This window comes from Adiantum capillus-veneris, chromosome 17, assembly GCF_014529385.1.
Source record: "Adiantum capillus-veneris isolate H3 chromosome 17, ASM1452938v2, whole genome shotgun sequence".
NCBI classification, from domain to species: Eukaryota; Viridiplantae; Streptophyta; class Polypodiopsida; order Polypodiales; family Pteridaceae; genus Adiantum; species Adiantum capillus-veneris.
The window spans coordinates 89,011,455-89,155,633 of NC_140947.1; the positions used below are offsets into that span (position 1 = coordinate 89,011,455).

Sequence of the window (144,179 nt, forward strand, 5' to 3'; positions counted from 1 at the left end):
TGGCTAGTCGTGGGATAAAACACCAATGTATTGTGCCTTATACACCTCAGCAAAATGGTGTTGCTGAGAGGAAAAACGGGTCACTTACAGAAATGGCATGATGGATGGTCAAAAGTCAAGCTTTGCCGCATTCTTTTTGGCTTGAGGCCATCATGTGTGCCACTTATGTGCTAAACAGGCGTCTTATGAAAGCTTTGCAGTCTATTACTCCATATGAAGCATGGCATGATAGAAAGCCTTCTATTGAGCACATGCGTGTTTTTGGCTATTTGGCATATGCATTGGTGCAACAAACACAGCGCAGAAAATTGGATGATAAGGCTGTCAAATGTATTTTTGTTGGTTATAGTGCTGAAAGCAAAGGTTACAGGTTGTATCATCCACAAACAAAACGTATTCTGGTTTCACGAGATGTAGTGTTTGTGGAAGATTCTGTTCAACCCTTGCTATCATGTACTAGAGACAGTAATGTAAGCTCACAGGACATTTATGACACTTTGTTGCCTCTTTTCAGTGGTGGAAATACGAATGTAAGTTCCAATGAGGCAAATGTACAGCCTATGGGGGTTTCTGAAAATGTTACAGGTCAACCTATTACTGATGTAGATGTACATGATGTACTTGATGAGGAAAGGGCTGAAAATGAGCAAGCTAGAGGTATGCCAAAATGGTTGGTGCACACTTTGCGTGACAGTAAATTGGATGCACCTTTGTCTAGTCTTACTCGTTCAGGCTCTCACCATGCATCTTACGCATCAGATTGTTATGCTTTGGCTATGTCTAGCTTACATGATGTTGAGGAGCCTCTGTCTTTTAATGAAGCACAGAATTCAAAAAATTGGATGGCTGCCATGCAATCAGAATATGATGCACTTATAGAAAATGACACATGGACTTTATGTGATTTGCCCCCTGGCAAAAAGGCCATTGGTACGAAGTGGGTTTACAAGTTGAAACGCAGCCGGATGGTGAGATCGATCGCCATAAGTCTCGACTTGTTGGAAAGGGTTATGCACAACAAAAAGGCATAGATTATGAAGAGACTTTTGCTCCCACTTGTCGTATGACTACTATGCGTTTTCTATGTGCATTGGCAGCTCATTTTGGTTGGGATGTACATCAATCATACATTGTTACTCCTTTCTTGAATGGTGACATATTTGAGGAAGTTTATGTAACGGAGCCTCGCGGTTTTGTCATAAAAGTACAAGAGGACAAAGTGTGCAGATGTAAGAAGGCTTTGTATGGGTTGAAGCAATCTCCTTGTGCTTGGTATGAGAAAGCTAACACTCATTTGGTCAAGCAAGGCTTTAGTAACAGTCCAACAGAAAGCACATTGTATGTAAAGCATGAGGGTGATGTACTTCTCATTGTGGTTCTTTATGTCAATGATTTGGTGATCACTGGACCAAATGAGAGACATATTGCTGACTTTAAGGCTGATTTGAATGCTATTTTTAGGTTGAAAGATTTGGGGCTGCTGCATCATTACTTGGGTATACAGGTTAAGCAGTGTGATGGTGGTATTACCTTGTGTCAGAAAAGTTACATAGAGACATTGCTATGTAAATTTGGACTTGAGGATTGCAAACCTATTGCCACTCCCATGGAAACAGGTTTGAAGTTGAGTCTACATGATGCTGGCGATCCTGCTGATGTCACTCTTTACCAAACTATTGTTGGCTAACTCATTTATGTATGCAGCACGAGGCCGATATTCAGTTTGCAGTCTCACAGGTCAGCAGATTTATGCATAGCCTAGGGTCTAAGCATTGGCAGTCTGTCAAGAGGATTTTCCACTACCTTAGTGGCACTTTACATCTTGGCTTGTTTTATCCCAAGGGGGATCATTGCCGCCAGACTTACATGCTTTTTCGGACTCAGATTGGGCTGGTTGTTTTGACATGCAAGTGTCCACAAGTGGTTTTTGTTTCATGTTTGGCAGTTCATGTATATCATGGTTGAGCAAGAAGCAACCTACAGTGGCCACTTTGAGTTGTGAGGCTGAGTACAAGGCAGTCTTCACAGCTACCATTGAGTGTGTATGGCTCAGATGCCTTATGGCTGATTTGGGTGTTGGATAGGACATGGCCAACACTATCTACACTGACAGTCAGAGCGCATTTGGTAGTTGCAAGGAACCCAGTTTTTCATGCTCGCACAAAGCACATTGAGGTGCATTACCACTATGTCAAGGAGAGGCTCTCAGTAGGAGAGATCAGCTTGGCTTATGTGCCAACACAGGACAACCTTGCAGATCTTTTCACAAAGGCATTGTCTCGTGAGAAGCTTGAAGCTTTCCGCAAAGCTTTGGGCTTACTCCCCTTTGTGGACTGATCGTCTCCTCAGGGCATGGCACTTCCCTTTACTCATGTGCCAACTCTCGTTCATTGCATCACTGCAGGGGGGATTTGTTACCATATACATGTGGCAGCGATGTGTGTGAACACACTAGGACCGTCGGGGCATTTTTCCCCTCTCTAGGAGGGTTTTTCCCCCGTGAAATGTATATAAACCCATCACTCTAGGGCTATCTATCTTTCCATTGCACACTAAGAAACACACACTCTATTGTGTGCCCTGAGCTTCCTTCATCTTTTCCAAGCTGTGTGTGTTTCTCTGCAACCCTAATTCCAACAAAGAGGTTGTAGGACTACATCCCTCTTGTTTATCTTACTCTCTTGCTATCTCTGGCTTTAATAAAAAAGTCTAAACTTAACCTCACCCAAGTGAGGAGCTTAAACATAGGTATGGACATAAATAAAAGCGTATCCTGCACCGATTTGAACATGCTTTGTAAGGAGTTGAACCGTTGGTGGATTCTCTGTACACGAGGTAGCAATAAAGACACCGCATGCAGGTGTAGTGGGTTGCAGGTATTAAAACGTCATCATATTATTGGGTATACACACTATGCATAATCTCCACTTGATAGTGATTGCTTACATTTTCGTTTATTCTCATCACACACACACACACACACACGCTCTTAAGGAGGCGCTGCCAGGATATACATACACAAGCTACGCACGCGCACACACACACACACACACACACAATCATACACCTGCTGCTGCAACAAACCCATCAAACGGTCGATCGGTGATCATCCGGACTCACAAGCCACAGAATTCAATTGCGTTTTTCCATTAATATTTGGTAGCCATAACTGAAAACTTGGTAATCGATTGTATGTAATTACTTGGGTATGCATAAACATGATGATACAAAGGTGGTACCTGGTGACTGATCATAATAGACAAGAAAAAACAATATTTTTTCTACATCAATGTAAGGATTCTGTAAGCGACTATATGTAATGAGATTGATCTGCATAAACATATTGTACTTGGTGGATGATTATGGTAATATCATTCAATCATTGTGAAATCTAGTACTTGGTGGATGATTATGGTAACATCATTGTGAAAGACACTACTTTTTAGTATATGTATACAAATTAATGGATAATCTAGACCAATGTATGATAGGATGTAAATGATTCTTAGAGCACACATCTAGTATATCGGTGTTTTTAAGATGTATGATTGGAGATACACATTATAATTCTTACTTGACTAATTTTCAAAGAGAACATTGTTCAAAAGGGCAGACAATGGTGAACATCTTCTCATGAAATAGCATCTTTTGTGTTTTTTGGCAGCCATACATCGGTTAACAAACAAGAAGCAGTTTTCAACATAAAACATACAAATGACAAACTCGGGCTTTCACGTAGACTTCCTGTCTACTCAGAGAATGTCCAGCCAATGTTTGGAATAGTCTCTTATTGGTTTTTATACACTAACTTTGAAAAACAAACTACTAAGAAAATTTGGTCTTTAAAATAGAAAAAGGGTTTGTTTTACATTTCAATGATTGATAGAATTGCTTGGAAATGAAGTTGTCTTTATGATTTTTTATTTACTTTTTTGAGAAAAGGTTTCCAAAATGGCTTTTTGAAAAGAAAATCCTCATGTGAGGCTCCTACAAAAGGAGGGGCGGTCTACTTTTTGAAAAATGGGTCTACTTACAAACAAAACTCTGCCAAAATTTTGGCAAAATACAAGTAATATATATCTTATCCTTTATATAAACCCAAAATGAAGCTCCGTTTCTAACTTTTTTCTATCTATCTCTCTTTCTTTCTCTGTCTTTCTCTTTTTTATCCTCTTAGGCTCTCATTCTATCCACTTGGAGGGTAGATTTTCCAATTTCACAAGTAATCACTATGCAAATGTGGTTTTCCGCCTGAGTTTTCTCCAGCTACTATTAGAAGCTAGCATCTAGCATAGACCACTAATAGACAAGATCTGGTTTATGAAATTGTAATACAGGGTATGTTGCTTTCTATCAAAAGCCAAACTATGGGGGATATACCGTCCTTTGAGAAAGCGATCCCGAAAACGCGCAAGAGATGCTACTTATCCAATGGAAAGCCACATCCCTCCACCATAGTGATTTTCCTAAAGGATGCAACTCACTCTTCATCATCAAACCAGAAACAACCAGTGTACCAGTTGAAAATATGTTAGGGGAAAGTCTACCAAACAAACCTATTGTAGAAAATACTGTTAAAAACGGATCATGCCTGATAGAGAAGCAAAGAAAAAACTCCCTCAAAATGCATATAAGGAGAGTGAAGGGGTTTAAGGCTATGGGACAGCAATAACAAGCAGAATAGAATGTTTGGATTCCAGTCTTCCCATCAAGGTTGCCCGTGTTCTAACTGCTTTCTTGTGTTGGATGGTGGTAGGTATAGGTCTATTCTTTCATGGGTTCTGAAGCTCAATTGTTCTCCTACCAGAACCAGATGTACCAACAAAAAATAATGAAATTTGTCTTCTGTCTATTTTGTCTTTAGCTATTGTCTATTGTCTTTTATTCCTAATATAATTTGGTCAAGTGGCAATATATGGTTCTCTAAGAGGGGATAACAAATTTAATATCTCTCTCTCTCTCTCTCTCTCTCTCTCTCTCTCTCTCTCTCTCTCTCTCTCTCTCTCTCTCTCTCTCTCTCTCTCTCTCTCTCTCTCTCTCTCTCTCTCGTTGCGTTCATAGTGGGCTGGGGGATTCTTCTTGTCACAGATGTCCTACTCGGCATAAAGCAACACCACAAGCAAGCCGATTGCTTTTCCCATCCATTCTGGTCCTCCATCATTGTAGGTGCCAACGGCTGCTTAGCTTTTCACTTGGGTGCCCAACGGTCCCTAAGTTGATTTGCTACAAAGGGAGGGTGTCCATGGGCCATCCCCCCCCCCCCAACCTCTCTCCTATCCTTATCTATAAAGCCAAAAAGAGAACAGATTCAAGAGCAACCTACAACAAGTTTTTGCATTTTTATTTTGGAAATCCATGCAATGTATCGATAAGGCCGACACCAACAAATTATGGTAACTACAAAAAGTTACTACGAGTTTTTGATATCAAATCATTCTCAATGTCCATGTAAGTTGCACAAGGGTTATCTCCTTTTGAGGGGATCCATAGCAAGCTCAGAGAAGCTGTTGCAAGGAGGATTGTAGCATGATTCAAAATATATCAAAGCAGAAGAGCAGAGGATCGGCTATGCTACAAATCCACAATGAGTGGTCACTCATATGTCAAGGGATCGTGATGGGCTACGTTTGAGTGCATATATCATCTGAACTTGTATGCTCAAGTTAGCAAAGTGCAACTTCTTGGATGAATTATACAACCCAAGAATTTGCAGAAGCTGGGTTTCCTTGCAATGGTAAGTATCCCAATAGGGTTTAAAATTTTTCATTTGATTTCTAGTTGCAATAGGCACGAATGTTTAGCAACACTAGTACCCAAAGTTGGTCTACAAGGTCAAAATGTATTCTAAATTGTGACATGCAAAGGCATGTGATCTTATTTCAAAATGGTCACAGGGTTGGTAACAATTGGTAATGTTATCCAACTATAGTAAGGCAAGTACAAGCAATGCATGTGACTTGTAAGGTAAAGGTATTCGGCAGGGCCGATCAGTTATGAAAATTCATGAAGCTAGAAGGCATCTTTCTCTTTGGTTCAGAGTTTTGGATTTTCTAGGGTATGACTCCTAGACAAATTTGCAAAACTCGATGCAGTCATCAACATCCCAATGTCAAAATCCGGATCAAATCGGTTTTCAAGAGTACTTAACAACAGGTACATGCAAGAAATATTGGAGAGGTACGCTTTTTTATGCAATTACTATCAATATTTTTATGCCTCTAGTGTGGTATCATACTCGACAAAATCAACAACTGCTAAGGTTAATTTTCTTTTAACTCTATTTAATATGACAATGTCATAAGATGCACTACAATACATCAATTTTCAGTAGGGAGCACGGCTCTGTACAAAGATGCTAAGAACCGATTTGTGTATTACATGGACCAGTATCTCTTTAATGTATCCTCTTTGTGTTGTCAAGCAGAAGGGGGAAAGCAAGGCTTTTAGGAACACAACTTCCTACTTATTTTTATGCATTGGGGACATGGTTACTCCAAAGCAATTACAACTTGCCAGAGTGCAAGCAAAATAAGTACATGAAAGTACATTGAAAGCATAATCATGTCACAAGATGCTCTGATTTTTTGTGATAGGGGTGGTCATTACAAAACATCAATAAGTACCTTAAATATAAGTTTCAATTTTGAAATTATTTAATTGTGTAGGATATTCTACAATGCCAAGGTGACGAGCAAATGTTGCTCGATCAAGCAAATTTTGACACTAAACTTCATGCGCTATCTCTTGTACTATTGGGCTATCTCATGATTCTCAATAAGCTCCAAGATTTGGCAAGGCCATTTCTCTATGAAAGATACACTTTTTAGTGAAAAGCAATCAAATGTTGTTTTATCTCAGCTCCTTGATGATGCGAAGCAAGGGTTCAATTTAGGACATATTGCCTAGAAGCTTCCAAAGTTTGGAATATGCTAGTAGCATATGACTTTGGCAACATGTCTACCTACTTCTTGGGCTGGTATGAACCAAGCCATGAGGGCATACAAGGTACAACTGACAGCTCAAATTTTTCTAGTATACATAGCTATGAGCTAGATTCATCAATATAGATGGCTGTGAGCCTACTTCAAGTATGAGGATGACAAATGTAGACTGAAATTCACTCTCAAATGAGCAACTTTCTTTGAATTTCAGGATCACGGGCCATGGAGGGGCGGCAAGGTTAGCCAATTTCAAGTTGTCCTTGTTTTTTGTGTTTTGCCTTTAAATTGGACATGATTTAATTTTAAATGTGAAAAGCAAGTGCTTTAACAATTTTAATGAGAAGCAAGGCTTCCATTCCATACCACATTGCTATCCATTGACTTAGTATCAAGGATAATGACACACATGTTTGGCAATAAGAGGATATAAGCTCACAATTATGGTTTGCAATGACCAATTGTGATGTATCAATGCTAGTACACATCGTGCAAGGCACATATGTCATTTGCACACATTGTGGAGATCTTCATTGAAGCCAAGGGCTTATCACACTATTTTTTTGCTATGCATGCATGGCATGCCAGTATTATAGACTTTTCATAAAATTTTATATCTAACTAACCCAGATTATTTTCTCATATTAAATTGATCATTTTAATGTGGGAGAATATAGGAGAACAAGAGTTAGAATATAGACATGTTCTTATGGATCTATCTCAACACAGGGCCAAATTCAAGGGTCCAAATAAGCATTGATCTGTCAAAAAGAAATGCTAGCTAATGGAGCTTGAAAGACCTTAGGGTTAGCTTCATTAAAGACCTCCAAAGGTTAGTGTTAAAATTCCTTAAACCTAGGGCCTTAGGTTAAGCTAAGCCCATGCATTCGGTGTTTAATAATTAAGATGCTAGGCATGCTTGATGACTAAGGTCCTTGGCCAAGTTGGCCCTATGCTTAAGGTGTTTCAAAGTCAACCTGTCTATGCCTGAACTTAGTAGGTTGTGTAACACAGCTGATTTGGAAGATGTTTGAGGACAGATCAAACGGGCACCCAATTGGTCGGACACGTAGCCGGACATCACATTTGTACTCGATTAGTTTTCCGAGCTACTGTAGTAATACTCTGTGTAAATCCTAATTCCAGAATAGCAATCAATCCCCTGAGTTGTAATGTTGTGATGATATTTGTAAAGGTTCGTGTGAGCCGGCCACTGGCCATTTAGAATGCCCTAGGTATAAAGGTCAATAACCTTAATGTGAAAGGAGGCTTAGTTTTAGAAGAAGAAGGGAGCTCAAAAAACGTACGCTCAAGCTACGAGCTGCTCCAATTTGTAATTGACGCAACTAATGAATGGGTAATCAGATTTCAAATCTGAAAGTCGCATTGTGTTCCTCTCTCTTTGCTCTTTAATTTAAGTGTAAGCATTGTCAATTTTGTTGTGGTTCGCGACTACGCGTCTGTGAGCTATAATTGCAAATTTTTGAGTGCTTAAATCGCTGTTTTTAGTCGTTTTGACGATAGGAGAGTGTTCTTAGACCATAGGACGATAGTTCTGGATAGTTCTGTTTCAGTTTTTAGGACCTTTTTCATGATGGATCATGATTTTGGTACCTTGTTGGATTGCAACCAAACTTGCTAGGATAGTGCCCCTAGGTGTCCTAGACCTCCTCCTAAAGTTTCATTGCATTTCCATTCAATTCGAGTGCCGAAATGGCATGATGACCTAGAGCTGTGAGAAAGGACATAGGCAGATTTCCTTGATCATTGAGTGGTTGTTTGCTTGTTGAGCTAGTGTGTTTGCTTGTAAGGTTCACTTTGTGAGATTGACATTATGTTAGTGCTAGAAAGCTATGCTGCAGATGTCCGTCGCGGCGACCCGTTAACATTGGCGCCGTTGCCGGGGATATGATCCTTGGATGGTGAGTGACCTAGTGCGTTTTTAGAGCGTTCTTTTTCTAAGATTTGTCTCTCCATTTCATTTACACCTTAGCAGTGAAGCAGCTAGACAAGGGGTTTAGTGCTTGATAGAGTTTAGAAGTGGAGGACTTGCTAGATCTATTCTTGAGAAGTAAAGAGGGTTGTGAGTGAGATGCCAAAAGCATTTCATTCTTCAATTTTCTCTATGCTTTCAGAGTGCTCTACCGTTTTTCGTTACGACTTTATTTTGTACCGTTTTGTTTGTTTTTGTTTCATGTTTCATTTCAGTACTTAGGAGTAGGGTAAGTAGAAACTACAACCATCAAATTTGGGCTAAAAGATTGAGGGAAAAAAGGGTGAAAACCATATTTTGGCAAAATTGACCATAACTCTAAATTCTAAAAATTTTATGGTAGAGACCTCAAAAGTGATACAAATTCAAAAATTTGTGGATCAAGGGCATCAACATACTCTCTAGAAGCAATCTGGAAAGTTTGACAAGATTCTGTGGAGGAACATGGATCACGATCCATGTACCCCAGAAACCATTTTTGGTGAAAAGTGACTAGTTACATTGTACATCATTGGGAAACTTCTCTGATCAAGTTTGCTTGAAAGAAAAACTCAAAAATCACTTCAGAATTGGTTGTTAGGGCAAAAACAGCAAAACAGGCATTTCAGACACAACATTGGGCATATCTTGAGATTTTGGGATCCAAATTCAAAAAGGGGTGAGATTTGGCTTCTACAGGGCACAGAGAACCAACATAACAAAATTCATGAGAAAATGCTGCCAAACGTGGATCGCGATCCATGTACCTTTTTGACATTTGGGGCTAATATTTGACAAGTACATTCTTGATAACTAGTGGAACAACTTTGCCAAAAGGGACCATGTCAAAAAACTGAAAAAAGTTGGTCAAAATAGCCAAATACAGAAACTATTCAAAAGCCATAGGGCAGACAAAAAAACTCACTTTTGACTAGAAAAAAGTTGTCCAAATTCCAAAAGATTTGGGGAAGAGTGTCACCATCACATGGACTACAAGCTCACCAAGTTTCATGTCAAAATGTGGTCAAACATGGATCACGATCCATGTACCTCATGAAAAAATTTTGAATTTTTTTTGGCTGAGATTTGAGAAGTAGATAGCTGACACACTTTTCCCAAAGGAACCATATGCAAAAAAGTTGTAAAAAGAGGTCTAAAGAGCCAGAAACAACTCATTGTCAAAACTGTCGTAGCAGGCTGTAGCAGTCACTTTTGGTTGAGCAAAACCGATTCAAATTCAAAAAAATTTGTGAGCAGTCTACAAACATCATAAGCTATCAGCACACCAAAAATTCAAGTCCAAAAGTGGTGGAACATGGATCGCAATCCATGTTCCCCTGAGAAATTTTTAGACAAAAACTTTTCCAGCTGTAGCAGAGACCATTGTGAACAAAAGTCTCCAAAGAAATTTTGTCAAAAAAGTTCAAAAAGTGGGTGAAAAGAGCCAAAAACTGTTCAAGTGAAAACCCTAAAACAGACCTGTAAATTGACTTTTGCCTGGCCAAGAAAAGTCCAAATCACATAAAAACCATATAGCAGGGATCAGGAGACCAAGGCGAAGCTGTGTGCCAAGTTTTAGTGCAATCTCACACATAGGTACATGAATCGCGATCCATGTTCCTTTTTCACAGTCTGATACCAAACTTGCACCATAGCTAGAGGACATCACAAGGAATCTAGTGGTCTTTTCAAAAGTGAAATTGATATCAAAAACCTGTCCAAAAGCCCAGAACTGCGAAGTACTCTGTGCAAGTGCCAGAACTGACCTAACTTTCAATCCAGAGGTCCATTTTCAAAAATTTTGATACCATAGGACCTACTAGTCATGCTGATTCTAATGGTACCAAGAGAAGTCAATTTGAGCTCCAAACATGGATCACGATCCATGTACCCATAGTGACAGCTTGTGAGTCAGGTATAGCTAGGAAGAAAGCTTGCGAGCAATAGCATACACCTAGACCTGAATTTTAGTAGGTTTCCTAAATCCAAACTTTTAGGGTACCCAAAACTAGTTTTCAAAGACCAAAAGAGTCACAAACTCCTGATTTTTGAGAGACCTTACCATGGGCAAAAAGAGATAAGTTTCACTAAGCCAAGTTGGGCTTGTCAAGTACTATCTTATGAAATTTGAGTGAGTCTTGACCATGACAAATCATCCACCACCACGGTTCTCTACTCCACTTGGAGACATGAAAAATGCAACAAACGTTGCAATGCCTTCAATAGAGGGATTGAGAGAATACATAGAGGAGGGGCATCCTCTGGTCAACAAACCGAACGTGAGATTCATCAAAGCCAATAAATCCATGAGAGTGCTTACAGATTACACTTATGAGGGCTTGTATAGATTCACAAACGGGGATCCATATATCTTCTACAAGTGTGAAGAGCCCTATGCTAGAGGTTTGACCACGCATAAGAATCTCTATGCATTCACGTATACAGATGCCAACAGAGTGCAATTTTTGATGGTAGATAAGTATGGAAGAGAGTACAACCTTGTTGATCCAATTGACTTAGAACGATATACGTACAAGGGTACTCCGATCCCTACTTACTTTCAACCAAAAATGATGCCAGAGTACACTTCAGAGAGGATTCCACCGAGGTTCTCTCCAAGACGAGAGGAGAGAGCAAGAGACGTCTTTCCAAGAGACCACAAATTGCTAATCTAAACCCCAACAATTAAGACCATATCAAGTGGCTCAATGTGTCAAGACAAAATACGATGGATCGAAGGACCCATATGCTCATGTCTCACTCTTCAAACAAGTTTTGAGAGCTGAACAAATTGCGGATTTCCATACTCAGTATGAGGGATTTGACTTAACATTGGAAGGAACAGCCTTGACTTGGTTCCAACCACTAAATAAAGATGATTTTCCAAACATAGCACAACTCTTACAAGAGTTTTTAGAGGAGTTCTTAAAAAGGGGGATCAAACACAACACAGTGTCCCAAATCTATGCTTTCAAAAAAAAACCGAACGAAAGAGTGAAGGAAGCTTTGCTTCGCTTCAAACAATGCATAGAGAGATGACCTACACGAGAGCTACCGCAAGATGAGAGGCTATCAGTTCTCTTCATAGAGGGCTTGAGGAATGCAACTCTCAAAAAGAACCTACATTTGAAGGGATGCATGACATTTGAGCAAGTCGTTAGAGAAGCTCTATATCTAGTTGACAATTGCAAGGCCTACGGAGAGGTGACTGAAGATATAGATAACACAAATAGTAGTGCCTCATCTCCGAAGAGCGAGTCAACAATAAAAAGAGATGTTCAAACTCCTTGGGAACCAATCATTGATCAAGTGGTTGAGGGAGTGATTAGAAGAATAAACCAAGGCTACATAGAGAACCCGATTGTACAACAACCTCAATTGAGGATATGTAATACTTGTGGAGGGGATCATCCCACTCCATGGTGTAGGACTCAAACAAAGCCACAATGTGTGCTAGGGCAACAAGCACCACTTCTGAATGATGGGAGAGTGATAGTCAACTACGCTCAACCTATGCATATGCCACAACCCATGAGAAACCAGTACTCCATGGATGCGAATACGCTCATGTTCATAGCCAATCATTCATAGGAGTATGGTTCAAAGAACATCCTCACAAGGCAAGAACAACCATTAGTTGGATCACCAGTTGTAAAACAAGAAGGTCCATGCTATGAGTGTTGAGGTAATCATTGGGCACAAAGTTGTCCAAACAAGGGTCCACAAATTGAATTATTTGTATGCTATGAACGTTGTGGTATAGACCATCTACGCCAACACTGTGCTAAAAATCCAGACTACAAAGGGAAAGCAACAACGAATGTTGTAGGCGTTATACCTTCTTCAAGCGGATCCAAGGTAGAACCCACCATTCCTTTAAACGTGATGACTCGAGCTCAAGCTCAAGAAGCTGCCAAAAACAAACTAGCTGAAAAAGCCACATTGCCTATTCAAACAGAATTCGGAAGAAGATCATGGAAAGGCAGACGAGACAAAATGAAATTGAAGAGGTTGAAGGAGAAAGTGGATTTGGAAACTGAACTGAATCAAACAAGAGAGCAGCTTAGACAAGAGTAAGAAAGGAACAAAAACACAAAGGAACCTAAAGAGTCAAAGACTAACTCGGGAGGTTTAGTCTTGGTCGACAAAGTGTTTGAACCTTTGGATGCAATCTTGAAAGGCTAAAACCCAACCAAACCCAAGAGGATAGATGGCTAACATACCCTCATCCAGGGTATGAAAAAGAGAGGTTGCAAATGTGCAAGGAGCTCATCCAAAAGGCCCAAGCTCTTTGGAACCAGTTCTAGATGCTCCAAACATGGAGGTGCTAATCCGTGAAAAAATGCAGGAAATGGAAAGTCAAGGTATTGTAAACAAAGAGGAAGAGCCGGGAGTTGAGGCACCTTTAGATACAAGGGAAGTAGCCAATACCACAGATGGGGTGGGCTCACAAGCAATGATGCCTATTCTGGAGGTAGAAGAACCGTGGCCACAATCCTTGTGGAAATCAATTAGAAACCGAAAAGATGGTAGTGCTAAGCACCTATCCCTGAGATAAACATGAATCATGAATTTTTCCCAAGAGATATACGATCTTTATATGGGGATGTCGGGTCTGTCGCATCTGAAGAGAATAAACCACCCTCTCTAAAGACGTTGCCATCTTTCATAGGAGAACTTGAAACAAAATTGGAGGTGAAAATGGTACCATCTCAGTGGAAAGACACACCAAAAATGATGGATACCAAGAGCTTGCATGAATTGATGTCTTCTCCTATACAATGCACACTTTATCTCTCAGAGCTACTAAAAATTAGACCGCATCTATGGGGCCAAATGGGCAAACACCTGGAAAACATGGGGCTGAAAATCCCTTCACATGACCAACTTGCATATGAAAACATAGATGACACCTTGCCTAAGAAACCACAGACAAAGCCAGTACCAGTAAATAAGGTGGGTGACTACTGTGAAGGAGAAGAAGGAAACACCACCTTACCACTTGAGTACAAAGGACTAAAGACGGTTGATATATTAGATAGTGGGGCAGGAATTTCCATTGCAACCAAAGAGATATGGAAAAAATGGGGAAAGCTTGCTCTTAGGAAAACTTGAATGGAACTGCAATTAGCGGATGGATACACTGAGAAACCAATTGGAATATTAGAACAAATCATTGTATCCTTGTGTGGCATCGAGTATGAGCACACCTTTGCCATAATGAATTTTGACAAGAGCAGCGACTTTGATATCATATTCGGCAGACCATTCATGCGTCAGCTCAAAATGGTACAAGACTGGGGCTATGACTATATCTACTTGAGACACAAAGAGGTCACAACAAAAATCAGTGTCAAAGATCATAGTTATAGAGATGTAGTGCGAACCCCGGGGGAAGACTTAAACTCCACAACTGATTTGGAAAGCAAAGCGTATATTTGGATGTCGGAGCTCCTAAGAGTGGAAGTCTTAGAAAGCAATATTGCATCCTAGAGCGAGTAGTAGAAGATGACGCATATGTACCCGAACCTTTTCTAGAGGAGTTATTTGAACCCTTTGGATGGGATCAAATACTGGCAACTCTTGATGTGTGTGTGAATGAGGCGACCCTGACTAAATTTTGCGATGAAGATGGGTATGATATAACTCCCTTATTTACAATAAAGGTGTTGACGGAAGCTAATGAAGTTTGTGAGTGTGAAAGCAAAAAAGTTGAGACACATTGCTACATCATGGAGCATGGTTCCAAGGTGCAAACGAAGGAAGCAAAGCAACCACAAGAATATGTCATCATTGACATACCTGAAGAATTGACAAAAGTTGTTTCAAAGAAGCCGACTCCAGAAAAAGTGTAGATGAAAGCAGATGAAGGAAAAAAGTTTTCAAATTCAACGTCAAGCAACTGTTCAAAAAATGGAAGATCAAAAGAAGAACACGGACAAGGAAGAAGATAGATTGTCTCCTATGATGATCAAATTCAACATATGCGGAGAAACAGGACTCAAAATCACATGTATAGTTGTGATAGATCCAAAAGCGACAAAGAATCTAATGTCTTATGATACATGGATATTGATGGGAAAGCCGCCAATCACCGAGCTAGAGGAGATAGTGTACACAAGTTCTAAAACATGGATTCCTAGCTTTGGCATGGCAGAAGTCATACTCAAATTGAGTACTGGGGAGTATTAAAAATACTTTCCACATAATCGACTCCCATCACATCAAAGAGAGTCTGGTCTTGATAGAAAAATGGAGGAGCATCTTCTTTCAACAACAATCAAAAGCTTCAACAACGACAACGGTAAGACTCCATGAATCTTCTCAAATCCAGGCGGAGAAGAAATTGCCAACCATCACGGAAAAAGGTAAAGAAAAGGTAAACACTGAAGTATATCAACCTTGCAAGACGACTTTACCTTCAACGCACCTACATCAAACTTCCAATGAAGCTTCTACATCAAGAGCCAAACCATCGACAATGCAATGGAAACCGAGACAAAAAGTCTATCAACCAAAGTTTCCATCACATCAAAGCATTAGGAAGAAGCCAAATAATGTCAACCAAGTGTTGGTATCCAAAGAGAACATCAAAGTCAAAGACCCAGTTTGGATACATGAAGCACAAGTTCAACATCAACAAAAGGTGATAGGGTGGGTAGCATCAAATGAGTCAATCACTGCTCAGGGCTACTTCCAAGGAAACACTAATGTTTGGGCCAAAAAGCCTAAAGTAATCGCCTGCACCTACCCACCTCAACCAACGTGTTCTACAAAGAACAAGATGCACTATAAACGCAAGACAAACAACTCAAACAGAAGAAAGAAAAACCACAAAAGGCAGAAGAAAAGACCTTCCAAGCAAGAAATGCGACAAGTCTGGGTACGAAAGTCAGACGCTAGTCAAAGTACCCAAGAAAGACAGGTGAGGCAACGGATGATTCCAGTTAAGCTACTCAAAGCACAAGGATTTTATGAAGGTAACACACAAATATGGTTACCACAAATTGTAGCTCAATCTGGAACAGGTAGCACAAGCTTCTACCCCAAAGCAAGCAATGACAACCAAAAGCCAACAGAAGCCAATTACAACCAAGGCTGCTGCAATCTACAGATAGATACCTTGTCATCAATTACAAAAGGAAGGCTTTTACACTTGAAATCATCAGGTTTGGATACCGAAGCCTAGTGTCCATCAAATTATAGAAGAAGATAAAATGCCAAAGATGGTCACACAAGGACCAAAAACAAGATGGGTTCCAATTGCTAGTGGAAACTCAATCACAGAGAACCGACACATCTCGACAATCGCTTCTCATGGAAATTAACGCAAAGGCTACATCAAGCCCTATCAGAGCTGAAGGACTTGTTTTACAAATAAGTATCAACATACAATAAGCAAGTCAAGAGGAGCCAAAATATGCCAACCTACTCGACAAAATGGTGGCATCCAAAGACCAACACAATGGAAGAGGCCTAAATTTCAAGAACTTATGGAATTGGGTTTCTGGCCTTGAACAGGTAAGTCCAAGTCGCCATTAAAAATACATGGCATAAAAGTTAGATTCGGGCAGCTAAGCCACTAAATGAGCGAGGTGTTAGTCCCAAACCTTCATCTAATATTCTCTATGGTCTAAGCGTTTTAGTTATCCTAGGTACTGCTCAAGCTAGAAGAGTTGAGCATAATTATGCTGTGTCGCTCATGCTGGTATAGGTGAGCATAAGAGTCAAAGTCATTGTAGTATAGTGGTAAGTGAAGGAGGAAGTTCAAAAGACATTCATGCACTCAACACAGTGAGGAATGAGTGGAGAAGCTTCTACATAAAAAACCCTTCTTGAAAATGAGTGGAGAAACTATAAACGCTACATTTGTTTCTTGAAGCACCCATCAACTCCATCTCTTACGTTGCATGCTTTTGTTCGACAAATCTCTCATGTGCATATAGAGTGTCCCATAATTGGCACTTGCATTATACACTCTTCCTTTGTTTCTCCCAAGCACTCACCTTGCATGACAGGTACTTCAAGTCCAAATGCTCAACTCCAATACGAGCGTATACCAAAGGCACTTTTTTCCCATTGGGTTTTTTCCCTTTGGTCATCCAGGTTTTAAGACCCTAATCTAGAAACCCTCATTATCGACTTCTTGTATGTATTTCTTCTACATCAACAATAAGGAAATGTCTACACAAATCAATCGACAACAACTTGGAGCAAAACTACAGGTCTCCATATGATTATCAAGAGAATCTTTTATCTCCTCCAAGGTCAACAGCAAGGCTCCATCAAACAATGGCAAGTCAAAGAATGGCCTACAACAACAAGCAATGAAAAATTAAGCAAGCGAGCTATCCACCACAATCAAAAGTAGCTCACACAGTGCTTCAACATTGGTGACCTATTGCAGACAACTCAAATTGCAGTGGACATGGAAAACAAACCCAACATAAAGTCCACGCCATAAAGAGGATCTATTCTACAAACTCAAAAATAGGAAAATCCCTCTTCAAGGCGGCGAAGAATAGCAACAAAGAGGAGAATGTGCAACAAGAACAAACGTTGCATGAACAATCAAGCTCAAATCACGTATCAACAACACGACATATATGAATGACTCAAGGAAGGGGGGAGTGTCATCAACAACAAAGCGCTTCCCAAGCTGAAGTCCAACCTCGAAGACAAAGCTGAAGACAACCCTATGACAAGACTGTACAAGGTCATGTCAAGTGACGACACAAATTAGGAAGGGGGGAATGTTTGAGGACAGATCAAACGGGTGCCCAATTGGTCGGACACGTAGCCGGACACCACATTTGTACTCTATTATTTTTTTGAGCTAGTGTAGGAATACTCTGTGTAAATCCCAATTCCAGAACAGCAATCAATCCCCTGAGTTGTAATGTTGTAATGATATTTGTGAAGGTTCGTGTGAGCCGGCCACTAGCCATGTAGAATGCCCTAGGTATAAAGGTCAATAACCTTAATGTGAAAGTAGGCATATTTTTAGAAGAAGAAGGGAGCTCAAAAAACGTACGCTCAAGCTACGAGCTGCTCCAATTTGTAATCGACGCAACTAATGAATGGGTAATCAAATTTCAAATCCAAAAGTTGCATTGTGTTCCTCTCTCTTTGCTCTTTAATTTAAGTGTAAGCATTGTCAGTTTTTTTGTGGTTCGCGACTACGCGTCTGTGAGCTATAATTGCAAATTTGAGTGCTTAAATCGTTGTTTTTAGTCGTTTTGACCATAGGAGAGTGTTCTTACACCACAAGACGACAGTTCTGGATAGTTCTATTGCAATTTTCAGGACCTTTTTCACGATGGATCGTGATTTTGGTACCTTGTTGGATTGCGACGAGACTTGCTAGGATAGTGCCCCTAGGTGTCCTAGACCTCCTCCTAAAGTTTCATTGCATTTCGATTTAGTTCGAGTGCCGAAATGGTGTGATGACCTAGAGCTATGAGAAAGGACATAGGCAGATTTCCCTGATCATTGAGTGCTGGTTTGCTTGTTGAGCTAGTGTGTTTGCTTGTTAAGGTTCACTTCGTGAGATTAACAATCTCATAGAGTCTCCGTGTCCCATCCGAGTCACTTTCCCTGAGTATTGACATTATGTTAGTGCTAGAAAGCTATGCTGCAAACATCCGTCACGGCGACCCGCTAACAAAAGCGCAAGCTAATGACGAGCAGAGAAATGCCCCTGCACAAAGTGCTTGAATGGGGGATCTATGAAAATCCATGAATAACATGTTACTCCAAATGCGAGCCATCATGGTTAACATTCAACAACAAAGATATACATGCATGCTTTTGTGACATCTAATAGAGTTACAACAACCATGCATGTCTGCATGTGTGTGTGTGTGTAGGGTATCTTGTGTACCTCGGCATGCAGCTAAAGATCTTCCCCGAGGATTGTGAGTAGCACTATACAAAGATGTTTGCAAAGACTGGAAACACCAACGTGTATGCAGCTCACGAGAGAGAGAGAGAGAGAGAGAGAGAGAGAGAGAGAGAGAGAGAGAGAGAGAGAGATTCACGGCAATGATTTATGATGTGTGTGTGTGTGTATGTGCGCGCGCATTGGAGATGATACTTGTGTTCATCGGCGTATGCAACAAGAGTACGATTTTCAAGGGATGTCAAGCAGGGGACCTCCCCAAGGATACTGCATGTTCATGCCATGAACTCCGTAGCACATGTAAAGGAAGTTCCCATGAAGGGATTACTGACTAGCTGAAGGATGCCTTAAGGGGGATGCTCAGACAAAAAGCTATGAACAGTAGAGATCCCAAAGGGGTCCTATTACAACTTCAAGTGGTGGGCTAACAAGGAATCCCTACAGGTACTCAGCACGCAGGTATGCTAGAAGGGGAAAGACAGAGATTGAGATAGTGATATATGACCATAATATAATCGTCAAGGTTAGGTGAGACTATATAAATCTACAAAAAATTAAAGGAAAAGAAATTTTTGAATCATCTGCCACCTTACGTGTGGTTGTATACATGCTGAAATCCAAAAAAGAGTTGTTGAATAATTTAAAGCTATCCATGTACTCACATCACAGCTCATGTATTGCCAAAAAGACAGTCTCCCATGCAATAATCCTTCAACTATGTTCCTCCATCTGGGTAGATGAGCATACCCCGGATAGGTAATGTCACATTTGGCTGACATAGAAACCAACAAGATAGTGCTAAATTATTAAAGAAAATCATATCCTTTCGAGTAAATATGAGTGTTGCAACCAAGATAGTGCTAGATGAGATCATGATCCTGAAGGTGTGTATGGATCGATAATATTAAGCATGTGAGTGTGTTTGTGTTTGAAGGATTTGCATGTTTAAATGTGTGTGTGTGTGTGTCTGTGAAAGTGTGTTTGTGTATGCATGATTGTATGTGTGTCATATGTTTTTGTGTGTGTATATGCATGTGTGTTTGTGTTTGTGTGTGTATATGCATGTTTGTGTATGCAAGCTAATTGGGGAGCTCCATTTGGAGCTCCATAATAACTCCATTGGAGCTCCTCCATGCCTTGAAAGGCATGATGAGAAACAAGGATGCACTGCCTTCTCATTCTCCCTTTCAAGGCATGGCGGAGCTCCATTTGGAGCATTAATGGGGCTCCATTGGAGCTCCTTCATGCCTTGAAAGGTATGATGAGAAAGCCGCATGCACTCTGACTTCTCATCATGCCTTTCAAGGCATGGGGGGGCTCCATTGGAGCTGCTAAGGTGGACACACACATGCACACACACACACACACACACGCATGCACAATAGCACATTCCAAGCTCGACCTTTGGTGTAGGGACTACACCCCTTACAATGTTTTGAGATTTGCTTCAAAAATTCTAATTTTCCTTTAAGCACTAGAAAAAACCTATGTTTAGTGCAATCCAACCTATGAATTTTGAGATTCATCTTTGAATTCTACGTCAAACCGAAGGTGAGAGCACACACAAAGCTCTAAGAAACCTAGCATAAAACCCTTCAAAAATAGATGAGAGTTGTTGGAGTTGCCTCCCATTGTTCGCATTTGTTGAGGTCCTTCCCTGCCTTGGGCTCGCACCCCTTCTACCTTGAATTCGTTGCGGATCAAACTTTCCCAATTATATCAATTCTCGATTTCATAGTTATCGATGTGGATCGGTCAAATCTTGATTCTCGATTGTGGATTCCATCAATTGTCGCTTTGTCAATTGTTGATTGTAAGACCAATGCTTATTCTCCCTCCCCTCTCTCTCTCTAGTGCCGGTGTGAGAGCCCTTCCACCCTCTCTCTTTTTGTCTAGCACAAAGTTATAAAAAAATATTATATTAGTTTTGAAAAAAAACCCTTGAAAAGTCAAATTTTTGAAAATTGGATTTGCATTGAATCAAACAAGGTGAAAATTCACTATGGCCTACATAAAGCTATTGAGGAACATTTCATAATAAGTCATTTCTTTGTGAGAGAGAAAAATAGAAAGTGACATTAGTATTTGAAACATGTGGTATCACAATAAAATATTATGTTTTTGGGAAAAAAAAGGACAACAATGAACTATTTACATTAAAATATACTTCAAAAGCATAAAAAATAATGTTTGACACTATACTCAATGTCCGGATCCCTCTTTAAAGAGTCCCTCTTTAAAGAGAGAGGTACCAAATGTCAACACCCATGCCTAAAAGAAATAATAAAAGAAAAGATTATTATCATTAGCTTGCCATGTGGCAATAATCTGCAAGCTTTATCCAATGGTCCAGAGATGCACCCAAAATCCATCCTAAGTTGAACATAAATCTTTGGACTTTTCATGACACTATGTTGAGTGCATAGTCTTTTGGCTTTCCATTTCCATAAAGCTTTTCACTTCCTATAGCTTTTTTTGGCCTGAAGAAGGCCACAAGGGGGTGGTGGAGAAATGGTGCAATTTCTAAGCCATTGATGTGGAGGTTGCCGATGGTGAACACATGTCCTCTTAGCTTGAAAAAGAAAGTTTTATAAACATTATATCTTCTTTGTAAATTGTAAATGGGTCCTTACATCATTGTAATTTGGCATCTTCATTTAAATCTCCCTTGACTTTTCTTTTATCTTTGTTTATTTGGACTTCATAAAAAGGCCTTTAGTAGTACATTTATAGAATTTTGATTTTATGATGTGAAATAATGCAATATTTTGATTTGTAAAAGAGTTTTTTCATTTAGACCTCCTAAAACGACAGTTCACAAAAATGTTATTTCAATTTTTTATTCTTATTAAATCTACCTTTTCTGTAAGAAATTATTTTATCATTATCTTTGCTTATTAAATCTACTTTTTAGTTTGTAATGGAGTCTCTTTGTTTTGTCGTTTTTGTTTTAACTTTTTTACTTTATTGTTTTTATTTTACTTTTTTACTTTATTTTATTTTAAAATGCCAATGTGATCTTTTCCCCTTGTTTAAGTGGGCCCATCTAACAGACAAGGCATCTCTACTACTTCTTTAAGGAGTTTGGAAAAAATAAGTGTCATCTTAAAGGTGATTCCACTTTTTTCATTTTGAAGGTCATTAAAAAACTCCAAACTTTAACCTCACTATTTGTTGACCATTTCACCTCTATTTAGGTGTGTGTGCATTTGTGTGGAGGAGACTAGGGACAAAGGGAAAGTGCATTTCTCATATCCATAATCCGTCATCAAAGGAAGTGGTGGGGGCCATACTGATCGGTAGTTTGGTTTGAAACCGCTAGTTTCTAATGCCCATGTTATGGGCATGCAGACAACGTTTATTCTCTTCCCAACCAATCAATGGCTGTGTCGACGGAAGTCACCTGTCACACTGGGACGCTGTCCATGTTTCCCCAGCTTAGTAGGCCGTCCAGCTCAGTAGAATGCTTTTCCAAAAATGTATCGGCCTCCCATGTCCGCCCAACTTCAACCCCAACAAGAATCCTGCAGTTTGATTGGACGCGTAGCAACTTTTCCAATTTCTTGCACGCGCTTAGTGTGACATCAGTTGTGCTAGCTGCTGTAATCGGAACTCTCCTCACACAAGGGCATGCTAGTCATGGTCATCCAACCAACTCATGATGGACACGTAGCCCAGTGTGCCTAATTATATGTGTCTATGGACATTACAATTCTATATTGAAACAATACAATTGCACAACTGATTAAGACCTACTTTCAACGATAAATCTTCCCCATCCCCCCTTACCTTCAACAGACCATCGTGACTCCTCACCTTTTTTTTTTTGCAAAACTCACAATTGTGAGTGATTGTATTAGAATGCCACCAAGAAATATACAAACCTCAAGCTCATGCCAAGCCTTGAGGGGTAGATGGTTACATCAACAGAGCCTCGTTAGAAGTACCTAGTAACGTAATATTACCAAAACCTTGATCAGATGGCGAGAGCTGCCCTAAGCCAATCCTCTGAGTTTTGCTTTTTATCCATCACATATATCATCTCCTTACTTTCTTGTACAATCTCTAAGAAGCTAGTCGCCAGAGAGGTCCCTATCAAATACACAATAGTCCCTGACCAATGCTAAATAGAACACCACTACAACCAATAGTAATACGATTTATAGGGAGCTACCCTTGACAATACAAATTAACATAATAAGACCATGCTTGTCTACCATAGGCCACATGACATGCATACTCCCATATTAGAATCAACAAAACAAGAAGGCCTACTCCAACATACCTAAAGCAATTTTCCAATCCAAGGGAGTCCAAGCACTCCATCACCAGCTACCTAGGAGCCATCCAACAAAAAGCTTGAATTTGCAGAGACAAGAACTCTCTACCCAACATCACCACCTTTTTGACACCAGAACCATGAGCTAATCGAGGAACCTCACCCCTTCATGAGCAACCCTCCGATACTACCATACTAAATCAAGCTTGTCACACTTTGTCTCGTATGTCAAGTTTCCATAGCAACAAGTCTTCAAAATCCTCTTGGGGAAGAGGTGGGAGGAGTCATCTCCAATGGAAAAATTCAACAAAGGTTGGGAGGGAAGGCAAAATAGGGGGAGGCACCACCAAGAACCCTCCATCGTAGCATACCTCCATAGATCAAATCACAGTCAACTCCTCTACTCGCCACCACTGCACGATGTCAAAAACTTGTATAGAGACTTGTCCCTTGCCACAGAAGTTGCCTTCGTGATTTTCATCCCTTCCAAGATGACAAAAATCCTAACAGAGTTATAGGTCTGCCACACTCACCCTAGCAATGGATTTTCCTCTCATCCTTCTCTAAAAGCACGAAGTTTATTTGTATATCTTAAGTACTCTAATATATATATATATATATTTATCTATTTTTATTTTTATTTAATTTATATATAAAGTGCTCTCAAAATTTAGCAAATCATATAGCTGGCTCGAAGAAGTTCTTTACGTGGTCAAATCACACTTTGCTTCCTACTTCCTGCATTTGGTGTTGCCCATGGGTACTATGGCTTGGCATTTTTACTCAAGAGAACTGATGTAGTTGTGTGTGTGTTTATGAGAGAGAGAGAGAGAGAGAGAGAGAGAGAGAGAGAGAGAGAGAGAGAGAGAGAGAGAGAGAGAGAGAGAGATTATCTTGTATTTGCACACTCAGTAATAAACTATTTGTTGTGTGCCTTGAGCTTCTTCTCTATCTCCAAGCTACATGTGCATTCCTGCAACATTAACCGCAAACATCGGTATTAGAGTAGGCTGCATCCCCCTAGGCATAGTCACCAGCATTGCCAACACCCCTTATTCATTTTCTTTGATTTGGGTGAGCTTTGCTAAGCATTAGTAGCTAGTCAATAAATACTTTGGGCAATCTCTAGGGTTTGGTGTGCTCAAAATCTTGATTCGGGCTCATTTTTGCCACTATCACTAAAAGTATTGCATATGCAATTTCATCATTTGTACAAAATTATGTCCATCGTAAACTTTTTCCCTATAGTTCCCTAACACTTTTTAATTCAATTTTTACTTAGTTCGGGCATTGTCTAGATCAGGTTTAGTTTTTCACTATGACTGAGAGCAATGACATTTTCAAGATGTTGTCTGCTGATGATAAACTGGATGGAGACAACTATCCATTGTGGGTTTACATCATGTAGCTTGTACTTAGTTCCAATAACGTATGAAACATTGTTAAAAGGTTTTTATGTATACCCAACTTTTGTGGATTCAGATCCTATAGAGGATGTTGCTCGTTTTAATGGATTTGCTTCTACTGCTCATGTTGTTTTACCTAAGCTAAACATGCTCATTGGGATAGTAAAGACATGTAGGCACATATGTTCATTGTGATTTTTATCAAGTGCACCATTATTGCTCACATTTGTTCAACAAAATAGGCTTGGAAAAATTTAGTTGGATTGTAATGCAGGCCATATTGAGGCAAAAATAGCATATATGTGCAAACAACTAGAATCAAAGATCATGCACGAGGAAGATGAAATGGACATTGTTCTTGCTATGTGAAAAATATTAATGAGCAACTTATTGCTACATGTGAAGTCATTCCTAACCATTCACTTGTGTAGACTGTCATGAATGCATTACCAGATTCTTATTAAACTTTTTCTTCAACTTTGAGGCTTGTTGTATACCCGGGGGATTCACTATGGATTTCCGTATGGTATCACGTGAGTGTACAAGAGGGGGGTTTTTAGAGTCCAGACATAAGCGTATGCAATAGGGGTAGCCCCCCATTATTTCATGCTCGTATCGTATGCATAAGAGAGGGGGGGACCTACCCCGCGGGGGGGGGGGGGGGGGGGATATTAAGTGCTTATGCCATAAGACACATGCCCTAACAAGCCAATTAAAGTATCTTTCACATGAGGGTGTTGTTATTGGTATTTCAAAGAGTTAATTTACTCCACTAGCAAACTAAGATAGCTATACCAATGAGAAGATATGGTAGCTTCTAGATTTTTTGGGGTCGATGCTACCATAAACTTGACTAATATTCTTCTATGTAGCCACTAGGCATCAATATCTTGGACATCCAGACCCTCATTAGCCTCTTCAACATCATCATCATCAATACCACCATCTGCATAGCCTTTGTCTCCACATCTGAACCCTCATTTTATTTCTTGTTGTATTCTTGCACATCATCCAAGTCACTATTCTCTTCTTCTTCTTCGTATGCAAACTCAATAGCAACACCAATGACATGATCAAGAAATTCTCCTGCACCACGATACCAACTTTATAACCATCATTGTAATCTATAATAAGTTTCCCAATCTTTGCCTGTGCGTGCATTGTTTAGTAGCTTTTCAAACTCTTTCTTATCATCTAGATCCTTGATATTGTCAGTCTGAAGGACAACTAGAACTTTATCAGCTACCCTATGTAAATTATCTTGGGGTTGATCGCCATATTGTTGTTGTATGAGGTTCAGAAGGGCTTCCATTCCTTGAGTGGGGGGGCCTTAGTCATGGGATATGCTTATGTATCACCAAGTTGACTTATGTATTAAATACTTTAAAGATTCCCTCTTACGTATCCCCTAACTAAGGTCCTCACACTCATCCCTTGTGTGCTTTATGCTGAGACTAGGAATGGCAGCAACATTGCATACACATTGCCAAACGGAGCTACAGGCCTTGTTGGCAACCAGCTTGATGCCATTTCGAGTATGCTTTTGGATGGGGGGTTTGCTTGCTTAAATATGGTGGAGGCATGCCCATCCCATTTCAACCAATGAGAGCTTTGTGTTTGACTTGTTACTTGGTGAGTCAAAGGTCCTTTTTCCAATATCTGAACGTAGCAACCACCACGTGACATTAGATTTAAATTAAAAAAAAAAACATCACTGCCAAACTTCGCCTCGCCGTGAAAAGCTACCAGGTGAATAAAATAAAAAGCGCACTCTACGTTGCATTGCAGTCGCAGATCATCAAGTTGAAGGGTACGTCGCATGCTTGCCAACGTGATGAGGACTCCCAACGACAAGTCTACAGATTAGTAGCTCTTAGGGGGAGAAAGCATGGCCAACATGATGGAGAAGATCGGCGACAAACTGCATATGGGCGGCCACAAGAAGGAGGAGCCCCACACTGTAGGAGCCGCCCATGCGCCTCATTATGCAGCCCCCCCTGGCTATGGCGCTGCATGGCAGAGGTCTCGTTCTAGTGCTACTGAAACAGTAGATATCAGATTTCAATCAATGATCAGTTGACCTAATCTAGAGTCGAATCACCAACACTCATTGCCTTCCCAAGTCGTTCAGCACATGCATATGTCCTAGTGTATTCTATAGATGTTATATAGCAAGGCCCACCAAGCAAGACTAGTTATGAAATGGTGATGCATGTTTTGGATAGGTGCCCACTTAAAAAGGGATGTGTGTAAACACCCTAAATTTAGAGTCCCCTGTCTAGTTCTAAAATCTGAGATTTCCAAATTCCACTCAGTTCACGATCTGGTTTTGAACTCAGAGCGGGAAGAGAGTAGGCCTACTGTGGGGGCGAGCGTGGTTGTCACTCTCGCGAGCTTCAGTGTGCAATCTACCATGGAAGAAGTTCGGAGAGCTACAGGTAGGGCCATACTGCAGGGGTCGCCATCTGCAGGGCAAGAGAAACCGCTATAGCAGCACGTATAGGCCAAGGTGCCATTCAAGAGGGGGCGCCACCCGCAGAACGAGCGAGGGCCGAGGGGAGACGCTCTCTGGACAAAGCTGAGAGGTAGCTGTGTCCCAAAGCTTGAGGGCTAGCCAGAAGCAGAGCAAGAAGGCCGAAGCTGAGAAGAGAACAGAGTGAGCGTCAAATGCTCAGACCAGAAGAGGGGAGAGTACTGCAACGTGGCAAGCTTCAAGGGGTTTGTGAAGACTCGTAATCAGTGAACTCCATAAGCAGAAGGGGGTGCGCTACAAGTGCAATCTACCATAGTCGACAACTTGCAAGTAGCGATGCACTCTGTAGACCACATGGCTCAAGTAATCTCTCTCTCTCTCTCCCTCTCTCTCACTCAGCGGCATGGACATGGGTTTCTTGATTCTCTTGATTGTAGGGTTTATTGCATGATTGCTGAGAGCTTTTTCTATCTTACATAGGGTATTGTTGCTCAAACTACTTGCAATGTTTGCGGTTTTTGTGGTCACAAGCTTGCAACTGGTATTTCACAAGTCAAACTCTGTCACAAGTAAGCTTACCTTTCATTGTAGGGGTTTTTGATGTTCCATGCTTGTTTCATATTATGTACATCTTGTGGCATAAGTTTTTTGCTCTATCTAGATTTTCAGGAAACCCTTTGTGAGAGCAACAGTGCAGATTGTGTCCCTTCACCAAGGTCCCCGCCAGGACCCAACGGTAGTCCCCCTTCCCCCCATAAAATAAAAGCAGCATTGGAGCAATTGTATGAGGGGCTGTAGCTGGAATTTTGGTGGTGGCCATTGCTATTTGTATTGCTATCTACTACTGTTGTTTCAAGAAGAAACCCCCTGTAGAGAAGGATCCCGAAGTCGATGTTCCTCGAGAAGGAGTGGAAATAAATCAAATATATGAAAACTCAGGTACATAATTTAGTTCTCATTGAGACTCTCTCCACTGCATGTTTCTTTGTGTTGTTTCTTAAAAGGGCAGATGCAATGCACAACTCATTAAAGGCACTCTCTGAATAACAAAGGGATGCTGCCAGTAAATCTTAAAGCATGTTTCTCTGTTTTGTTTCTCAAAAAGGCAGATGCAATGCACAGCTCACTAAAGGTACTCTCTGAATAACAAAGGGATGCTGCCAATCCTTAAGAGTCATTTGGGTCATGTTTGTCTTTCATGGCTTAGCAAGAAACAACCAAGAATAGAAGGAAAGCCTTACCAAAACAGATATTCACAGCGTCTGTCTTCCCGAGCTTTCACCGCCGTCTATCGTAGTTTTCTATTATGACATCTCAAAGGTTATCATGTCTTTGAAAGTCCCTGCTTTGTATCAAGCAATCAAAACTACATTTTCAGCATTAAGGTTAAGGTCGCTAGAGTTTCTACATGTAGATTCGACAACCCTTCCTAGTGTACCTCACGAGGGCGTAAGGACAATTGCCACTTCAAAAAAGAAACACTGGTCTCGTTGATTTTAGTAGAGATGATTGCAATCAGACGGAAATGCCAACCAAACTCTCTTTACTTATTACTGAGTTTATATTAGTTAAGGATATGTGTGATGAACAATGTGATGGTGCAAAGCAGAGTTAAAAGTACTCGTGGGTGAAATATCGTTTTTGTTCTGCCATTGGCTTTCTATTGAGCTTCTTGTTTTTCTTTTCAAACCACGAGCTTGCTGAGGGTGACCACTCACTTGACTTTTTTCTTCTTCTTTTTCTTTTCATGGATGCCAATTCTCAAAAAGGCTATGCCGAAGCTTGTTGTTCAAGAGTTCTCCTTTGAAGAAATCAAAATTGCCACAAATAATTTCCGAACCAAGCTTGGTCAAGGGGGATTCGGTTTAGTGTACAAAGGTTTCCTTCAAGAGTGTTTTTTTCATGATTGCTGAGAGCTTTTCTTGAGTGTTCGATAGGATGGGACAACCAGATGCAATGACTATGATAGCATTAATTTTTGGTTATAGCCAGCATGGGTGCACGACGGAATTTTTTGAGATCTTCCAAGGAATGCTAGCCAAAGGTCTGGAGTCAGATGACTTTGTTTTGTCTAGCTTGTTGAAAGACTGTTCAGTGTATGCTTGTCCATTGTCTTGTAGTGGAGATGGGCTTTGATGAGGATGCCATCGTTGGAAGCGCTCTTGTTGACATGTATGTGAAATGCGGCGATATTTTAGATGCTTGCAACGTGTTTAGCACTATGCCAGGAACAAAGCTGCCGTTATGGAACTCCTTGACTGCAGGGTTTTCATTGTAGGGGGGGCAAGGTTTAGTGTCGAGTTATGTCGAGGATTTGCAGAGACAAGGTTTGAAGCCGGAAAAGCTGGGGTTTGCTTGCTTGCTTTCTGCTTGCAGTAGATTGGGTTAGGTGGGCAATGGCTGCATCCTTTTTCAACGGATGCACAAGAGGCATGGTGTTACCCCAACAATAGAGCACTTCACTTGCATAGCAGACCTACTGAGCCGAGCAGGGCTAGTAACACGAGCAGAAAGGTTTGCTTCAAAGCATGCCGGCTCCCTCAGACACTGTTGGGTGGTCTACTGTGTTGAGCCATTTTAGGACATTTGGCGATGCAAGGGACGCTTTGCACTCTTCTTCTGGCTTACATTCCAATTTAATGCACCACACATGTTTCAGTGATTCAACAAAGTCTTTAACCTTCAAGTTTCCATAAGCGATGGCGAATGTGATACACGCACCACTTTCGAGAGGGCAGGCTCCGGTGAGCACCAGCCCACGTTTCATTCGAGTTGCTTTGCTTGGCGAGTGATTATGCACATGTTCCTTCTCATTAGCCGGTGCTAGCTAAGATGGAATCATTGGACACTGGGTAGCGGGGCAGCAGATGAACAATATTCGTATAGCAACCAACAAGGCAGTGGGGTGAAGAGTCGCTCTACAATGCAAGGATTGCAATCGAATGACTTCAGTTGGCTGATTGCTTGGACTGAGTTTATGAGGTGGATACGTCCTCGTCACAGAAGTTGTGAATGCACAAACAGGTGCAAAAGGCAGCCAAATCGGTGCCAAGTTCTGGGAGGTGGTATGCACAGAGCACGACATTGATCCCACAGGGTCATACAATGGCGACGCTGACGTGCAACTGGGGAGAGTGAATGTGTACTACAACGAGGCAAGCTGTGGGCGCTATGTGCCTCACACCGTGCTCATGGATCTGGACCTCGGTTGAACCGCCATAGCAACCAACCCCCAGCATTTTCAAGATCGCCATCAAGGCTGCAGGAAAACAGCGTTTTCAGCCCTCTATCGCATCAGACAATCAGCATTTTCAGTCCTCAAGTGCAGCAGCAAAAACACAGCCACATCCCTGCAGATACTCAGCATTTTCAGCCTTGAATCGCAGCAGCACCATCAGCGTTTTTCAGCCCTAAAAATGCAGCCAGACCTGCGTTTTAACTTTTCAGTCGCCCCAAAACAGCCCCAAGTTTGGCAGATTTTCAGCAAATAGAAGACCACAGATTTCAGCCCTAAGGTCGGTATCATCATCCCCGTCGTGTCACCGACATAGTCCTAGACTAGCACTTTCTGGCAGAAGAGGCAGCAGGAGCTTTCCGCTCAACAGGCACCTTCTCAGCAAGAACCCGCAGAATCCCCAGCACCCTTGGCGTTTTTGGTCCCATCCTCGCCACACATCAGCCCCAGCGTTTTTCAATTTGCATCATCGCCATCATCACCAGATTGCATAGCGTTTTTGCATACCATCAACAGTACCAGATCCCCTAGCGTTTCCATTGCTGCCATCACCGGAAGTTCTTAGACAGCCTAGCGTTTTTGCTAGCGATAGCAAATCTGCCAGCGTTTTTGTTTTCAGTCCATTCTGCAGTAGAGGAACAGCGTTTTCAGCCTTCTTGGACAGTAGCAGATCCAGCCCTAGTTGGTTGCAGAAGATCCCCATTTTCAGCCCATAAAAACATAGCCAAAACAATCATTTTCAGCCACCGAAACAGTCCCGAAATTCAGCAGATAGAAGACCACAGATTTCAGCCCTAAAGTCGTCATCGTCATCACCGTCGTCGTCATCGGCATAGTCTCAAGTTGCATCAGTCCATTGCATACACATTGTACCACTTTGTGCAATCAAAAGTAGACCACTCTCGCGGACGAGAGTGGGGCCTTCGGAGGAGGGTTTTATGTCTCTGGTGTCGTATCTCTCTATCTCTCAGTCTCATTCACTTGCACGCACAATGTCCATTCACTTTGTTTGTGATCATAGCACTTTCCATTAAGAACGGAAGGTTCTCCCTTCCATAAGAACTAAAAGGAACCTTGAGCACAGTTCGGAGCACTCATCTTGACTAAAACGTAAACAATCATTCCGCTGCACCTAACACACAGTGTCCATTCACTTTGTTGTGATCATAGCACTTTCCATTAAGAACGGAAGGCTCTCCCTTCCATAAGAACCAAAAGGAACCTTGAGCACAGTTCGGAGCACTCATCTTGAGCAAAGCGCAAACATTCATTCCGCTGCACCTAACAACTGGGCCAAGGGTCACTACACCAAAGGCGCGGAGCTCATTGATTCTATCTTTGACGTTGTCCGCAAAGAGGCTGAAAATTGCAACTGCCTTCAAGGTGAGTGCCTTTAAGATCTCATTCTATCGTTCTTTATTCTATTTTATTCCGTGAAATGCTGTTTTGTCATGCGCTCTTTGCCATTTCTCTGGCCATTTCTCCGATGTTATAGTTCCATTTACGTATGGTATAATGATTCTGTTGTTTGTTTTGTTTATATTTGACAATGTAGCTAGCTTGTGCAATCGTCTTGTTTGAAAACAATGTTCAGATCTGTTCTCGGTGAAGGTTTGAAAACAATGTTCAGATATGTCCTCAGTGAAGGTTGTCAGATTTCTTTAAGTGAAATTTTCATCGCTACTCTTCTAACTTCTCTAGCTTCCTAGTATCCCCCCTCACTCGGTAGACATTGGCTTTAGATCTACGCTCACCACTCCCAGCTAGTGCTGGATTCAAAATTTGTTTCTTGTTAGCAAGGCTTTGCCACAAACTCTTTCTTCAATTAATGTTGATCTGTAAACTGTATACCGTTTCTATGCTTGAGATGTTTGTCTATACACTATGATGCAAGCTTCTTTAGTGGCGGAAGCTTCAATGTCTTAGCATTGTGTCATTAATCCTACCGAACTGGTTGATGGTGTTTTGTATACCTGGAACGACGGTTTTTTCTTTCTACTATAGCTACATCTCATAAAAAAGCTAGCTTTTCTCTACTACTCAGTAAAATCTATGACTCCTTGCTTTGAGGCCTTTGTTTTGTAGTTTGAGCTCTGCCTCCCACAGCAAGTTCGCGTTCTCAACGGCTTCCTTGGGCCTCATCTCATTAAGCTTCCTCTTTTCAGACTTCTTTGGCAAGGATGATGACGATGCGAGGAGGAGTTTGTGTTGACGCTCACGATGGGAGGCCAGCACCTTGCAAGTAAAGCGATTGCCAGACGCAAGGTGAGTTCTCAGTTCACTTTAGTCGTGGCTCATTTTTGCATGCTCAATGCCCTTAGGCTTTAGCTACGGCGCTCGAGTCCTGACCTGCTCATCAGTGACGCTTAGTCTTGATGTCCCGACCTATTGGAGCTGGCGTTTGAGTCCCGACTTCTTCCACTGCAGCCGCCAACGTTGTTGACTCGAGATTTTTGTTGCCTGTTCGATGCACTAAATCGACTTTTAGATCATAGTTTGAAGCATCTATCGGTAGTTACACTAAATCTTGTCACGTTTTGTCAAATTTTTTCAAGGCAAGCTCGAAATCTAGCTTAGATTTTGCAAGTTAGTGATACTCATAATTTTGGGTGGTAGTGTTGTATTAACTCAATAAAGAATGTACTTAATCTATCCATATGGCTTGACACGTCTAGCATACCTTGGGTCTATGTGTCACGTATACACAATGTCTTTATTTTGTATATAATTACAAATATAGTCTCAATTTTTCACATGGTCATATGGCTTGACCGGGTGTGCCATCTTGAGCTATCAATTTTTACCTTCAGTTCTTCTAGCTATCCATATGGCTTGAGCAGGTCTCTTGAGTTATCCATTCTTACCAAATGTGTAGTTGTGTCTCTTTTTACGATAAAAAGCGTTAAAGATTTTAAGATCGTTAGTTTCTTTTACATGTAGTTACAAATTCTATAGTCTCAATTTCCCACATGGTCATATGGCTTGATCGGGTGTGTTATCTTGAGCTATAGTTTCTTGCCAAGACACGTTTAGCATACCTTGGGTCTCTGTGTCATACCACCACTTTGAAGTTAGATTACTTTGACTCTATTGAAAATGTGTTTGATTTTAATGTGTAAAATTATCCTTAAATCCCAAGTGGGAGCCCAAGATGAGGTGGACAATTTTTTTAGAAAAAGAAATTATGTGATGAAAATCCCATGTGGGAGCCCAAAAAAAGAGTATATTGATTTTTTTAAAAGAAAGAGGTCTCCGTACAAAGGAGATTATGGCGAAATTTTTAAGATTTATATTTTATGTACAAACTCAAAATTAAATACATATGGTGCTTTTTTAAAAGTTGTATTTTGCTTAAGCAAAGACGTACATTCATATCACAGATAATTGTTTTTGTTCAAAAAGATTAATCTTTTAATGGGTTGTTTTTTATTTGATGAGTGAAGTTTTTCATGGTTGTTTAAGAGTATGCATTATTTGTTATTTAGAGAACAATCCATTCATATGTATGCCTTAAATCCCACGTGGGAAGCCTACTAAGTAGGTGGCTAATATCATATGTTTTGAGATTGAATTTGTACCAGTTTACAAGGCAAATGCTATTTGTTTTTTGACAAATTGTTTTTTGACAAATGCAACCATTGCACAATCTTCAAATTTTGTTATTCATGCAAAATGGGATTTTACTGCGCAGTGTCAATATGACTCTTTTGTCCATGATGCATGCATGGTTGAGGCTATAAATTCACACATGTGGTATTTTCATAGTGGTGCTATGAAGCACCATTATAATGTGCTTTGACGCACATTATATCTCATTGTGTTGTGTTTACTTCTTCTGATGCTATTCCCAATGGGAATACTATCACTTATGTCGATAATGCCTCTTATCCAATTCAAGGAGTGGAAAAGATTATACTTGCTACAGTTAATGGTAGGTTTTTCACACTTTTTGATATAATTTTTGTGCATGGGACCAAAAAGAATTCGCTTTCTATTTGTGCATTGGCAAGACTTGGTCTTGTTGTAAAGTTTAGGGATGACATATGCATTGTACATGATCTTACTTTGAGTGATACTATTATGGCATCATGTACCTTGTCTAGTGGGTTGTAAAACTCAAATCTTATGAAAAGTGTGAAAAAATTTGCAAATTTAGTTACAAATTCTAAAGATGTTTCATATGCTAAACTATAGCATGCACATTTGAACATCTGAATTTTTCCAGCTTGATGCATTTGAAGAAATTTGATATGGTTGCCTCATTGCCCCCTTTGGAAGCACCATCTAAGCATGTTTGTGAAGGAAAAAATAAACCGTTCTAAGTTTTCAAAAGATGGTCCAGTGAAGGCTATTTGCGAGCTACAGCTTGTTCATAGTGATGTTTGTGGGCCGATGCACTCTTTTTTTTACTAACAATTTGTACTTCGTGACTTTCATTGATGATTACTCTTAGCATACATGGGTATATCCACTTAAGGATAAGTCCAAAGTGTTTATGTGCTTCAAACAATTCTTGTTGTTGATTGAAAATATATCTAGTGTTGTACTATGGGTCCCCTTCATTCTAATCAAGGGGGGGAGTATATGTCTAAAGAATTTGATGCAATTCTTGCTGGTCGTGATAAAACACCAATCTACAATGCCTTATATACCTTAAAAAATTATTCTATTGAAAGAAAAATTAGGTCATTTATGGAGATGGCATGATCTATGGTCAAAAGCCAAGTTTTGCCAGATGCTTTTGGGCTAGAGTTTGTCATGTGTGCTACAAGTACATACTTAATAGGTGTCCATCAAAGCTTTGTAGTTTATGACTCCATATGATGCATGGAACGATAAGAACCCATCTACTGGTTACTTGCATACTTTTGGTTTCTTGGCTTATAATATAATATCGCAACAACATAGGAAATTTGCTTCACACGTGGCATATTAAATTACAGAGCTATCTCATGAAGAAAGGGTTGTGGAGAATAGTCAAGCCAATACTCAGTGATCCATCTTTTAGTGATGGGGCATAGGTGCAAACATGGGCTATGTTTGCACAAAACCAAGCAAAGGATGAGCAAGCACTAGGAATCATAATCACATCACTACACCACTCATTGATCCCTCTTTTAATGATGGGGCACATGTGAAAATTGATGGAAATGGGATCGTGCTAGCTAGGGTGGATGAAAGAGAAACATAGCGCAAGTGTGTGAGTGTGTGTGAGCAAGGTTATCACTCAAGTGAATTAGGTTCCAAGATAGATTAGCTTGGACTCATAAACACAACCTTGAGTATTGACTTAGCTTAGCACAGGCTCACCATAGACAAGCATGTAATGAAATGTGTTGTTTATTCATGAAAGTGAGCTTTAAGTAGCTCTTCATCTTGACTCCATTACATGTGGGATAATTTTTCCTTTTTTCTTCTTCACTTAAACTCTAGGACAAAACCCACACTTTAAAATCCTCCCCTTGGTATTTGGACTAAGACAAAATATTGAAGATGCAATATCCATACAGGATGATAAGTTGGTATCCACACGGGATGGTAAAATTTACACAAGTTGACAAAATCCACACAGAATGATAATATCTACACAATAAAATAAAAGTCCTCCCCTACTAATAGAGAGGCTGTATCTTCAAAGTATGTCATCATAGAAGACAAGGTTGGTTTTGCCTTTGTCTTCTACCATGTGAGATGATCCTTTGATAGGTCTCTTGACTTCGTAGCTTCTGATGTTGCTTCTACTATTGCTTCTTTTTCCTCTGCTACTTCCTCCATTTAAATAACATCGAGAAGGAGGATGTCCCTTCTTACCACATTTGTTGCAAGGTTTGTTTGTGTAGCAATCTTTTGCTATGTGTCCCATTCTTTTGCATTTATAACACTTTCTTCCAGTTGATGATGTGGATGGTGAATTTCTTCCCCTTGAGGATGTCGAGACAAAAGCCCCTCTTGATGATGTTAATGATTCTTTTTGCTTTCTTTCTTCTGCTTGAATTGAGTTGATGACATCTTGGAAAGGTGGAGCCGGTTCTTTTTCTTCAAGAATGGTGACTAAGTGGTCATAAGGTGGAAGTGCACTTAATAGTATGGCCACTTTGTCATCTTTTGGGTACTTTGCACCGGATGTAAGTGAGCTGCGTGACAATGTTGTTAAGCCTATTTACTAGGGTAGCAATGTCCACCCCTTCAATTATAGTGATCTTGTGAAGTTGTCTTTTGAGACTAACTTTACTTCTTTTGTCTCTAGCTCCAAAATTGCTCTCTAGAATATGCCAAGCGGTGTTTTCTATGGTGTTTTCTAGACTATTTTATGGATGGGACCACATATGACTATGGTGTCGTCTATGGTGTTTGGGTGCCACTTTTTTGGTTTGATTGAAGACATGTTTGGTGTCGATCATGTTTGTCAATGTAATCATGGTTTCATTTTTGTTATGCTAGATGAAAGTTAGGTGAGCTTTGGATTGGTGTCACAATGATATACCAACACATATTTTCTTGCGTATGTATTGTTTTCTTCTCGTAAGCATTGGACTGCCACACAAAAGCAAGTATATATATATATATTCAAATAACTCTTATATGTGTGTGTGTGTGTGTGTCTTGGGGCGGTCACTTATCAAAAGCTTCCTATATCACCTGCGTTCAAAAGGTTATTAATAATACCTCAATATACATACTATATTTACACTACGTGCCTATTTAAAAAACCTCCACCCCCCTCTGTATGTATACATTTTGATCTTTTAATAACCCTCTTCGGTTAACTCACGTGATAGTATACACATTCTAAAAAGTGACCGCCTCGGGGTGTGTGTGTGGTTGTTTTTAGACTTATACTTATACACAAAAGAACATAATAGTTTAAAAGTTAGCTGGCTTTAGACAAAGAACAATGATTAGCACAAAAAAAAACTCAAAGTCTTTGATTCAGATTTGTACATCATAGTGAGAATGAGGTATCATTCTAGTGTTTTGTATATAAGATGGTGAAGAAAAACTTACTCTGAAGTGAAAGAGGCCAAGTTGAACAGTGATGGACAACAGCTAAGCCAAAAAGATCATAAGTATAGATAGAGTCCTTACTTGCATCCATATAAACAAGACAACAAATTCATTAGCTTTGAATATGTATTACAAGTGTCAACAAACCTATCATTTGTTATCCATGTCTTACTTAGAACCTTTTTAACTTATACCTACCATCCGTGTAGTGTTAAATATCAAGAAGTATCCATTCTCAGAACACAGATGAAAGTGACATGTGTGTGTGTGTGTGTGTGTGTGTGTGTGTCCTCCCTAACCTAGGCACCATACTCAATGACTCAACATTGCATTTTTTTTTTTTTGGAAGAAGTTTTTTTTAAAAGCCTCTCTCTCTCTCTCTCACACACTTTTTGTCTTTCTTTTTATTGAACAATCTTTAAAAATTTGACCATTCTTTGTCATTTGTTTGTTCAATCTCTCTCTGTCTATGGTTCTCTCTCTCTCTCTCTCTCTCTCTCTCTCTCTCTCTCGGCTTTTTTTAAAGAACAATATCTTTTCAAAAAAACCAAAATACCTAGCTAACTTTGTTGAAGGCATGGAGTGTGGCTACTCTGTGTAAGAGAGTGGTGATTGCACGCTCGTCGATGCTTGGAAACAACTGTGAAGTCAAATTTGGATAACATGACTCTCTCTCTCTCTCTCTCTCTCTCTCTCTCTCTCTCTCAGACACACACATACATACATGTGGCCACTTCGTGGTAACTTTACCCACCATGCTAGCTTTCCTTGGCCATGGCTGGTATACATGCATCAGGAGTTTGTGGCGTGTTATAGATAGGCAAGCTTGGGAGTCGATGACAGCCATATAATAGTGATAGTGCTTTCAAAGAACCTAGGTTTAGTGTGATCCCATCTAGAAACCTTCATATTTTTTGTTAAAATATATACTTGAGGTGAGGAAACTCACAAATTTTAAAACTCTAACTCCGTGCAACCTTCAAATCATTGCTCACATATCTCATTTTAGTTCCAAGGGTGAAAATGAAAAATCTTGGTTTTATTTCCATTGAACCTTGATTTTCAAGGTTGAAAATTGGCTATTTTAGTTATAAGTCCTGGCAAATACCCAAGTCTTTTGCATAAATCCCGAATGTGTGACTACTTTGCCCTTAAAAAACTTGGCCAAGAAAATGTTTTTTTAAAAGCAGGGCTTTAAATTTAAAGTACCAAAAGCTTTTTTTAGGAACCAATGGAAAAAAGGAGAGCATTTAAAATTTGACTTTTAGAGAAACTTTTAGGGGTTTTATCAATTTTTATACTAAAATCCTCCAAATTTAACCGGTTACCTTCAAGGACACCCTCAAAACTAACAGGGAATTTTCAATGTTTATCCTTTAAAATAACTCTAACGGCCGGTTGTTTGTGAACACTTAGTTGAAGGTTAAAAAACCTACTCATATAAACTTGAAGGGGACAAAATTTGAGACCTACTAAATGTGTGTGTGTGTGTGTGTTATTTTTTTTGGGGGGGGAGGGGGGGGTTTCCACAAGGTTGTGTGATCATGGTATGAGGTGTGGCTATGGAAACATCAGAGGGAGGAAGCGAGATGATGTCCACATATGATGAGTTATAGATGCAAGTGACATCATAGCTGTCGTAGCCTGAGGGTGAAACCGTGCTACAGCTACAGGGCATAGCCATGCCGCAACATGTTGCAAAACCAAAGCCATCCATTAGTGCCTCTACTATAATCTTTCTAGATTCCCTTATAAATTAGTCATACTAATAATGATGCCCAAACAAATATGAATGCAAAGCCATCCATTGGTGCCAAAAAGGAATATTTTTTGTCTTCCATGTATGTGATCGTCCATGTCGCAGCTTGAGGGGGAAAATACTGCGACTTCATTTGCTGCAGCTTGAGGGTGCAACCACACAAGGATGGTGGTTACCACCCTGCTCACTATCTCACACGTGCATGGGCAGGAGGTGATCAATGGTCCATGCCCATTTTGGAGATCGGGTGTGATCTGAGCCGTCCGATGCGCTTTGTGTAAATTTAGGAAAATAGGTAAACTTGGGTGCAATAAAACATGTAAATTCGGGCACCCCCCCTCTCGTCCCTTGGATTCAAACCGTGCACATCACCTTAACCACCTCATGTGCACGTGCTTGTTGAAAGCATTGGGAGATGTGTTTCTTCTATGTTGAAGCCGCCGCACTATAATTTGGATCAGTTTAGTAAACTCGTGCAAATTGGTAAATTCAAGCGGTGTCACAAGATCAACAGCCCATGATACCCTCGCTCCCCAAAATGGGTGTGGGCCATTGATCCCCTCCTGCCCATGACCATGTGAGATAGTGTTGAGGGTGGTTGACCACCTGCAATTGTATTTGTTGCAGCTTGGGGTGATCATCTCTCTCTCTCTCTCTCAGTGCATACCAAAAACCATGCAAGGCTACACTCTCTTCTAGAGGACACCTATACCAAGAGCATAAATTTGACGCTTAGATGCACTCTAACACCTACACCAAGCATACGAAAGTGAATCTCAAACGCACTCATCTGTTACAATAGTGTTCACCACCTGCTCTCTCTCTCTCTCTCTCTCTCTCTCTCTCTCTCTCTCTCTCTCTCTCTCTCTCTCTCTCTCTCTCTCTCTCTCTCTCTCTCCCCCATCCCCCAACTCTCTCTCTCTCTCTGAACATGCTGGTATGGGTAGATGACGTCATGGTTTCAGGCGCATGGGTTCAGCATAGACATATTGCCTCCTTTCCAATACTCACTGGATGCGCCTTCTCTGACTCTTACACAATCCAAGATCACCAGGCTCATTCGCTAGGACTTGACCCAGCTAGACACCAAGAGGACATGGATATAGCCTACAGGAGCTAGGCACGAAGATGGCTTTCTACAGAGAGCATCTCCTCCAGCTTATGGAGGATGGTTGTGTGACGAGGCCCAGATACATGGACACTCACATGTCTCATGGGGTACGATGTGCTATTGGCCAGATATGCACATCTTCACACCAGCTGCGGACCGAGACTGGGAGATACAGCGGAGTACCAACAAAGGCCAGGACATGCCCCCTATGTGACATCGAGACTGAGACTGAGTTGCACTACACATGCCACTGCCCCGTCTACTACAAGATACGAGGCCGCTTCCATTGCTTGTTCAGAGAGGGCTTTGGACCATTCTCTAGAGTCATGCAGTACGAGGATCAGAGATGCCTGGGTTTGTTTTTGCTCGAGCTGCACAGACACAGAGAGAGCTTGATGAGAGGAAAGATTAGCCAGTCTCAGAGATAGATCATAGACTTCTTTGGAGCTACCACTGGACACCTGGAGGAGTTACACCACAGTAGAACTCGTCGCTTTACACCAGAGGCATACTGATCGAACGAGCGACAGAGCTGGGGAGATCTAGATGCCCACGACTGCGGAGGACTACACAACATCGACAGAGGCTGCATCAGAGGATCCAAGTCACTTTGGCTCGACATGCATAACGCCCAGTCAGACTACTGACCATGGAGGAGATTGATGAGATCCACCAGCAACTGATGCTAGATCTCCTATGATCTACCTATCCCAGCTAGCTGTTTTAGCTGCTTAGTCCACACCCAGCAGTCTAGGATTCCATAATATTTAATTTTGTCATTTTGTCATCTTGTTACTCTGACTTTGTATCAGATCCACCACATTGTAACTTTCTGGTCTCATAGGTCACTTTGTCCTTTTGAAGACGTTAATATAACATTTCATTTCTCTCTCTTGTCAAATACTTGGAGCTCCACACTTAACTCCCCTTGGACCCCTCATTAAGTCACAACTATAAAAGATGGCGTGCCTTCATTAGATCCTAGCTGCTAAAGGTGGCACGAGTCAATAGAAACAACACCTCCCCTTACTCACCTCCCCTTATTTCTCTCTATGATCTCCTCCTACCTCTCCAAGGGTCAACAAAAAACCGCTTAATCATTGATGCTTTCTTTGCCTCACCCTCAATCTCATGTTTACTTAGCTACATAAGTAGACCAAGCTCCATATGATTTTTTATTCATGGTCTCTTAGATCCTTAAACCTAGAAATTTCAAAAGGCATTAGATGATGTTATAATTAAACTAAAATTAAAAGGTATTCCTAATGGCTTCAAAAAAAATAAAAGGTGCTCCTAATTCAAAGATTCCACTCAAAAACAAGAAAAACGGTGTGTTAATGTATAGCACGTAACGAACGGCAATGATGAAGCACATAGATTTGCAACAATATTACCTAAGACTGAAATAGCCCTTGAATCTGCAACACCATTTGCAAAATTTTGTCCACACGTCATACAAAGTGAGCTTATATAGCCCACGGCACAAAAGGCCAGATGCAACAATTTCATCACCAAAACTGAGATCATGAACTGTACATTTTTCATCCACAAATTTGACTACAAGTCCAAGTCTAGCAAGTGTGAATACAGACAAGAGATCCATCTTGATCCCATGTACATAAAGTACATCAACAAGTGTGAAGGAACTACCATTTGTAGCAGTAAGCACAATCTTTCCAACTCCTTGAACCGGATAAGAGGCATTGTTGGCACAAGTGACTAAATTCCCATGAGGGACAGACTCAAGAGAGGTGAACAATTCACGATGTGAGGTAATGTGCTTTGTAGCACCACAGTCGAAATACCAGACATGTGAATGTACAACAACTGACAAGCATGCATCATGGAAAACAGGATTGTAAGTGCACTCTGTGCTAAAAGCCCATTCTGCATCAACATCAGCAACACAGTCTCCTTTCACAGAAGACTCAACAATGGCTGCATTTGTAGTGGAACCAAAATTTGCAGTGGAACCACCCTCTTTCTTCTTAGCCTCTTTGGCCTTTAACTTAGGACACGACTTGATCAAGTCATCATTAGCTTTACAATAATGTCAACGCATTTTCTTTTTGCCCTTATCACCAAAATTTCCGGACAAATTGCTACCAGCAGAAGCATTAGGAATAGAAGTTTTGCCACTCGCAGCAGGACCATAAGAAGTGGCTGCATTGCTGTTACCACCCTTTCTTTGAGAAGCAATAAAAGCATGTTCAATTGCACACTGTCTAGTCCTGTTTTTTGTGGAAAGTGACTCTTGCAACAGCAATGTGCATAATGCATCAAACTTGACAACTTCTGGATTTCCTTGGGTCATAAGTCTCCAAGTATTAGCAAAAGGCTGGTAAGATTCTGGTAAGGCATCAAGAACAGTCTGCACAAGGGAATTGTCTGAAATGACTTCACCTGCAGAAATAAGTTGCTCATTGATATCCTTGACACTAGCAAGGAAAGTGTCCATATCATCTTCCTCATGCATAATCTTCGACTCCAGCTCTTTACGCAGCAAAGCAATTTTAGCCTCATTGCGACTTGCATAAAGACCAGCCAAAATATCCCAAGCCTGTTTTGCGGATTTTGCTGAACGGATGTGAAGAACAATGGTGCGCTTCATAGACAAAGCAATCAATGCATGAGCCTGCGCATCCTTTACAACCCATCGAGCTTGTTCTGCCGTAGGCAAAACAACTCTAATAGCAGCATCCTTGCAGCAAGACCTGCAACATCCTCAACATTGCCTACATCCTCAGAACCAGGACGTACATCAATGCCCTGCACAATATTCTAGACGCCCTTTGACACAAGAACGTGTTCCATCATATAAGCCCACATAGGGTAATTGTCCCCATCCAACCTGTCCTCGGCAGCAAACATCTTGAAGACATCTGTGTTGTTGTCAGCCATGGTAAATGCTGCACCTAATGTGAAAACTGCCCCAAAAATAGGAGAAATGGAGCGGGAACAACACGTGCTATATAGCACAAACCGTAGAAGACTGTAAGGCACCTGTTATGCAAAAATTGGCACTGACAGAAATTCTGCACAAAATGACAAAATTACATGTGGAGACCTGTCTGTAGTGGAAACGGAGGCCGAAATGAGCCTGAATCAAAAATCTGAGTAGATTGAGCTCTACAAGTTCACCCAAAATATTTGACAACCTGCGAACGCTCACAAAACCACACTGTAATCGGAGAAAGTGAGCAGGCGTGTGCTGGAGCAGTTGGTGACTAAGCCCAGGAGGACGTAACCTGCTCTGATACCAATTGTTGGAATTAGGGTTGCAGAGAAACGCACACAGCTTGGAGAAGACGAAGGAAGCTCAAGGCACACAATAGAGAGTGTCTTAGTTAGTGTGCAATGGAAAGATAGATAGCCCTAGAGTGATGGGCGTATATACAATGCTCGGGGGGAAAAAACCTCCTAAAGAGGGAAAAAATGCCCTGGTGGTCCTAGTGTGTTCACACACATCACTACCACATGTATATGGTAACAAAAATGAATCAGTCTTTGATTCATTTAAGTACAACATAGTAAGAATGGGGGCATCATTCTAATGATTTTATACAAAAGTAGTAGAGTTATTGAGGTAATCCCGATTGAATCATGTAGGGTCTTCTGAGTCCAACTGCAGCATTCTAAACCTTTTTAAGTCAAGATAGAATTCAAACCTGCATACATATAGTCAAGACAACAAATTTGTTAGACTTGGCTACGTATGGCAGGCTTCAAAGAACCTATTAGTTGTTATCCATGTCTAACTTGAAAAATTTTAGACTATCTATTGTCCTAAATATTAGAGTTTTTAACAAATCTTAAGTTTTTTCCACATTTTCTTTAAAGTAATCCTGCCAAAAATGTACCATATGATCTTAAAACTGCTTTTTATAGTAACCATTTACTTAAAAAATGGCAAACCACCCATAAGTTAACCAAAAAGTGTATGCAATGGTTTGTTTTGTAACTACAAGCTAATGTATGGACCAACACTTGTATGCAATGCTTTGATTTGTAACTACAACATAATGTATGGACCAAGGTTGAGCCATCCAAATATTGGGACAAAAACTCCTCAAATGGAGAGAGTATTTCTAAGGTCAACTTACGAGAGCTAATAGAGAGACTATGTCTAATAATAATAAGTAAGGAAAGACAAAGAAAAGTATTGTAAACTGATAAGCTAATACTTAGACTGATTAGAACCAAATTCAAGCAAGCGGACCACAGGTAGCAACCACATCTTAAGTCAGAGTGCCAAAATTTTAACCATAACCCAACTACCTCCCATTTTTGGGTAGTTAAAGAGAAGTTAGTGTCAATCCATCATTCCAAAACATGACTTCATGAGTAAATTGGTAGCCAAATAGTACCAAAACATTATCAATTTTTTTTCCTTAGAGCCAATGTTGATAAGCAACAAGCTATCAGATCTGAGAGAAACCCGTCAAAATCTAGGTCGAGAAGAATTTATTGTTGCAAGAGTCAGAATCAGTAAAAAGCTAGCAAGAGCCCATATCCAAATATCTAATCATACACTCAATCAGGTTTGAGGGCAAGGACTACTGCATAGAATTCAATAAACATCATTAACCAACTGAGAGTATGAACCATGGTAGTAGGTCTTAGCAATTCATACCAAGGCCAAAGCACAACTCAATACCAGTAAAGTAATAGGCATGGTGTATGTTTCAAGAATATGTTCAAGCACTACAGTCTGAAACAGTCAAAGAGAGTTGCAAAAGTTTATTGAAGAATTTTTTTTACAACTATCAAAGTAACTAGGATCTAGATATAGCCTCCCCAGTTATGGCATCCAATTGTTAGCAGGATGACCAACATCAATAAGATGGCAACCAAAAGTAAGGTGAAACACGATTCTCCTAATCAAACACTAGCCAAAGAATAGCATTCTTTGCAAGAACATTAGGCCTACAATCATCCAAAATAACTACTAGGACATATAAGCTTATCGAACATGATGTCACTAATCTAAAAAGAAGAAAAAGTATTGCAGGTCCAGTCTACCCATGTCATATTAGAATTAGCTTCTACCAAAAACAAAATGAAGATTGGGGGTAAGCAAGTTAGCTATCTCCGCTATCAAACACTAAGCCAAAAATAGTCATAGTAAAAAATGTCATAGTGGGATCTAAGAGTACAAAAAGAAGTCGGCCCTTAGAAAATTCCACAGTTATCCAGCATGAGACAACATATTTGAGAAAACTCACTAACCTAATGAACTCCAAGTAAAAGAACCATCAGATCTGTCATAAAGGTTCCCTGATATTAATTTTTTCCCATCAAAAGAGCCAGCAATATTAGGTGAAAGCTAGCTATCTGAACCAAACCAATGCAAGCAACTTAGAAGCAAATGTTAGTATCCGCTTGATTCCTCTACAGATGTATCCCAGGTTCTAAGGAAGTAATAAAAAAATAGAATTAGCTTTTGGCAAAGGGTGAGACCTTTGTAAACCAAATTGAGAATAGGTCAAAACTATCAAAAATAGATTATTAACCAAATGATATCCTTGTAAGAAGTACCATCAGAATCATATCAAAAAATTCCATGAAAGTTATTCTTAATCAAAGCATACTGTAGCAAACCATTAGATGAGTAGGCTATAAGTGAAAGTCACCTATCATAACTAGACCAAAAAGAGATCTTATTAGAAGATCTCAGAACCCAACACTTGCCAGAGTCCAAATCTTAAGATAATTTGGAACAAGTGTAACCCACTATGATAATCAGTCAAAGTAAAATCAAGGTTTGATCAAAGCAATAAGCAAATTCAGTAGAGCAAGACCCCATTCAGCCTATAGTCTGGCACCCAAAAGGGTCAGACAATAGTCCTCAGTTTATTAGCAATGTTCAAAGGCAAGACCCAACCCCTAGCATACTGCAATTTTCCACATAATGAGTGAGCCATAAGAATTTTACAAAGACTTTCATACATTATCCATCTTTTAATAATTTCCATTGTAATGCATGTATATATGACATGTATATCCCCAAAGCTAAAAACTAGAAGGCATATATGAGGAGAACCAGTGTGTTTAGAAAATATGGCAGAGTCCTTTCCAGTTTAAGCCAGATAATCAATATGAAGTAAGCCTTAAGCCACTATTAGCAGTCGGATGGGCAAACCATAAGTCCAAGTAGGTAAGCTAATAGTCAAGTGAGTTAAAAATACGCTCAGAGTAATCCTAGATAATTCTCGGACACATCAGCTTACATATCATTTTGTTCCAACAAAATTTGCAAAACCAGAGTTCTACAACAAATTATTAACAAGAGGTAGGTAACCTTCCAAAGCATTGCATAAACCACGCTTAGAGACTAGCACCCCAAAAGATCCAAGATAGTGAAAAGAGCCCAGAACGAGCTGGTAGGGGGAGCCCCTGTGATAAATTGTATCCAACACCACTCAGTTATTTGCAAAGACCGCACACACATTTCAGTCAAAAAATCACTTTCACTTATACTGAACTTGTAGAATCATGTAAGCCCAAGTCAAGTTAAAGGTTAGATTAGTGAGCAAAGAAACCTGAGATGTCGAAGCCTTGTCAACTGGCTCCATATCCACCAAACGAGGAAAAAAATTCAACATAACTTTAGAAATTCCACAAGAGTAATACCGACCAGAATAACCTTCTTATGCCATCATACCAAGTCTAAGTGAGGGGAGAAGTAGAATCCCTCACCTTTTTAATGGAGGAAGAGGAAGGCAATAGCTCATGTATCAGTAGGGTCTTAGTTGTTCAGCATCCAACGAACAAGGTCCTATCTTTTCAAAGACAAAGATAGCTAGTATGGAGGAATGATTCCCTGTAAATATTCACAAGTAATGTAGCTACCACACTAAGAAGGTAAAGGTACCCAACAGTAGGTATAGACTCACAACATTTACAATAGGAAAACATGCCAATTAGCCAAACCAAAGGGGGAATACAATCACCGTAACAGGAGGGAGTTCCAAAGGTAATGACGGCATTCGCCATTACATTGTGATGTGCCCGTAGTGTAGAGGAACAAGGGCGACAGAGAGATTGCAGAGCCTCACGATGAGGGCAGGATGAATTAAACACAGTGGCAGGGACAGTACGGATGTCTGATTCTTATCCAAAAAAGAAGTAAAAAGGGCTTTAATAATGTAGTGAGATTTATATTAAGGGGCTAGTCCCACTAGCCAAGCCACCATTAGGGGTTAGAGTCTAAAGCAGGGCAACCCTGTTAAAAAATCTTGAAGCTCATTAGGAGAAATATGGACTTTGCATGGGCGTTGTAAGGAATCCTAATTTTTAGAGATTAAGGCTAATGTTGTGTAGGGTTAAGGAGACAAGGGCATTAAAGAAGGTAGTTTTGAGTAGGCTTTTCTAGCCTTTCTTTTAGACAAACGTAGGATGTGGACCTAAGAGGTTACTTTCTCTCTCTAGATTTTTGAAAGTGAAAGAAGTATAGGGGTGTAGACACATCAGCAAAAACGTGGGTCACTAAGTGCCAAAATTTGACTTTTTTTATAAAAAAAACTAATTTTTACTTATTTTTGACTTAAAACTCCCTCCCAACATATATACATATCCAAAAATCATTTTTTGACCCCTTCTTTTTGCCTACAAGCTTTGAATGTCCATTTTTTTCAAAATCTTTTTCCCCAAAAAATAAAAAACACTTTGTTCTTTCCTCCTCCTCCCTTCTCTCTCCCTCTCCTCTCCCTCCCTGTCCCTACCTTCCTTCTCCTTCCTAATCTCTCCCCCCTCCCCCCCTTCTCTCCTCCCATCTTCCTCCCTCTCCCTCCCCCTCTATCTTTTCATCCTTTACTTCCTCATGCAACAATTTCCATGGTGCTTACGGACATCAAAAATTGGTTGCTACCACAACCATGTACTCTGCACACCAAAAGTGCATATATTCACTTGTCCACGGTGTTTGCACCGAAGGCCTCATATGAGGGTGATCAAAGGTCATCACATGCCATTTGTACCCTTACAATCCTATAAGCCGCTTCCATCCATCCTTCAATAGCCTTTTGATATTTCTTCAATATCTTGGGAGGGAAGAAGCAGGTTTGTTAGGCTATTGCAAGCGGTTGTGTATGGATGTAGGTGCTTCTTTGCATATGTGGATGCACGAATGTCAAGCTCTTCAGCTCAAGACGGCGACATTACATGATAGTATTGCCTCTTCGGAGAGGGAGCTTGAAACTCTTCAACAAAAATGCAGGAAAAAGATGCCCACATTATGAAGCTTGCCAACACCGTTACATATTTGAAAGAAACACCCCTTTGTGCAAGAGAACGCAAATGCACGTATTCATCCATTGAAACACTTGCACATTTGGGTGAAGCACGCAAACAACGAGTGACAGCCACAAGGTGATTTGGTCTTTAATTGCATGATACGTTCTTACTTCACACTATTTTTTAACATTTATCTTATTGGTTGCTAGAAACTTCATCCAGGAGGCATGCGGTGGAGCAAGCCAAGTTGATCATGTCAACCTTCTCACTAATTGTCTCAATACCCATGATGTGATTTCTATCTTACAATCACCTGGAGGGAAGCACATTAAGGATGCAGTCACTAAGGACCTTATGTGCAAATTGAGAAATGCGGTTAGCGAAGATGACGTGCAACAAGCTTGTGATGGATCAGCACCAAAGCCTATCAGGCTATTTTTCAACTCCTAAAGGATGCTCTCAAAGAGCGTGGCATTGTGGAAAACCTATTTCCCGTTCCTCACAAGGTCCACCTTGCAAAGAAGGCCACAAATGAAGATGTGTTCTCCCGCATTGGGGCATACCTACACATTGAGGACACAATGCCAACTATGCTTTATGCTTTGTGCACAACAAAGGCAAGGGAAAAAGGTAAGAAACACTCCATAAGACCTTCGAAGAAGGACTTCCCTTACACAATGTGGAACAATATTTTTGTGGACCTTACAAGGCTTCAACAAGCCATGTTTAGATTTTATGAGTTACATGAAGAAGGTGACACACTATACTTCTTTCTTTTGGTTGTGTTCTTATCATAGACTTTGAAGTATAAGGTCTTGCCACTATTTATTTTGCAGTGCTTGGCACAAAGTTCGCTTTTGTGTTGAAACTCGATGAGTGTCAAATAGTGAAAGGTTGAAAGTTAGAGAGGCTAAGTGTCACTCTAATGAATGAGGCCCTTTTGCAAACCAAGCAAAGGGATTCAATCGAGCCATCTCCCACCCTGTCTTTTATTGTGCAATCAGAGAAAGACATTTGGTGGTTGGGTGCTATTGAGGTGCCCCAAGAGACCAATGGAGTACTTTCATGGATTTTTGAGAGAACTCCATGGATCACAGAAGTAATACACTCCCAAATTGTAGGTGACAAGTTGGAGGCTGGGTTTTGGTAGCTATGATGTGGAGTGGCACTTAGGTGGGGACTTGAAGACCATAAAGTGTTTGCTTGGCTGCAAACAAGGGGCTTCTTCTCTCATGCCTTGTCCATTTTGCACTCGAGGGTACAAACTTAACAGACAAAAATCACACAAGAGCTCTACAAAGGTCGGTTCAATGCTTCCATGGCAAGGGGATGGAGAACAAGGGTTGGACTGTCGTGATGTCGGAGATAAAGACAGAGAATGGAAATCGTTTTATATTTTGAGATGTCCCATGCTCAATGCCCTAGACCGTGCACAAAAGGACCAGACTTGGAATCCAATTTTTCCATTTCCTCTATCGAATGTACATTTTTGCACATTACACGCATTCGTGCGCATTTTTTATAGGCTATTGAAGCTCCACATTGACTATGCTTTCACAATGAAGCCATTGGAAAAGTCCCAAGAAGCGATCGAAAGGGTGGAGGCACTCTTGAATTCCATTGGCTGTCATGATGGAAATGTGTCTATCGTTGCTGCAAAGAACATAGGGGAGGCCCATGAAATTGCCCAACAAGTGTCAATGAGTGGACAAAAAGGCAGACACTTTTCGAAGAAAGTAACCCAAGGAAAGCCAGGTTGATATGATGCTCAAAATAGCTCCAACCAGTAGGCAGGTAACCTTTGGTAACTTTGGAAGGAGTTATGCAAAGCTACTACTAACAATGATTCAAATGGAGAGCTTGCAAACAAGTGCAAGCAAGTTGGGGCACTTTTTGATAAAATGGTCAAGCTTATGGGCCTTACCAGCACAACAGAAGAACAACGTCAATCATTTCAAGAAGCCTTGGTGGATTTTACCAAGGTCTTCACTCTTTCTTGGGGTGAAAATAACATCACACATTACATGGTAAGCCATGTTACATAGTGAACTTATTACAAGGGATTATTTTCATTAAATAATGTGGATCGTTTTCTCATGTGAACAACATATCTTGTTTGCACATGGTGCATTTCTTATGCACAAATATGGTTCGCTTCAAATTTTTAGCACTCAAGGCATGGAGAAGTCCAATTATCGAGCAAGGGGGCTACTTCAAAAATACACAACATGGTGGTGGAATGGTGCAATCCAATTATTTGGAGGAGACGTTCAACTGGTTTTTTTGCACAACATTTTCTCATAAGCTCACAATGAAGCGTGCGTGACAATCCAAGATTGCTAGGGAAGTACGAAAATGGAGTCTTCAAGGGCACATCAACAAGTGGCAAATGTCGCAAGGCCCCGCCAAGCATGATGCATGGCGCCAATGCAGAGTGCGACAAGGATCAAAGTGGATTCTGCACGAGCGACGACACGTGAACCTAGGGTCTAACTCTTAACAACATGTTTTTTTTTTAAAAGTTTGGTGCATCCATTTAAAAAATAATAGTTTTTTTCAAAAATTAGTGTGAACGGGACCCTTTTAAAATGGACCTTTGTAAATATTGCATGCTCTCATAGACCACTCATTTATGAAGCACATTTAAGTTCTTACCATACCCAATGGTGCGCACCAAACAAACTACCAAAGAGCATCCGCATACCAACAGAAACACCCTCCAAGGATGTGAGAAGTCGGCATGGCTTAAAGGCACAAGAAAACGGCCTCGAACACCTGGCCGTTCCAAGCACTCTTTTAGTAGTGGGCATGGTAGTTAGGCCCAGGAGTCACCGAGGGCAGAAGATTCTTCACTTGCACAACAACAAACACCTCGACGTAGAGTGAAGCAATGCGCCCAGCGCTGGCGAGAAGAGCAGGCTCATTAAACACTAGAGTCTGATAGGGAGGGGCTGTCGTGCCACCAATCACAAGCAGGACCATCTAGAGCTCGGGTGGTCCATACAGATATTGAATCAAAGACAGAGCCACCATGGCAGCGAGCTTAGATACCACGCACACACTGGGTGCCGATTGGGGGGAAGACACTGCCTTGTGGCCACGGAGCTCTCCCCATAGCACAAGATCGGGAGGCAAGGGAAGAGAATGACTCAGAAGGGGCTGCAGATCTAGCGTCAAAGCATGTAAACATATCAAAGTTTTTCAAGAAGCCTAAACGTCGCCAACCAGCAAATATGCAAGTTCCCCCAAGACAACCTCATCGGCGTCGGAAAATAGTAAGGGCATTTGTAGAATTTCGGCACTACCAGCAGACCACCGAGCTTTTAATTTGACGCGCCCCCTTTGAGAGTTGTGTCTATTGTCTCCAAATTCATTTGGCTTTTTGGATTATCCATGTGTTTTAAGTTTGGTGATTTTGGACATGAAGAGTTAACTTAAATCAAATATTAACTTTTTTTGGTATCCTAGGGGGCATACAAAGCCAGATAATGCAAGAAAAAAAGGGTGGCCACAAGGGCGCACAGATGGCCCATCTAGTAGTTTTGGATGGCTCACCTGTGCCCTTGTGGCCACCCTTTTATTTGCATTTTCTAGCATTATTTTCCCCCTAGGATACCAAAATGTTAATATTTATTGAAACAAGATGTTTATGCGACATGACACTATAGATTTTTATATTGTCCAATGTGATTTGGTCTTTTGGTGTAGGGAACTATTAAGTTGAGTTGAAGGAAGTGATAATGTGCATGAAAAGTTAAATTTTAGGTTTATCTCACCATTTTCAGGGTCCTCGAGTGCAACATGGGCCAAAATATGCAAAAAAAGAGGTGGCCACAAGGGAGCGCAAGAAAGCCATCCAAAACTGTTGGATGGGCCATCTGTGCGTCCTTGTGGCCACCTTTGTTTTTGCATTATCTGGCCTTGTCAGCCCCCAGGATACCAAAAAATGTTAAGATTTAGTGAAAGCAAATCTTTATGCAACATGATAGCATAAAATCCACTTCTTTTCACTCATATGTTTTATGTACTATCCCCAGAATTAAGGTAAGTTGAAGGGAGTGATCATGTGCATCCCACTTATGTTGAGTTGTTGCTTTAAGCAAAAAAGACACAGCTTGTTGAACACATCACCAATTTCATCAATGTACAAGATTGAGAGATCACATTGAAAAGAACGTACAAGATAGAGAGGCAATTCAAAGTAAATTTTATTACTTCTAAAAAATTGATTTTACATCATGCATCTGAGGCCATTTCTTGGCGCCTCTCTTGCGCGTACAGCAACTCCCCAGTCAGGAGGGACTGCGCTATCACCTTAGGGTCACTTGAGCCAACGGAAGCGTGTATCCCTATCTGGGCAAGCACTTTGTCACGGAAGCCAGTGCCACATGTTGTGCATACAAGGGATCTACGCACTAGGAACACAAGATGCGTGTAAGGTCTCCACCTTTCTAGCTATCGGGGATGAAATCAAGCTTTAGGAGAAAGCATTGATCAGGCAATCAGGTAAAAACACTATCTCAAAAGCGATAAAAATGGTATTTTTTGAATCTTAAGCACAACAAACCCCCGACTAAGAATTTTCAAAACTAAATTTCGATAAAAACTGGCATAGTTATGGCCCCTGGAAGTTTACAATGTGGAATAAATTAATTAAATAAATTCTAAGGTTTTGGTAATCATTACTATAAAATACTTTTATCATAAAATCCCTAGATATTTACAGATAATTGCAAACAGTTCCAAAATTAATCATGAAAAGGGTCAGATAATAGCAGAAAATCGATTTTGTGTATCTGGGGGCTGTGTGGGGCAGTAATGAACTTGCCTAGGCTGGAATTAGTAGCACAGGGCACTTGTGCAGCTGTAGGGCTGCCTTGAGATGCAAGTTACTGTCATTTCCAGCCTCTGAGTGCCCACAGAAACCAATAAATATGATCCCTTGCTTCACAATTTCAGGCAGACTCGGAGTCCTGGCCATTTCTCTCTCACCTAGAGAGGACTCTACTCAAAAATCACTAGAGAGCAAAACTCTAGTTGATTATCCACGGATAAGAAGTCATGGAACCCAAAAGGACCTGAGCAAATCCTACATCTGATGATGAAGACGTAGCTCCAAAACGAACTAGAGTGTCGCACGACGACGAAGCCGGCCTAGTAGTAGGCCTACGGAGGAGGCGCCAACGCAGCAGCAGATGGTTGATCGGTCCCAGGTGGGTTTTCGTTATTCAATTATGTCTTTAAATAGTTTAAGTTCTTTTATAAGTTAACATTTCATATGTAAGGAGTGAGTAAGAATCAGAAAAGGAATAATTGATCGAAAACGAAAGATAACTTCCAAGAAACCAATGTGCATTGTTTGTAATTAGGAAAGATGTTTATGTTAAGATTGGTTGAATTAGAAAAGATATGATTGATCATCCTTAAGACAGCTTGTCTTAAGACACTTGCAACTCCTTGGTATATTTTGATGAATAATGATGGCTTTCCAACCACGGATAAGTCGGTTACCCTCATGAACAATGAGTTTCTACTTCGTGTCATGTCTTGATGTTTCTACATAAGTTAGGATACCATTTTTATCCTAGGAGAGCCGCCCAGTTGTATGGGCAACTGGTTTGGTGTATGGGCACCCCGAACCTTGGGTGGGGGTTTATCCACCCCGGGATTTAAAGAAGGAATGGGTGTCGTTTTTTCACCCTTAGGTGGTCTTGAGACAAGAAGAGTATTGGTCATGGTTATTATGGACAATGTTTTGATTTGACAGTACCCTGTCTTAAGTTTAAAGATGTATGTTTGTTAAAAGAATGCTTTTCAATACTGTCTTTAATACTTGATTGAAGGAATTACTGTGACGGAAAATAAAAGAAACCATTATTTTAAATGTTAAAAACAATGTGATAGTAGTTAGAAAATAAAAGAATCATGTGTGAGTACGGGGTGGTAAGTGGGGATTGACTAAGGTTGTCGATCATGGACGGGTGGACCTGATTGGTCAGGTAATTATCCATCCCTACGTGCTACAAACGTTCAGAAAACTTCTTTACTTGGAAGAGGAGTCCACCAACGGCTGTGCCCTCACATCTGATAGGGTGAAAAAAGCGTTGGTTGAGGATACCTTAGCCGAACTTGTGGAAGTTATAGGCCCGAAATAGTTTTGGACTTTAAAAATGTTGTCCCGTTTTCGCTGCGAGACAGGACTAGGTCTTCTTCTAGGGCTATAGACCCAAGCCATTGTCAATGATAAAGGTCTATTCCTTGGATTTTTCTTGTTTAGAGACTCTGATTTTTATTAGGCCTAGAGACCTGTCAAGGACCCCATCCCAATCTTGGTGACGGCGGGTTGAGGACCTCACAATGTGCAATTTGAGCAATGGTGCACAAACACAAAACCTTGCTCGGATCTTTCAATGACCACATCATAAAATGGCCTTGGGAAGTAAATTCATTATGTACAATGGCAACGTCGCCAGGGGGGATTTTTCCTAGATAACGTGCAAGGGAAGACTGAGGTCCAAAGCTCGTCCACCCATCCTTGCTGCAAGCTCATCAACCTCCAAGACGTCCTGTCATAAACCTGTCAAGGTTAAGAAAAAATACGATGAAGGGCAAAAAAATTAACATGGAAATTAGGATAGAGTTTACCTCCTCCTCCTTGTTGCCCTTTCCACCCAAGTTTATGCTCCCTTGCACCGCACCTACGAGCTTTGGATCATCATAGGGGGGGTTATACAGTGGAGTAGGCAGCCTAGCGGCCTCAAGCTTGGCTTGTGTGGCCTAAAATTCTTCCTCATCCACGTGCAACTGCTCCGCTGCCAAGACCTTCGCACACACAACTGCAATAGTGTCTGTTTACAGAGTCCCCAAGTGGCAAGATCTTGCTTTCAAGGGCATCCGGAGCACTATCTAAGGGAAATTGGGTGCTGGTGCATAGCATGCTCAAACATTCATCCATGCGCAAACCAAATTCTTTCTTCAAGTCATGCATAAACACGTACTCCTCCCCATCCACTACCACTGAGGAGAAGCGACTGATTTCTTCCTGTGGGATAGCCTCATCCGTCAGTGGTAGTGGCACTGCACTGTCACTAGGGCCAGCCACAATGATGAATTTCTCAACCACCTCCTGAAGCCCCTAGGATACTCAATCCGAAGTGCATGTCCTTTCGCTACAAGGTTCATGGGGACAACCTCTTGCTCCCTGGTGTCCTTGATAAAGGACTCAACCTGAAGGTGTGGTAGGCGAAGCTCCTCAAAATCGGGTTCCTCGCTCACAAAGAAGATGAATGTTGCCAGCCGAGAAAGGTACTCCACCCCCAACTTGCACTTCTTGAGCATTGACACTCTTGGGGCTTGCTCGTTCAATAAATGGCCTGCGTCGGCGGCAATTTCTTAGAACCATCTCAACCGCTTGGAGAATGGGCGATCACCTTGTGTATGTAGCACAAAAGATTGCAAGGCACCCAGATCCCTGCATGTGGAGAGATAAATACGTAATATTTTATGATGTGCTCCTCCATGAACGTTGAAATCTCGGCAAAGGCATCCATGTAAAGGGCAATTGTGGAGTCAAGGTCAGGGAGACAAGTAAAGAAGGTGTGGAGGTCCAACTTCCCTTTCTATTTGGTGTCCTCGAGGAAGAGGATGAAGCGTGACAAAAAGGTGGATGTGGGTACCTATGTAGAGGCTGTGGAGGCGTCCATGTCTAGCCTTGGGTGCAGACAGAGAGTGGAGGATCTCAAGTGTTGCAAAAGTGAAAAGTTTGAATGAATTATGCAAACCCCCTTTTATAATGGTCCCTTTTTTAAAGAAGGCACTTTCCCCAATTTTTTTTAAAAAGGCACTTTCACCAAAAATGAACTTTGATCTCAATGTGATAAATTATATTCAAAGTCATAAGCTACCGAAGCAAATCATATTGATTACATCGTGGATTGTTTCCAAAACTGCAAGATATAAAAAGCTATAAGAGCGATAATGGTAGTTTCATCCATGCCCCACTCCACCTTGACCTTCAATTTGTCTTCCATTCTCTTCCCAATCTACGGACATTCATTACAATCAGTAGCCAATGATCGTCAAACGATGATGTAGTGGAATGATTCTCACCTTGTGACCTTGCAAACAAAATTGTGCTTGTTGAAGGGCCTCAAAACCCATAATAGCCAAATGTTCTCGCACATTAGTGAGAGTCCAATGCTTGTTCACTTGGATAGCCTCCAAAGCATCATTGGGCATCCTCAATGTAATGTCAAAGCTTGCAATAGCGCTGTCTACACTCTGTAAGGGATTCCACATTCCAAACTTGCACATATGAGATTTTAAATAGCGCATCCCAATACATGAAGCTCCAACCTTACAACAATACCTATCCCCATTGTCATGCCCTTCACAAAACCCCAGTCCTCTTTTAAAATCCTTCCTAATTCCTCATAATGCACATCTTTACATACAAGAATTGTGGTAGTCTCCACAAATCCAAACTCTTTAAAAATGTGCAAGAAACAATGAATAGGCAAACACCAACTCAAGCCCACAGACCTAGACACTTTAGAGGATTTCAAAGAGTTTTGGACATGTATTATCATCTTTTGCTTGAAAGATGCTACCGACCACAAATCTGGTTGTGGCCACTCCATACTTAATAAAGAAGATACTTTGATGGGTTCAAGCTTTCCAAACTCTTGTTAGAAGTAGACACAATATAGGAGTGAGAATAGAAGAAATTCCTTCTTTGAGCCAGTTTGGTTGGGCAAAGATGTGTGAAAATTGCTGCTCCAATATCCACATGTATAGCATTGAATGTGCCGGAGGGACTATGTAGTGGATGATCCTCGTGGATGGAAATATGACTATAAATGCATGGCAAATCTTAAGTATGAATCCATAAAAACATTACACTGTGATTTCACACCTAGCTTTGTATTCTCAAAACATGTACTTATAATGTGTTGGAAATCGAGGTGGTTGTTGCAATTGCATGCTTGACATTGAGAAAACATGTTGCACAATGGCTACGGTCCCTTGTCTTTGCGGTTCTTGAAGCCAAGGAGATTTCCTTTCCAATGATGTTCCAAATCTGCACGATTTTACACATGGTGAGGGCCAATAGCAGATGGTTGCATGCATATCCAAGCACCTTTGGTGAACTCTTGTATCACCCACTCATCATGTATACCTCTTGTGTAGTGGCATGCAAGTGCTATGACCTCATCCTTTCGCCGCCTTTGCCGAGTAGAGCTAGCCATGGTTGAACAAGGAAAATTAAGAGGAGGAGCAGGACCTTGCTTGTTGCTACAATGGAGGTGGGAGAAAGTGAATGACTTTGCTTGGTGTGCCAATGGGAGGTGGTAGTGACAAAGGGGGGAAGGAGTGTTGTGGCAATCAAGATAGGAGAAGTGGATAACCCTTGCTTGGTGTGGCAATGGGAGGTGGTAGGGGAGGAGAGAGAAGCTTCCTTACTGCAGCAATGGAGATGGTGTAGAGAGAGAATATTGGAGTAGAGGGTGAGTGTGATGGTTGCAACCAAGGAGGGTTTGGAAAAGGGGTTCTAGAGAGAGAAAATCAAGTTTTGACCGAGGACTAGTTTTGGGTGGGGCTTTGGATAGTAAAAAATGATGTTTCAAAAGTTTATGAAAAAAATTTGAATTTTAGGGTTTTTTGGTGCATGTTTTGACTTTTTGAGGTCAAAAAATATTTTTTTGACCATAATATAGGTTTAGGGGGGTTTTAAAAAGATGATTTGAGTTTTGGAAATTTTGACAAATTTCAAAATTTTGGGATTTTTTCAAAACTGGATCAAAAAGGAGGGAAGTTGGAGGTTCCATATGGCCCACCACATCCCCCCCCCCCCCCCCCCCTTCCCCCTTCTCACTAGGTAAGAGGCCATTAAGAAGTGTAAGACTACTTTGTTTCCCTACTTTTTTGAGGGCATAGAGTGTGTCCACCACCCTTCTCATTGGTTGGCCTCTAATTAACCTTAATCCCAAGGGCCTCTAGAGGGTTCATATTTTTCCTAATGTTTTAAAACCATGATCAAAGCATTTCAGGGCCACTCCATTTACAGGTAGAAAGTGCTAGGTAGAGACTATGGGAATCACCGACCATTATATCCAAAGAGGAGATTAAAAGACAAAGGATTATCGTGAACATCCTAAGACATTATATTCATCAGCTTCATCATGCATAACATGAGCCAGAATCCCTCATTCAGGAAGTGCAAAGTAACTACCCAAAGTAATCATCCACCAAACAATAAAACCATTAGATCTACTAGTGGTTCGAGTGTAAGTGTGTGTGTAGCTAGATGTAGCATTCATGCACAGATGGAGTGACCAAGTGTGTGTGTGTGTTTTGGAGTATTAATCTATATACTTTATTCACAACTTGAACCATATGATTCAAAAAGAGAAATTGCAGAGATCAATAAAAGTGGGAACATAGATTTTTTTTGAAAAATTGTACATTTGAAATGGAATTTTGATGTTTTAATACATCTAAGAAGTAAAAAATGAAGTAGCAGCAGAAGAAGTTCTCCTGCAAGAATGGTGGAATAGCATTTGAATTCAGAGATAAAAGAAGTCAAAATCCTTACCTGCAACCATCACAAAAAAAAAAAATCATTAGCATTTTTGTTTAGTCATGGAATGCAGGTATATGACTAACCAAACAGTTGTCATCCATGTCCCTCTTATCCATGCGTTCAAATATCTTCAACAAAATATTTTAATTGGATCCGTGTTTACTTATGGCAGCAAGGAGTAAATCCTCTTGACTTTAGAATGTAATAGACACGGTTTTTTGAGCATAGTAATAGCAAAATTAGATTTTTAACATCCCAATACTTAGCCAAGTAAAGAGCAAGAAACGAGAATATCCCTCATGGTTAGGAAATACTTATGTTTAGCAAAGTTTTATTAGCTGAGTTTGAAGAAAGAAAACTATTATCTCACATAGTTTTCAATTTGAAAAACAAAAAACAATCCTTGGATAGTTCTTTTTAATGTTAACATGTATGTCATTCTCAAGAGTTATGCAGAGCCAATGCTTCTATCCTTTCCACTCTTGAAGTATAGTATTATGCATTTAGTACAAACAATGTCAAGTCTACTAATGTATGCACGTGTGTAAGAGAAATTGGTCAATACCAATTTGCACTCCATGTTAAGAAAAACTTAATTAACTAATTTATCACTGCTAGAGATATGCACTTGAATCAATTAGTTTGAGTTCCTCAAAAAGGAAAACTTGAAAAATAAAATAAAGTTGTCCACCTGGGAAGAGGAAGAAGAACCCACGGCTTCAGTATCCATCCGTTTCTCTACCATGAGAGTTGGCGTGCAAATAGATTTGTACTTTTCGGTCTTCAAGATCAAATGATCACCCATACACACCTTTAGAGTGTTTCCTCAATGACTTCAACTGGTGAGGGATGAAAAAGTACTAATTAGGCAGTATAAAGGCATTGCATGCTCACAGCTTTTAAGGAGAATTTCACTAGAAATTAACGAAATTTTCCAAGAGATATAACCTCAGTTTGTCGAGTACAGACAATTGCGCAAGGGATTATTCCAAAGGACAAATAAGTGTGCATGAAATTGGTATAGACACCTTGTGTTGCCAAAGTTGAGGCATTTCACTAAGGGGGAGGCAACAAATAACGCATCACAACATACAATAGCATGTAAACAATACAAAAACTGAATGTGAACAATTAGGAATGTGTATGAGGAACCAAGTGAAGTTGATCGCCGCTATAAAGCTCATAGCATACAGTGTAATGTCACAATGTGAGCTTGCCTATGGAGGATGAAGCCTCAAGCTCACCATTGTTTTGAGGTTAGGGTTAGAGCACTTAGAATTAGAGCTAGTTTAGTACTTAGAGCAAAAGTATTAGCTAGAGAATAGACACTATGATAGTAATCTCAAAGTGAAAAGGCTTAATTAGGAAAAAGCCTCTAAAGTAGGCTTGGTGCTTTACAATCATTGTCTAGAGAGGTTGCACCCTCTTGCTATTGGACCATGTCACATTTATCTCTTCCTAGGTAGCTAGAGGGCTTTCCCACATGGTGACACAAGTTGGGCTTACCCTTACATACTGTGTGTGTGTGTGTGTGTGTGTGTGAGAGAGAGAGAGAGAGAGAGAGAGAGAGAGAGAGAGAGAGAGAGAGAGAGAGAGCGTAAGAAAGAAGCCTAGCCAAAAAACTGTTTTGCTACAGCCTCGGTATTGCAGTTTTGCCAAGCTAACCTCATCGTACTTCCAGGTGGAGCCAATATGTGTGTGTGTGTGTGTGTGCACGCGTGCGTGCAAAGGGCACATGCTATTGAAAGTTGTTCCAAAGGCAGTTATCACCTACATGCTAGTCGTAAAAAAAATGCCAAATCTGGCTCAATAACGTAGCTCCAATATAATATATAAAATTTAAAACAAATTTGATTAAAACTCCCGTCATATAGGGTAATGTTCTTATAATAAAGCTCAAAGCCATGTGTATGGCCAACATTTGGAAGAAACCAAGAGGTCAAACCATTTAAATTTTTTTGTTATGGTGGCACAATATGCACTAGGACTCAGGGGTTAGGGGTTTCAAGCCAAGGGCCGCATTCTCATGGTATATCTTTTGCTCGTACAAGTGATGCATTGCATGATGGTGTACTTCTCTCTTCTCAACAAGAGGTTGGCAATAAAATTTAAAAACTTGATGCCACCATCATACAAAGGGGAAGTGTGAGAGCGAAACAAGGATTTTGTGGATACCTTCCTACATAAATGGAGTGATATCCACTAGCTCCAGCCAACACTAGATGAACAGAAAGGGATAAAGACTAGTCTATTATTGAAGGGCAAGGCTAGTCTATTATGTAAGTGGTGGATGAGTATCAAGCCACCCCATAAGCTGACCACGTGGCTAGCCTTTGAAACTACCTTCCGCAAGGAGTTCCTTCTACAAAATGAACAGGATATAAATTGTGATTCTCAAGATGAGTGTATGATGGACAAACTCACGGTCATGTACTATAAAAGACAATTATAGGGAGATCATTCTGAAATTGGAGGGTATAAATGAGTTTCACAAAGTGCATGGGTTTATCCATGGGCTATCAAGCCAAGGTGAAAACCCACCACCACAAAGCTAGTAACCTGAATCTATTCATCATGCATAAATACATGATGATAATGTGCATAGAAACATCCCAAAAAAAAAAAGAATTAAACACCTGCATCTACATTTGTACCAAAAAAAAGTAAACATCTGCATCTCGTAAGAAAAGGAGTTTATTCAATGCACCAATGGAGTCCTCAAAGAAAGCCAAGGGTCCTAGAGGACCATTCTCAAACAAAGAGTTTGAGAGAGCCAAGAAAGAGAAGCTCTGCTTCAATTATCTTGGAAAACATGAAAAAAAAGATTTTTTGAAGGGAAATCCCAAGATAGAAAAGATACAGAGAAAGGGAAATGTAAGGTCTTAAATACGGTACAATTACTACCCTTAGATGCCTCTTCTAAGTACTCATCACAGGAGGTCTCTCCTATTGAATCCATGGTTTCATTCAATCTAGCTATTCCCCATGGATAGAACCAATTTTATTAATTAAGAAAAAGGAAGGCTCTATGTGTATGTGTGTAAACTACAGTGCCTTGAATGACATAACCATGAAAAACAAGTATCCTTTCCCGAGGGTGGATGAGCTATTTGATCAGTTTAAAGGAGCAGAGTGTTTCTCTAAGATAGATTTACACTCCGGTTAACACTACGTATAGGTTGATGCTATCAACAAAGCTATAGGCGTGGTACTCCTACATGAAGGGGGTATGTTGCCTTTGAGAGTAAGAAACTAGATTCCGTTCAGTAGAATTATTCTACTTATGAATGCAAACTTTATGCCATTATTCATGCTCTCAAGCATTGGTGACACTATCTATATGGTCCTCAATTTGAGATAGTTTTTTATCATGAAAGCATCAACTATTTCACAAACAAAAAGACTTGGAGGGACGTAAGGCCCGGTGGCAGAAATCCTTCATGAGTATGACCATAAATTAAGATATTGTAAAGGCCAGTACAATGTGGTAGCTGATGTCTTGAGTTGCATGCTTGAGATACATGCTCTTGCATTCACAAAAATTCATAGTGACTTTTTCCAATCTCTTTGAGTCAAGTGTGAGCATTATCAATCGTATTCCAAGGTATGGAGTCATATGACAAAATGAGCTCTCACCAATACTCAAGCCATTGTTCAGGATGACTCTACACAATGTTCCACTTTAGCTACTAGTGACTTAAATCAATGGAAAAAATTTCTCCATTGATGAGGGTTACTTACTCCACAAGGGGAGAGTATGTGTACCAATGGACCATCACATCAAGCGCCAAATCCTTATGAATGTCATGATAGTCCTTGTGCAGGCCATTCTGGGATACGAAAGACCTATGCACTCATATTTCATCAATTCTACTGACCACAATTGCATAAAGACATACAAAGTTATGTAATACACTATCCAAAGTGCCTAGTTAATAAGGCAAAAAGGGACTGAATGGTCAAGATGAAGCTGAAGTAGCAACACAATTAGTGACTGCATAGGCACTAGAAGTATCAAAAGAATTGATGGGGGATATTGCATTGGAAACTGTATATGCACCAGGAATAATAGGAGAATTGGTACGGGGTACACTTCGTTCTTCTTCTTGCAATGAATTGATGATACCATACAAGGATGGCAGTGGATCTTTCTCCTTTAACACAGTAACAATTTGATGAAATTTGTCAGGCAAACTTTTTAACAAAACGGCTATGAGATCTTCTTCTAGTACTGGGGCTTCGACATAAACAAGTTGCATTTTAATACTCTTTAGCCGGTTAACTAAAGATGTAATATTTTCATCAGCACGCATAGCAAGAGAATATAACTCCATCTTTAGACTCATCATTGAATACTGAGTTTAGCACCAAAAACCTTGTCTAGCTGTATCCAGGTAGTGTTGGCAGATTGCATGTCATCCAGATAATGAATAAAATCATCTTCAAGAGATGTCAGAATAATACATAATGCTTGCTCGTCCTTGCATTGTTGCTCGCCAGATAATGCTCTGGTAACCGCACTGGATGTACCTAATTCATCGGTTGATAGCGGCTTGACAACACTCCACAAATTCTTTCGCATCAGATAGCCCTTCACTTTAATTTGCCAGGTGTGGAAGCCGGATCCGTTAAATTTTATCCACCTTTGAGGCCATTTCAATATGCCAAGGATAGATTAGTCTTGTTTGCTATGCTTGCAAAGGCAAGTAATGACCATCAACCTTGGTTAATAGAATTTTCAATTACCTTTTAACACATCAGTGGATCTGTAATGGAAATGGCCTATGAACTTTGAGAGCAGCGGAATTAGGAAATTAGGTGAAGCACTTTTGTGACATTACTTTGTGAGCATAGCGGGTGAACTTAATTGATGGTAGCAACATAAACATGGTACTTAGTTAACTTTGCATGAACAATACTTTTGAAAAAGAGAGATAGTTTAGAGAACATGACAATAGTTGAGGACCGGATTCATACGGAGCCGGTCCCCCCTCCAATAGGAATTTGTATTATAGTTTCTCCCATCAAGAGAGACTTGGTACAATACAATCTTTGTGTTCCTTCTGACCTTGGTGATGCAATGAAGATGGAAAGCTTCATGCATCACAAACATAAACTTTGTAGAAAGCATTAACTATCCCAAGCCTCAGTCCCAAGGCATCAAACACCTTTGAAGGTGGAGAGAGCTAGCGGGGAATGAGGATAGGGAAGAGGAAGAATTAACATTCCATAGGAGAAAGAAATAGTTCCTCACTTATCATCACTCTTCTTGCTAGCATACATAATAGCATCATAATGAAGATGGAGAAGATGGAAAGTTTAAGCATTGAAGCATGGATCTTGGTTGGATTTGCATTCCATAGCCAAGAGTGTTAGTGTAGGCTCTCACTTCTCACAAGCTTGGAGAAGGAGGTGGAGTTCCTCAACTTTCACCAAGTGAGAATGAATCCACAAAATGAGTGTGTGTGTGTGTGTGTGTGTGTGTGTGTGTGTGTGTGTGTGTGTAGTGTATATCCCCCCAACACCCCCCTTGCTTGCTTGGGGCGAGTTGTAGCTTTGACACATGTTTCAATCTCATTGGACCCCTCTCCCCCCTAGCCAATCACATGCAGCATGCATTCAAGTACATGGGTAGTCTTTGGACAAGTGTCCTCCTTACCCCTTAGAGAGAGAGAGCTTGAAAATATCTAGATATTTGTTGGATGGAACTAGAAGCTCATTGGACCCCTCTTTAGCCCAACCAATAGCATTCAAGCACACCATGTGGTTAAGCATAGGGAGAGTCTGACATGTGTCCCATGTGCCCTTTGCATCAAGCACGCACCTTAATCATCAAGCACGACAAGCACCTCAAGCTTAGGTTGGGTTCCCACCTCAAGTGCAGCCCTAGCTTGTCTAAGGTCAAAGGACTTTTAACACTAACCATTGGAGGTCTTTAATGAAGCTAACCCTAAGGTATTTTAAGCTCCATTAGTTGCACGTTGCTCTTTGATAGACTACCTCCTTTTGGACCCGTATTGAGATGTAACCATCTCTCCTCTTGGTCCCCTGCTAAGATAAGTTTAGAAGCACTTATTGCACATTGCTCTTTGGTAGACCATCTCCTTTTGGACCCGTATTGAGATGCAACCATCTCTCCTTTTGGTCCCCTGTTGAGATAGGTCTAGAAGCACATATCTCAATTCTAACTCTTGTTCCTGTTTATTTTCCCACATAAAATGGTCAGTTTAATATGAGAAAATCATTTGGGTAAGCTAGATATTAGATTTTATGACATTACCTCTCTCTTGAAATCATAGTCGTCCTCAACTATGAGGTAGAGAAGATAAAGCCTAGTCATTAGGCCATGTTTCTTATAGCAGGTAGAGGATCCCTTTTTACCCTACGACATCATTTCAAGATGGATTATTAATCCATTTGGTGCTTGGGAGACGTAGCTGCCGCAAGCATGTCTGCTCTTTAGTCCATATCATACTTCCAAAGTAGCGTGACAAGTTCTACTTGGTGTTTGGGAGACGTCGTCACCACGAACATGATTCTAAGCATGCATACTATTTAAATTTGTGCACAATAAAAAGAGAACTAGTCTTATAAGAGAAAAACATTTTTCATTTAAAATGCATTTTCATATGCTTACTCTAGTGCAGCATTGTAAGGATTGACAAGGTTCATATTATCCTTAAGCTAGGTTCCTTGCATCCATTTAGCATATTTAAAAGGATAATTATTTAACTTAATAAGATATCGTTAGATAATCTTGTCGTTTCTTAATACCTTGTCTTCATGTCATAGGATGGACTTAGATTGAAGTACTTCTTCTTGATCTTCAATTTTTGGAGGGTCTGCAACTATTGCTTCTTTTGATGGCGCTCCTTTGTGAGGCTTATGTAGGTTCTCATGGAAAACATTGTGCATGATCCAATGGTTGGGCAACTTCAATTGATAAGCCATCTCATTGATTGGCTTAAGAATTTAAAAAAAGGACCATAGTATCTTTTTTCTAGTTTATCATAATACTCTTGGTGGCCCATAAGATTATTGCTCGTAGTATGCCTTAGACAATCCTTGAGAAACTTTAGCAAGACCCAATCATTTTCTTAAAGGCTAAGGCTCTTTTGTGCTTATTAGTAGCAGCCCTTTTTGCATTTGCTTTGAGATGGATGTAACCTCTTTAATCTTTGGGCAAGACTCTTATGAGTCTTGGCTATATTCAGCAGCAGTGAAGATCTTCCCATGTACTTTAAGTAGTAAGGGACTTTTGAATCTTCCCTCTTTAACCTCGAAAGGTGCTTTTCCCATAGAAGTATGTACAATGTTATTGTATGCATACTCCAAAAGAGGTAGGTACTTCTGTCATTGAGAACGTTGATCCACTCCCATAGAAGTATGTACAATGTCATTGTATGTATACTCCATAAGAGGTAGGTACTTCTCTTATTGAGAACGTTGATCCACCTCCATGACATAGGCTTTTAGTAGATCAAGAATCATTAGATTAGTTATTTCACTTTGGTCTCCATTTGTGGATAATAGGCCGAAAGAGAAATTTAATCTACTTCCTAGATTCTCAAAGAGACCCTTCTAGAAATTACTGCTCATTCTAAGATCTTTGTCCGACACTATGGGTGTTGGAAATCCATGATGCTTGAAAATTTGAGATTTAAAGAGGGTTGCCATTTGATGTGCCTTAATAGTATTTTTGATAGGCATAGAGTGTGTTTTCTTGTTACGCCCGTCGATTGAAACAATCCAAGTTGCTTCCCTCGATCAAATTTCAACTTTTGGTATACCATGCATTTTGAAACATACTCTTGTATGTTTACTTTTCATGGTAGACCAACAGAAATACATTCCTACTCCTCGAAGAGTAGGCTATGGAATCCCTCTTTGCCCCGCATAAGGAGAAGTATGGGATTCATACATGACTTTCTTATTGTATGGGTGATTAACACTTAGCCTATTGCCGTTTGGAAGATAACCATCCTTCAAGGTGAATGGTTCTTTTTTCTTCCCTATTGTAAAGGCTATAATTACGTACTTAAAGTCTCGATCAGTAGCATACACATCTATCGATAGATCATTGTGAGTTGCTATAGACACCACATTTACCCTTGGTCGTTGTGAAATTGCATCGACCACTTGATTGTGCTTGTTATCAATGTGAGCAATATGAAATTTAAATTGAAAAAGAAAATTTGCCCACCTCATTTGTTTGTTGGAGAGCTTGGTTTGCGTCATGAAGTTCTTGAGTCTTTGTGATCCATTTGTAGGATGAATGGAGTCCCCAAGAGATAGTGTTTCCGGGTGTTTAGGGCATATAGAATAGCTAGTAGCTCTTTTTCGTATTTGCCCAATACTCACTTATCGAAGTTGAGTCTTTGACTCTCAATGCTATGGCACGCCCTTCTTGAAGCAAATTAGCTCCAAGTCAATTCGCACAAGCATCACATTCGACCTCAAATGGCTTCGAGAGATCTAGTAGTGTGAGCACAAGTTGAGAGATAAGATTCTCCTTTAGCTTCTTTAAAAGCTTCTTGCACTTTTGCAGTCCATGAATACTTGACATTCTTTTTTGTTAAGTCATGTAATGGGCTTGCTATTAGCAATAATTGTTTTTAATGAAGCATCTATAGTATGCACACATACCTATGAAGCTTGGTACCTCCTCTAGATTCCTTGGATTAGGCCATTCTTTTATTATCTCTAACTTTGTTGGATCCATACGGGTGCCATCTTTAGAGATAATGTGACTTAAATATTGAATCTCTTGTAGGAAAAAATTACTTTTCTTTTGAGTAATGATAAGCTTATTCTCTCTCACAACTTGAAAGATTACCTGGAGAATTTAAATGGCCTGAAGATTTTTGTCCATCATGAATTTGAATGTGTCTGGAGCATTTGTCAGGCCAAAACTTGTAAATTATCAAATATATCTTCTACGCGCGGCACGGGAAATCTATTTTTGATAGTAATCTTATTTAGTGCTCTATAGTCGACACACATGTGATATGTGTCGTCTTTCTTTTGCACTAAAAGCAATGGTGAACAAAATGGAGAGAAGCTAGACCTCACCATCCCTTTTTCCACCAATTCATGCACTTGCCTCATGATCTCCTCTTGAAACTCGATAAGGAGGTTTGTTAGGCAGTAAGCTTCCTGGTAGGAGCTCAATTGCATGGTCATCATCCCTCATTTTAGAGGTAGCTCACTAGGGATGTCATCAATGAAAACATCTTGGGATCCATTTAGGAAATTAGACAACTTTAATTCCTCTTGATTCCCTTTATTGCAAGGATATGGTGTTCCCCAACTCATTAGCATCTATATACATGCTCTTTTCTCTGTAGGTGAAGTAGATTCTTCTTTCAAGGAAATTTCCCAACTCATTAGCATCTATATACATGCTCTTTTCCCTGTAGGTGAAGTAGATTCTTCTTTCAAGGAAATTCATGTTTGAAGCCATGCAGTTAAACCATGATGTCCCAACGATTAACATTCTCATGTTTGAGAGGGGAGATGAAGAAATCCTTTTTGTCCACATAGCTTTGGACATGAAGCCTTAATTTTCCAATTAAGGAAGTAACTGAGACGTCTTGTCCCTTGATAGCTCCACCGAATTTTAATGTATCTCCCATTCGTGGGCTTATAAGCCAAGCTTGGTGGTCAACTCTGTGGAGTTGAACCAGGGTCAAACAAAATAAAGGAATCATGCTCTTGCATCTTTCTCCAAGCATAGCAACGGAGAAATACTTGGCAATGAGCATCCTCTTTTGGAGCTTCAAACATAGAGGCTCTAGGAGTCTCATTGTGGGCAATTCTCTTGGGCAAGGGACGATAACCATGGCCTTGCTCCACACACTTAAAACATTTGTGGTCCTTACGAAAAGCTTCTAGCTCTTTAGGAGAGAGTTTAAATTTACCTTTGTAAACTCCCTTCTCCTTGGACCGATCGTTGTTGTTGTTGTTGGAACAGCCTTGGTAAGAATTTTGGGCATTGGTTTCCTCTTGGAATCACTTTTGTCTTTATTTTCCATGGGCTTGACATTCCGTCTAGCCCCTTGTTGAAAATTGATGCGCAAAGCAACCATGGTATGGTGGATTACTTTGGTGATAGAACTAGGTCGTTTGAGAGTTGACATACTCGGCCATCTTTTTGGGTAATTCCGCACAGAATTGTTGCTTTTGCTTGGTGAAGTCTATCTTTTGAAAGACAATAGCCTTGAGATATAAATCCCAAAAATTGTCCACATATTTGTGGATAGACTCATGAGAGAGAAGCCTCAAAATCCGCCATTTAGTGAGCACTTTGTCCTTTGCATTGCATGCAAGGAATTGCTTCATGATGGAAACGCGTAGAGTTTTCCATGTCTTTGGGGCTTCGTCGTTGCCAACGAAGGCTAGCCCACCATTGACGAGCCGATTTTTGGAAGTGCATAGTTACATGGTGTAGCTTGGAGGACTCCGTGAAGCCCTCGTCTCCAAAGGTCGCATCAAATTGTGTTGGAATTAGGGTTGCAGAGAAACACACACAGCTTGGAGAAGACGAAGGAAGCTCAAGGCACACAATAGAGAGTGTATAACTTAGTGTGCAATGGAAAGATAGATAGCCCTAGAATGATGGGCGTATATACAATGCACGGGGAAAAAACCTCCTAAAGAGGAAAAAAATGCCCCGGCGGTCCTAGTGTGTTCACACACATCACTACCACATGTATATGGTAACAAATCCCCCCTGGAGTGATGCGGTGAACGAGAGCTGGCACATGAGTAAAGGGAAGTGCCATGCCCTGAGGACAGGATCAGTCCACAGAGGGGAGTAAGCCCAAAGCTTTGTGGAAAGCTTCAAGCTTCTCATGAGACAATGCCTTTGTGAAAAGATCTGCAAGGTTGTCCTGTGTTGGCACATAAGCCAAGCTCATCTCTCCTGCTGAGAGCCTCTCCCTGACATAGTGGTAATGCACCTCAATGTGCTTTGTGCGAGCATGAGAAACTGGGTTCCTCGCAACTGCCAATGCACTCTAACTGTTAGTGTAGATAGTGCTGGCATTGTCCTGTCCAACACCCAAATCATCCATAAGGCGTCTGAGCCATACACACTCAACTATAGCTGTGAAGATTGCCCTGTACTCAGCCTCACAACTCGAAGTGGCCACAGTAGGTTGCTTCTTGCTCAACCATGATATACACATGAACTGCCAAGCATGAAACAAAAACCACTTGTGGACACTCTTGTGTCAAAACAACCAACCCAATCTGAGTCTGAAAAAGCATGTAAGTCTGGCGGCAATGATCCCCCCTTGGGATAAAACAAGCCAAGATGTAAAGTGCCACTAAGGTAGCGGAAAATCCTCTTGACTGCCTGCCAATGCTTAGACCCTGGGCTATGCATAAATCTGCTGACCTATGAGACTGCAAACTGAATATCTGGCCTCGTGTTGCATACATAAATGAGGCAGCCAACAGCAGTTTGGTAAAGAGTGACATCAGCAGGATCACCAGCATCATGTAGACTCAACTTCAAACCTGTTTCCATGGGAGTGGCAATAGGTTTGCAATCCTCAAGTCCAAACTTACATAGCAATGTCTCTATGTAACCTTTCTGACACAAGGCAATACCACCATCACATTGCTTAAACTGTATACCCAAGTAATGATGCAACAATCCCAAATCTTTCATCTTGAAAGTAGCATTCAAATCAGCCTTAAATTCAGCAATATGTCTCTCATTTGGTCCAGTGATCAGCAAATCATCAACATAAAGAACCACAATGAGAAGTACATCACCCTCACGCTTTACATACAATGTGCTTTCTGTTGGACTGTTACGAAAGCCTTGTTTGACCAAATGAGTGTCATCTTTCTCATACCAAGCACGAGGAGATTGCTTCAACCCATACAAAGCCTTCTTACATTTGCACACTTTGTCCTCTTGTCCTTTTATGACAAAACCGCGAGGCTGCGTTACATAAACTTCCTCAAATATGTCACCATTCAAGAAAGGAGTAACAATGTCTGATTGATGTACATCCCAACCAAAATGAGCTGCCAATGCACATAGAAAACGCACAGTAGTCATACGAAAAGTGGGAGCAAAAGTCTCTTCATAATCTATGCCTTTTTGTTGTGCATAACCCTTTGTAACAAGTCGAGCCTTATGGCGATCGATCCCACCATCCGGCTTGCGTTTCAACTTGTAAACCCACTTCGTACCAATGGCCTTTTTGCCAGGAGGCAAATCACATAAAGTCCATGTGTCATTTTCTATAAGTGCATCATATTCTGATTGCATGGCAGCCCTCCAATTTTTTGAATTTTGTGCTTCATCAAAAGTCAGAGGCTCCTCAACATCATGTAAGCTAGACACAGCCAAAGCATAACAATCTGATGCATAAGATGCATGGCGAAAGCTTGATTTTTGACCATACATCGTGCCATTTCCGTCAGTGACCTGTTTTTTCTCTCAGCAACACCATTTTGTTGAGGTGTATAAGGCACTGTACATTGGTGTTTTATCCCACAACTAGCCAGAAATGCATCAAATTCATGAGACATATACTCCCCCCCTCGATCGGAACGGAGGGTGCCCATAGTACATTTCGAGACATTTTCAGCCATAGCCAGAAATCGTTTGAAGCACATAAAAACTTCGGACTTTGCTTTAAGCGGAAATACCCATGCATGCCTGGAGTAATCATCAATGAAAGTCACGAAGTACAGGTAATTGCCCAAGGACGGAGTTTGCATGGGCCCACAAACATCACTATGCACAAGCTGCAACCTGCATGTGGCCCGAACTGAACCATCCTTTGGAAATTTAGAATGCTGCATCTTACCCAAAATACAGCCTTCACAAACATATTTGACAAGTGCTTCAAGAGGCGGCAAAGAAGCAACCACATCAGATTTCTGCAAACGTAGCAAACTGGAAAAATTCAGATGACCAAAACGTGCATGCCAAAGTTTTGCATCTGAAATAGCCCTTGAATCTGCAACAGCATTTGCAAAATTTTGTCCACACTTGTCATACAAAGTGAGCTTATACAGCCCACGGCACAAAAGACCATATGCAACAATTTCATCACCAAAACCGAGATCATGAACTGTACATCTGTCATCCACAAATTTGACTACAAGTCCAAGTCTAGCAAGTGCGGATACAGACAAGAGATTCTTCTTGATCCCAAGTACATAAAGTGCATCAACAAGTGTGAAGGAACTGCCATTAGCAGCAGTGAGCACAATCTTTCCAACTCCCTGAACTGGATAAGAGGCGTTGTTGGCACAAGTGACTGAATTCCCATGAGGGACAGACTTGAGAGAGGTAAACAATTCACGATGTGAGGTAATGTGCTTTGTAGCACCAGTGTCAAAATACCACACATGTGAATCTGCGCAACTGACAAGCATGCATCATGGATAGCAAGATTGTAAGTGCACTCTGCGCTAAAATCCCATTCTGCATCAACATCAGCAACACAGTCTCCTTTCACAGAAGACTCAACAATGGCTGCATTTGTAGTGGAACCATCATTTACAGTGGAACCACCCTCTCTCTTCTTAGCCTCTTTGGCCTTCAACTTAGGACACGACTTGATCAAGTGATCATTAGCTTTACAATAATGGCAACGCATCTTCTTTTTGCCCTTATCACCAGAATTGCCAGACGAAGTACTTTCCTAATGCCAACAGAAGCATTAGGAACAGAATTTTTGCCACTCGTAGCAGAACCATAAGAAGTGGCTGCATTACTGTTACCACCCTTTCTTTGAGAAGCAATAAAAGCCTGTTCAATTGCACGCTGCCTAGTCCTGTTTTTTCTAGAAAGTGACTCTTGCAACAACAATGTGCATAATGCATCAAACTTGACAACTTCAGGATTTCCTTGGGTCATCAGTCTCCAAGTACTAGCAAAAGTCTGGTAGGAATCTGGTAAGGCATCAAGAACAGTCTGCACAAGGGAACTGTCTGAAATGACTTCACCTGCAGAAATAAGCTGCTCATTGATATCCTTGACACTAGCAAGGAAAGTGTCCATATCATCTTCCTCATGCATAATCTTCGACTCCAGCTCTTTATGCAGCAAAGCAATTTTAGTCTCATTGCGGCTTGCATAAAGACCTGCTAGAATATCCCAAGCCTGTTTTGCAGATTTTGTTGAACGGATGTGAGGAACAATGGTGCGCTTCACAAAAAACGCAATCAATGCATGAGCCTACGCATCTTTAACATTCCAACGAGGTTGTTCTGCCATAGGTAAAACAACTCTCACAGCTGCAATCCTTGGAGCAAGACCTGCAATGTCCTCAACATCGCCTACATCCTCAGAACCAGGACGTACATCAATGCCCTGCACAATGTTCCAGACACCCTTTGACACAAGAACATGTTGCATCATATAAGCCCACATAGGGTAGTTGTCCCCATCCAACCTGCCCTCAGCAGCAAACATCTTGAATACATCTGTGTTGTTGTTGTCAGCCATGGTAAATGCTGCACCTGATGTGAAAACTGCCCGAAAATAGGAGAAATGGAGCGGGAACAACCTGTGCTATATAGCACAAACCGTAGAAGACTATAAGGCACCTGTTATGCAAAAAACGGCACCGACAGAAATTCTGCACAAAATGATGAAATAGCCTGTGCAGTACTGCCTGTAGTGGAAACGGAGGCCGAAATGAGCCCAAAATAAAATTCTGAGCAGATCAAGCTCAACGAGCTCTCCCAAATTTTTTGTCGACCTACGAATGTTGGAGCAGGCGTGTGCTGGAGCAGCTGGCGACTAAGCCCGGGAGGACGTGACCTGCTCTGATACCAATTGTTGGAATTAGGGTTGCAGAGAAACACACATAGTTTGGAGAAGACGAAGGAAGCTCAAGGCACACAATAGAGAGTGTATAACTTAGTGTGCAATGGAAAGATAGATAGCCCTAGAGTGATGGGCGTATATACAATGCACAGGGGGGAAAAACGTCCTAAAGAGGGAAAAAATGCCTCGACGGTCCTAGTGTGTTCACACACATCACTACCACATGTATATGGTAACAAATTGCTGGATGAAGGCCAATACTTTGTCATCAGTAGCACCAAAGGTGCCATCATAGGTGAGAAAAGAGATGCTCTTTCCTCCCTCTTTAAACTTCTTGAGCTTTTGTGACCTTTGCCATGTAAGATAAGATTTGTGATGTCCTCCCCTCTTGTATTCTCTAGGAGAATAACTATTGCTTTTGTTAGAAGAGGAGGAAGGTGAAGAAGAAGGAGAAGAGGGTGGCCTTTTCTTCCTTTGTTTCCTCTCTTCCCTTTTTGAAGTGATAAGGAGAAGGACTATGGGTTAACCGTTTCCTCTTGGGAGGAGCTGGCGATCGTTTAATCTGTCGTCTTTGTGGAGCCACATCTTCGGAGGAACTTAGGGATTCGTTACTTTCTTGTTCTTTGGATTCCTCCTCTTTTATGGGAGAGAGTCTTCTTTTGGGGGTCTCATCAAGAGGCCTCGTAAGCTCTCTCTCCTCTTGGAGTGGAAAGGAAATCCCATAAGCACGAAGTTGTTGAGTAACTTCGGCTTGCAAAGCGGGGTTTTGCCCATAGCTTGTTGCAACCTAGTGACAAGATAATTAACAAACATGGGGGCATCATCATTAGCACCTTCATGTGCAAAATCAAAGCTATCAATGTTCATTCTACTCTCTTGGTTATTGTCATCCATGTTAATTAAACTTATGTGTTTACTTAGTGTATGCTTTGGCAATTCAAAACCTTAGTTGCTACTCCTCTTAGCCTTTGAAAATAGGCACTTAAGTATCTACACCCACAGCTCGAATTGGTTGATTATAGAGTGTAGTGGAGTGAGTCTACATAGCGAAGTTGCCGAGGAGTATCTCCTTTCAGACTTCTTATGGATCAATAATGATAAAGTCGTAGGCAAGTCTAAAAAGACTCCATTATTAAGACCAAATCTTCCGAGGTCACTACAAGAGACTCTTCACATTAGCGACACTCACACAACGACGCTCAAAAAAAAAATTCCCGGCGTCGCTATGAGCGTCGCAAACTTCTTTGTAAATTTGCGACGCTCATAGCGACGCTCATAGCGACGCCAGCGATGTGAAACTGCAATGGCTTCCCCTTGTCACTATATGGCATGGCTCTGGTAGGGGGATCTAGGGCCCAAATTTGAGGGGGCGAGGCGGCTTTAATCTCAGCTGTCGGATCACGCAGTGAACTGGGGGTGAACTAGGGGTGAACTAAGCGCTCCGAGTTCACTCCTAGTTCACCCCTAGTTCACCCGCCTCTGGGGGTGTGGGTCGAACCCGGGACGTCTCGCTTGCCACATGAATGCCCTACCACCACGCTCGCGCGTCGCTGTCCATGTTGGCATGGCACATGATCATACCCTAGTTTAGGCGCCCCCAGTTCACCCTTAGTTCACCCCCAAATCACCCAACCCTAGTTCACCCCTAGTTCACTGCGTGATTCGACGGTTGAGATTAAAGCCGCCTCGCGTCCCCAAATTGGGCCCTACATCCCCTATGAGCCAGAGCTGTGCCATATAGTGGCGAGGATGGCTTCCTATGGAAACATTGAGGGCGGCTCGAGCACGTGATGGAGATTAGAGACCACTGTACTACTCACCAAGACACAAGAGAGCATGGAGTGGGGATTACCAAGAGTATAGGGGAAGTATATACACTACAACACATCTAGAGGATCAAGAAGGGAGACCATCCTCTACAGATTAGAGCTCTAAGGGAAGATATAGATAATGGATTCGAGACCTAGGGGTTCTCTTTATGTGGATCAACATACAACCACATGGGCGCAATTCATTTATATTGCTCTATGCTATTTCTAGTCCTCGGCGTTGGGAGTTTGTGATAGTGGGAGGAGCGGCATAGGAAAGACCTCTCAACAGCAAATGAGGAGAAGGAAGGGGGACATCCTCTCACCATGCAAATGCCTTGTAAAGGGGATCATGGAGTACTCTAGCCTTGGGATGGTCTTCCTTATGGGAGACTTTAGCAAGCTAGGACACGTGATTGACAATGTGAGCTATTGGACATTGAGGAGCTAAAGGTACTACATCCACTTGACGAGACAAGAGTAGAGAGAAACGCAACAAACACAACTACACCCACTACTTACAAACAACGCCTACTTAGTTTAGAATGATATGCTTACAATTGAGAAGAATCACCATGATGTAGATGTTTTGAAGTAAAAGTTGCATAATAACTTTGACATGAAAGATTTGGAAGAAACAAGTCATAATCTCGACATGCATATTATGTTGGATAGAAGGAAGAGATTATTGGATCTATCTATCATAGGCTGAGTATATCAATAGAGTAAGCAAGTCTTTCAATATAGAGAGGGGAAAGGCAATAAGTACTCCCTTGCCTCCATATGTGAAAGTGGGCCAAAAGGATTGTTCCAAACATAATGAGGAAAGGGATGAGATGGTCAAGATCCCTAGTCATATGTAATAAGGAAAGGGCTAAGATGGCCAAGATTCCTACTCATATGCTATTGATTCTTACTCATATGCTATTGGTTTTATGATATACTCCCTAGATCTTGCTTTCGTAGTGGGGGCTATTAGTACTCTTATCTCTCGATTGAGATTGGACTACACTTTTTTCTCATCTCTAATTTAAGGTCAATATTAGGGTACAAGTGTCGATGCAATATTTTCATAAAGGTGTGACTCTTGGTTGAAGAAGGCCTTGGTCTCTTCTCCATAAGTCAGACCGCCAACGTCAAGGCGAGATCACATTGGTCCAGTATTTGAGAGGATATTCCCCAAAATCTACTTCTTATTACCACTTTTACGTTGTTAGTCATTAGGGGGTTTCTCTGTGTGTGGTAAATCTTGGTTTAATCTACAAGTGGGAAACCTCAAATCGAGGAAAACCCACAATATAGAAGTAAAAAATATGGAGAATCGTGATGCTTCGATAGCTAGAGACAATCAAAGAAAATCCTATAAGCTTCTTGAGAGATGTCTCCCACATCATAAGCATAGTGTAGTGCTTGTCCAAGCGAAAAAACACCATTTTAGATAAATTGGGAAAATCCCGTTTCCCAATGCTACATTGGCGTATTAGGATCATGCTATTCTACTATTCTTAAGCTCAAATTTTTCTTAATTTAGATACGATGTCATGATTTTAGCACCCAATTTTACTTTTCTATTTTATCTTTATAAGAAGACGTTTGATATAGATTTTTGCAAAAGGATTTGTATCAAAGAAACTCTTTAAAAACAATGTAAAAGCTGATAAAGACGGATTCTACTAAGCAATCAAAAATATAATATCTAGACACAAAGAGCACCAACAAATCTTAACATAAAATTTGTCACCTTAATCACAATTACAAAAAATAGCTAGTCCCAATTTTAAAACACTATCAAGTATCAACTACACTATAGTATGTACAACACCTAAATTAACATTTGATAATTAAAAAACCTAAAAATATTGTGGAGTATCCTATGGCCCGAAGACCCATAACTTGCCATCTATGGCACCTATAGTGTCATTTAGTGTCAAAGAATACATGTTTATGCCAAAAAAATTATATTAACATGCCACATTTTCATCAAACATGCTTTAACACTTCAACAAAGCTTCTAGATATGGTCTCTCAAAACTTCAATACATGCTTTAAAACTTGTAGAGGTAGTGTCTCAAAAAAGGAGGTGTTTAAAAACACCATTGATGTGACTAATAAGCGGCCTATGAATTGATCACACCAACTATGGGTTGTGCACAAAGATTTCCAGCAACTCATTTTATAAAATTTATAGTCTTTGATTTCATGTACAACAAAGTACTAAGTGCAAGAAGTATAGTATCTCCAAGATAGAGGGTGTTCAACAAACACCATTTTGGTAGCAGTATCAATTGTCAACATGATTTTGGTAGTTTTCATCACCTCAAATAAAACAAGTACTAAGAAGCTAGAAAATGATGGGAGCATCAAACAATTATATTATGAATGTTACTTAAGTGAGAGATGTGTCCTCACATAGGATTCACTTCATCAATCCAAAATTTAACCATTTTTTGAAGCTATTTCTTAATTGAGATTTTTTCTTTTGTTTGAAAGAAGTTGGTAGCTTATCAAATCATTGTTCCACTTTGAATGAGATACTTGATGTAATATGAGAAGAAATGCTTCTAATATATGACATTATAATAGCAAAACTTTTTTCAAAACACGCCAAGGAATGACAACAAAAAATCAATAACAGAAGACTTAGTATCTTTGAGGTCATAGGATACCCTCTAGTGAGTTCTCATTAGAGCACCTTTTTGTCTTATGGCTTCAAGCTCATAGGGTTATGCTACCATATGATGTGGATATGTTGTCTTCCTATGGACCTAGGGTCATAGGGTTCTGTGATTCCAAATGACATAAATTCTTTGTAAGATTCTCAAATATTTATGTTCCTTGAAAGGCTATGATCCTCCTTTACCTCTATCAATAGATGGAGACTAAGTGTGCCCTAAGAGAGTCATGCCTTTCTTTCTGTTACCATATACATATGGTAGTGATGTGTGTGAACACACTAGGATCGCCGGGGCATTTTTTCCCTCTTTAGGATTTTTTTCCCCCGTGCATTGTATATACGCCCATCACTCTAGGGCTATCTATCTTTCCATTGCACACTACACTACAAGAGGCTATTCATATTAGCGACGCTCACACAGCGACGCTCAATTTTTTTTTTCCCGGCGTCGCTATGAGCGTCGCAAATTTACTTGTAAATTTGCGACGCTCATAGCGACGCCGGTTAGGCTAAAAAAAATAACAGAGAGCGCCCAAAAACTTAGATCTCAGATCTGAGTTTTTCGGCGCCCTCAAGAAAGGAGCAGGTAACGCTCTCCCTCTCCCTCTCTCTCTCTCTCTCTCTCTCTCTTTCTTCTCCACACACACACACACACACACACACACACACACACACACGAGGAGAGGAAGGAGAGCCAGGTATGCTCCTTCCCTCTCCTCACTCTCATGTTCCCTTCCCCTCTTTCTCTCTCCCTCTCTCTCTCTCTCTCTCTCTCTCTCACACACACACACACACACACATAGTGTTTTGAGAGAGAGAGAGAGAGAGAAAGAGTACAAACATAAACAAAAACGCACACACACATACATAAACAAAGAATGCACACACACATTGAAAGAGGAAAAGAGAGAGAGAGCATGCATAAACAAAAAACGCACACATTGAGAGAGGAAAAGAGAGAGAGAACATGCATAAACAAAAAACGCACACATTTAGGGAGGAAAAGAGAGAGAAAACATGCATAAACAAAAAAACGCACACATTGAGAGAGAAAGAGAGAGAAACTAATTTAACGTCGTAGGAAACTAACTAAAATTAAAAGACCTAAAGATCTAGCCGACGAGGAGTTGAACTCAAGACCTATTATTCAAGAGGGAAATGGCATAACCAATCTATCATACTTGGCATGGGTGATAGAAAGGTTATACCATTTATCTCTTTTTATTGGCACACACATCCACACACGCGCACACACACAAGAAGAAGAGAGTTATAACGTCGTAGGAAACTATCCTAAAAGACGTTAAAGATTAGGTTAGATGTAGACTTACGTTAAATTAGATTTAGGTTTATTTAAGTTAAATTAGATTAGATTTAGGTTTATTTTTAGTTAGATTTACGCTTATTTACGTTAGATCGAGTCCACGCAAGAATTACTTACGGTTTAGGGTTTAGAGTTAGACGAACAGTGAAGAGATCTACTGTGAAAAGATGTTAAGATGAAGTGAAGTGCTACAGCTAGAGAAGAGGCAAAGGGATTTTGTCCACTACATGCAGTATCATGTAGACGTGGGTGTCTAGATTTCTTGTACCCACAAATATAGGTATTGACCAATAAAGACGAGATTATAACCCGGTGGTTCTGATCTCCGTGCACCTCTAGACCGAGGTGTGCGGGGATTGGACATGACTAGAGAATGTGAGGTAAAGAGAGAGAGAGAGAGAGAGAGAGAGAGAGAGAGAGAGAGAGAGAGAGAGAGAGAGAGATAAGACGAAGAATGCCAATAGAATATTAAATTTGTTGTCTAGGTTATAAGTTTTTTATCCTCATTATGAGTAGCGACGAGGATGTGGGACCGTCCAACCGAAACACCTATCTCTCAACGAGGGTCTTATGTCCTTGTAATCAATGCAAGCATGCTGTGCGACGGACAAGACGTGTTTCTTTGCAGCACGTTCGCGAATTTGGCGAGTTCGATCCATCTATTATAGATCGAGTTGTTGCCAATTATAACTCGTCGGACTCTGACGCTGGCCAACAAGCAGCAATCTTGCAACCCAATAGACGTATTCGCAGGCGCTTTGGTCAAGCAGCATATGTGAGGCCACAAGATGTAGCCTCTGACAGCTCGGGGGATGATCATGCAGAGCACATTCCCAACGAGACAATGTTTGAGCCCGAGATTGATGAAATGATCGAGACGATCATGGATTCAGAAAGGCTTATCTATGATGATATGAAAAGTGAAGCCGATACATCATTGTATAATGGAGCACGTATGTCTAGATTGAAAGCACTCCTGGTTCTTCTCAACATGCAGGCAAAGTTTGGATGGAGTGACACTAGCGTCACAGCGCTTTTCAGGTGATCTATTACAATTAGTTTACTTTAATAGAACTCTAAATGTATAATGATCTGATAGATTTTTACACGACTGTATCATATTTTTATGTTGTGTAGATTGCTGAAAGAGCACATTCTACCAGCTGACAATGTGATGCCAGATTCCCGAGATGAAGCAAGAAAGATTTTGCGAAACTTGGGGATGGATTACAATTCAGGTGCATCTTCTTATTCACATAGTTGATGAGGTGGAAATAGCTGCCACAGTTCATTCCAGATGGATGTTCTTCTTAGAGCGTTTCATGAAAACGCTTAAGGGATATGTGCGTCAAAAGGCACGTCCGGAGGGTAGCATGGCAGAAGGTTGGTTGGTATCAGAGTCCCTAGTGTACATTGGAGAGTGGCTAGACGGATTTGATAAATCCCGGGACACGCTATGGCGAACCATAGATGATGAGCGCATATCTGGGATTGTCATGTGCAATCTCGGTGTTGAGAAGAAGATGACGGAAGATCTAGAGGCTAAAATCAACCGATTTTGCATGCTTCACAATCCAGTGATGCAAAAGTGGATTTCACAATATGAGGATGCAAAGCAAGAGCGACAAAGGGCACGAATCGAGTGGAGACGGGGAAGACGACCACCGATGCACTATCCAGCGGTTCTGGAGAGCCTACCAACCTTCATGAGCTTAAGATGGTTGCACAACCAATTGAAAAGCGCACAACAATGCGGTGACGAAGTGACTGAAGAAGAGTGGGAGTACTCTCGGGGTTGCGCGACCAAGGTAAGTTTGCAATGTACGACTAGCAAGTGACTTTATTTATAAACGTTTGAACGGCCACTCATAATCTTTGTTCGTTGTAGTATAAGTCATACACAGCAGCATGGTGTAAAGGTCGACATTTTAGGGTGGAACGAATCGACAAAAAGCGTTTTACTCAAGATTGTGGAATCATGGCAAAATTTGAACAGTCTAGTCGACGACGTTCCTCTGATGCAGATCCCGTGGTGGCGGAACTCACTTACTTCGGCACGCTGCAAGAGATTTTGAGGATCGATTACAGAGGATTTTTTGTCGACTTGTTCGACGTGCAATGGTTCAAGATAATCATGGAGGGTCGAAACGCTACTGTGCGTAGAGGAGAGTCTGGTTTTCTTGAGGTGGATTCTACTAAGAAATGGACTGACCTAAGAGACACTTTCGTACTACCCGAGCATTGTGAACAAGTAAGTATATAAATAGTTAACATCCCCCTTTTACAAGTTATGTGCTTGAAAGCTCTCATGTAAGTTATGTGGCTCTGGCAGGTAGTATTTCATCCTACAAAGTCTACATCAAACTGGTGGTACGTCATAGAGGTAGCCCCTCGTAGTGCAAGGACGTATGAAGGCTACCATGTGCCAATCACAACGACATCAATGGAGGAGATCAGAGAAGATGCTCAATCAGAAGCCGCTGCGGTGGTGCCAGACGAGCATCAAGATGCTACTACTCTATATGGGGTGCATGCAGAGGAGCTACAAAATGAAACAGAGGATATGTGTTTAAACGGAGAGCTCTATATAGATATAGGAAGTTATGCTGAGTTATGCGAGGATGAGAGAGAGATCTCTTAAAGCCACAAATATTGTATTTGAACAATTTTGCTCCGTGCTGTAAAAGCTCTAGCTCTCTAAGTAGCTTCCATGGTGTGTAACGCTCTTTTCTACTCGCGCTCACATCCTTTGATTGAAAATTCTGAGTTTTCGACTTGCCTCTTCTACCACTCGATTCATTGCGTCATTGTATTTATATGCGTCATTACGTCATTGTATTTAATGGTCTTTGCGTCATTGTCTACTCTATTCATTCAATATTAAGTTTAAATATTCGTGTGTTTAATGCAGGTATGGATGATGAGGAGTTTCTTTCTTCTTTGTCACCGCAGCAGAGACAGTGGTACGTGGAGCGTCATCGCTCTGGCGCATCATCGCGCGTTCCTACACCATCCGCATCTCCCTCTCTTTCGGAGCATTCGGCGCGCTCCGAAGCTTCGGCGTCGACGAGACGAGCGTCACACTCGTCTAGACACCGGCGCTCTAGTGGTGGCGGTGGCGGTTGTTGTGGGGATTCCGCCACCGATGCCTCCACACCGCCTCGTGTTCGACGAGGCTCTTTACCCTCCCCTTCTTTGCCCGCCCCCACACCAGCCACAGCATCGCCATCTACGCCAGGTTTTGCACGGCTGACTGTTCCTAGAAGCTACACACCTCTACCTACTCCGCCAGGAGCCACCCCACTCGACACTCCTCGCTTCGGGGCCCAGACGCCGGTGGAGACACCTGACGTCCGTACCCCCATTGACACGCCGCTAGAGACCCCTGCCGGGACACCCAGGTTCACGCGTCACCGGCCAGAGGGCTTGCCTTACTCCGTCGACATCAGCGGCGGCATCATCATGGATGATGACGGCAAGAAGGTGATCTCGCGCATGCGTGGTCTTTGCTCTCAGCTGTTTAGACACTATATACTAAACAAATGGAGTGAAGTACCAAGTGATTTAAAAAACAGAGTCATCAGCATACTTCATGATGAGTTTCCCGTTCCAACACGGGATCAGCGCTTCAATGAAGACCTGATGAAGATTCGAATGCGCGAATACTGCAAACACAAGCGTTCCGAAGTGCAAAAAGCAATCAAGAATGGGTGGAATAGGCCAGATTGGCTGGCCAAAGAAGATTGGAAGAATGCGAAGAAAGCAGCGCGCGAGAATCCCGACAAGTGGAAGCAACAAAAGGATGCAGCCAGAGCGCGAGTAGAGGCAGGGAGCTCGCACCACTTGGGGAGCGGTGGATGGGCATCATTTGAGGCCGATTTTGTAAGTCTTTTCACATTGCTCTTTATGCATGTTCGATAGTTTAGGGTTTATGAGTTTTTTAGTTCTAACATAATGAAATCTTTGTATGTTTTGACAGTGGTCGATGACAGGACGTGATCCCACACCGTACGAGCGCGAGTACGCAAGCAGGAAGGGCTTAAACGCCCTGATGGACATTCTCAGTTCTCGCGGTGGCATGGTTAGTATTAGGGTTTACTCTTTTTTATTTTTTGTATTGTTTTATAAATGTCGTTATATGTTTATACTTACTGAAAGCTGTCTTATTGTCTTCTTTTGCAGAATCCGACAGATACGCCGCTTGGACGCGATGAGACGTCTGATTAGACGTCGTCAGTTTAGCCGTAGCTAGATAGCATTAGTTTAGGGTTTCTCATAGCTTATGTATCATGAGACGGATTTTATACGTCTTTTTGAACCATGTATATTATTACATTTGTCACCGCAATTCCTTTTGCCAATCAATTCTTTATGCCTATGATGTTGTACAATTGTCATTATTACATTTGCCAATCAATTCAGTTTGTCTATGATGTGTACAATTGTCAATTTTGCAAACAATGCGTCTTGTCGGTGACTATTTTGGGTCTATTATTTACCTTTGCACTTTTTAAAAAAAGTGAATCAAGTACAATATGGTTGATGGGTGGCAGGGCATTCAATGCCCTGCCACCAAAAAAATATTCTCTCAGGCGTCGCTATAAGCGTCACTATTTATGGCTCTGTAGCGTCGCTATATGCGTCGCTATACTCTTCTGTGAGAGAGTCGCTATCTGCGTCGCTATAGGCGTCGCTATGAGCGTCGCTATATAGCGACGCCTATAGCGACGCAGATAGTGACGCAGATAGCGACGCTCTCGTAGCGACGCTGTTAGCGACGGTTTTAGCGACGCCGGGGGTTATAAAAACCCAATGTATTTCCGTCGCTAAGAGCGTCACAAGAGCACACAACCTCTTGTAGTGGGTGTGCACCATATCCCACATAGTGGGCTCAACAAAACCGATAATAGATCTTAGTCCCACTTACCCTAATATAATTAACAAAATCAACCATTAATAGGCTACTTAAGGACCTCTCTTCTTAAGCAAGAAAAGAGAAATGCTATGATACCAATGTAATGGAAATGGCCTATGAACTTTTAGAGTAGCGGAATTAGGAATTAGGTGAAGCACTTTTGTGAGATTACTTTGTGAGCATACTGGGTGAACTTAATTGATGGTAGCCACATAAACATGGTACTTAGTTAACTTGGCATGAACAATACTTTTGCGAGAGAGAGAGAGAGAGAGAGAGAGAGAGAGAGAGAGAGAGAGAGAGTTTAGAGAACATGACAATAGTTGAGGACCAAATTCATACTGAGCAGGTCATACGGAGCCGGTCCCCCCTCCAATAGGCATTTGTATTATAGTTTCTCCCATCAACAGAGACTTTGTACAATACAATCTTTGTGTTCTTTGTGACCTAGGTGATGCAATGAAGATGGAAAGCTTCATGCAATAAATTTTGTAGAAAGCATTAACTATCCCAAGCCTCAGTCCCAAGGCCTCAAACACCTTCAAAGGTGGAGAGAGCTAGCGGGGAATGAGGATTGGGAATAGGAAGAAGAAACATTCCATAGGAGAAAGAAATAGTTCCTCACTTATTATCACTCTTCTTGCTAGCATACATAATAGCATAGTAATGAAGATGGAGAAGATGGCAAGCTTAAGCATTGAAGCATGGCTCTTGGTTGGATTTGCATTCCATAGCCAAGAGTGTTAGTGTAGGCTCTGAAGGAGTACGAGCGGAAGTGCGACGCGAGAGAGAGTGCGAGAAGAAGAGCACGACGATATGGTGAACTCGCTCTACTATAATGTGTAGAGCATAGTGAGTTCTTATTAGGTTTTTACAAATGAATATGTGTACATACCTGGCGGTCCGCCCACTTACCTGGGCGACCACATTGGGCTTTATACCCCAACAACCTCCCACTTAAAGTCCAATGTGGTACTTTAAGTGTGAGAGAAGCTACTATACAAGCTAATATACAAGAGATGTAGAGAAGTGATGTACTACCCTACACCTAACTGCTTGCGAAAATGCGCAAAGCTCTCTGAGGAAAGTCCTTTTGTAAGTAGATCAACAGGATTTTCTGTGGTGTGAACTTTGACAAGCTGAAGTTTCTTATCCTCGACCATTTCCCTGATGAAATGATACTTCACATCCACATGCTTTGTCTTTGAGTGATAAAATGGATTGCGAGCCAATTGTATAGCACTTTGACTATCACAATATAACACAGGCATCTCTTCTTTGATTCCCAAATCTGTTACTAGTCGATTAAGCCAAATTGATTCTTTGCATGCCTCTGATGCTGCAACATATTCAGCCTCTGTAGTAGACTAAGTAACACAATCTTGTAATCTAGAACGCCATGATACTGCTCCACCAGCCAATGTAAAGACATACCCTGACGTAGACCTTCGGTTGTCTAAGTCACCTGCATAATCTGAGTCTGTAAAACCCTTTACACTTAGCTCCTGACTCCCATAGCATATACGCATACTCTTTGTAGCCTTCAGGTATCTCAATATTCCTTTCACTGCCTCCCAATGTTTCTTGCCTGGGTTTGACATGTATCGACTTACTACTCCCACTCCAAATGCAATGTCTGGGCGAGTAGCAATCATTGCATACATCAAACTACCCACTGCAGACGCATATGGAATCTTATCCATTTCAGCATGTTCTTCCTTAGACACGGGACAATCTTGTTTGCTAAGTTTCACATATGGTGGCAATGGAACACTCAATGCCTTTCCCTTCTCCATATTGAAACGTTGCAAAACCTTGTCAATATACTATGTTTGAGATAACCAAATCAACTTCTTTGATCTGTCTCTCTCAATGCGCATACCAAGTGTATGACTTGCCTCACCCATGTCTTTCATGTCAAACGATTTTGCCATCTTTGACTTCAAAGCTGAAATTTCTTCCAAGTGCTTGCTAGCAATCAACATGTCATCCACATACAAAATAAGGATCAACCAACTACCATCCTTAGCCTTCTTTGTATATAGACAGTGATCGAACTCACTACGTTTGTAGCCTTGAGAAAGCATAAACTTGTGGAATTTATGGTACCATGCCCTCGGTGATTGTTTTAAGCCATAAAGACTCTTTAACAACAGGCATACCCAATCTTCCTTGCCTTTCTCAACAAACCCTTCTGGCTGCTGCATGTAAATTTCCACATCTAAATCACCATGCAAGAACGCTGTCTTGACATCCATTTGGTGCAACACCAACCCTAATATGGCAACCAATGCAATAAAGCATCTCAATGTAGTCATTTTGACCACCGGAGAGAAGACTTCATCAAAGTCAATGCCTTGTTCTTGCTTAAAGCCCTTGGCAACAAGCCTTGCTTTTTACTTTGGCTGACTATCATGAGCGGTGATCTTATACCTGTAAACCCATTTACAAGGTAGAGCCTTTTTGCCCTGTGGTAATTTAACTAGCTTCCATGTCTTATTTTTATGCAGAGCTGTCATTTTTGACTGCATGGCCAATTGCCAATTCCCGGAGTCCTTCATTTGCACTACTTCCTTGTAACATGAAGGCTCATTGCAATCAGTCAACATGACATAGTTCATAGATGGAACAAACCTATCAGGAGGTCGCGTGACACGTCCAGATCTACGCACAATAGGTGGCTCAGGCTCAGCCACAACCTGTGGTTCCACTTTATCCTGTCCTTGCTCCTCTTGAGCCCTGACATTTTGTCTTGCACGTGCAGGTCCATCTTCTTGGAAGACAACTCTTCTAATCTCCTCAACCCTCTCTGGTTTAGAATGATATTTGGATTCATTAAAGTGAACATCATTGCTGCGGACAACCTTTCTGGATTCGGGATCCCAAAGTCTGTACCCCATCTCACCAGAATTACCATAGCCTAGAAAGATGCACTTTCTACTCTTTGGCTCAAGTTTGTTCCTCAATTCCTTTGGAACGTGAGTATATGCCTCACAACCAAAGACTCTGAGATGCTTGTATGAGGGCATTTTGCCTGACCATACCATCTCTGGCACTGAATCCTTCTGCAAAACCTTACTAGGAGATCTATTTACAAGATGAACAGCTGTTGATACAGCTTCAGCCCAAAACCCATTTGGCAGTTGTGCATTAGACAACATACTTCTGACCTTCTCTTGTATGGTCCTATTCATCCTCTCAGCAACACCATTTTGAGGAGGATTGTAAGGAGCAGTAAGTTCACGTTCTATACCTTTTGACTCACAAAAGTCCTGAAAGGCCTTTGAAACATACTCTCCACCATTGTCAGTGCGTAATCATTTAAGCTTCTTGCCACTCTGATTCTCCACAAGTGTCACAAACGTTTTGAAAACACTAAATGCTTCATCCTTGTGCTTGAGAAAGTAAACCCATACTTTCCTCGAGTAATCATCTATAAATGTCATAAAGTAAGAAGCTCCCCCTAGAGATAGGTTAGGCATAGGTCCACACAAATCACTATGAACAAGTGCCAACTGTGTATCTCTTCTACTGCTTCTATGCTTATGTGGCTGCTGTGTTTGCTTACCATACAGACAATGTTCACAGAATTCAAAATCATTAAATGAAAAGCCAATCAAATAACCAGAACGAGACAAGATTTCCATTCCCTTCTTGGACATATGTCCTAACCGGCTATGCCACAAAGAAACGTTCGGCTGCTCGGTTACATTGATTACATTTTTAGAGACATTTGATACATAAATCATGTAAAGTCCTCCAGACTTTACTCCATGTGCTACTGTCATAGAACCCTTGGATATCTTCCACATGTTCTGTCCAAAAGTGGTGACGTAGCCAGCATCATCAAGTAAACATGTGCTGATCAAGCTCTTTGTAATTGCGGGAACATGTCTCACATTCTTCAGCGTGAAAGAAGAGCCATTCTGAAACTTCAATTGAACATCTCCAACACCTAAGATCTCACATGTCTGCCCATTGCCTAGCCGAACATGATCTTTAGTGGTCACATAAGAAGTAAACCACTCCTTGTTTGGAGACACATGAAGTGATGCCCCTGAGTCTAGAATCCAGTCTCTCAGTGCATTTCCATCAGATGCTATAAGAAGAGCTGAGTCCATTGTATTCTTCAAGAAGTAGATGTCTCCTGACACTAGACTGTCATCCTCTGCAACAGTGTTTGTCACATTTATTTCTTGAATCTTCACTGAGGACTTGTTCTTCTCACCATGGTCTTCATCTTTCTCTTTGCCTTTTTCTGCTTTCCATTCTCTGCAGTCTCTTTTCATGTGACCCTTCTTGCCACAATGGTAGCATTCTATGTCACTCTTGCCTTTAGCACTACGGGACTTGCTACGAGACTGATTCCTCTTTCCACCTTTGTACTTTTCTTTGGTCCTTCCCCTGACAACTAAGGCTGTTCCTTTGCCTTTGTCCATTGTCTTTCTATTGGTTTCTTCAGTAAGCAGACTTCCTTCTATACCTGCTATGTCCAAACCATCTGGAGGTGCAGAATTACTCAAAGCTGTGCGAAAAGTGTCCCAACTTTCCGGCAATGTGATCAACAGGAACATAGCTCTAACAGGTTCATCAAACTTGACACCTTGAGCTGACAACTAACTATAGATTGTGTTGAATTCATTCAGATGATTGGACATAGGTGTCCCTTCTTTCATCTTCAAGTCAACAAGCTTCTTAAGCCAGTATACCTGTGAAGCTGCACTCTGCTTCTCATAAAGATCACTCAGCTTTAACCATGCTTGATAAGCCGACATCTCGTCTGCTACATTGAAGTAAACGCTTTCTGCCAAAGTCGGCATAATGGTAGAAATTGCCAATTCATCCATTTCGCTCCATTCATCTTCGTCCATATCTTCTGGTTTTATCCCCTTGAGCTTTATAGGTTTTATCTGCTTCTTTTGTACCAACACGTGCCAAATCTGCTTCTTCCACAATGGGAAATTGGTTCCATCGAGTTTCTTGATATTGTAAAGAGCAGTGTCCTGTGATCCAGCCATAGCTACGCTTCACAGTAGTTTACTTTCCTGGGAAAAATTCGGCAGAGTTACCCCTGTAAACTGACCTCTGAACCAATATCAACCTGTCAAATGAACCAAGAAAGCTTCAGATTCTGCAGAAATTTGGGCAGAGTCTCCTTTGTAAAATGGCTCTAGTGTACTAAAAACAGACCAAAAAACAGCTCAAAAAACACTGTGTCTCTGACACTGTAAGCTGCGGGTAAACCTGTCGTGCACCTGTACTGTCTCTCACTGTCCTGTCACTATCCCATAAGCATAGACTGTGAAAATGCCTCAACGGCAGTAAAGCAAAGATGCAATCCCAACTGTCTAACTCACAGTCAATACATCCTAGCTGCCTATCTAAGGGTGCTCGAGGGATCGCTCCAAGATCTGTATCACCGAAAGGATCTCAACATTCGAGAATCCCCCAACTCAATAAAACCTCACTTGACCCTCAACAAAGGCTGCAATAAATCTGACAGTACATAGACTTCCCACAAAGTCATACATCCACAAATTTCCCACTGTATGCTATAACCGCTGCGGCGGTTGTTTGCTGCGTGACTTACAGCCAGCAAACCCTCAACAGACATACATCATCTCTGAAAATACATCCCATGTGGAAGTACCTACAATGTCAGGATGAAATCTGGAATATCAAGCAGCAAACACAAGCTACCTGATGAACTAGTGGATGTTGCCTACAGTCTGTGTGTAGATGCGTTCGTGTTGTATGTGACACGCCTCCAAGAACTATGAGCCGTCCTTCGATGTGTAGACAGCCACAAATCAACACTCTGGGAGTGTCGATATCCTCAACACCTGGAGTCGTAGGCCGAAAAACCCCAAATTTGTAGAGTCGAATCTGCACCCGCCGAGACCAGTCAAAAATGGCTTGCGCAGACCTTTGTCGAAGCCGAACGGTGGCCGAGATAACCTCAGAATGAAATTCTGAGAACACCGAGATTTGGGGCCGTGTCTTTGCCTGTCAAATTTCACTCCAATCTGAGCTGGTGACTCTAGCCTCCTACAGTGCTGCCCCGAGCCTCGATCTGAGCTCTGATACCAGTTGAAGGAGTACGAGCGGAAGTGCGACGCGAGAGAGAGTGCGAGAAGAAGAGCACGACGATATGGTGAACTCGCTCTACTGTAATGTGTAGAGCATAGTGAGTTCTTATTAGGTTTTTACAAGAGAATATGTGTACATACCTGGCGGCCCGCCCACTTACCTGGGCGACCACATTGGGCTTTATACCCCAACAGGCTCTCACTTCTCACAAGCTTGGAGAAGGAGGTGGAGTTCCTCAACTTTCACCAAATGAGAATGAATCCACAAAATGAGTGTGTGTGTGTGGTGTATATGCCCCCAGCACCCCCCTTGCTTGCTTGGGGTGATTTGTAGCTTTTACACATGTTTCAAGCTCATTGGACCCCTCTCTCCCCTAGCCAATCACATGCAGCATGCATTCAAGTACATGGGTAGTCTTTGGACAAGTGTCCTCCTTACCCCTTAGACAGAGAGAGCTTTAAAATATCTAGATATTTGTTGGATGGAACTAGAAGCTCATTGGACCCCTCTTTAACCCAACCAATAGCATTCAAGCACACCATGTGGTTAAGCATAGGGAGAGTCTGACATGTGTCCCATGTGCCTTTGAGAAAAGGAGTGCCCTTTGGGTGAGTGGAAGGTTATGTCAAAGATTCCCCTGACTTTGGGACTTTCATGCATAGGAAGCTTCTCAAGCATCTTCCTCATTAAGTTTGTAGGGTCTCTTTTTTACTCAAGCACCTTACCCCCCCCCCCCCCCCCCCCCCCCCCCCCCCCCCCCCCCCATGCATGGGAAGCTTCTCAAGCACCTTCCTCATTAAATATGACAAGCACCTCAAGTACCTTAGTCATCAAGCATGACAAGCACCTCAAGCACCTTAGTCATCAAGCACGCACCTAGTCATCAAGCATGAGAAGCACCTCAAGCACCTTAGTCATCAAGCACACACCTTAGTCATCAAGCAAAACAAGCACCTCAAGCTTAGGTTGGGTTCCCACCTCAAGCGCAGTCCTAGCGTGCCTAAGGTCAAAGGACTTTTAACACTAAGCATTGGAGGTCTTTAATGAAGCTAACCCTAAGGTCTTTTAAGCTCCATTATTTGCATGTTGCTCTTTGATAGACTACTTCCTTTTGGACCCGTATTGAGATGTAACCATCTCTCCTCTTGGTCCCCTGCTGAGATAAGTCTAGAAGCACTTATTACACATTGCTCTTTGGTAGACCGTCTCCTTTTCGACCCGTATTGAGATGCAACCATACCTCATTTTGGTCCCCTGTTGAGATAGGTTTAGAAGCACATATCTCAATTCTAACTCTTGTTCTTGTTTATTCTCATTAAATGATCAGTTTAATATGAGAAAATCATTTGGGTAAGCTAGATAATAGATTTTATGACAAGATCTATAGCATAAAATAACCAAGAAGAGTCGACAGCAAACTGAATTTCATTCAATAGCCCATTTGTAGCAGCTTCAGCTTGAACATAAGCCTCAAAATCACTTATGAGCACCGAGCACGGAACCGGAAGGTGTAAGGGTAAAATAAAGTTGGACATCTTCAAGAAAGTGTGAACATAAAAGAAATTAAAAACAAGCTCTCTGTGTGATGTAGCAATTGGTGCAGAATGACAGTGTGGAGGATGTTTTTGCTCGCACAGGGCTAAGGAGACTTAGTTAGGAGATGCTTTAGTGTCGGAGGTTCAGAAATCCAGGGCAAATCTACTGCTGCCGATTATGGGCAAAAGCATGCAGGTTGATCGCCTCCCTTCTCTCTGCATAAGTGGCTGCTCCCGCACCGTGTTGACTCAAGCTGAGGCCGCCAAGAGGCTCTGGTACCAGTTAATGGGAGAGCTATGGAGGATGGTGAAGCCTTGCAGCCATGTCGTGTAGGGAGATTGCAAAAAATAGAGAACGAGAGAGAAGAGAGAGTCGCTACAGTATAAAGTAAAAATATGTTATCTTAATTGAGAAAATAACCTTACATATATAGCTTTCCATGCTTGCCATGCAATGGCCATGCAGACTGGAACCGCCTACTATAGGTTGTGCCCACAGGCTTGACATACCTAACATACACTATGTGCCGACTCTCGTTCATCGCATTACCATATATGTGGTAGTGATTTGTGTGAACACACTTAGGACCGTCAGGGAACTTTTTCCCTCACTAGGGTTTTTTTCGCATGCATTGTATATACACCCATCACTCTAGGACCAACTTATTTTACTATTTGCACACTAGGCAACACACACGATTCATATACACGCAATAGATGATGTTTTCTCTTATTGGTGTGCATGATTATATACAATAGTAAAACAATTCATGTGGCATTTATTTTGCTTATTCTTTATCATCTTACGATTAATCATTCCAGTGCTATAATTCATGGTGTATGCATAGCATGTATTCCATTCAATGATTGATGCAATGATATACCAATATATTATGATTTACATTGAGGACAAGGGTCTTGGAATATCACAATGATCTTTGCTCGTGACACAAGTTTCTAAGGTGTTAAGATGGCTCAACCTACTAACAAGTGTCTTATGGTGGTGCTATAGTTTGACGGAGCTTATGTACCATTCATGTTACACTTATGGAAGATTTTCTATGAGACAAGGGATGCAAGTGCACTCATCTCTCTTACCAAATAATGATTTCTTTATAGAATATTCATTTATGACAAAGGCATGCATAGCTACAAAGGTAAAAACCAAGCGAACAATTAACACTTTTATGTTTTCCAAACTCTTGAAGATAGATTGGATTATAAAGATCCCATGACTGAATGGATAGAAAACCTTTCCATGGCACTTGTTATCAGCCAAAAGGGTGGATAATATGGTATAGGAGCTTATGGAGTTCAGTTGAGCGATGTGGACGGTCAATGTATCAACATCAAGTGGAGACACATTTCACATGTGGAGAGTAATTAGGAAACTTGCACCATATTTTTATATGTGTCATGATATGTCATATGGTGTTGATCACTCTAGTTCTATGAGGGTCATTACAACACTCTCTTCTTAAACAATTACGTGGTCAAGGTTGTCTTGGATATGATGATGGTTATGTTTGCAAAAGTGGCTAGATATAAAGTATATCAACCTCATGATGGGTGTATGTATAACCCAGGGATGCCATTATGTCCAACCTTATTATGGTTCTCTATAAATAGACTAAATAATGTACATTTTTGTTATCTTCACCCGTTGTTCCTTTTAACAGATGGATGAATACATTCTGCTTATGAAATGTTTATGAATTGAGCATTCGAATTTTGTTTTTACATCTTCTGAATATACAAGGCTATTTGTGGAGATTGTACTTTTATGATGTTAACGAAGTTTTTGGTCAAGTGGAAGGACAAACGTTGGATGGAGGCAAAGGGGAACACACCCGATACACAAACAACACGCCTCTCTATAGCCCAGGATAATCACTGCACCCCAATCCACTAGAGTTCACCTTCAAAACTTGAATAACTGACAACAGACCACACCGGATTTTACCTGTTTATGATCATGCCACAACACACACCGCTCTCTCTTTCTCTCTCACACACACAGAGGCCCGGGGAGGTACACACATCTCAAACATCAGCACCAGATGATTGGGACAGAGCAAAGAGAAGAAGGGGGGGAAGGGGGAAGAAACGGCATGAAATTCTGACATGGTTTGCTTGAATTGTGGCAAAAAAACATCATCTACAACAACCATGAAACTGACTACAATTGCTCCATTGCTTCGACATCAACGAGCACAAAAAATCTTGACAATCGATGGCTTCGTCTCTGAGCGGCTCTCCTCATTGAGAGTGGCAAGAAACAACATTGTTGTCGATGCCCTCATTGGCTCCGACCTGCCTCCCCAAAGCTCCTCCTCCAAAACGAGCTCCCCGTCGAGCTTCGCCAAGAAGACTCCGTCCACAAGCTCTCTCCTTGAGATCCTTCTCCAAAACCGCCTTCTTCTCCTTCGGCTCCCGAAGAAAACTCCCCTCGAAAGACCACCACGGAGCTCCCTCTCAAGAGCTCCGTCTTCTCCCCAAGAGAGCCCTCCCGAAGCTGCAAAAAACTGCCCCTTCAACCGATAAAAGAGTTTCCCTTTTGGGCCTGTGTGGTCCTCCCTATTTTGAGGCGACCATTCTTTTTTTTTTTTGGCCTCCAACTCATGTGCACCTTGGCTTCTATTTTCAGCCAATCTTGCTCTCCAAGTCATGTGGGAGGGCTTTCCCCGTTGTCACGGTAGTGATAGCCGTTTTTCGGCTCTCCGTAATTGCCATAGTGAGTTAATCCACCCTACCAAAATCATCCAAACACTGTGGCTATCCCTACCATTTCACTGTATTTAGGTGTGTGTGAGTTAGGGGACTTTTCCCATATCTTCTTAAAAACCCTTAATTAGCTAATCACTAGGCTAGTTGAGCCAAAAAATATAAAAAAATATAAAAAATATAAGTATATTATGGTCCATTTTTGTGTAAATATTTCATTGTATATAGAGCCTAAATAAAAGGATTTTTCATAATTATTTTGGTATTTATTTAAATATTTCTACCTATGGTGTGTTATTTATGCTATGTACATTGACTCACCATTACCATATTTTTCCTTACCATTTTGCATACTCTTTATTCCATATAAAAATAATTTCATGCAAGCTTCTCTTATTTTTTGTGTAACTCCATCCCAACAAAAATCCAAAAAAACTAGTTTATTTATGTGTATATTTTTTTCACTATTGTCATTTTTTTCCTACATCTATTCTCTATTACTCTCATAAATTAGACCACCAAAAATATTCATCTTTTTTATGGTAGACTTATAATGAGAGAGATTTATTTTGACCCCTTTATATTTTTTCCACCTATATTATTTATATTTGACATATACATATTTTTTTAGACCCCTCAATATTTGATTTTCTTAGTTGTACTATTCACTTATATCATGATCTCAACGATATCTTCAATTATAGACCTACCAAATAAGGTCAAGGGTATGTGGAATGCATGCATGCACCATGGGGAGCTCACTCTTGGAGGCATTCAAAAGAATCATCCAAAGAAAGACCTCACAAGGACTTTGTGCAGTGGAAAAAACAGTCGGTTTTGAGGAATTTTTAAAGATCACATGCTCCCCGAATTTGAAAAGGTGATACAAACAAAAGTTGTAGCTCGTGAGCTGAACTTTTACCTCATATTTTTTTCATATTTTTTTGAGCTACGAGCTGTGAGCTATGATTTTATTGGTGGACCCCAGTTTGCCCATGCTATGCAGCCACACTCTCTCTTCCACTTTATCATTTTCCTCTTTCACACACACTCCTCCCTCTCCTTCCCACTCCCAAACCTGCAACTCCCATGTCCTAATTCACCCTCTTCACCATTGCCACTTCTCTCACACCTCCATAGTCTTCATCCTCCATTTCTACACCCTAGGTGTCCCCCTTTCTCTCTACATATATGTCCATATTACCATACTCTCTTCAGCTTTGTAAAGAACTTCAAAAAATCAGTAAAAATCCAAGGTTAACCTCTGCAAATGAAGGCTTTATCATGAATTTTCCAAGGTTTGAAGATAACGTAGCTTCATCGACACGCGTTACTTCGCCATGCTAACCGCTTCTTCTACCGGTGCTGTAAAGAGGTGAATGTCAACTTCTCCAAAGCTTCAACCTTGCTTTACAAGCTTATCTCTTCTCTAACTTTTCTCATCATATATCTCACCATTTGGTGAATGATTTTGTAAATATTTTTTTGTGATAATTACTAACTACTAACCACTAACCTTATTGTAAAATGCACCCTCTACTAGAGTAGGCACTCCAAAATTATTCACTCAATCCTCTCTCCTTTCATCCTAAAAAATTCTCTTCCCTTGAGCCCACATCCATGTGACTCAAAGGACAAGAGAGACCCACCCCCATTAAAAAATAAATAAAAATATGCATAATCTTTTATTCCTTCAAATAAACTTGATTAGGCCTAATCCAAATCGGGGCTTCTAAAACCTATAAATAGAGCCCTTCTCTCCCTTGTAAAACATCACATGATCACACTACACCACACCATTATCAACACATAACACACCACTCTTCAAGACTAGTTGTGTAGAGTGTGTGCATCGTGAGTGCTCTATTCCATCATTACACATAGGTGCATGGAGAAGCTTGAAGTTAGTTATGCCATCTAGAGTAGTGGAGTGATACTATACTTTGCAATCACACTTGTAGTCTACTCTTGTCCATAAATAAGATTCATAGTTTTGGGTGCAATTGTATGCTGCAACTACGACTCTTCTCTCCAAATTGACTTGATAAGTTGGCTCATCAGGTGGTTGAAGGTATATTCTCCTTGAAGTTTGTTGTGCCATTTCATGCTTGGTGGTTTGAGGGCTTGTTGAATTGTTTGCCAAAACTTTCAATTGTAAGAGGGTGCTCGATGAGAGGGCTCCCGTGACCCTAAGACAATTTGTGTATTGGCAACAAGGTCAAGTTTTGTGTTGTCTCTCTATTTCTCATCAAGCTTTGTGTGCATCTAGTCTTTAAGGCTAAGACTGAGTTGCTCAAGTTGATTTGTGCGCTTTACCTCTCTCTGGCGTGGTGAATGTTTGTGTTTGGTGTGTGTGGCTATCTTGCATTCCCCTCTCTTTGTGCGTTTGAGTACAAGGAGATATCACGTGCCTCCTAGTTCGCATCTACAACTAGGTGGTGCCCCTTTTCTTGTTTGGTTTCTGGTTGTGGGTTGTTGTTGTCTCTGATTGTGCTTGCTCCAGCCCCAATTGAGCAGCACGGGAGCCTCGAAGGGTGTTTAGAGGCCGCTCTTCTTGTTGCCCGCCCCGGACCGCCTCAGTAGCGTGACAATGCAAATGGGAGCCCCCACTTGTTTCCTCAACTCAAAAAGGCCGCGGCCTTTGTAGGCCCGCATGAGAACACCCTTTAACATCAAGTCCATGTCATCACTGGTGCGTGCTCGACAGCACCACGACACGCCAAAAACAGCCAGAATGGCCACCTCCAAGATAAGCAGCGACAAAGGACGGCAGAGTCGCCGCGAGCCGGCAGCAATGGCCCAACTAGCCACCCTCATAGAGTCAGGGTCCGCCAATGCCATTGCTTGAGCTTGTGAGGAACTCCCTCACTCTGCTTGACTGTCTAATGCCGCTTCACATTCTAGATTGTGAAGCACGCATTCTAGGCTTGTACTACCGCATGTGGGGCAATCCACAGAGCCACATGGCATGCACAAAGAGCTCCAAGCTCAACCTCCAAAACAAATTTATAAAAAACACTTCAAAAAAATTTCTTTTTGTTCCTACTTCAACTGCTTGCCACCACTTGCTCAACCAACCGATTCCCAAGCCGTAAAAACTTATTGGTAGCTCCCGCTCCCACTTCAATTCGTGATGGCCTTGCCACATTTTGATTTTGTCAAGCTTTCAAACGACACGCCCAAAAACTGGAAAAACCATCTGCTACCACTTGACTAGCAATTGTCATCATTTTCAAACTTCATTATGTGACTGACCCGATGCTCGTTTGATGAGCCGTAAACTTCCATGGCCCTCCCTTGCTGCATAGAATGCATAAAAATCCTAGCGAAGTTAAAAAAATCTCAGATGACACCCCGATTGAGGCGACCAAGCCGTCTCAAAGCTGGCCACCAATGGGACTTCATCTGGCAAAATCTTTCACATCCGAGCTCCAATTGACGATCTAAAAAGACTAACATGCTCCACATGATGAGCACTTCAGGCTCATGCATTCACTTCACCTCTGATGCTTCCTCTAAAATTGCCCAATCCGGTACGGATTTGCAATCACCTTTAGCTTCAAAACAACATATCTTGCACACCGTGGCTTCGTTTGATGAGTCGTCTGGACATGCTCCTTCAGCACTTCAAGCTCTACATCGTCAAGCCAAAAACCATCACCTTTAAACCTCCTTCACTTTCCACCCTATCTGGACCAATCTAGAGCCCTTTTGGTCTAAAAAACCACATAAAGCATACATCTACGCTACCACTTGCCTGCACAGGCTCTTCCACACCTGCTCTAGCAATCTAACATGCACCTGTAAACATACATATCACTGCATGTGCCCTCTGCTAGGGTCAACACACTTTGGCTGCACCATCATTGCCCCACCCCCTTGTTGAACATTCAATGTTCAACCAAAAAACAGCTTTATTCTTCTACCAATTGAAACACGTGAGCAAACCATAAAAAACTACCATATGTACACTGCTACCAAACCTCAAGTGGGTTGCCCCACCCCCTGCATTATATAATCTCCATCTGGATCAAAACCTGGGACTACCCTACTCCATCCATCCGCAGCACTTGCCAACAGTGTTTCATCCATGTACGCAACAATCCATGCACACAATATGCCCAAATCACTTTAGCATCTCTTTGCACACATACCCACCTTATCAACACACCTGGCCCTGCAAGCATATTTCTCAAACCAAACAATGCATATGGCCCTACAATCACATCTACACCGGCCAACAATCCTGACCCTAAAGCAGTGTTCCTTGTTGGGGTATAAAGCCCAATGTGGTCGCCCAGGTAAGTGGGCGGGCCGCCAGGTATGTACACATATTCTTTTGTAAAAACCTAATAAGAACTCACTATGCTCTAAACATTACAGAAGAGCGAGTTCACCATATCGTCGTGCTCTTCTTCTCGCACTCTCTCTCGCGTCGCACTTCTGCTCATACTCCTTCAACTGGTATCAGAGCTCAGATCGAGGCTCGGGGCAGCACTGCAGAAGGCTAGAGTCACCAGCTCAGATTGGAGTGAAATTCGACAGGCAAAGACATTTAAGCTTCATTCTGAGGTCATCTCGGTCACCGTTCGGCTTCGACAAAGTTCTGCGCAGGCCATTTTCGACTACGTGGTCTCAGCGGGTGCAGATCCGACTCTGCAAATTTGGGGTTTTCGGCCTACGACTGCAGGTGCTGAGGATATCGACACTCCCAGAGTGTTGATTTGTGGCTGTCTACACATCGAAGGACGGCTCACAGTTCTTGGAGGCGTGTCACATACGACACGGACGCATTTACACACAGACTGTAGGCGACATCCACTAGTTTATCAGGTAGCTTGTGTTTGCTGCTTCATATTTCAGATTTCATCCTGACATTGCAGGTACTTCCACATGGGATGTATTGTCAGAGATGATGTATGTCTGTTGAGGGTTTGCTGGCTGTGAGTCACACAGCAAACAACCGCCGCAGCGGTTACAGCATATAGTGGGAAATTTGTGGATGTATGACTTTGTGGGAAGTCTGTGTACTGTCAGATTTACTGCAGCCTTTGTTGAGGGTCGAGTGAGGTTTTATTGAGCTGGGGGATTCTCGAATGTTGAGATCCTTTCGGTGATACAGGTCTTGGAGCGATCCCTCGAGCACCCTTAGATAGGCAGCTAGGATGTATTGACTGTGAGTTAGACAGTTGGGATTGCATCTTTGCTTTACTGCCGTTGAGGCATTGTCGCAGTCTATGCTTACAGGACAGTGCCAGGACAGTCAGAGATAGTACAGGTGCAAGACAGGTTTACCCACAGCTTACAGTGTTAGAGAGACAATGGTTTTTTGAGCTGTTTTTTGGTCTGTTTTTAGTACACCAGAGCCATTTTACAAAGGAGACTCTGCCAAAATTTCTGCAGAATCTGAAGCTTTCTTAGTTCATTGACAGGTTGATATTGGTTCAGAGGTCAATTTACAGGGGAAACTCTGCCGAATTTTTCCCAGGAAAGTAAACTAATGTGAAGTGTAGCTATGGCTGGATCACAGGACACTGCTCTTTACAATATCAAGAAGCTGGATGCAACCAATTTCCCATTGTGGAAGAAGCAGATTTGGCACGTGTTGGTACAAAAGAAGCAGATAAAACCTATAAAGCTCAAGGGGATAAAACCAGAAGATATGGACGAAGATAAATGGAGCGAAATGGATGAATTGGTAATTTCTACCATTATGCTGACTTTGGCAGAAAGCGTTTACTTCAATGTAGCAGACGAGATGTCGGCTTATCAAGCATGGTTAAAGCTGAGTGATCTTTATGAGAAGCAGAGTGCAGCTTCACAGGTATACTGGCTTAAGAAGCTTTTTGACTTGAAGATGAAAGAAGGGACACCTATGTCCAATCATCTGAATGAATTCAACACAATCTATAGTTAGTTGTCAGCTCAAGGTGTCAAGTTTGATGAACCTGTTAGAGCTATGTTCCTGTTGATTACATTGCCGGAAAGTTGGAACACTTTTCGCACAGCTTTGAGTAATTCTGCACCTCCAGATGGTTTGAACATAGCAGGTGTAGAAGGAAGTCTGCTTACTGAAGAAACCAATAGAAAGACAATGGACAAAGGCAAAGGAACAGCCTTAGTTGTCAGGGGAAGGACCAAAGAAAAGTACAAAGGTGGAAAGAGGAATCAGTCTCGTAGCAAGTCCCGCAGTGCTAAAGGCAAGAGTGACATAGAATGCTACCATTGTGGCAAGAAGGGTCACATGAAAAGAGACTGCAGAGAATGGAAAGCAGAAAAAGGCAAAGAGAAAGCTGAATACCATGGTGAGAAGAACAAGTCCTCAGTGAAGATTCAAGAAATAAATGTGACAAACACTGTTGCAGAGGATGACAGTCTAGTGTCAGGAAACATCTACTTCTTGAAGAATACAATGGACTCAGCTCTTCTTACAGCATCTGATGGAAATGCACTGAGTGACTGGATTATAGACTCAGGGGCATCACTTCATGTGTCTCCAAACAAGGAGTGGTTTACCTCTTATGTGATCACTAAAGATCATGTTCGGCTAGGCAATGGGCAGACATGTGAGATCTTAGGTGTTGGAGATGTTCAATTGAAGTTTCAGAATGGCTCTTCGTTCACGCTGAAGAATGTGAGACATGTTCCCGCAATTACAAAGAGCTTGATTAGCACAGATTTACTTGATGATGCTGGCTACGTCACCACTTTTGGATAGAACATGTGGAAGATATCCAAGGGTTCTATGACAGTAGCACATGGAGTAAAGTCTGGAGGACTTTACATGATTTATGTATCAAATGTCTCTAAAAATGTAATCAATGTAACCGAGCAACCGAACGTTTCTTTGTGGCATAGCCGGTTAGGACATATGTCCAAGAAGGGAATGGAAATCTTGTCTCGTTCTGGTTATTTGCCTGGCTTTTCATTTAATGATTTTGAATTCTGTGAACATTGTCTGTATGGTAAGCAAACACAGCAGCCACATAAGCATAGAAGCAGTAGAAGAGATACATAGTTGGCACTTGTTCATAGTGATTTGTGTGGACCTATGCCTAACCTATCTCTAGGGGGAGCTTCTTACTTTATGACATTTATAGATGATTACTCGAGGAAAGTATGGGTTTACTTTCTCAAGCACAAGGATGAAGCGTTTAGTGTTTTCAAAACGTTTGTGACACTTGTGGAGAATCAGAGTGGCAAGAAGCTTAAATGATTACGCACTGACAATGGTGGAGAGTATGTTTCAAAGGCCTTTCAGGACTTTTGTGAGTCAAAAGGTATAAAACGTGAACTTACTGCTCCTTACAATCCTCCTCAAAATGGTGTTGCTGAGAGGATGAATAGGACCATACAAGAGAAGGTCAGAAGTATGTTGTCTAATGCACAGCTGCCAAATGGGTTTTGGGCTGAAGCTATATCAACAGCTGTTCATCTTGTAAATATATCTCCTAGCAAGGTTTTGCAGAAGGATTCAGTGTCAGAGATGGTATGGTCAGGCAAAATGCCCTCATACAAGCATCTCAGAGTCTTTGGCTGTGAGGCATATACTCACGTTCCAAAGGAATTTAGGAACAAACTTGAGCCAAAGAGTAGAAAGTGCATCTTTCTAGGCTATGGTAATTCTGGTGAGATGGGGTACAGACTTTGGGATCCCGAATTCAGAAAGGTTGTCTGCAGCAATGATGTTCACTTTAATGAATCCAAATATCATTCTAAACCAGAGAGGGTTGAGGAGATTAGAAGAGTTGTCTTCCAAGAAGATGGACCTGCACGTGCAAGACAAAATGTCAAGGCTCAAGAGGAGCAAGGACAGGATAGAGTGGAACCACAGGTTGTGGCTGAGCCTGAGCCACCTATTGTGCGTAGATCTGGACGTGTCACGCGACCTCCTGATAGGTTTGTTCATCTATGAACTATGTCATGTTGACTGATTGCAATGAGCCTTCATGTTACAAGGAAGCAGTGCAAATGAAGGACTCCAGGAATTGGCAATTGGCCATGCAGTCAGAGATGATAGCTCTGCATAAAAAGAAGACATGGAAGCTAGTTAAATTACCACAGGGCAAAAAGGCTCTACCTTGTAAATGGGTTTACAGGTATAAGATCACCGCTCATGATAGTCAGCCAAAGTACAAAGCAAGGCTTGTTGCCAAGGGCTTTAAGCAAGAACAAGGCATTGACTTTGATGAAGTCTTCTCTCCAGTGGTCAAAATGACTACATTGAGATGCTTTCTTGCATTGGTTGCCATATTAGATTTGGTGTTGCACCAAATGGATGTCAAGACAGCGTTCTTGCATGGTGATTTAGATGTGGAAATTTACATGCAGCATCCAAAAGGGTTTGTTGAGAAAGGCAAGGAAGATTGGGTATGCCAGTTGTTAAAGAGTCTTTATGGCTTAAAACAATCATCGAGGGCATGGTACCATAAATTCCACAAGTTTATGCTTTCTCAAGGCTACAAACGTAGTGAGTTCGATCACTGTCTATATACAAAGAAGGCTAAGGATGGTAGTTGGCTGATCCTTATTTTGTATGTGGATGACATGCTGATTGCTGGCAAGCACTTGGAAGAAATTTCAGCTTTGAAGTCAAAGATGGCAAAATCGTTTGACATGAAAGACATGGGTGAGGCAAGTCATATACTTGGTATGCGCATTGAGAGAGACATATCAAAGAAGTTGATTTGGTTATCTCAAACAGAGTATATTGACAAGGTTTTGCAACGTTTCAATATGGAGAAGGGAAAGGCACTGAGTGTTCCATTGCCACCATATGTGAAACTTAGCAAACACGATTGTCCCGTGTCTAAGGAAGAACAGGCTGAAATGGATAAGATTCCATATGCGTCTGCAGTGGGTAGTTTGATGTATGCAATGATTGCTACTCGCCCAGACATTGCATTTGCAGTGGGAGTAGTAAGTCGATACATGTCAAACCCAGGCAAGAAACATTGGGAGGCAGTGAAAGGAATATTGAGATACCTGAAAGCTACAAAGAGTATGCGTATATGCTATGGGAGTCAGGAGCTAAGTGTAAAGGGTTTTACAGACTCAGATTATGCAGGTGACTTAGACAACCGAAGGTCTACGTCAGGGTATGTCTTTACATTGGCTGGTGGAGCAGTATCATGGCGTTCTAGATTACAAGATTGTGTTACTCAGTCTACTACAGAGGCTGAATATGTTGCAGCATCAGAGGCATGCAAAGAATCAATTTGGCTTAATCGACCAGTAACAGATTTGGGAATCAAAGAAGAGATGCATGTGTTATATTGTGATAGTCAAAGTGCTATACAATTGGCTCGCAATCCAGTTTATCACTCAAAGACAAAGCATGTGGATGTGAAGTATCATTTCATCAGGGAAATGCTTGAGGATAAGCAACTTCAGCTTGTCAAAGTTCACACCACAGAAAATCCTGCTGATCTACTCACAAAAGGACTTCCCTCAGAGAGCTTTGCGCATTTTCGCAAGCAGTTAGGTGTAGGGTAGTACATCACTTCTCTACATCTCTTGTATATTAGCTTGTATAGTAGCTTCTCTCACACTTAAAGTACCACATTGGACCTTAAGTGGGAGGTTGTTGGGGTATAAAGCCCAATGTGGTCGCCCAGGTAAGTGGGCGGGCCGCCAAGTATGTACACATATTCTTTTGTAAAAACCTAATAAGAACTCACTATGCTCTACACATTACAGAAGAGCGAGTTCACCATATCGTTGTGCTCTTCTTCTCGCACTCTCTCTCGCATCGCACTTCCTCTCGTAATCCTTCATTCCTCTCCAAGGAACTCCGTATCTGGCTGATAACATACCTCACTGTTGCGCTCACAAGCATATATTTCAACCATGTATTGTATACCTCTCTTGACAGCTGGACACAATTGGGGAATCTCCTTCATCTGCCATATGGCATGCCTGTTGCACTGGACTCTCCATCTCCTCTGAATCCGTACACTGCTCTCTGCTAGCATCATCAATATCTTCTTCTTCAACCACTGGCTCCCCAAGGTTGATCTGCTCCATCTACCTGTCATCTTCAATAGCCTGTTCTTCGACCACCTCTTCTATCGTTGCATCATGCTCTACCAAAGTAGAGAGAGACTCTCCCCGCACTACAGGTCCTCATCCGTAGGCAAGGCCACATCACCCCATTTGGAAAAATCTGCACATTTCTACCTGCATGTCCCCATTGGTGGACATAGACTCCTCCACTTGATCCTCACTAGGAACATTGCCATGCATTTCTCCCTGCTCTTCACACATATCCATCGTATCTCCATGCACGTGCAAAAGATCAAACTCTTCATACCCGGACTGGGTTGACTCTGTTTCCTATATTGTATCTGCATCCGTGGAGCTGCACTCGCTCAGCTGAACCTCATCTCTGTCTCCAGCTCAAGAATCTCCTCCAGCTTTACCGCATCGACTTCATCTGTAAATTGTACCCTCTGGTATTTACCATATCTTCAAAGAAGACTGAACATTCGTACCTCGATTTGGTACTACTCTTGCCCGATCTGGAATTGCCTCCACCTCTTGCAAAATTGGAGCCACCCTACTTGGCAACCTCGGCATAGGAACCACCCCATTTCTCTGCAACAACAACACCCTCGGTTCTTCCTGCACCAGCACCTCCCTTTGCACCACTTTCAGCTCAACTCTCGCCGCTTCCATTTGCTTTGGCATCACCACATCTAGCAAACCCTGCTTGGCCTGCCGCTTCTTCAATATCTTTTTGGTCCGGCCTCTCGTCAACTCCACCGCCTCAGTATACATCATGGGCCCATCCGTCTCCACGTTATCCCTGACCTCCTCATGCAAACAATCAAAAAATTTGCTCAATTTTAAAAATTCAACAGTTTGGGTACCAGTTACCTCCATCAGCTCTCGCCAAAGGGCTTCGAATTCCCATATGACCGCCCGAAAATCTTAGTTGAGACTTTGCTTTAGACCATCCAGCTTTCTCTTTACCTCACGCATCTGCACCGCTGGCATGTACTGGCGTCAAAAAGCCCTTTCCAAAGCTTCATAGTTCATCTTTTCCTTTGTCGGTAATCCATCAAACCGCCACTTTGCACTCCCACGAACCAACAGCGAGAAAATTTGTACTGCAACTTCTTCTTTGTCAACCTGTTTTCCAGCACGAATAAGTCATAATCCTGCAGTAAGGTTTCTGCTTCTGCCACCCCAGTGAAGGTAGGAAAACCTATCCACGCCATCTTGCACCGTATCTGCTCTTCAAAATCTACACTTCACTTGCTCTGAAATCACGACTTCGTCTTCAAACAAGAGCCATCAGATAGCTCCTTTATGGGGGCACCAGAAGATGGATGGGGGGAAAGGGAAACACACCCATCACACAAACAACATGCCTCTCTATAGCCCAAGATAATCACTACACCCCAATCCACTAGAGTTCACCTTCAAAACTCGCACAAGTGACATCAGATAGCTCCTTCATGGGGGCACCAGAAGATGGATGGGGGGAAAGGGAAATACACCTGTCACACAAACAACATGCCTCTCTATAGCCCAAGATAACCACCAGACCCCAATCCACTAGAGTTCACCTTCAAAACTCGCACAACTGACAACAGACCACACCAAATTCTACTCGTTATGAACGTGCCGCAGCACACACCGCTCTCTCTTTCTCTCTCACACACATAGAGGCCCGGGGAGGCGCACACATCTCAAACACCGGCAAAAAAAATCATCTATAACAACCATGAAACTGACTACAACCGAGCTACAACCACTCCGTCGCTTGGACATCGACGAGCACAAAAAATCTTGGCAATCGATGGCTTCGCCTTTGTGCAACTCTCCTCATTGAGAGCGGTAAGAAAAAACACTATTGTCGAGGCCCTCGTTGGCTCCAACCTGTCTCCCCAAAGCTCCTTCTCCAAAACGCACTGTCGAGCTTCGCCAAGATCTGTCCACAAGCTCTCTCCTTGAGGTCCTTCTCCAAAATTATCTTCTTCTCCTTCGGATCCCAAAGAAAACTCCCCTCTGAAAACTGCCAAGAGCTCCCTCTCAAGAGCTCCATCTTCTCCCCAAGAGAGCCCTCCCAAAGCTGCAAAAAACTGCCCCTTAAACCAACAAAAGAGTTGCCCTTTTGGGCGTGTGTGGTCCTCCCTATTTTGAGCCGACCATTCTTGTTTTTTGTTACCTCCAACTCACATGCACCCCGGCTTCTATTTTCGGCCAATCTTGCTTGCCAAGTCATGTGGGAGGGCTTCCCCCATGGTCACGGCAGCGTGACAAGGCAGTGGGAGCCCCCACTTGTTTCCTCAACTCAAAAAGGTCGCGGCCTTTGTAGGCCCGCATGAGAACACCCTTTAACATCAAGCCCACATCATCAATGGCGTGCGCCCGACGGCACCACCACACGCCAAAAATAGCCAAAATGGACACCTCCAAGATAAGCAACGTCAAAGGACGGCAGAGCCACCGCGAGCCGGTAGCAATGGCCCAACTAGCCACCCTCGCAGAATCGCGCTCCGCCAATGCCATTGCTTGAGCTCGTGAGGAACTCCCTCACTCTGCTTGACTGTCTAATGCCGCTTCACATTCCAGCTTATAAAGCATGCATTCCAAGCTTGTACTATCGCATATGGGGCAATCCACGGAGCCACATGGCATGCACAGAGAGCTCCAAGCTCAACCTCCAAAAAAACATCCCTTTTGGTCTAGAAAACCACATAAAGCATACATCTTTGCTGCCACTTGCCCGCCCAGGCTCTTCCACACCTGCTCTAGCACTCTGCCATGCACCTGTCATCATACATATCACTGCATATTCCCTCTGCTAGGGTCGACACACTTTGGCTGCACCAACGTGAAGAAGGTTCGACTTTGGGAGAACATTAGTGTGATTAAGAAAAGATTTCCACTTTTGATGTTGAGGACAAAAATTCTTATCCAAGGAGGAAGTAGTGCGAGGTCAAGGGTCCTAGGTAGGGCATGGACAAGGGGCTATGAGTCCACATGGCATGGCAAGGGGACAATGTGTGTAGGCTAGATTATCACCCAAGTGAATTAGGTTCCAAGATAGATTAACTTGGACTCATAAACATGATCTAGAGTAGTTGCTAACCCATTACAAGCTCGCCATAAACAAGAGAGATGTACTGCAAACATGGAATGGATTTGTTTATTCATGAAATGAGCTTTAAGTAGCTCTAGAGCCTTGCACCAATACATCTGTAATAATTTCACCTCTTCTCTCCTTGACTCATACTCTATTGACTCTAGGACAAAACTCACACTTTACAATCCTCCCCTTGAGGTCTGGCACACTCTAGTCCAGGAGCAAGAGAACATCTCCAGCCTAGGAGGCCATCCACAATCCAGGAGACAAACCATCTCTAATCCAAGAGATACTCAATACCTCCTGTAATGGGATTGGCCTATTAACTTGAGAGTAGCAGAAATTATAGAGAGTACTTTTGTGAAATTAATTTGTGAGCATAGCGGGGGAACATAATTGATGGTAGCAACATAAACATAGCATTTAGTTAACTTGGCATGAATAATACTTTTGCAAGAGAGAGACTTTAGAGAACATGCGAACAATTGAGGACCGGATTTATGTGGAGCCGGCAGGTCCCCCCTCCAATAGGCATTTGTATTATGATTTCTCCCATCAAGAGAGACTTGTTACAATACAATCTTCGTGTTCCTTGTGACCTAGGTGATGCTATGAAAATGGAAAGCTTCATGCATCACGAGCATAACATACACTTTGTGGAAAGCATTAATAATCCTAAGCCTCAGCCTCAAGACCTCAAACACCTTCAAAGGTGGAGAGAGCTAGCAAGGAATGAGGATAGGGAAGAGGAAGAAGAAACATTTCATAGGAAAAAAAAATTAGTTCCTCACTTATCATAACTCTTCTTGTTAGCGTACATAATAGCATAGTAATGAAGATGGAGAAGATGTCAAGCTTAAGCATTGAAGCATGGCTCTTGGTTGGATTTGCATTCCATAGCCAAGAGTGTTGGTGTAGGCTCTCAACCTCTCTACTTGCTTGGACAAGGAGAGGGAGCCCTTGCTTAGACAAGGAGAGGGAGCTCTTGCACTTTGCACTTCACACAATGAACATGCGTGTGTGTGTGTGTGCGTGTGTGCATGTGGGAGAGTATACCCCTCTAGCATGCCCCCTACTTGCTTTGGTCAACTTCCCTCGTGTAGCTCATGCTTGAAGCTCATTGGACCCCTCAGGCCTAGCCAATCATAAGCAAGAGTCATACCAAGCAGGCATACTAGTCTTGGGACAAATGTCCCCCTTTTCCCTTTGAGAGAGAGGTCTTGATAAATGCAAAGACAATTAATTAAATCTCCTAAATTATCATTGGACCCCTTGGGTGGCCAACCAATAGGCTTCAGGCACACACATGAGGGCAACACAAGGAGGAACTTGACAAGTGTCCCTTTTGCTTTCTTTGTACTAGGCATGCCTTGTGTGAGTGTGTGTTCTCTCTCATCTCCCCTCTTGTAGGGCTCGCCCCCTCCTTGTAGGGATTGAATCTTGACTTTTTAACACACCTTATCTCAAGCACCTTAGTCATGCTTGCTGACTAAGGTGCTTGCGGTAAGGTGTGTTGAAAAGTCAAGCACCTCAAGCTTGGTGATGTTCCCACAAGCACCTCAAGCTCCCTAGTCGGCAAGCACGACAAGCATCTCAAGCACCTTAATTAGCAAGCATGAAAAGCACCTCAAGCACCTTAGTCATCAAGCACGACAAGCACCTTAAGCTTGGGCCGCGTTCCCACCTCAAGCACAACCCTAACTTACCTAAGGTCAAAGGACTTTTAACACTAACTATTGGAGGTCTTCAATGAAGCTAACCCTAAGGTCTTCATGCTCCATTGGTTAGCCTTGCTCTTTGACATACCATCTCTCATTTGGGCCCCTTTACCATTGGCCCCATGTTGAGATAGATCTATAAGCACATGTCTATATCTTAACCCTTGTTCCCATTTATTCTTCCACATTAAATGATCAATTTAATATGAGAAAATCATTTGGGTTGGTTAGATATTAGATTTAATGACATTACCTCTCTCTTGAAATCAGTCATCCTTGACTATGAGGTAGAAGAGATAAAGCCTTAGTCATTAGTCAATCTTACTTAGCGGGTAGAGGATCCCTTTTTACCCTACGACATCTTTCCAAGATGGATGACTAATCCAATTGGTCCTTGGGAGACATAGCTGCCGCAAGCATGTCCGCTCTTTAGTCCATTTCATTCTCCCAAAGTAGAGTGACAAATTCTACTTGGTGTTTGAGAGACGTCGTCATCACAAACATGATTCTAAGCATGCATACTATTTAAATTTGTACACAATTAAAAAGAGAACTAGTCTTATAAGACAAAAACATGGGTCATTTATAAGAAATTTGTACATTTGCTTACTCTAACGTAGCATTGTAAGCATTGACAAGGTTCATACTATCCTTAAGTTGTATTCCTTGCATCCATATAGCATCTTCAAAAGGATACTTTTTGAACCTAATCAGATACCGTCGGATAATCTTACCATGCCGTAGTACCTTGTCTTCATGCGCCGAAGAATAGCTTCGGGTTGTAGCACCTCTTCTTGGTCTTCAACTTTGGGAGGGTCTTCAATAATTGGTTCACTCGATGGCTCTCCTTTGTAGGGCTTGAGTAGGCTCACATGAAAAGCATTGTGTATGAGCCAATGGTTGGGCAACTTGCGTTGATAAGCCGTCTCATTGATAGGCTTCAAGATTTGGAAGGATCATAGTATCTTTTTGCTAGCTTAGCATAATACTTTTGATGGCCCGTAGAAATTTTGCCCGTCATTTGCTTTAATCAAGCCTTAGGAAACTTAAGTAAGACCCAATCGTTTTCTTTGAACGTTAAGGCCCTTTTGTGCTTGTCAGTATCAACTTTTTGCCTTTGTTGAGAGATGGATATAGCCTCCTTAATCTTTTGAAAATATTTTTGTAGGTCACGGCTAGCGAAGATCTTCCCATGTACTTTGAGTAGCAAGGGTCTTTTAGGTCTTCCCTCAATGATCTCAAGAGGTGCTTTTTCCATAGAAGTATGTACAATATGATTGTAGGCATACTCTAAAAGAGGTAAGTACTTTTTCCATTGTGAGCGTTGATCTACTTCTGTAACATAAGTCACTAGTAGATAGAGTATCGTAAGATTGGCTATCTCACTTTGGCATCCGTTTGTGGGTGATAGGATGAAGAGAAATTCAATCTTGTACCTAGATTTTCAAAGAGACCTTTCCAAAAATTATTGGTCGTTCTAGGATCTCTATCTGATATGATGGATGTTGGTAATCCATGGTGTTTGAAAATCTGTGATATGAAGAGAGTTTCCATTTGGTGTGCCTTAATAGTCTTTTTGACAAGAATAAAGTGTGCTTGCTTGCTAAACCTATCGACTATTGTCCATATTCCCGTATTCCCATGGATAGACTTGGGTAATTCAAAGATAAAATCCATGGATATACTCTCCCATTATGAATTTGGGATAGGCAATGGCTGGAGTAATCTAGGTTGCTTCCCTCTATCATACTTAGTCTTTTGGCATACTACACATTTTGAAACATACGCTTGTATGCCCACTTTCATGGTAGGCCAATAGAAATACGTCTCTACTCCTCGAAGAGTAGATTGAATACCTCTATGCCACGCATACGGAGAAGCATGGGATTCATACATAACTTTCTCATGAAGGGAATGGGTAACATAGCCTATTGCCGTGGAGAAGATAACCATCTTGCAAGGTGAATGGTTCCTTTTTCTTCCCCAAAGCAAGGGCTAACATTATGTCCCTAAACCGCATTAACTTTTGGTCGTCGTGAAAGCGCATCAACCACTTGATTGTTCTTACCAGTAATATGAGCAATATAAAAATCAAATTGCGAAAGAAAATTTTCCGACCTCATTTGTTTGTCGGAAAACTTGCTTTGCATCATGAAATACTTGAGACTTTGGTGGGAGATTGTTAAGTATGGAGCCTAATTTACCCCTTGTAATTTTCTGTATTAAAAAGGCACATTTGTAAGGCCCCCATTATGAGGAGAAGCTATTGTGCGTGAAGAAAAATCACTCACCGGAAACCAAAATTTTCACGGCCAGTCTCAACCTCTCTACTTGCTTGGAGAAGGAGAGGGAGCTCTTGCACTTTGCACTTCACACAATGAGTATGTGTGTGTGTGTGTGGGAGAGTATACCCCTCTACCATGTCCCCTACTTGCTTTGGTCGACCCCCCCTTGTAGCTCATGCTTGAAGCTCATTGGACCCCTCAGGCCTAGCCAATCATAAGCAAGAGTCATACCAAGCAGGCAAACTAGTCTTGGGACAAGTGTCCCCCTTTCCTCTTTGAGAGAGAGGACTTGATAAATGCAAAGATAATTAATTAAATCTCCTAAATTATCATTGGACCCCTTGGGTGGCCAACCAATAGGCTTCAGGCACACCATGAGGGCAACATGAGGAGGAACTTGACAAGTGTCTTTTTTGCTTTCTTTGTACTAGGCATGCCTTGTGTGTGTGTGTTCTCTCTCATCCCCCCTCTTGTAGGGCTCGCCCCTCCTTGTAGGGATTGAATCTTGACTTTTTAACACACCTTATCTCAAGCACCTTAGTTAGCAAGCATGACAAAGCACCTCAAGCTTAGGTGGTGTTCCCACAAGCACCTCAAGCTCCCTAGTCGACAAGCACAACAAGCACCTCAAGCACCTTAGTCATCAAGTACGGCAAGCACCTTAAGCTTGGGCTAGGTTCCCACCATAAGCACATCCCTAGCTCACCTAAGGTCAAAGGACTTTTAACACTAACTATTGGAGGTCTTCAATGAAGCTAACCCTAAGGTCTTTATGCTCCATTGGTTAGCCTTGCTCTTTGACATACAGTCTCTCATTCTAGCCCCTTTACCATTGGCCCCGTGTTGCGTGTGGAGATAGATCTATAAGCACATGTCTATATATTAACCCTTGTTCCCGTTTATTCTCCCACATTAAATGATCAGTTTAATATGAGAAAAATCATTTGGGTTGGTTAGATATTAGATTTTATGACGCCTCCTCTTAAAAGAGATGTATAAAACTGAGACAAAGCTAGTCCAAGCAAACAAATACAACTGAATGGGAAAGGCAAAACAAAAGCTAGAGAATATCTTCGTAGACTAGAAGGCTACTTCTACCTTCTTCTTCATCTTCATCTTTGTCTTATTTTGCCAAATAGACTTTGGGCCTCGGATTTCTATTGGTGCTGCCTCTGTCCTTTTTGAAACACTTGGAAGGAAGGTGACCCTTCTTCCCACAAATGCTTCAAGTTTTCGATGCTAGACAATCCTTTGCTATGTGCCCTTCTTTGCCACACTTGAAACAAGTTTTATTACTCAAACTAATTGCAAAGTCTCCTCCCCTTGAAGGAACATTTCTCCCTCGCTTCTTCTCCTCGGACATTAAAGAGTTGATTACATCTTGAAAATCTGGTGTTGGATCCTTCTCCTTAATGATGGTCATTGTATGGTCAAAGCTAGGTGGTAAGGCTGCTAGAAGAACTACAATTTTGTCCTCCTCTGGTACTGCACTGTTTAGATAAGCTAGTTGTGTGATCATGCTTTTAAGGCGATTGACCAAGCTTGCAATATCTTTGTTATGTTTCATTTTTAATTTGTATAGATCCTTCTTTAAGCTCACTTTGCTCTTCTTTTTCCTAGCTCCAAAGTTTTTTTCCTAGTGCTTCCCATGCAACTGATGAATTTTCACAATCATCAGTAAAGTGTACATAATTGTAATGTACTGTTGTGATTATGATTCATAATGCCTTTTGTCCTCCTCTGGTACTGCACTGTTTAGATAAGCTAGTTGTGTGATCATGCTTTTAAGGCGACTGACCAAGCTTGCAATATCTTTGTTATGTTTCATTTTTAATTTGTATAGATCCTTCTTTAAGCTCACTTTGCTTTTCTTTTTCCTAGCTCCAAAGTTTTTTTCCTAGTGCTTCCCATGTACTTGATGAATTTTCACAATCATCAGTAAAGTGTACATAATTGTAATGTACTGTTGTGATTATGATTCATAATGCCTGCTCGTCCTTGGATTGATTTTGTGCGCTCATACCTCGTGTCTGTATGTATGCTCCATTAAAGGATGACGGATCAATGTTCATTGGCTTGACTACTCCCCACAACTGCTTTTTCATTAAGTAGCCTTTCAACTTGGTTTGCCAAGTGTGAAAGCCCTCCCCCGCTAAACTTCTTAAGACCCTTCTCTTCCATTGAGCTAGTAGAGGGGTCTTAGCTTAGGAAAGTCTCCCAGCCAGTGTCTACTTCTTTTTACACAAGCACGACTAAAAAATCATCTGTGTAAATGTAGATTATGACATACATTTGCAAATGGTGCTTGGTGGCAAAAAAAACTAAAGTTGATTGTAGAGAGAGAGAGAGAGAGAGAGAGAGAGAGAGAGAGAGAGAGAGAGAGAGAGAGAGAGAGAGAGAGAGAGAGAGAGAGAGATTAATTTTGAGTGCCTTGATGTGCTCGATGTAGCTCGTGATGGTTTGGCTTTGAATGGTTTTGATAAAGCTTGAATGTTGCTCTGCTGCAGCTTGGTGGGAGCAAACCCTTAAAGGGTCTCGGAGGCTCGAGGCACCAAACTCGTGGGAATGAGCTCCTCTTTGGGGTTTGTCTCGGTGTAGTAGGGCCGAAGGGGCCCCCCAAAGGGGTGCTCGACGTGGATAGGCATAGCCGCGGGATCTGTTGCTTACGGAGCTGACCTAATTATAGTGCGATTTGAGACCCGATTGGCATCCATCGCCCGTGGAACAAAAAGTTGCAGCATGTGAGTCACTGCCAACGGACCCAATCGAATTCTTCACTTCAATTGAGCACCAAACTCACGTCCGCCCTCGTTTCCTAAACTTCCACAAGCCTTGAGCCGCAACCTGTGGGTCAACAACCTAATTATAGTATGCTAAGCCAACAAAGCTTGTAGCTTTCCACGTGAAGCACTCCAAAATAAACTTTGCTATGCCTGCCTTTGCAGTGTGTAGGCACACATACACACCTAATAGGATTAGATGGCCTAATCCCCTTAGATTTTGGAGCTTAAGAGCTCAAATTTAAAGCTGGGACTATACACATGCATAACTTGCAAAAGTTAATCAGCCAATTAATTTGGCGTTCAAGGCCCGATTAAGGCAAGGGAAAACACAATGGATTGCTCTTGGCAGCGACTTCGCACACACATAAATTGCACAAGCAATTGATGATAGCAATGCTAATGCAAGATTGGTCGAAAGTGAACACAAACGATACACACTAATTGAATTATTGCACACACAACCAATGCTAAATGCGAGTTCCCCCTCCCCTAATCACCAAAGGGTATTGGAGCATGCTCTTGCCCAAGTGGTGATTAGGGATTGCAAATAAAGATTAGGGAATGCTAATCACACAAATGCATACTAATGAACCTAGCTAGCACACAAAAGCTCTGATACCACTTGATGGGAATGGGATCGTGCTAGCTAGGGTGGATGAAAGACAAACATTGTGCACACAAGTGAGTGTGTGTAGGTTACACACACACACACACACACACACACACACACACACACACAGATGATTCTAAGCTAGATTATCGCTTAAGCCAATTATGCTCCAAGATAGATTAACTTGGATTCATAAACACGATCTTGAGTAGTTGCTAACCCATCACAAGCTCACTGTAAACAAGAGAGATGTAATGCAAACATAGAATGGATTTGTTTATTCATGAAATGAGCTTTAAGTAGCTCTACAACCTTGCACCAATACATGTGGGATAATTCCACCTCTTCTCTCCTTAACTCATACTCTAGTGACTCTAGGACAAAACTCACACCTTACAGTTAGTAGGGAGACCTTTTATGCGAACTCTTTTGATCTAGAAGGTATGCAACCAACAGCTTTACTATCAAGTGCAGTTCCCATGTGCATGTGACATCTGCTTAGTGTGAAGATTGTGTGTGTATACACATGACAAGTAAGAGAAAGGGTCAAGTGCTATAACACCAAAAACAAGCATTCCTCTGCAAAGGTGAAAGCAATCTCAATTTTGCGGTATTTCAAAATTGTTTTTGTTTAAGCAAGTTGGACCTATGACAAAAATTTTCGGCCATTTGAGTGCAAGGATCATCAGCTGAATCTCATTCTCAATTTATGCATGTAAAGAATCTACGGTAGTACTTTTGCATAGAGGGACTAGTAGTAAATGCCCAAATGTCGAAGTTGCGCCATTTTTGGCGTCTTTGTGCATCGCATGCTTTTACTAGTATCTGGGCGAAGGCACCATGAATTGAAGGGATGTGTAGGTCAGGTGATGAACGATGTTTTTTGGACCCACCAAAGAAGTGGGCCATACACCCACCCCCCTCAAAGGATGATGCGCTCTAAGCTTGCAAGCCTACTGATTCACTCCCAACCTACAAGCCTACTCTATGATCAACCTCATTGGGTGGCAAATAGCCTCCCGATGGCTCTTGTGAACAACACAAGCCGAGGCAAAGAGGCATGCCCACACTTAGAGGCATTTCACGCAAAGATAGACACGATCGTTACTCAAGCTAGCAACATTGTCTCTTTACTGCTTGCTCGTTGCGTGAACGCCTCAATTGGGTGGGGGTAAGCGAGAAATGTGTCCATTTTGGCAGAGTCAAATTTCTAGGCAAGGCTAGGGTAGATGAGCCAGTATAGAGACGACGAAGTTGAAGCAGGTGCTGAGTGCTGAGGGAGCTTTCCTTCACTATTTTCAGTGAGAGAGGGGGTAGCAAGAAGCTCTTACGTGGGCGCAGCAACAGCAAAAGACGGCACCAGCTACGACGGACTATCGTGAAAACACGCATCACATCTTTGAATTCGTGTGTAACAAAATGGAGCACCAGTAGGAAGACGACCCCGGGGGTACATGGAAACGTTGATGCCAGCAAGGATTGAACCCTCCCATCCGCGTATTGGAAATTAACACCTCAGCTGTGATCTAACCACTGCGCGCACGAGAAGAGTTTGCCTTAGGTGCAACTTTGTCTTTTTTATTGGGGGTAGAGAGGGCTCTCCTTTGGGGACCGGCCACTTACTGGCTCCTCTACCCTAGGCTGATGCTCGAAGGCGAGGGTAAACTCTGCCAAGTGAGAACTCTTAAAAAAGTGTGTGTGTACACATGAGCGTATGTTGGACCTTGGCAACGTGCGTGTGCATGTGTCTTTGTGCAATCAATTGACAAAACTACGTATGTGGAAACCATAGAGTGTGTGTACACTGCAATAAAGAAAAACTGTTTGCGCGCAAAAGGTGTGTAGAGAGAGAAATCTATTGATTAACCTTAAAAAGTATGAACGAATGGTCAGGGCCCTCGGGGGTTGGCTATGGAGAGTGGTCATAGCACCAAAATGGGCGATGGAGGTGGCCAGCGGTTTGACGAGGTCAGACCAGGGGAGGCTGCTGGAGAGGGAGAAGCAGGGACGCCTCTGTTGTAGACGCAGGTAATAAAACACCCACCTCCATTTTAGCTGTTTGGCCGGTAAATCTGACCTTGTTCAAGGCGATGGTGATTGAGCCACATCTAAAGTAGTGGTCTGCCGCTAGTCTGCGCTCTCTCTACTCTCTCTCTCTCTCTCTCTCTCTCTCTCTCTCTGCGCTCAGCTCTCGAAAGTGCAAAGTCGCCCACCTACTTCTCGTTTCTCGCCTTCCTGCTGCGAGTGATATTCCTTGTGTTTCTAAGGACTCCTTTCTATCCTCTTTCACGCTTTTGGTTTTACTTTAGCTGCGACAGTCGCACACGCCCACTCTCTCTCTCTCTCTCTCTCCCTCCCCCGTCCCCCCGTTCTGCTGAAAAGTCTACTCTCTCTCAATGTCGGGTGCCCTTGCATTTGTTTGTATGTGTCTTTCTCCTCGTGTTTAATTGCCTCTTTAGCTGCCCCAATTTTGCTTCATTCTTCCATTCTTCTCTTCCCCCACGTACAGTGTTTGTGCGTGTGTGTAATCATTCTTGCTCGTATTCAGCTCCTGCGCTTGGATCCCCACCGGGAGCTGCTATCAGTGGAAGGTACTCACTGTTTTCTAATTGAGAGAGAGAGAGAGAGAGAGAGAGAGAGAGAGAGAGAGAGAGAGAGAGAAATGATATGAAATGAAATGTTATATTAACGTCTTCTAATTGAGAGAGAGAGAGAGAGAGAGAGAGAGAGAGAGAGAGAGAGAGAGAGAGAGAGAGAGAGATTTGGTCAAGCAGTTGGAATTCCTGTAAGGTGCTAGATCAAGCCATTAAACAAAGAATGCCTCCTGATGTGGGTGGGGTTTTCAACTGAACTCTTGACTTATGCCTGAGTAGAGTTTCAATGTAATGAACCCACACAAAGTTGCGCTCTGAGGACAAATGAGAGATCACAGATCTTCTCTGCTGTTTTGTAGACAATTGAGCGCAAATTTATACCTTCACAAATCAACACATTGTAATAGCTGGATTCTTTTGCACTGAAACATCAACACATGGCTTATTAAGCCTCTTTCTTGCTACCTTTACTCCTCGATTCTTGAAGAAACGAGCTCATCTTGATGTGGCAGCACCCCACAAAGCAGAAAAACCCCAGTGCTTCAGTGTAACCTAACACATCCAGATGCATGTTGTCCGCTTGTATCAAAATATGTGAGACCTTTGGAGTGTAAGCTACAAGGTATTGAATGCCCTCTTAATCCAGGTTCTTTTGCTGTTCAGATTTTTTGCAAGCGCCACCATGGGCGGCGTAGTTGGTGAGGGTTGGAACCCGTCAAATGGGAAGCCTTTGATGAAAAATGCAGCTGTCCAATCCCAGCTAGAAGAGTTTTGCAGATGTCTTGGTGGCAATCGACCCATCAACAGTGTTTTGATAGCAAACAATGGGATGGCAGCTGTCAAATTCATGCGCAGCATCCGATCCTGGTCATATGAAACGTTTGGCACAGAGAGAGCAGTGCTACTGGTGGCCATGGCAACTCCAGAAGACATGCGTATAAATGCAGAACACATCCGCATTGCTGATCAGTTTGTGGAGGTTCCCGGAGGAACTAATAACAATAACTACGCAAATGTGCAATTGATTACAGAGGTTTGTGCATAGTGATGAATTGTGTCTGCTCAAAGAATAACTACATGTACCCTTCTGCATGCATGCACATAAACGCACATGTATCCATGTGATCTTGTTTGCATAACACATGCAACTGTGTTCAGCTCATGACAAGAAATTTGGTGAATCACATGGTTATGCAGGTAGCTGAAACAACTGGAGTGTCAGCTGTTTGGCCTGGATGGGGCCATGCATCTGAAAACCCAGAATTGCCAGATGCTTTGGAAGCTTGCGGAATAGCTTTTTTGGGTCCTCCAGCAGCACCTATGGCTGCACTTGGAGATAAAATAGGCTCTTCCTTGATTGCACAAGCAGCAGGGGTGCCCACACTTCCTTGGAGTGGTTCACATGTAAGATTCTTGAGATTAGGTTTGTCCTTCTAATGTTGAAGTCCAACACCATCTAATGTAGAGTTGCACCTTTTCAGGTAAAAGTGCCCTTTGAAGTGTGCAAGGAATCCATTCCTGAGGACCTATACAAATCAGCCTGTGTATATACCACCGAAGAGGCGGTCACTTCTTGTCAATCTGTGGGCTACCCTGTCATGATCAAGGCGTCTTGGGGAGGTGGTGGAAAAGGTATTCGGAAGGTTAGTCACAGATCTTCTGGCAGACATTGTATCGTTAAAGGTTTGCATTATATTGATTGCAATTCAGTAAGCTTGACGTTTTCTGTTATTGTTGGAGGTAGGTTCACAACGATGATGAGGTTCGAGCGTTGTTCAAGCAAGTTCAAGGAGAGGTTCCTGGATCTCCAATTTTCACAATGAAAGTTGCTTCCCAGGTAAATTTTGGATCTACACACCTGCCTTTCATAATGTCTGTTGATGGTTTTGAAGCTTTTAAGCTTTTTAAGTGACGGGGTTCTGATTTCAAGCCTAACGTGTTCTACTCTATGTGAGTGTGCTTAATAAGCACCAGTTGATACCTCTAAACCTCATAGGAAGATAACTTAGTTCCTTTTTTGTTTTTCCCTTTAAAAGTGTGCTGTGGCAGGAAAAAGAGCGTATCAAAGCCACATTTTAGATAAGCTATGTTTAGTATGAATCAGGTATGACAAGGGTTTTTTGGTGGAAAAGGAAGTGGCTAGGATCCGTAATATGGTTATGTGTCCTTAATGATACCATTTAGTTTTTGGATTTCTTCAAGAGTGCTGCAAAATTGTGGCATCAAGAGAAACGAGCAATTGGCCAGAGTTGCAACTGTTCGCTCAGCTGTTTTTTGAGATATGCTGTGGCAGCTTGAGTTTTGAAACCAAAACTACGCTGCCAAATTTCAATGGTTGGAGGTATGGCTGCAGATTTTATATCTGATAGGTTTTGCCTTGAGCACTACTGTAATATATATAAAATCAATTTTTTCTGGTATCATCAATCTTTATCAGATGTCGCCTAGGCTAAGTCACGGTGGTTGCTTCACATAAGCGTCTCTATATAGTACTGTTTCCGGTTCCATAACTTCGCTCACAATTTTTTTGTGGAAGCAGAGTAGGCATTTGGAGGTTCAGCTGCTCTGTGATCAATATGGGAATGTTGCAGCGTTGCATAGTCGTGATTGCAGTGTACAGAGAAGGCATCAAAAGGTGTGGCCACTTGCTGGAACTTTACATTGAAGCCCTTGGTCTTGAATTGTTCTAACAGTGTTGTTGTCGATAATATGTAGATTATTGAGGAGGGTCCCATAACAATTGCTTCTCCTGAGACTATCCATTTTCTGGAACAAGGGGCTCGCCGTCTTGCAAAATGTGTCAACTATGTGGGAGCTGCAACTGTTGAGTATCTTTACAGCATGGACACGGGCGAGTTTTACTTTTTGGAGCTTAATCCACGTCTGCAGGTGATACGTGGACCTTTTGTGCTTATTATCAGGTGAATTTGAAGTGGTGTTGTGGCTAACAAATCATTTTATGCTTAGGTTGAGCATCCTGTCACCGAGTGGATAGCTGAAGTCAACCTGCCTGCGGCACAATTGTGTGTTGCCATGGGTATCCCGTTGTGGAAGATTCCAGGTATGTCAATTGGCAAGTTGTGCATGTCAGTGTGATTTGTGCAGTGGAAAACTGAGCCGCCTTTCTTTTTATTGGTCGATAATATGAGGTGTTTTGTTTTGATAGGTTGAAGATATTAGCAAGATTTTGCATGCTTATAGATTATCTTTTTTTTACTGTTCGTCCTTCCAGAGATGAGGCGTTTCTATGGAAAAGAGGAAGGGGGAAGCTACGATTCCTGGGCAAGAACTGGTGAGAAAGCAACCGAGTTTGACTTTGATCAGGCTGTGTCAGTCAAGCCCAAAGGACATTGCGTGGCAGTACGAGTAACTAGCGAAGACCCAGATGATGGTTTCAAACCCACTAGCGGCAAAGTTCAAGTACATTAGTTGTCCAGTACGATTAGAACAGCTGAATATTGATGCGTTTTTATCTATTAACCTGATGGGTTTGTTCATGTTCTCAGGAGCTCAGCTTTAGGGGCAAGCCAAATGTCTGGGCGTACTTTTCGGTGAAGGTATGTGACATTAGGCAGGGTTTTGCATGTGTGCGCGCGTGTGCGTGTGTGAGTGAGCGAGCGAGAGGGGGAGGGAGTGAGGTTTCTGCAAGGTCAAAGACGTCATGAGAATCAATCACATCTTTCACAATCCACTTCGGGGTGGAAAAACTGTTATGAATTGGGAAGTAGAAGTTTGACACGGTATTTATAGAAGCATAGAGCTGATGTAATCTGCTCACTGACACAAAAATGGGCTATAAAATCTTAGCAGGCAGCTTCTATGGTAGTGAACATTAGCTTTGTTTTATAAATGTTGTGGACGTGGCCCTGAGCAGGGCCCTGAGCTGCAGAATGTCATTGCCATGGATCTGTCTACCCTAGCGGTTGGCTTGTGATGCAGTGGTCACTTGGGGTAGTCCTACAAGCTGTATGAGCATGGTGCTGTCTCTAAAGTAGTCAATCATAATCCTCCAGCAAAATGGTGCAAGATACACTGATCTCCTACCTATTGTCAGATTGTGATGATTTATCATCTTAGCCCTACCTCAGTTGGTGGATTTCAAATGTATGAAACTGTGGGTCTCGAGTTCGATTTCCGAATTGTCATCTTTAATGAAATGAAGTCTGCTAAATTGAGTTTGGGTAATGGGATTGAAAGCTCAGTTGGTTGACTCGAATGTACAGGATCAAGATGCCATGAGTTCGGTTTTCAATTTTAAACCTTGCCAATGACATGAAGTCTGCTAGTGCTGGGGACGATTTGAATGAGGGTAGCCGAACTAAGAGCCTATTGGTAGCATCGCTTGCAAATCTCTCGTTCAAGAGATTGGCTCAGTTGAGTAAATTGAGACTCGAAGCTTGTTGACTTGGAGATCAAGTAGGACTATCAGAAAGCTGGCTCCTAGTGGACAAGTATACTCGTGGGTTGGTGACCATGAAATGGGGCTTGGTCAAGATCTTAGGCATGAAGCCTATTAAATCTACCTTCTCCCCTTGAGCAATCTCTAATCTTTCAACAGTCATGATATGCCACCTATTTGAAGCCGTGGTCCCGCTAGGTAGTTGCTGATGGCTTGTGAAAGTGCGAAACTGACGTGCGCAGGGAGACTGCTATCCGTTCGTCCATGCCAGTCATATCAGTTGATACCTGCCATACATCTGGACTATCATTTCCATTTTCAGAATTTTATGTCAATGAACCACTTAAAAGTATCATTTGTTTTGCATGCAAACCTTGGAGAATATGGCAATGAACCACTCAAAGTATCATCGTTGTTGCATGCAAACTCTTAAGAGCACTTTGTAGAGAAGGGGATTTAGTATGTATTCTGAGTACTTCTCCATACTGTTATCTAGTATAACAAGGAACTATGCATAGTACAGTAGATGTACCTATCAATGTCTTGTAATGAAGACCGGGTGTTGGAGTTCATAGATGTTCTTTTTTGAGGTTGAACTGATACCTTTTACCTAGCTCTATTTAGCTTCGTAAGATATAGAGTTTGAACCTAATGGAGCCCTTGTGAAAGAGGTCCTCCAGGATCCAGGTAGCCTAAGTCCCTCCTTATAGGGAAGGAGGGAAAAAGAGTGTTTTTATTTCTGTTCTTTTACTAAACTTTTCTCTTCTTATTTCAGTCTGGTGGTGGCATACATGAGTTTTCGGACTCACAATTTGGTAAGTCATTGCACATGCCCGTGCTGATACTTAGGTGTTTAGGGTTTGAGTTTGGGGCAGCCTTATCTTATTGAGGTAAGTGAATTCAATAGCAGTACATTTATTGCAGGACACGTGTTTGCCTTTGGAGAGAATAGGGGATTAGCCATTGCCAATATGGTCCTTGGTCTCAAGGATCTTCAAATCCGGGGCGAAATACGCACAAATGTAGACTACACAGTTGACCTGATTCATGTGAGTAATCTGCATAGAGAAACGTTCATGAAGAGCTTGTTTTATGATAGGTTCCTTAAAAGTTCTGTTGGTAATATCAAATTGGCAGGCATTGGAATATAGAGAGAACAGGATCCACACTGGGTGGTTAGACAGCAGAATTGCCATGCGAATTAGAGCAGAACGGCCTCCATGGTTTCTTTCCGTTATTGGGGGTGCTCTTTGTGTAAGTACGGTTCTATTGGTTTTTCTGTTTGCCAAAGAAAGTTTCTTTCTTCTGCAGATGTTGACTACTGTGTTTCTGTCATGTTCAGAAAGCTTCAATGCTTACATCAGGAAGAGTCTCAGAGTACATAGGCTACCTGGAGAAAGGACAGATACCACCAAAGGTTCGCTGTTGAGAATGGTCAAGTCCATGCTTGGTTACTTTCTATCATGTTATTGGTACAGGGGGTTACATAAAGATAGACAAATCTTACTTGTGTGTTAGCATTGATTTTGACATGATCCAACTGCCGGTTAACAATCCAACTAATCTGACATACTCTGTGTGGCAGAACATTTCTTTGGTCAATTTTCAGATCTCTCTCAATATAGAGGGAAGCAAGTATACTGTAAGTTCCTGGATAGCCTTTGGACATAAGTGAATAAATTCCCCCTAAATGCAGTGCTTATGATTGATTGATGTTGAGCCAGATTGACTTGGTAAGAGGTGCTCTAGGTAGCTACAGACTACAACTAAATAACTCACAGGTCGAAGCTGACTTCTATACTCTTAGAGATGGAGGTCTTTTGATCCAGGTGATTATTATATGCCACAATACGGAACATTTGGCTTGACAGTTACAGAATGCTCATATAACTTTCTTTGCAGTTGGATGGAAACAGTCATGTCGTTTATGCAGAAGAAGAAGCTGCTGGCACTCGCCTCTTAATCAACGGCCAGACGTGCTTACTTCAGGTCTTTTTTAAATATCAGTAGTTATGTGAGGAGAATGAACAGTTGTGCTATTGTAGCTCTTGGTCTCTAAAGTTTGATCCACTTTGTTTCCGTGTGCAGAATGATCATGACCCGTCACGGCTGATAGCAGAAACCCCTTGCAAACTTCTACGCTTTCTAGTGTCAGATGGCAGCCATGTGGATGCTGACATGCCTTATGCAGAGGTGGAAGTCATGAAGATGTGCATGCCACTTCTGTGTCCTGCTGCTGGAACAATTCATTTCAGACTGTCGGAGGGCCAGGCAATGCTGGTATGGTTATACACAACCAGAGTTTCTTGTGGTCTAGTCAATCATTGAGCTCTTATTTTGCAAAATGTTTGTCGTAGGGCCTGAATGAAAATTTAATGGTGTATAGATTTTGTTTCAAATGGTGGCTACTATTGACTGGTTGGTGGTGTTTTCAATCAGGCAGGGGACTTGATAGCGTCGCTTGATTTAGATGATCCTTCTGCTGTGAGAAAAGCAGTGCCATATGCAGGTGCATTTCCACCTCTAGGACCGCCCACGCCTATGGCAGGAAAAGTGCATCAGCGCTGTGCGGCCACCATACATGCTGCTTTGAATGTGCTTGCCGGTTATGACCATGATGTCGATGAAGTGAGTCCTTTTTGGTATTCTTTGTGCTACCTTTAGTGAGCATTGACAGTGCTGTAGGGTTTACTAATGTTTGAAGGATTTTCTCCTTCCAGGTGGTAAAGACTCTCCTAAGTTGTTTAGATGACCCACAACTGCCTCTACTCCAGTGGCAAGAGTGTATGTCTGTTCTTGCAACTCGTCTTCCAAAGGATCTCAAGGCTCAGGTTTGCTAGTCATTATGTTAGATAAGCTTAATTGTCTCTTTCTCCATTTAAGGGTTCTAGGTAGATTACAAAATTTCTCGCTCACCTGAACTTTGTGTACAGCTTGACATGAAGTTCAAAGAGTACGAGTCATCTTTTGCTTTTGGCCTGGGAGGTGTGGAATTTCCTGCAAAAACTCTGCGTGCCATCCTGGAGGTTTGTCACGTTTTTAAAATTTTGAACTCATTGGTTAAGTGGTTCCTGGGCCACATAATGTTTCATATTTTGCAAATGCAGGCTTATGTTTCCTCTACTTCAGAGAAAGATAAATCTTCAATGGAGAGGCTTTTGGAGCCATTGACCAGTCTTGCAAAATCTTATGAAGGTGGACGGGAGGGTCATGCCTGCAACATAGTGCAGTCTTTATTCAATTCTTATCTAGATGTTGAAGAACTATTCAATGAGACTCCTGAGGTCATTGCTCTTGAGCAATTTTATCATTTTGTCTTTCTGCATCTTGATGAGATTTGCCTGTTAATATCTTTTGCCTGTTAATATCTTTTTCTTCACCACAGGCAGATGTTATTGAAAGTCTGCGTCTCAAATACAAGAAGGATCTGCTGAAAGTTGTAGACATTGTACTCTCACACCAGGTGAATCACCGTCAAAGAAACCTGCTTATGTCAAGTGACGTCTACTCAACTTAAACTGAGATTGCTTTTGCGTTGAGCAGGGAGTGAGGATGAAGAATAAACTCATTTTGCGGCTTATGGGAGCGCTTGTCTATGCAAATCCTGCTGCTTATAGGGAGCAGTTGATTCGATTCGCTGCTCTTAATGATCCAAAATTTGCAGAGGTAAAAGACATGGTTCATTTTTCCTTAAGAGAGTCCACTGAACTTGAAAGAGATTGAAGAGTTTGAATCTGGATTTTTCAGTTAGCTCTGCGAGCAAGCCAACTTCTTGAACAGACCAAACTTAGTGAGCTCCGCTCTAGTATTGCTCGGAGCTTGTCAGAGCTTGAGATGTTCACTGAAGAAGGGAGTGATGGGGTCTACACACCACGCAGGAGGAGTGCTATTGAGCAGAGAATTGAAGATGTCGTAAATTCTCCTGAGGCTGTCGAGGATGCCTTACTGGCTTTATTTGATCACAGCGATCTCACTTTGCAAAGACGAGTCATAGAGACATACATCAGGCGCCTCTATCAGGTTTGTGTAGTTTGACAGGGAGAAGCAATGATTTTAAAGTTTATGTTGGTGTTTGCAGCTGATCCCTCTTCCTATTTTCTCAGCCTCACCTCATAAAAGGGACAATTAAGATGCAATGGCACCGTTCAGGTCTTCTTGCATCTTGGCAATATTGGGACGATTCTCCTGTCAAGAGTGCCTCTATGGTGGAGGGCTCTGATAGTCTAGACACTAAACAGTGGGGGGCCATGGTCATTCTTACAAGTCTGAGTGTACTTTCGAGTGCCGTGAGCGCAGTTTTAAAAGAGGCTGCTGGGGCTGCATCAAGTGGTGCAGGAAACGCTCTACATGTGGCTCTTGTTGGCATCAATAATGCAATGAATAACCTGCAAGATAGGTGCGTTTAGAGTTTTGGTTTTTTATGTGTGGTTTTGCAATAGTTGGATGGTAGCAATTTGGCTGTCAAATAAATGCCCTTTTCTGCACTGAGTGTTGTGCCCGTTGTGCATTTGTTGTGTGGGCAGTGGGGATGAGGACCAAGCTCAAGAAAGGGTTGAAAAGTTAGTGAAGGCTTTAAAAGACGATCCTCTTTCATCATCAATCAATGCTGCTGGTGTCAAGGTTGTGAGCTGTATCATTCAAAGAGATGAAGGTCGGTCTCCCATGCGGCATTGTTTTTACTGGTCCCAAGAAGAGCAGCGCTTTGTGGAAGAGCCTATTCTTCGCCATGTGGAACCACCTCTATCGAATCTTTTGGAACTGGTATTTCTCCTCCTGTATAGAGTTAATTTGAGCAATTTTATGTTGGTTGTTGACTCCACATCTAAATTCATTCTGCTGCAGAGCAAGTTGAAGGGTTATAGCAATGTTCGATATGCTCCTTCAAGGGACCGGCTATGGCACATATATAGTGTAGTTGACAAGCCTGCAATTCGAAGAATGTTCCTGAGGGCGCTGCTTAGGCAGCCACGGCCCAGCAACTTGTTGGGAACTGAGACAGAATCATTTACATCTGAAAGTGTCATAGCAGCTCTCCAAGGAGCTTTAGAGGAGCTAGAGTTGTCTGCCCATGATGTGAAAACTCGAGCGGATTATGTCCATATGTTTTTGAGTATATTACGTTCACAAGAGATTAGAGACTTATGTGATCGCAGGTATGTGAACTAGCGTCCTTACTTGCATGGTACAACCTCTCTGCCTTGTGTTGGGAACTTTGGTCACTAATATACCTTCTTTCTTCTGGATTAGCACAACAAAGGAGCTCAGAGATAAACAGCTCGGAAAAGACACAGTTGTCAAAATTCTGGAAGATCTTGCACATAGGATACATAGCAGGTTGGGTTTACGAATGCATCGCTTGGCAGTAGCATCTTGGGAGCTTCGAGTCAAAGTCGATCTTCTTGCCCAAGTGACAGGAGCATGGAGAATCGTTGTGACCAACCCCACTAGCCACACTTGTATTGTGGAGGTGACTTTTGCCTCTTTGCTCATGGTAGTAGGCGTGTTATTTTATTATGCACTTGACACTGTTTTGCCACTCTTGCTCTTTGAACAGATTTACTCAGAGTCTGTGGATGCTGACAGCAAGTCGCTGGTCTACTTATCCCCAGAAGGTTACCCTCAGGGTCCATTGCATTCTTTGCCCCTTGATTCGAATCACAAACCTTTGGATATAGTAGAACGGAAGCGATTGGTTGCAAGAAAGAACAACACTACTTACTGCTATGACTTCCCGCTGGTAATTCAATAATTTTTGGAAGTTGCTCTTGCTCCTTTGAGCTCTGATTTTCATGGCTAATTTGGTTTGCTTGCAAATGGCCTCAGCTTTTCAAGACAGCACTATGGCAAGGCTGGGGCACATCAGACAAGGCTGTGCTTAGAAGCACTGAGCTGGTGTTTGCCGAGAAACCGAGCTGGGGAGGTGCTTTGGTGAAATCTGATCGTCCCATAGCATCCAATGATGTGGGTATGATTGGATGGATCTTTGAGCTTAATACCCCAGAGTTTCCAGCAGGGAGAGAGGTTATGATAGTTGCAAATGATGCCACTCATGGTGCTGGTGCTTTTGGTCCAAAAGAAGACTATTTTTTCAAGGCCATGACGGATCTAGCTTGTGAGAAGAAGCTTCCTTTAATTTATCTGGCAGCAAATTCAGGTGCTCGAATAGGGGTGGCAGAAGAAGTTAGGGCTTGCTTCAAGATTGAATGGTCAGATAGCCTTTCTCCAGACAGAGGCTTCCAATACTTGTATTTGACAGAGGAAGATTATGCCCGCATAAAATCTTCAGTCAATGCACATGAATTGAAGCTTGATTCTGGGGAGGTCCGGTGGGTCATTGATGACATAATAGGAATTGAAGATGGGCTTGGGGCTGAAAATCTGTCTGGCAGTGGGGCTATAGCAGGTGCCTATTCACGTGCTTACAAAGAAACCTTTACTCTGACATATGTGTCAGGACGCACAGTCGGTATTGGTGCTTACCTTGCCCGATTGGGCATGAGATGCATTCAACGAAGTGATCAGCCAATTATATTGACTGGTTATTCTGCTTTAAATAAGCTGCTTGGTCGGGAAGTTTACAGCTCCCAAATGCAATTAGGTGGACCCAAAATCATGGGTGTGAATGGTGTTACCCACCTTATAGTCGGTGATGATTTAGAAGGCGTCTCTGCAATACTGAAGTGGCTCAGTTATGTTCCACCATATGTTGGAGGGCCTCTGCCATGTATTGAACCCTCTGATCCTCCAGAAAGGCCTGTGGAGTATAATCCTGAAAATTCGTGTGATCCTCGAGCTGCCATCAGTGGGGTCCAAAGCAATGGAAAGTGGTTATCAGGAATTTTTGATAAGGACAGCTTTACAGAGACTCTAGAAGGTTGGGCACAGACTGTGGTGATCGGTCGTGCGAGACTTGGAGGCATTCCTGTCGCCATTATTGCTGTGGAGACGCAAACTGTGATGCAAAAAATTCCTGCAGACCCTGGTCAGCTTGATTCACATGAAAGGGTAGTGCCTCAAGCTGGCCAAGTGTGGTTTCCTGATTCAGCTTCAAAGACGGCACAAGCTTTGATGGATTTCAATAAGGAAGGTCTACCTGTGTTTATCATGGCCAATTGGAGAGGATTCTCAGGAGGTCAAAGAGACTTGTTTGAGGGAATCCTTCAAGCTGGATCAAACATTGTCGAGAATCTACGTACATACGAGCACCCTGTTTTTGTATATCTTCCTAAAACAGGAGAGCTTCGTGGTGGAGCATGGGTGGTGGTAGATAGCAAGATAAATCCTGATGAAGTAGAAATGTTTGCAGAAACAACTGCCAAAGCAGGCGTGTTAGAACCTGAAGGATTGATTGAGATTAAATTCCGGACAAAGGAGATTCTTGATTGTATGCATCGATCGGACCCAGAAATTTTGAATCTCAAAAGAGAGCTACGAGGAGATGTTGCAGGTGGGAACGACTCTGGTATAATCCAGAAGAAAATACAAGCTCGGGAAAAGCTGCTGCTACCAGTTTATAAACAGGTTGCTATTCGATTTGCTGAGCTGCATGATACTGCAACAAGGCTAGAAGCCAAGGGCATCATCAAGAAGGTGGTTGAGTGGTCTGATGCACGATCTTATTTCTACAAGCGGCTGAAACGAAGAGTAGCAGAAGAGTCACTTGTCAAAGATGTAAAAGCTGCTGCTGGAGGCAGCGTAACTCGGTCCTCTGCTGCTGAGCTTGTCAGAAAATGGTTTTTATTATCTAGAAGTTGTTCTTCCGAGGAAGAGGTCATGGTCTGGAAAGATGATGCTGCCTTCTTTGAGTGGTTGAGTGACAAGAAAACCTTAGAGGAGCATCTGGAAAAGCTGAGGGCCCAGCATGTAGTAGATCGGATGCTCTCTCTTAGAAGCTCGTCTACTGATCTCAAGGCATTACCTCAAGCCCTTGGGGCATTGCTACAGAAGGTGGGTTTTTTTCTTCTCTCCGCCCTTTTCGCCCCTTTGTTCATGTCTCCATCTTCTATCATTGAGATGTTAAAACTTAGATACTTACTATTACTAATATGAACCATCTATCTATTTAGAGTTCTGAACGTGTATGTATATAAAAAGACCACTGACAAAGTTTCTATATTGTCTATGAGCAGGTAGACCCAGCAGAAAAGGAAGTCCTTGTGCAGCAGCTTCAAGATGTCTTACGTGGCTGTACTTAATGTTGACCTTCGACATGGTGGTTGTACGAGAGCGGCTGTTGCCTGAAAGGTTCAAACTAAGATTGGTGCAAAACCCAGGTGGAGATTTCAGTCAACAAAACTTGGCTGTCTTGCAATTCTTGAAATATACGTTCAATTCATTTGTTTTGGTGGTGCATTGAACATCACCACTCATAGGCTTTCTAGATCGAGGGCAGCTGTTGTAACTTTTGCAGAGTGGTCAAGATTTACTGTATTATTTTTGAGCTCGGTTCTCCTACATAGCTGATAGCCTGATAGGCCAGCTGGGAATAAGGCCAGGGCTGCTGCAAACTAGCAGTTGATCACCCTTTGGCCTCGATTTTGTACAACCCAATGTAATATGAAATTCCCTGATCAAAAGTTCCTTCTGTACCTTCATATTATGGCTTGCTTGTGCAACCAAAAATCTTTGTCAGTTTACTGTTTTGTTTCAAAAATTCTTCAGAAGTTATGTACGTATTGTGTTCACAGGGTATCATGACGTGAAGTAAAACTATTTGCCCATGCAAAAGAAGATGCATTTGGGAGTCACATGAGAGAGATGTGCTGGTAGCACTTCTGCCAGAAAGGCAAGATTGTCAGAGATGGCCACAAGTTGAATTTTTGCATTTTCAAATTGACAGTATTTTTTACTAGAAAGGTGTGGAGGTTAATCTCCCTTTGGAATCTGGCTGAAGGGTAACCTGGCCGACTCATCCTCGTGATTATGTGACATCCCCTCTTCTAGGAGATCAATGGTCCCAATGAATTGGCAGCGTTGGGATTGGATGACTACCTCCTGATCCTACTTAAGATTGATGTGAACTACCTTAGTGAAGTCCATGTAAAATCATTATGAATGCCCTGTGAAATGTGTGGAACACAGACACGGGACACGTCCCGAAGAGCTGGGACGGGGCTTAGAGGGGAGTCTTGTTTCCACTGGAGGGGTCCAAAACAAGGGGACGGTGCTGGGAGGAGGGTAGTGTAGGGACAGGAAGCTCCAAAATGGGCATCCCAAGTTACTATGGGAGCACAATGTGAACTAATATTTGTGAAGAATTTGTGAACTGTGTGTGTGAATTCTGCAGGCATTTTTTGACATATCCTGACATGCTTGCACATGCCTATTAACAAGCATGTGATGCCATAATGATAACGCCTTGTTCTTGTGGTGGCGACCTTTCCCTGCCTCCTTGAAGAAAGGGTTGGTATGGCACACATTGTCCAATGGTCATGGGCCTCAGTTCCCTCCTTTTTTGGGGGGGGGGGTCTCTTAGTTACATAGCGAACCTACGGTGCATTAACATTTGGTGCTGTGCTCTCTAGCAAGCTTTTGTGGGATGGAAAATAGTACAGTGAAGTATAGTGGCAAATGGTGGAATGCTTGCATTTAGAGAGGTGCTCTTTCCACAGCTTATGGGAGGCTGCTGAACCCTGCTTCCTGATGGGTTCAATGCTGATGATAAGAGTGCAGAGAATGGGCTTTAAATGTGCATTTCTGGGAAGAACTGGTAGGCTCACATGTCTAGCTGGATTTAAGGTGAGCTGAGATCCACCTTCGAGGAAAGTGCAAGGTATAAACCATTGGTAGTCATCCACAAGACAGTATAACCATTGACTCTGGAATGCATGAAATTGCAAAGAGGTACCTCTTCCTTTCAATATAGGTGAATATGGGAATTTTCCTTAAATTTGAGACTAAAGATCAAACTTAAGCATCATCACAACTTGAACATCTAATCTCCAAATTTTGTATTCTACAGCTCAATAAATTGCATTTTCCAAGTGCTTCACAATGATAGGTCATATGAGAGAATTTCCGAAGACGTAAAAACATGAAAATTGCATACTAAATGGACGGGAGCTCACTGGCTACCACGTCTCTCTCTCTCTCTCTCTCTCTCTCTCTCTCTCTCACACACACACACACACTCAGGGTGGCAATCGTCTAGACCATTGGAGGTAGCACAATATTTGCTGCGAGCCAAAGTCAAATAGAATTTTCCTACATGCCTACATAGGGGGCAAGAGAGCTATATACTGCGATGGTCAAATCATCATTGATGGCAAGGTCATTGAATAGGGACTTATAGAAAGCACATTACATTGTGAAGCGGATGCCCTGTTGTTGGATGTTGCCCATGACTATCCTATCAATTTTGGACGGTGGACGGGGCCATGTTGAGGCAAACACACGTGGCGATGTGAAACTGCAATGGCTTCCCCTTGTCACTATATGGCATGGCTCTGGTAGGGGGATCTAGGGCCCAAATTTGAGGGGGCGAGGCGGCTTTAATCTCAGCTGTCGGATCACGCAGTGAACTGGGGGTGAACTAGGGGTGAACTAAGCGCTCCGAGTTCACTCCTAGTTCACCCCTAGTTCACCCGCCTCTGGGGGTGTGGGTCGAACCCGGGACGTCTCGCTTGCCACATGAATGCCCTACCACCACGCTCGCGCGTCGCTGTCCATGTTGGCATGGCACATGATCATACCCTAGTTTAGGCGCCCCCAGTTCACCCTTAGTTCACCCCCAAATCACCCAACCCTAGTTCACCCCTAGTTCACTGCGTGATTCGACGGTTGAGATTAAAGCCGCCTCGCGTCCCCAAATTGGGCCCTACATCCCCTATGAGCCAGAGCTGTGCCATATAGTGGCGAGGATGGCTTCCTATGGAAACATTGAGGGCGGCTCGAGCACGTGATGGAGATTAGAGACCACTGTACTACTCACCAAGACACAAGAGAGCATGGAGTGGGGATTACCAAGAGTATAGGGGAAGTATATACACTACAACACATCTAGAGGATCAAGAAGGGAGACCATCCTCTACAGATTAGAGCTCTAAGGGAAGATATAGATAATGGATTCGAGACCTAGGGGTTCTCTTTATGTGGATCAACATACAACCACATGGGCGCAATTCATTTATATTGCTCTATGCTATTTCTAGTCCTCGGCGTTGGGAGTTTGTGATAGTGGGAGGAGCGGCATAGGAAAGACCTCTCAACAGCAAATGAGGAGAAGGAAGGGGGACATCCTCTCACCATGCAAATGCCTTGTAAAGGGGATCATGGAGTACTCTAGCCTTGGGATGGTCTTCCTTATGGGAGACTTTAGCAAGCTAGGACACGTGATTGACAATGTGAGCTATTGGACATTGAGGAGCTAAAGGTGCTACATCCACTTGACGAGACAAGAGTAGAGAGAAACGCAACAAACACAACTACACCCACTACTTACAAACAACGCCTACTTAGTTTAGAATGATATGCTTACAATTGAGAAGAATCACCATGATGTAGATGTTTTGAAGTAAAAGTTGCATAATAACTTTGACATGAAAGATTTGGAAGAAACAAGTCATAATCTCGACATGCATATTATGTTGGATAGAAGGAAGAGATTATTGGATCTATCTATCATAGGCTGAGTATATCAATAGAGTAAGCAAGTCTTTCAATATAGAGAGGGGAAAGGCAATAAGTACTCCCTTGCCTCCATATGTGAAAGTGGGCCAAAAGGATTGTTCCAAACATAATGAGGAAAGGGATGAGATGGTCAAGATCCCTAGTCATATGTAATAAGGAAAGGGCTAAGATGGCCAAGATTCCTACTCATATGCTATTGATTCTTACTCATATGCTATTGGTTTTATGATATACTCCCTAGATCTTGCTTTCGTAGTGGGGGCTATTAGTACTCTTATCTCTCGATTGAGATTGGACTACACTTTTTTCTCATCTCTAATTTAAGGTCAATATTAGGGTACAAGTGTCGATGCAATATTTTCATAAAGGTGTGACTCTTGGTTGAAGAAGGCCTTGGTCTCTTCTCCATAAGTCAGACCGCCAACGTCAAGGCGAGATCACATTGGTCCAGTATTTGAGAGGATATTCCCCAAAATCTACTTCTTATTACCACTTTTACGTTGTTAGTCATTAGGGGGTTTCTCTGTGTGTGGTAAATCTTGGTTTAATCTACAAGTGGGAAACCTCAAATCGAGGAAAACCCACAATATAGAAGTAAAAAATATGGAGAATCGTGATGCTTCGATAGCTAGAGACAATCAAAGAAAATCCTATAAGCTTCTTGAGAGATGTCTCCCACATCATAAGCATAGTGTAGTGCTTGTCCAAGCGAAAAAACACCATTTTAGATAAATTGGGAAAATCCCGTTTCCCAATGCTACATTGGCGTATTAGGATCATGCTATTCTACTATTCTTAAGCTCAAATTTTTCTTAATTTAGATACGATGTCATGATTTTAGCACCCAATTTTACTTTTCTATTTTATCTTTATAAGAAGACGTTTGATATAGATTTTTGCAAAAGGATTTGTATCAAAGAAACTCTTTAAAAACAATGTAAAAGCTGATAAAGACGGATTCTACTAAGCAATCAAAAATATAATATCTAGACACAAAGAGCACCAACAAATCTTAACATAAAATTTGTCACCTTAATCACAATTACAAAAAATAGCTAGTCCCAATTTTAAAACACTATCAAGTATCAACTACACTATAGTATGTACAACACCTAAATTAACATTTGATAATTAAAAAACCTAAAAATATTGTGGAGTATCCTATGGCCCGAAGACCCATAACTTGCCATCTATGGCACCTATAGTGTCATTTAGTGTCAAAGAATACATGTTTATGCCAAAAAAATTATATTAACATGCCACATTTTCATCAAACATGCTTTAACACTTCAACAAAGCTTCTAGATATGGTCTCTCAAAACTTCAATACATGCTTTAAAACTTGTAGAGGTAGTGTCTCAAAAAAGGAGGTGTTTAAAAACACCATTGATGTGACTAATAAGCGGCCTATGAATTGATCACACCAACTATGGGTTGTGCACAAAGATTTCCAGCAACTCATTTTATAAAATTTATAGTCTTTGATTTCATGTACAACAAAGTACTAAGTGCAAGAAGTATAGTATCTCCAAGATAGAGGGTGTTCAACAAACACCATTTTGGTAGCAGTATCAATTGTCAACATGATTTTGGTAGTTTTCATCACCTCAAATAAAACAAGTACTAAGAAGCTAGAAAATGATGGGAGCATCAAACAATTATATTATGAATGTTACTTAAGTGAGAGATGTGTCCTCACATAGGATTCACTTCATCAATCCAAAATTTAACCATTTTTTGAAGCTATTTCTTAATTGAGATTTTTTCTTTTGTTTGAAAGAAGTTGGTAGCTTATCAAATCATTGTTCCACTTTGAATGAGATACTTGATGTAATATGAGAAGAAATGCTTCTAATATATGACATTATAATAGCAAAACTTTTTTCAAAACACGCCAAGGAATGACAACAAAAAATCAATAACAGAAGACTTAGTATCTTTGAGGTCATAGGATACCCTCTAGTGAGTTCTCATTAGAGCACCTTTTTGTCTTATGGCTTCAAGCTCATAGGGTTATGCTACCATATGATGTGGATATGTTGTCTTCCTATGGACCTAGGGTCATAGGGTTCTGTGATTCCAAATGACATAAATTCTTTGTAAGATTCTCAAATATTTATGTTCCTTGAAAGGCTATGATCCTCCTTTACCTCTATCAATAGATGGAGACTAAGTGTGCCCTAAGAGAGTCATGCCTTTCTTTCTGTTACCATATACATATGGTAGTGATGTGTGTGAACACACTAGGATCGCCGGGGCATTTTTTCCCTCTTTAGGATTTTTTTCCCCCGTGCATTGTATATACGCCCATCACTCTAGGGCTATCTATCTTTCCATTGCACACTACACTACAAGAGGCTATTCATATTAGCGACGCTCACACAGCGACGCTCAATTTTTTTTTCCCCGGCGTCGCTATGAGCGTCGCAAATTTACTTGTAAATTTGCGACGCTCATAGCGACGCCGGTTAGGCTAAAAAAAATAACAGAGAGCGCCCAAAAACTTAGATCTCAGATCTGAGTTTTTCGGCGCCCTCAAGAAAGGAGCAGGTAACGCTCTCCCTCTCCCTCTCTCTCTCTCTCTCTCTCTCTTTCTTCTCCACACACACACACACACACACACACACACACACACACACACACACACACACACACACACACACACACACACGAGGAGAGGAAGGAGAGCCAGGTATGCTCCTTCCCTCTCCTCACTCTCATGTTCCCTTCCCCTCTTTCTCTCTCCCTCTCTCTCTCTCTCTCTCTCACACACACACACACACACACACACACACATAGTGTTTTGAGAGAGAGAGAGAGAGAAAGAGTACAAACATAAACAAAAACGCACACACACATACATAAACAAAGAATGCACACACACATTGAAAGAGGAAAAGAGAGAGAGAGCATGCATAAACAAAAAACGCACACATTGAGAGAGGAAAAGAGAGAGAGAACATGCATAAACAAAAAACGCACACATTTAGGGAGGAAAAGAGAGAGAAAACATGCATAAACAAAAAAACGCACACATTGAGAGAGAAAGAGAGAGAAACTAATTTAACGTCGTAGGAAACTAATTAAAATTAAAAGACCTAAAGATCTAGCCGACGAGGAGTTGAACTCAAGACCTATTATTCAAGAGGGAAATGGCATAACCAATCTATCATACTTGGCATGGGTGATAGAAAGGTTATACCATTTATCTCTTTTTATTGGCACACACATCCACACACGCGCACACACACAAGAAGAAGAGAGTTATAACGTCGTAGGAAACTATCCTAAAAGACGTTAAAGATTAGGTTAGATGTAGACTTACGTTAAATTAGATTTAGGTTTATTTAAGTTAAATTAGATTAGATTTAGGTTTATTTTTAGTTAGATTTACGCTTATTTACGTTAGATCGAGTCCACGCAAGAATTACTTACGGTTTAGGGTTTAGAGTTAGACGAACAGTGAAAAGATCTACTGTGAAAAGATGTTAAGATGCTGTGAAGTGCTACAGCTAGAGAAGAGGCAAAGGGGTTTTGTCCACTACATGCAGTATCATGTAGACGTGGGTCTGTAGATTTCTTGTACCCACAAATATAGGTATTGACCAATAAAGACGAGATTATAACCCGGTGGTTCTGATCTCCGTGCACCTCTAGACCGAGGTGTGCGGGGATTGGACATGACTAGAGAATGTGAGGTAGAGAGAGAGAGAGAGAGAGAGAGAGAGAGAGAGAGAGAGAGAGAGAGAGAGAGAGAGAGAGAGATAAGACGAAGAATGCCAATAGAATATTAAATTTGTTGTCCAGGTTCTAAGATTTTTATCCTCATTATGAGTAGTGACGAGGATGTGGGACCATCCAACCGAAACACCTATCTCTCAACGAGGGTCTTATGTCCTTGTAATCAATGCAAGCATGCTGTGCGACGGACAAGACGTGTTTCTTTGCAGCACGTTCGCGAATTTGGCGAGTTCGATCCATCTATTATAGATCGAGTTGTTGCCAATTATAACTCGTCGGACTCTGACACTGGCCAACAAGCAGCAATCTTGCAACCCAATAGACGTGTTCGCAGGCGCTTTGGTCAAGCAGCATATGTGAGGCCACAAGATGTAGCCTCTGACAGCTCGGGGGATGATCATGCAGAGCACATTCCCAACGAGGCAATGTTTGAGTCCGAGATTGATGAAATGATCGAGACGATCATGGATTCAGAAAGGCTTATCTATGATGATATGAAAAGTGAAGCCGATACGCCACTGTATAATGGAGCACGTATGTCTAGATTGAAAGCACTCCTGGTTCTTCTCAACATGCAGGCAATGTTTGGATGGAGTGACACTAGCGTCACAGCGCTTTTCAGGTGATCTATTACAATTAGTTTACTTTAATAAAACTCTAAATGTATAATGATCTGATAGATTTTTACACGACTGTATCGTATTTTTATGTTGTGTAGATTGCTTAAAGAGCACATACTACCAGCTGACAATGTGATGCCAGATTCCCGAGATGAAGCAAGAAAGATTTTGCGAAACTTGGGGATGGATTACAATTCTATCCACGCTTGTCCTAATGACTACATTCTTTTCAGAGGGGAATACATAGACATGGAGAAGTGTCCGAAATGTGATTCCGAAAGATATCGAGTAGATCTCCACGGGACAAAAATTCCACAAAAGGTTTTGCGACATTTTCCTTTGCTTCCTCGCATCAAGCATTTCTTCGAATGTAAGTCCATGGCCGCCCTAGCATCATGGCATGAGGAGAATAAATCTTCGGATGGTGTGCTACGAATTCCTACAGATTGCGCAGCCTGGAAATATATAGATGGAACATGGTCGGATTTTGCCAGGGAAGCTTGAAATTTGCGCTTAGGCCTGGCTATGGATGGCGTAAATCCATTTGGTCAAAGATCAACATCTTACAGTGTATGGCCCGTTGTCATCGTCAACTACAACATTCCCCCGTGGTTGACTATTAAGAAGGGGCACCTATGGCTAAGCTTGATTGTGCCAGGGCGATATAAAGTGGAGAATATGGATGTGTATCTTCGTCCACTATTGGAAGAGCTACAACAATTGTGGATTGGCATAGAGGTGGTGGATATGAGCCGACACACAAGACGACGGAATGCTTTGATCAGAGGCATTCTAATGTGGACCATGCATGACTATCCCGGGCTAACAGAATGCTCAGGTGATCTATTGACACTCCTCACTCAGACACTGTAAATCTTGTTTTTTCCCATAGTTGATCTATTATCATGTGGATACATGCAGGGCTTCAAACAAGCGGATACAGAGCATGTGTCACATGTGGACCTAGACTGAATGCACGTAGGGCGCCCTCACTGAAGAAGCAAATCTACGAAGGTCATCAAGCGTATCTTCCAGAGAATCATGTTACGCGACGGCTTTTTGGGAAGAGAGCCACCAAGGATGTCTGCACAAGCATGGTTAGAGCAGAAGGAGATGTGTGATGACGGATTGCCTCCAGGGATGAAGAGACTATCTCTATGGTACGAGTTACCATACTGGCCCCGACTCATGATCAATCACTTGCTCGATCCAATGCACATATTCAAGAATGTGGGTAATCTACTATGGGACCATCTGACCGGCAAGAAAGATACTTTGGGAGCCAGAGTTGACCTTAGAAATGTGGATCGTATGGAGCAATATTGGCCGCAAACAGCGTCTGATGGATCGATAAAACTCCCTAAAGCACCATGGATTTTCACAGGAGCCCAAGAACGCAAAGTAAAAGAGACCATTCGATCTTTGTGGACCCCCACTGGCGTAATGCAATCGCTCCGAACGTGTTTTACTAAAGAAGGAAAGCTTACAGGTTTGAAGTCACACGATTGGCATAAAATGTGTCAGGTACGTTCATAGTGGACTTTAATATCATTGCATAAAATGTGGACTTTAATATCATTGCTGCTCATACTTTACAGTTTATTTTACCGGTTGCCATTGAGGGATGTTTGTCTCTCGACATCCGTAACACAATCTACAAACTTGCAAAGCTGGTGCAATGGATCTCACAAAAGGAGATCAACGTAGACTCCATACCATTCGCCAAACTAAATGCTGCGGAGCTTGTGTGCATGTTTGAGAAACATTTTCCTACTACCATGCTAACCATTCAGGTGCATCTTCTTGTTCACATAGTTGATGAGGTGGAAATAGCTGGCACAGTTCATTCCAGATGGATGTTCTTCTTAGAATGTTTCATGAAAACGCTTAAGGGATATGTGCGTCAAAAGGCACATCCGGAGGGCAGCATGGCAGAAGGTTGGTTGGTATCAGAGTCCCTAGTGTACATTGGAGAGTGGCTAGACGGATTTGATAAAGCCCGGGACACGCTATGGCGAACCATAGATGATGAGCGCATATCTGGGATTGTCATGCGCAATCTCGGTGTTGAGAAGAAGATGACGGAAGATCTAGAGGCTAAAATCAACCGATTTTGCATGCTTCACAATCCGGTGATGCAAAAGTGGATTTCACAATATGAGGATGCAAAGCAAGAGCGACAAAGGGCACGAATCGAGTGGAGACGGGGAAGATGACCACCGATGCAGTATCCGACGGTTCTGGAGAGCCTACCAACATTCATGAGCTTAAGATGGTTGCACAACCAATTGAAAAGCGCACAACAATGCGGTGACGAAGTGACTGAGGAAGAGTGGGAGTACTTTCGGGGTTGCGCGACCAAGGTAAGTTTGCAATGTACGACTAGCTAGTGACTTTATTTCTAAACGTTTGAACGGCCACTCATAATCTTTGTTCGTTGTAGTATAAGTCATACACAGCAGCATGGTGTAAAGGTTGACATTTTAGGGTGGAACGGATAGACAAAAAGCGTTTTACTCAAGATTGTGGAATCATGGCAAAATTTGAACAGTCTAGTCGACGACGTTCCTCTGATGCAGATCCTGTGGTGGCGGAACTCACTTACTTCGGCACGCTACAAGAGATTTTGAGGATCGATTACAGAGGATTTTTTGTCGACTTGTTCGACGTGCAATGGTTCAAGATAATCATGGAGGGTCGCAATGCTCCTGTGCGTAGAGGAGAGTCTGGTTTTCTTGAGGTGGATTCTACTAAGAAATGGACTGACCTAAGAGACACTTTCGTACTACCCGAGCATTGTGAACAAGTAAGTATGTAAATAGTTAACATCCCCCTTTTACAAGTTATGTGCTTGAAAGCTCTCATGTAAGTTATGTGGCTCTGGCAGGTAATATTTCATCCTACAAAGTCTACATCAAACTGGTGGTACGTCATAGAGGTAGCCCCTCGTAGTGCAAGGACGTATGAAGGCTACCATGTGCCAATCACAACGGCATCAATGGAGGAGATCAGAGAAGATGCTCAATTAGAAGCCGCTGCGGTGGTGCCAGACGAGCATCAAGATGCTACTACTCTATATGGGGTGCATGCAGAGGAGCTACAAAATGAAACAGAGGATATGTGTTTAAACGGAGAGCTCTATATAGATATAGGAAGTTATGCGAGGATGAGAGAGAGATCTCTTAAAGCCACAAATATTGTATTTGAACAATTTTGCTCCGTGTTGTAAAAGCTCTGGCTCTCTAAGTACCTTCCATGGTGTATAACGCTCTTTTCTACTCGCGCTCACATCTTTTGATTGAAAATTCTGAGTTTTCGACTTGCCTCTTCTATCACTCAATTCATTGCGTCATTGTATTTATATGCGTCATTACGTCATTGTATTTAATGGTCTTTGCGTCATTGTCTACTCTATTCATTCAATATTAAGTTTAAATATTCGTGTGTTTAATGCAGGTATGGATGATGAGGAGTTTCTTTCTTCTTTGTCACCGCAGCAGAGACGGTGGTACGTGGAGCGTCATCGCTCTGGCGCATCATCGCGCGTTCCTACTTCATCCGCATCTCCCTCTCTTTCGGAGCATTCGGCGCGCTCCGAAGCTTCGGCGTCGACGAGACGATCTTCACACTCGTCTAGACACCGACGCTCGAGTGGTGGTGGTGGCGGTTGTTCTGGGGATTCTGCCGCCGATGCCTCCACACCGCCTCGTGTTCGACGAGGCTCTTTACCCTCCCCTTCTTTGCCCGCCCCCACACCAGCCACAACATCGCCATCTACGCCAGGTTTTGCGCGGCTGACTGTTCCTAGCAGCTACACACCTCTACCTACTCCGCCAGGAGCCACCCCACTCGACACTCCTCGCTTCGGGGCCTAGACGCCGGTGGAGACACCTGACGTCCGTACCCCCATCGACACGCCGCTAGAGACCCCTGCCGGGACACCCAGGTTCACGCGTCACCGGCCAGAGGGCTTGCCTTACTCCGTCGACTTCAGCGGCGGCATCATCATGGATGATGACGGCAAGAAGGTGATCTCGCGCATGCGTGGTCTTTGCTCTCAGCTGTTTAGACACTACATACTAAACAAATGGAGTGAAGTACCAAGTGATTTAAAAAACAGAGTCATCAGCATACTTCATGATGAGTTTCCCGTTCCAACACGGGATCAGCGCTTCAATGAAGACCTGATGAAGATTCGAATGTGCGAATACTGCAAACACAAGCGTTCCGAAGTGCAAAAAGCAATCAAGCATGGGTGGAACAGGCCAGATTGGCTGGCCAAAGAAGATTGGAAGAATGCGAAGAAAGTAGCGCGCGAGAATCCCGACAAGTGGAAGCAACAAAAGGATGCAGCCAGAGCGCGAGTAGAGGCAGAGAGCTGGCACCACTTGGGGAGCGGCGGATGGGCATCATTTGAGGCCGATTTTGTAAGTGTTTTCGCATTGCTCTTTATGTTCGATAGTTTAGGGTTTATGAGTTTTTTAATTCTAACATAATGAAATCTTTGTATGTTTTGACAGTGGTCGATGACAGGACGTGATCCCACACGTACGAGCGCGAGTACGCAGGCAGGAAGGGCTTAAACGCCCTGATGGACATTCTCAGTTCTCGCGGCGGCATGGTTAGTATTAGGATTTACTCTTTTCTATTTTTTGTATTGTTTTATAAATGTCCTTATATGTTTATACTTACTGAAAGCTGTCTTATTGTCTTTTTTTGCAGAATCCGACAGATACGCCGCTTGGACGCGATGAGACGTCTGACTAGACGACGTCCGTTTAGCCGTAGCTAGATAGCATTAGTTTAGGGTTTCTCATAGCTTATGTATCATGAGACGGATTTTATACGTCTTTTTGAACCATGTATATTATTACATTTGTCACCGCAGTTCATTTTGCCAATCAATTCTTTATGCCTATGATGTTGTACAATTGTCATTATTACATTTGCCAATCAATTCATTTTGCCTATGATGTGTACAATTGTCAATTTTACGCTTGTCAATTTTGCAAACAATGCGTCTTGTGGGTGACTATTTTGGGTCTATTATCTACCCTTGCACTTTTTTTAAAAAGTGAATCAAGTACAATATGGTTGATGGGTTGAATGCCCTGCCACCAAATTTTTTTTCTCTCGGGCGTCGCTATAACCGTCGCTATTTATGGCTCTGGAGCGTCGCTATAAGCGTCGCTATAGACTTCTGTGTAAACGTCACTATAACCGTCGCTATGACCGTCGCTATGAGCGTCTCTATATAGCGACGCCTATAGCGACGCATATAGCGACGCTCTCGTAGCGATGCTATTAGCGACGCCGTGGGTTATAAAAACCCAGTGTATTTTCGTTGCTAACAGCGTCACAAGAGCACACAACCTCTTGTAGTGCTAAGTAGTACACTCTCAGTTGTGTGCCTTGAGCTTCCTTCATCTTCTCCAAGCTGTGTGCGTTTCTCTGCAACCCTAATTCCAACAATTGTATCAGAGTCAGTTGCGTCCTCCTGGGCTCAATCGCCAGCAACTCCAGCGCACGCCTGCTCACTTTCTTTGATTTCTGTGAGCTTTGGCGAGCGTTCGCAGGTCGACAAAATTTTTGGGTAAGCTCATAGACCTTAGTCTGCGCAGATTTTTGATTCGGACTCATTTCGGCCTCCGTTTCCACTACAAGCAGTACTGCACAAGCTATTTCGTCATTTTGTGCAGAATTTTTGTCAATGCTGTTTTTTGCATAACAGGTGCCTTACAATCTTCTACGGTTTGTGCTATGTAGCACGTGTTGTTCCCGCTTCGTCTCTCCTATTTTCGGGCAGTTTTCACATCAAGTGCAACATTTACCATGGCTAACATCAACACAGATGTGTTCAAGATGTTTGCTGCTGAGGACATGTTGGATGGGGACAATTACCCTATGTGGGCTTATATGATGCAACATGTTCT

General features: G+C 41.9%; 2 protein-coding genes and 1 pseudogene across 5 annotated transcripts; all 3 read left to right on the forward strand.

Annotated features, from left to right (window-relative positions):
• Nucleotides 1-26,384: 26,384 nt before the first annotated feature.
• Nucleotides 26,385-30,096, forward strand: LOC147437668 (uncharacterized; annotated as a pseudogene). Its single transcript, XR_015184898.1, has 7 exons — nt 26,385-26,518; nt 27,304-27,332; nt 27,450-27,538; nt 27,631-27,705; nt 28,839-28,847; nt 28,958-29,065; nt 29,198-30,096. The product of XR_015184898.1 is annotated as an uncharacterized LOC147437668 (transcript).
• Nucleotides 27,766-93,752, forward strand: LOC147437669 (uncharacterized). Its single transcript, XM_086486590.1, has 3 exons — nt 27,766-27,908; nt 82,420-82,909; nt 93,728-93,752. The coding sequence occupies exons 2-3, from the start codon at nt 82,422-82,424 to the stop codon at nt 93,750-93,752; spliced, it is 513 nt and encodes a 170-aa protein (XP_086342716.1). The 5' UTR covers nt 27,766-27,908; nt 82,420-82,421.
• Nucleotides 93,753-117,134: 23,382 nt separating this feature from the next.
• Nucleotides 117,135-130,851, forward strand: LOC147437670 (acetyl-CoA carboxylase 1-like). Of its 3 annotated transcripts, none has more exons than XM_086487165.1 (32): nt 117,135-117,292; nt 118,522-118,891; nt 119,056-119,262; nt 119,340-119,501; nt 119,603-119,695; nt 120,398-120,493; nt 120,574-120,747; nt 120,826-120,919; nt 121,091-121,278; nt 121,365-121,415; nt 123,033-123,072; nt 123,182-123,306; nt 123,395-123,511; nt 123,600-123,674; nt 123,843-123,899; nt 123,982-124,086; nt 124,160-124,246; nt 124,346-124,537; nt 124,697-124,885; nt 124,978-125,088; nt 125,191-125,283; nt 125,365-125,541; nt 125,643-125,720; nt 125,801-125,923; nt 126,005-126,277; nt 126,361-126,653; nt 126,781-127,018; nt 127,100-127,410; nt 127,505-127,724; nt 127,812-127,994; nt 128,081-130,204; nt 130,387-130,851. In XM_086487165.1, exons 1-32 carry the CDS (start codon nt 117,150-117,152, stop codon nt 130,450-130,452), a joined length of 6,855 nt encoding a protein of 2,284 aa, XP_086343291.1. In that variant the 5' UTR covers nt 117,135-117,149; the 3' UTR covers nt 130,453-130,851. The 3 variants fall into 3 exon arrangements, with proteins under 3 accessions (XP_086343291.1, XP_086343292.1, XP_086343293.1); XM_086487166.1 differs by lacking the exon at nt 117,135-117,292 and adding an exon at nt 117,611-117,855; XM_086487167.1 differs by lacking the exon at nt 117,135-117,292 and adding an exon at nt 117,966-118,097.
• Nucleotides 130,852-144,179: the final 13,328 nt, after the last annotated feature.

Bases quoted from the DNA above. Each gene is read 5' to 3' on its own strand.
- LOC147437670 (XM_086487165.1), top strand. From the start codon at position 117,150: ATGGTCAGGGCCCTCGGGGGTTGGCTATGGAGAGTGGTCATAGCACCA. The intron at 118,892-119,055 runs GTTTGTGCATAG...ATGGTTATGCAG, and splicing joins ATGTGCAATTGATTACAGAG to GTAGCTGAAACAACTGGAGT. The intron at 127,411-127,504 runs GTATGTGAACTA...CTTCTGGATTAG, and splicing joins AGAGACTTATGTGATCGCAG to CACAACAAAGGAGCTCAGAG.
- LOC147437669 (XM_086486590.1), top strand. From the start codon at position 82,422: ATGGATGATGAGGAGTTTCTTTCTTCTTTGTCACCGCAGCAGAGACAG. The intron at 82,910-93,727 runs GTTCACGCGTCA...TCCTTTTAACAG, and splicing joins ACCCCTGCCGGGACACCCAG to ATGGATGAATACATTCTGCT.